This window comes from Osmerus mordax, chromosome 3 (assembly GCF_038355195.1).
Source record: "Osmerus mordax isolate fOsmMor3 chromosome 3, fOsmMor3.pri, whole genome shotgun sequence".
Taxonomy (NCBI): domain Eukaryota; kingdom Metazoa; phylum Chordata; class Actinopteri; order Osmeriformes; family Osmeridae; genus Osmerus; species Osmerus mordax.
In genome coordinates, this window is record NC_090052.1 from 16,385,049 (window position 1) to 16,496,849 (window position 111,801).

At 46.9% G+C, this 111,801-nt stretch overlaps 10 protein-coding genes across 18 annotated transcripts in view; 6 read left to right on the forward strand and 4 right to left on the reverse strand.

Annotated features, from left to right (window-relative positions):
* The first annotated feature begins 11,291 nt into the window (after window positions 1–11,291).
* s1pr2 (sphingosine-1-phosphate receptor 2) lies at window positions 11,292–27,910 on the forward strand. Its single transcript, XM_067233571.1, has 2 exons — window positions 11,292–11,694; window positions 24,640–27,910. The coding sequence occupies exon 2, from the start codon at window positions 24,716–24,718 to the stop codon at window positions 25,829–25,831; it is 1,116 nt and encodes a 371-aa protein (XP_067089672.1). The 5' UTR covers window positions 11,292–11,694; window positions 24,640–24,715; the 3' UTR covers window positions 25,832–27,910.
* Window positions 27,911–29,679: 1,769 nt separating this feature from the next.
* dnmt1 (DNA (cytosine-5-)-methyltransferase 1) lies at window positions 29,680–40,220 on the forward strand. Its single transcript, XM_067232670.1, has 33 exons — window positions 29,680–29,804; window positions 30,534–30,576; window positions 30,691–30,798; window positions 30,880–31,123; window positions 31,234–31,306; window positions 31,415–31,505; window positions 31,849–31,889; window positions 31,966–32,017; window positions 32,265–32,348; window positions 32,482–32,591; window positions 32,691–32,902; window positions 33,001–33,152; window positions 33,283–33,470; window positions 34,174–34,357; window positions 34,520–34,617; window positions 34,827–34,980; window positions 35,130–35,245; window positions 35,330–35,531; window positions 35,626–35,759; window positions 35,875–36,054; window positions 36,187–36,411; window positions 36,544–36,736; window positions 36,835–36,919; window positions 37,019–37,153; window positions 37,288–37,570; window positions 37,682–37,823; window positions 37,949–38,115; window positions 38,235–38,412; window positions 38,510–38,705; window positions 38,830–38,993; window positions 39,204–39,320; window positions 39,757–39,850; window positions 39,948–40,220. Exons 1-33 carry the CDS (start codon window positions 29,758–29,760, stop codon window positions 40,001–40,003), a joined length of 4,548 nt encoding a protein of 1,515 aa, XP_067088771.1. The 5' UTR covers window positions 29,680–29,757; the 3' UTR covers window positions 40,004–40,220.
* A 955-nt stretch (window positions 40,221–41,175) lies between these two features.
* Window positions 41,176–43,740, reverse strand: eif3g (eukaryotic translation initiation factor 3, subunit G). 4 transcript variants are annotated; one of them, XM_067232515.1, is made up of 10 exons: window positions 43,672–43,740; window positions 43,538–43,584; window positions 42,886–42,974; window positions 42,727–42,786; window positions 42,494–42,598; window positions 42,155–42,356; window positions 41,939–42,046; window positions 41,561–41,697; window positions 41,371–41,477; window positions 41,176–41,283 (listed from the first exon to the last, which is right to left on the reverse strand). In XM_067232515.1, exons 1-10 carry the CDS (start codon window positions 43,692–43,694, stop codon window positions 41,268–41,270), a joined length of 894 nt encoding a protein of 297 aa, XP_067088616.1. In that variant the 5' UTR covers window positions 43,695–43,740; the 3' UTR covers window positions 41,176–41,267. The 4 variants fall into 4 exon arrangements, with proteins under 4 accessions (XP_067088616.1, XP_067088614.1, XP_067088615.1 ...); XM_067232513.1 differs by having other exon boundaries at window positions 41,933–42,046; XM_067232514.1 differs by having other exon boundaries at window positions 41,939–42,049.
* Window positions 43,741–43,826: 86 nt separating this feature from the next.
* p2ry11 (purinergic receptor P2Y11) lies at window positions 43,827–45,294 on the reverse strand. The gene is made up of 2 exons (XM_067232516.1): window positions 45,167–45,294; window positions 43,827–44,990 (listed from the first exon to the last, which is right to left on the reverse strand). Exon 2 carries the CDS (start codon window positions 44,926–44,928, stop codon window positions 44,026–44,028), a length of 903 nt encoding a protein of 300 aa, XP_067088617.1. The 5' UTR covers window positions 44,929–44,990; window positions 45,167–45,294; the 3' UTR covers window positions 43,827–44,025.
* A 101-nt stretch (window positions 45,295–45,395) lies between these two features.
* Window positions 45,396–49,800, reverse strand: ppan (peter pan homolog). The gene is made up of 12 exons (XM_067232510.1): window positions 49,613–49,800; window positions 49,135–49,305; window positions 48,883–48,984; window positions 48,496–48,546; window positions 47,975–48,145; window positions 47,686–47,762; window positions 47,355–47,462; window positions 47,030–47,153; window positions 46,787–46,865; window positions 46,470–46,599; window positions 46,225–46,385; window positions 45,396–46,112 (listed from the first exon to the last, which is right to left on the reverse strand). The coding sequence occupies exons 1-12, from the start codon at window positions 49,625–49,627 to the stop codon at window positions 45,658–45,660; spliced, it is 1,644 nt and encodes a 547-aa protein (XP_067088611.1). The 5' UTR covers window positions 49,628–49,800; the 3' UTR covers window positions 45,396–45,657.
* Window positions 49,801–51,298: 1,498 nt separating this feature from the next.
* On the forward strand, window positions 51,299–55,857 carry angptl6 (angiopoietin-like 6). The gene is made up of 6 exons (XM_067232511.1): window positions 51,299–51,763; window positions 51,900–52,037; window positions 52,137–52,332; window positions 53,415–53,608; window positions 55,187–55,457; window positions 55,673–55,857. The coding sequence occupies exons 1-6, from the start codon at window positions 51,299–51,301 to the stop codon at window positions 55,855–55,857; spliced, it is 1,449 nt and encodes a 482-aa protein (XP_067088612.1).
* Window positions 55,858–58,472: 2,615 nt separating this feature from the next.
* On the forward strand, window positions 58,473–61,889 carry icam5 (intercellular adhesion molecule 5). The gene is made up of 8 exons (XM_067232724.1): window positions 58,473–58,755; window positions 58,996–59,268; window positions 59,495–59,818; window positions 60,132–60,368; window positions 60,640–60,867; window positions 61,062–61,334; window positions 61,536–61,553; window positions 61,885–61,889. The coding sequence occupies exons 1-8, from the start codon at window positions 58,473–58,475 to the stop codon at window positions 61,887–61,889; spliced, it is 1,641 nt and encodes a 546-aa protein (XP_067088825.1).
* A 2,535-nt stretch (window positions 61,890–64,424) lies between these two features.
* On the forward strand, window positions 64,425–68,938 carry LOC136940536 (intercellular adhesion molecule 1-like). The gene is made up of 4 exons (XM_067232725.1): window positions 64,425–64,461; window positions 67,549–67,824; window positions 68,061–68,384; window positions 68,751–68,938. Exons 1-4 carry the CDS (start codon window positions 64,425–64,427, stop codon window positions 68,936–68,938), a joined length of 825 nt encoding a protein of 274 aa, XP_067088826.1.
* Window positions 68,939–71,463: 2,525 nt separating this feature from the next.
* On the forward strand, window positions 71,464–86,327 carry trip10a (thyroid hormone receptor interactor 10a). 5 transcript variants are annotated; one of them, XM_067232787.1, is made up of 16 exons: window positions 71,464–71,712; window positions 75,244–75,359; window positions 75,999–76,055; window positions 76,355–76,502; window positions 77,187–77,249; window positions 77,847–77,951; window positions 78,274–78,402; window positions 78,566–78,712; window positions 78,837–79,025; window positions 81,021–81,185; window positions 81,479–81,502; window positions 82,069–82,178; window positions 82,312–82,444; window positions 82,955–83,043; window positions 83,185–83,318; window positions 84,736–86,327. In XM_067232787.1, exons 1-16 carry the CDS (start codon window positions 71,689–71,691, stop codon window positions 84,885–84,887), a joined length of 1,785 nt encoding a protein of 594 aa, XP_067088888.1. In that variant the 5' UTR covers window positions 71,464–71,688; the 3' UTR covers window positions 84,888–86,327. The 5 variants fall into 5 exon arrangements, with proteins under 5 accessions (XP_067088888.1, XP_067088889.1, XP_067088891.1 ...); XM_067232788.1 differs by lacking the exon at window positions 81,479–81,502; XM_067232790.1 differs by lacking the exon at window positions 81,021–81,185.
* Window positions 86,328–110,289: 23,962 nt separating this feature from the next.
* The window catches only part of olfm2a (olfactomedin 2a), an 18,596-nt gene continuing 17,084 nt past the window's right edge, over window positions 110,290–111,801 (reverse strand). For both annotated transcript variants that reach the window (XM_067230846.1, XM_067230845.1), the window contains one exon: window positions 110,290–111,159. In XM_067230846.1, the coding sequence (XP_067086947.1) occupies window positions 110,485–111,159 (675 nt within the window). In that variant the 3' untranslated portion in view covers window positions 110,290–110,484. The remainder of the gene's footprint in view (window positions 111,160–111,801) is intronic.

The window sequence follows — 111,801 nt, forward strand, 5'->3', positions numbered from 1 at the left end:
TCATGACTGAGTTGCAACAGGTTTGTAACCGGCGGCTTTCAGCTGACTTTGCAGAAACTCCACTCTCAGTTCCAGAGAGGTGCGTCTGCCCTTGGCCACTCCCGGTCTGCACAACACAAAGAGAGCAGCTCTGCCAGAAACCCCACAGCAGTGCCCAGAGGGAGGGGAGGAGGGCAGGCCAGGGAGGAGATGGGGGAACTGGAGGTGCATTCACTGATGCTTCCAACCCCACAGCTCAGCTCGGCCCTCCGCCTGCATGGACATTGGTGGGTTTGTGCCCAGATGTGAGGGAGGGACACTGAACTGACAGTCTGATCCAGAGAGTGTGGATCCCTGCCACTCTCTCCGGCCATTCTCCCTCCACAACACATCTGTAGCTTCCAGGCACTTCATCACCGACCCTGTGCCGATTCTGACAGGCAGAACTGAAGAGCATTCACACCCAGCCTGACAAACACACACAGACACACACACACATACACACACATGCAGCTGTAACCCACACTCTTTCTCCCCGAGACATGCAAAATGTTCAGACACAGAAATGGCTCACTCTGAAAAAGAAAACAGAACTTGTGTATTAGGTAATAGTCGTCACAGTTCCTCTCACAATGAGTCTGTATTGAGCCATGTGGAGACTTTATGTGCTTAAGGGGGCTTTCTCCTCTCCCTCTGACTATTCATGCTCGAGTGAAACAGAACATTCAGATAAAACCAGCAATGAGACTGGGAGGACATTCACAGATAAACTCTGAACCCACACAATGTGAACATTCAGACATCCTCGTCGAGACGAACTGCGCTCGCTCAGCAACTCTCTGCGCAGGATGGGGCCTCCTCTCCCAGAGCAGCCTGCAAGCAGCGCGTGATTAGAACATGTTTGACTCACCATCTGAGGATCTAATTGTGTTCCCGCTGCCAAAGCATGTCGTGCAATGCATCAGTACCCTAATGACATTATCTCACTTTCTGGAAAGTCATTCAATGAAACAAGTCAAGTCAAGGCAGAGAAGAATGACATATAAAGATCAACGTACCAAAGGAAAGTGTCACATGGAGTGCATGAGCACGAGTGCGGGGCAAGACACAGAGTCCAGAGACCTTGTGTGAAAGTGAGAGAAAAGGAGTCGAGGAGGTAAGCGAAGGTCGCCGTGGTTGCTGTGTGCCGCGGGGTCACGGAGAAAAGGTGGAGCGTCATGAGTCACCGCCGTGTGGGAAAGGAGGGAGAGGCCATAGTTTCAGGTCTGTTTGGAATAATTGAAGTGCGTCCCTGGGCTGGAGTGTGCGTTGGTGGGGTGCGGGGCCATTACGAGAGAGGCAGGGAGAGAGAGAGAGAGAGAGGGAGAGAGAGAGAGAAAGAGAGAGAGAGAGAGAGCAAGGGCACAAGGGAGAAAAGGAGGGAGACGGGGTTCGGTGCCCGGGCAGATCTGGTTCCCATTAGACCAGAGGCCCGGGGGTTGGTTTGTTTGTACAGGCAGAACGTCCCAGAGGAGCTCGGAGGCTGAAGTAGCTCCTCCCCGTTGGGCTGCCATGGAGGAAATATCAGCAGTGGTTCTCTGTCTCCCCCCATCCAGTCCCTGCTCCTCATCTCTTGACTAACTTCCCACCCACCCGTTTGGAACAAACTAGGGCAGCACTTCTAAACTGTTTACGGATGTTCTGTGTTTGTGCTATTTCTGAGAGCTGAGCTGAGAGTTCCTGCCAGGGCCACTGGCCTGTTGCAGAGAATCTACTCCCCTGTTATGGATGAGTCATTCACATGTGAACCTAGCCTTTCTTATTAACCAGCCTGGATTAGCCTAATGGGCATGTGCAGGCAGGTCTATCACTCACATGGACTAAGGTTATGTAGGAACACATACACACATGCACACACACACACCTACTCACACACACACATGTACACACACACATGCGCGCACAATCCACAGACCAATCCTCAAACGTTTTTCCTCCATTACTGAAAAGTACTTTATGTTTAAAGTTGGCAGGTACTGTGCTTCACAATGTTTTTTGTGTAGTCCCTGGCTGAAGGTTAGCTGTGCTTTTTTAAATTGTTTTAGAAAAGGACTTTCCTCATAGCAACAATAGTGTCTGTCACATCTGTAAGTGTTTGTCACTTCTCTGTTAAGATGAACAGCATCCAAGTTGATGGTAGGCTATAAAAGAGTAACAACACCAGGGCTAGTGCAGTGGCGCTAATAGTTAAATAAGGGTTTATTGAAAGCAGCTCAATGTTGACGCCACTGTGGAGGGACAGACAGAGCCGTAAAGGCCGGAGGATTGAGTGTCATGGTTCAAAGCTGAGGAGCACCTGGTCAGGTGACCATCCCCCCATCTGCTGCTCAGAAGAAGGGGATGAGAGGGGGCTGGGGGGGGGGGCAAGGGCCGAGTGGAGGGGGGTGATGTTTCACCTCTGGTCCTTGGGAGGCAGAGGCTAGGGAGTGGAACTGTGATTTATAGCAGACAGAACTTAAGTCCAACTTTTCCTGGAATTCTGGGCCTTTGGAGGGAGGAGGGTACAGGGGTGGGGGCCAGGGAAGCTATATTTCACTGTGGCCATTAAATAAATTCACCTCCAGATGGAGCAGAGTCCAAAAAGCTAACGAACACTCCCTCCAGTCCTGCACAAAGCATCGAGTTACAGGGGAACTCCTTTGAGAATAGGATTGTTTCTCAAAGTTGGACACCTACAGTAAATCGGCATTATTGAGTTCAACAGTGCAAAGGATTAGAATCAGAATCAGAATCAGAATGGGTTTTATTCGCCATGAAAGTTATTCGCCATGAAAGTTTGCACAGACAAGGAACTTGCTTTGGCAGGAAGGTGCAAACATTAAACATATAGGAATCTAAAATTTAAATATGAGGACTAACTATACTAAGGGTACATAACTAGCAATACTAGGTAACTAGGACTGACCACAGCTGCATCAAATGGCCGCCGAAGAGATAAGAGCCCAGCTCTTGTGTATCAAATTCAGTACAATGAGTCACTTACACTCATCCATTTGTGTGTGTGTGTGCGTGTGTGTGTGTGTGTTTGTGTGTGAGAGAGAGACAGAGAGGGAGGGAAAAAAAGAGAAAGAGAGAGAAATACCGAAAGAAAGAGAAATACAGGGAAGGAGAAAGCAGGAAATCAAAGAGGAATGACGAGAAACAGCCTTTGAACCAGTTTCTCAATAGCCATGAAGATGTTATTGTGACCGCAAACTCCTACACGAGAAAAAGAAAAGAACAAAATCTTCTACATGTCCATGACACCAACTTCCTTTGCAGTTTGCTGACCAGGTTAAAACCATGCAGCGAGTCTCACCCAATCTACCTTAGATTTTATTATTCCGAATAGCTGTAGGAGAGGAACTTGTATGAGCTGTTAATTTAAGACAGCTTTTCGTTGTGTTTGCCAGCAGCAATGTTCGTCATGTTACGGAGCATTCTTCTAGGCGGCTGCAGTGTTGCCAAATTCTGACTTTCAAGATAAACATGGGATGTTATCCAGAATTACTGCTTGCTCCATGGTCATGAACCACTGGTACCTCTAAAAGCTACAACACTCACACAAACACATTTATACAGAGACAGACAGACAAACAGAAAGACAAACACACTGAAAGAAAAACACTTGCATGTACACACACTGAAAGAAAAACACTTGCATGTACACACACACACACACACACACACACACACACACACACACACTGTCTTGTAGAGGAGGGGCATGAGGCTGAGCAGGCTTGGGTCTGACAAGCCTGGGCCCTGTCCTTTGAATTTCCCATCACCCACAGCATCCTAATTCCTGCTAAGGGAAGTTCCCATAACTCCATGGGGGAATGAGCGCTTAGCCCGTCCATTTCACAATGTACTCCGTCCCACGTGTTCACATCTACGGCACCTTCTGCATGTGTGTCTGCACGCGCTCGTGTGTGGTGTGCGTGTGTTTTCGTGTCTTTAACTAAGGTATATGCTTGACATTGTTCACCATGGGTAAACAGACGTAGTGGACTTTTCTTCATCTCTGAGAATGACTGTCCCAGACTGCAACTTGAGCACACAAACTAGCATCAGTCATCATATCGAAACTGAAGTCCCAGTGTATTTAAAGGAAGACCGATTCCATTTGACATCATGACTCCTATTGAACTATTCAACGAGAAATTCAATCTCGGGCAGCACGCTTTTGTCATCCATCCTCATTTCATTAAGTTTCATCTCTTTAAGTTTAAGAAGTGTGTTGGCCACGTCTGGATGTAGGCGGGGAATGAGTAATGCCTGAACACTGGTCAAGTTCTCTTACTGGTCAATGATTCTGACAGGCAGATGTGAGATTTTCTGTGTGTCGGTAGAATCATTCGAGTTTCTTGTGTAGTGGTTGTTTAGATTTTTTCAAATTAAAGCGTTTATACAGTGGTGTTCAGTGGTGCCTACAAGAAGCCAAACTTTCAAGGCTCACTCTTCTAGAGGTTTCTTTTTCAATTTCTTTAATGACCAGTGTTTTTGCAGTTTTGATTGGCTGTGGCCAGTGTGTTATTTTAGATTTGATTGGATGTGACCAGTGAGGTCATCATGTATTTCTTGCACAGCTGTATCAACATCACCAAACTTAGAGCTAAAACTCTTTCCCCCTCCCCATCTTCCACTGGGGTCTGCCTCCCACTCTCCCTCCCACCTCATCTGGGATTTGGAGCCTTGTCCTGCTCCAAGTCTGTCCTGTCCATGGCACCGTCTGGAGACTGAGGTCAGGGGTCACTGCAGAAGAACTTAGTGGAGGCAGTGGCAAAAACCAAACACAGTACATGGGTCCTGATCCGTCCTCGTAGCTAGGAAGTCAAATGTTCCCCAATGTTCCATAGTTACCCAGGGGAAACCCAGAGCAAGGGGACCACACTGTTGATTACAGTTGATACCAGTGCCCCGCCAAGATGGACACATCATGGCCATGAAACGGTAACGATGCTGCTCCGATTCGAAGCTGTACTAGACGTGTCCTCCGCTGATCCCGCTGAGGATTAAGTGTCAGAGAGGGTCCTTGGTAAACGGACGGCAGCATCCCGTCAGAGGGATCTCGGCCGAGACAGAGAGGTCTGAGCGACTTGGAGGGGTTCCTGCAGCCCAGTGATGAGCAGGAGGGGAGGGAAGTGAGATGGAGATGGGAAGAGCGTCTGGTCTGGCGGGATCAAAGAGTGAGGGGGGGGGGGGGGGCGAAGCACGCTTAGTGAAGCCGCTGAAGCCCTCCCCCACCACCACGGTGATTCGGCACGGCCCAACCGCCGAGTGTGCTGCCACAGCGTGACCTTCGGGATAGAATGCGGACGGACGGACACCGGAGGAAGAAGTGTGTTTTTTTTTTCACATCCACTTGAGCAGAGGTCTGGACTTGAGAGTGGCTTTGACGTCAGCCCAGCTGGACGCTAGGTCCCCTGTGTGGCCACTTCCTGGTTCAGTGGTGGCTGTCTGGATCACGTCCCGCCACGCTGTGTGCCTGATTGGTTTAATAGACGGCAGTGCTTTGGGCTGTGTCAGGACGGTGTGACATCTAGACCCTGGCTGTCTCTCTGTCATCTCCTCGCAGAGCCTTTGTTATTTTACGATATAGGAATTTTTACCACCCTGCCGTGCTGCCTGTCATCCACACACACACACACACACATGCTTGCACACACACTCACTTTCATATGTGCGCGCACACACACACACAAATTAAGCCCAGAGGGGGCCATAAGAGAGCCTGATTTGAAGAGGTAGACTATAACTGCTGTGGTAGCCTGACCCTGGTCCTGGTTATCTGATGCCCCCTCAACATTGACCCCTGCAGCCGACTCTGCAGTTCCCCCATGGGATTGACCAGATAAGAGGGAGGGATATGAGAAAGGTTTGTTTTTTTTCATGCATTTGTTGTCAGAAGCAGTCTTCGGTAAACTCACCAATACAAACAAATAGTGAACGGAGCAAATACACAGATCCATATGCACTGGAGCAAGAGTCTGCTCTTTGTTTCTCAGGCATGAAACGAGAAGCATGCGTGCAAACACCTCCTTGAGGTGAGATTCCAATAGTCGTATGCTTGACCTGCTTGCTGAAAGCTCAGTTCACCCTCTACTGACCAACTTCACTTCACTTCCTACAGTCCTGTGCCTTCACCCATCCATGCTTGCTCAATTTCCTTTTTAGTCAATGACCCCCCCCCCCCCCCCCCCGGCCGCCCCCCCTTCTCAGCTTCCACCTCTTCAGTTCACAATGACCCACCCCTCTCCACCCTCCCCCATCACACCCCTCTCCACCCTCCCCCAGCGCTCCCCTCTCCATCCACGCCAGCTCAAATCCTCAGCGTAGCAACAGTCTGCATGACTGCGTTCCGAGTCTCAGCCCTGGCATCTTATGCCGTCCTGCTGAGCCAGTGCTGTTGAACATCTGTGCTCCAATTCATCTTTCTCTTTTACCTGAGTAAGCACTTAGCAGGCTCTGAGACTGGCCATCCAGTTAATGGAGAGGTCAAGGGATGGGAACAGATGTTTCTTAGTAAATCAGACATGAGGCCCAGCATGCGCAATAGCACTTGCATTTCATCGTACGGACTAGCTTTGTTAAACCGTAGACATGACAATAAATATCTTGAATCTTGAGCAAAAGTCATTCTGTTGAACACACAGAAAATGAATAAACCACACAATCATAGAAATGGTTACGTAAATAAGAGCTAAATCAGTGATGAGTCAACAAGGACTTGATCAATTTCGAAACTCTTTAGAGACGGTGTGTCACTGACACAGTCAAATGCAGCCATAGCTGGTATGCTTTTGAGACAAGAACCGTTAGATACAAGAACGGTAACCCTGTCACATGTCCAACACAAAGTCCAAACGCTGATTTAAACCTCCGAGCAGACTTCCTGACCTCCCATACAGGTCAAAGAAGATGCTGGGAAGGAGTGTTGGGTTTCCTAACCAGTGACAAGAGGAGACATTGATGGCTGCCATATGGTTTCTGGGCAAAACAACCGATTTTGCCTTTCACTCTCACCCGTACTCTGTGAAGATGAAATAGCCCTTTACAAACTTGACTGGGCCGTTTGCTGAAAGTCCAGCCTGTGTTTCTGCTTCTCTGTAGTGGAACACTCGGTGGATGTGTGTGTCCTCCATTCATGCAGGTCCACATAGGATGACAACATACTAACAGGGCTTGTATCAATGCTCAAATGACAGGCCCGGCTTATGAAAACATCATTCTCCCAGTTATAATGTTAATGGAGCATAGTGTAATCATGGATGTGTGGACTAAAATGTGTTTGGATAAGGGTACTTAAGCAAAGCTCTATAAACACAGGCTTGATCTCCAGGAAGCCACAAACCTCACAGCTCCCCCCCCCCCCAACCCCTGTGTCACTCCAACAGACAGGACCTACTGCCCTCCTCATCTCTTCACCCCTGGGTGGACAAGGGATGGCGGACAACAAAGCCGTAACCATGGAGTCAACATTGGGGGGGACAAATTAAATTTTTTATGATAATTTCGGACAGCGTGTGTGGTTGCCTGTGGTAGCGTAGCACATTTATATTTTTATATCAATATATTGGGGGGGACATTTTGACCAAATTTGAATATATTATGATTACGGCCTTTGCGGACAAGTCATACAACATCACATGAAACACAATAGAAACGTTATCCAATAGAAAAGTACAGAGTCCAAAACAACAGAGACACACATACACACACAACAACAGGCAAAGGACCATGGGAACAGTCGCTTCAGTCTTGGCTATAATAATAAGGTAACTCTATACTCCTGTGAGAGGTTCCTGGGCAAAAGGGGTGGGCCTCTATGATATTTGACAAGCACGAGCATCCACAGCACCACAGAGACACTCGTCGAACCACAGAGCTGTAGAATGAAAACAAATAGAGAGATCACGTACATTCAGGAACACACAGGAAGAAGCACGCAGGAAGAAAACACATAGTGTGTTCTTTTCAAACCTGTGAAACTAATTGTCATAAAATGACATGGCTAAAGTGCATGCCTAAACACCCCCAAAATCCTGATGCCTACATACACAGTCGTGGCCGATATGGTTGTGTTGTTCTTTTGTGTTTGTAGATTAAATAACCTAAATGTGGACAATAGGACGAATCTCACACCGCAATGAATAGCTTCCGTGTTTAAAGACTTGGACTTCTATTGTGCAGTGAGAAGGATGTGGCAGAGGTAAGAAGTGAGGTAACACTATACCTAAATCTGGAGGAATGACACCAGTTTGGCCTCACAGACTGTGAACAGGCACCAACACTTCAACCAGCCTTGACAGCATATTTACAGGGAGCACAGATCAGACAGCCTGACTCCAGGAGCCACTGTTGACTCTGTCAGTGATGGGTTATGGAGAGGGAGAAAACTCTAATGGTGTGGCGTAGTCCCTCCTCCACTTCCTGGATTGAACCACGCGGAGCCCCAGGTTATTGATGCTTAATGGTGCAGGTTTAATGATTTTTTTCTGGAGGCTGCAAGCTGCGCTAGTCATAGCCTGGAGGAAGAAAGCCTATTTATCTAAATGCCACAACACATTGATTTTAACATACATGTAATATCACATTGACAATTCTCCGAATATGGCCTATTTATTAAATTATCGGACCATGATCAAACATGCTGTACAAATCCTCTTAGAAGCTTTTGAATGCATACATTTCAAGAATCAACTTTTTGTTCTTCTTCCTGTTTGTGGGTTTCCTGCACGTGGTTTATTTTGAGGGCTATTTGTGGTAAACTATCTGCCCCTGTGTATGATACAAAGAGTCAATGTGTGCATTTTAAGCTATGGCAATGACGAACAACATGCTGAGGTACCTTCTGGCTTGACAAGCATCGTTCAGGGGAAGATATGTGACAGTGACTCATATATTTGAATTCTATTTGGACTTGAATCATAATCACCAGAGGGTCATATGTCACTTTGGTCCTCAGGTCATATTGCGTTTCAGAACTGTAGTGCACATGACCCAAGGAACATTTACAGTGCCAAAAATAACATGTCTAACTTTGGTCATGAGTTCAAAGTATGTGCAGCATAAAGAGTAAGGCTTACTCTTCCTGATACCACGCCTCAGTAACTCTCAATAGGAAGTGATGAAAGTTAGGTCCTTTCTCTGCTTTTACTACTTTGGAGAAGTATTTACTTACATATCCAATTATAACCTATGAAAGGTACATCAGTTTATAGATTGCTGTTGAGCAACTGTATCTCTTACCATTAGAGTTTGTACTATTGTACAATACTGACTCCCTGTTTAGCATACAATGCACACATGTTCACTGAACACAATTGGTGAAGTGTATATGTAGTAAGTTGTGTTTAAGGATTGTAATAAAATCCACAATGTAAGCCAGGAACTAAAAGTAGAATTTAAAAAACTCAGAGCCTACTGTTAAACCATGTTGGCTTTTTGGAGTCTTTTGGGGATAGTTTGCCTGAAAAGAAACTGGTCCAGGCAGAGCATGGTACTTCTTTCATGAAACTCGTTTCCTGCCATCCTGGAACTGAAAATGCACATACTTGGTTTCATTTATGTGAAACTTTTGGTTTGTCTGTGTCTGTGTCTGTGAGTAGATGACAAGGTTATAGAAGAGTCAGGTAACCACAGATTGCTTTGAAGCAATTCATACTGACATTCAAGAAAGCCATTTGTTGTTGGTGTGCAATGACTGGTAAGAACTAGTGCTAGTGAAATTTGTCACTTAAATAACCCCGGTGGGTCACTGGGTAGAGCATGTACTAGTACCACTAAGATAAAGGATGCAATGCAGGGACAAAGATTTGATTAACCATGGCTCTGGCCATTTGCTGTATGTCCTCCCCTCTCACATTTCTTTTGTCTCTCTGTAACTGTCTCCATAAAAAAAAAAAAAAAAAGAATATTAATAAAACAAACTAACAAACTAACAACTAGCATCACCAGTCTGTCTACAGTACCAGGAAACACCAACAGGTGGTACGCAAGCAGGCCTGGTCCCCTCGCTACGCTAACCTGATGGGTTCAGTTCGTGGGGCTTTTGGGGTGCTCCTCCAGAGCGGTCTACATGTTGGTCGTCCTGTGGGACTTGATAGGGGAGGTAATAACAGCTGCCAGATGTGGGGAGTCCCTGGAGCCCAGTCACATTCTCACAGACAAAGGAATGCTTGTGAGTATAGCCTCTACAGGAAGTGAGGTCAGGGCTCTTGACCCCTCCCCTGAGCTAAGTGGGAGATGCAGGGGTTCCTCAGTGGAACTCTAGCAGTCTGAAACGTGTCCCGTCATAAAGAGCTCAGAGGCTGTCTATTAGCCATCCTGATTCCTCACTGTCTATGAAACCTGCCAACATACGAACAGAAAGATATACGTCTGTAGATGAAAAAAAAGGATGCAGGAAGTGATTTGAATGCCAGTCTAGTCTTTCAGAACGAAAGGAACAAAATTGAAACAAATGAGCAGTGATTTCACAATTTCCCCCACGTATGAGTGAGATCCTCCTTCACAGCATCTGTAAAGGTGGGTGGGTGGACAGATAAGTGGCCAGGTGGGGGTGGGGGATTGCCACATCATGATCATGTCTTTCCTCACAGCTACTTCACCTACCTTAGTAGACCTACAGTCATACTGCAATTCAAAACATTTCAAACAAACAAGTCCATAAAAATTTGACTTTATAAAAAAGCTAAGTACACACCATAAATTACACAAAAAAAGTGTCATCAAATACGTTAATGTACAAATTTTACTGATTCCATAACTGTAAGCATTTTAAATAAAGTTAGGTTTGAAAAATATGTAAATGTTTACAGTCAGAAGCAGCTACTTTTACCGGGTTGTGTCGTGATAACAGTGATATGTCCATGACAACCAAGACTGCTTTTAAAGCAGAGGTCAACAAGGGAATGGACCCCAGAGATATACCTTTGCATCGGTCGAGTCACAACTCTCAATGGGAGACTTGAAGCACGGAAAGAGGAGAGGAAGTGAGGAGGTGGCACATAAAGGATGAAACATCTGGACTTAATTTGTATCCGAGAGAAAAATAGACTGAATACACGTGACTGATTCCCTACACATTTTAGAGTCATTATTGAGTATAAATAAAAGTAAATGTGTAAATGTAATTTTTTCGCGTAGCCTAAACCTTTCATGTGTTGCCAATGGAACCCGTACTATTTCTACAGTCGATAGAGTAAATGAGTCCATGGTTTTTTATGCCATTAACCCAGAAGAAGCGCTGGTAGTGTGGGTGTATGTGTGTGAGCGCGCTCCTCCCTGACTTTCCCATAGCCTATGGAGCTGTTGTTCTCCGAGTTAATGCAGGGACAGTCAGACGGACACGAAGAATAGAGCAACAAAAGAGAAAGTGTTAGCCTTAGCAAAAGTCTGAGGCATTCTTTTATGTGCCCTTTTTCAACTAAAAACAACCAGTTATCGTAAGAGACGCAACATTTGGATTTTGAAAGAGAGGTTCCAGGAATGGATCCACCAGTTACTAAAACAGGACTGTCCAGTTGTCTCCGAAACTTTTAATAATTTCAAATTGTTCTGATCGCCAGAAGAGCGCGCAGACGGGGTCAATTTCGTGGAAGGATTGGGAAACTAGCCGCATGATAAAACTTTGTTGAAGCCACTGATTATACGGACTGCTGTTACGCTGAGCCGTTCGACATTGCACATGGGGTGAGTGATCAGGATATGTAACGTAAATTAAGTTAAGCCTAGATACAAATGATAGCTTCTGCAGCACACATGACATCGCACGTGTAGCAATTTTTTTATATCAAAATGTGCCTATTTAATGTGTTACTCGCGCGCAACTGAATGTAAAATACAAATGTGGTAATGGTAACCATTGGATTGAGTAGGGTCAGTTGGGATTGCCTACACGAGGTTTCCCAGATAAGCTATTAACATGATCTAGTCATGATAGTCTACACTACACAGTAGCATAACATGGCAAGAGAATCAACACACTATTGCCTAATGATTTATCAGAACTGATCTGTTTTAGACTGCTATTCAGCGAAATCCACTGTCAGCTGTTTTTTTCTCTCTCTACTATTTGGTTAGTGACAGATGTTTGTGTCGCCGTAGTCAACGAATAACAGGAGTGTTAAATATTAGCAAAGAAACTGGCCACTGTTCACAGATTTAGCGCTGCACAATCTTCATTGTGGTAGGATAGTGTTGGGGCACGCTGAACTCCCTGGCGTTTGCTCGCAGCGGGGCTTCACGTATTGTAGCCGTTGCAAGACCCGCTGCACCCCCTACGGTGTTGCCGAGGTTTGCTCATCTTTCATTGTATAGGCTGCATTGTGCTGAGAGGATGTATTAATAAGACAAAAGATCCCATTATACCATCTTGCCGAAGTGGATCAGTTTTCCACGATGGTCAATCGCGCGTTTGATAACAGTGACACACCACACCTTCTAAATTAATCTGAAACATCTAGACCAAATGCTTAATGTGTTAGTTTAGATTTGTAGTTATAATTTGGATAAATTCACATAACCATGGTTATTTTTCAATTGACTGAAACCTGCTAGCTGCACACTCAGTTTTCTGTTTGAAGCCAGATGACAGTTCTGTTGATGTCTGTTCAACATAAACTAAAATTACAGTGTTTGTCAGGTATCTGGTTATACTGTAACTGTGTGGTGAACTGGATCCGAATTAGCTGTGTTGAATGAAGGTCAGAGCTACTGTGTGTTTTTATCAAGATGAATGGAATGACCTGTTGTGTCATGCTGACAATGAAATTCATTGTCAATCGTGTCCCTGTGCTGAGAAAGATGAGCTTTACAAAAACACTGTACAGTGAGAAAGAGGTGTTTGCTATCTATTCATGCAACACCTTGTGTTAAGAGATTTCCCGAATCACAGTGAGATAAGCTGATAAGGAGGAGGAACTCATGTTTACTACCCAGATAAAGCCACCAATCCATCATTCCCTCTCTTTCCGTTTCTCTCTTGGGGATAGTTGTTTTTCTCAGTGCGGAGCAACAAGACCCTCTCAAAAAGCTTGTGATAGCATTATCTCAAGCTTCAGCAGTGGCTATAAAATGAACGCTCAAATGCACTTGGGAGCCACAGGGTCTAAAAGACCACATAGAGATGAGCAAACATTTCTCCGTGATAACATCATTTTAGAAGGAGAGAAGTGGGAGATGGGCCCAGAGCAGAGGAACATCAGGTGTTGAATGTTTTTGTCTGGTTCATTGTCAAGCTTGATGTTGTATTGAGAGATTGATTTCGGGGTATGGATATGTATAGGTACTACTGGGGGCGGGGGGGGGGGGAGGTTGGGTTCTATAGTACACAATGATTGGCTCCCCCAGAATGCTGTGTGTGGACTGACTGGAGATGGAACCTGATGCAGGCAGCTTGCCGCCTGCGTTCTGCACCATGTGATGTCGCGGCTCATTACACCGGAACAAAACCCGCCACGCCGCCAACGCTGACCGCCGCTAGCCCTCCTCACACACTCGTTCACACACTCGCTCCGTCCCTGGGCCGAGAGACAGGGTCCTAGGGGGCCGTTAAAAGCATTACCAGCCTCAGAAAGAGAGAAGAGACCCTGGTCTGGCACACATGGTTCAGAGCTTAGCAGGCCTTATAGAGTCACTCTAAAAGCCATTATGTCAGACCACTGTGAGACTGGTTTGGTCCAGCAGAACATGACATCATGAGGTCAGGAGTCGTCTGGGCGCTGTTGCCCACCCAGGTCAGTGCTCCCGTAGTCTAGTCCCCCTAAACACCGCCCTGTGTCCTGGGGGTCACGTCTGCAATGGGGACTCCTCTGAACGGAGACGGCAAGGAGTGCGTGAGAAGTGAAGTCGAATACGTCGGTGAATAAATAAACAGATGGAGGAGTAAACGGATGGATAAATAAATGAATGATAATTCTGTGGTGGGAACTGGACGTGTGGGATTCATGGGCTGGGTCATGTGGAGGTTGAAGGATGGGATGTGTTCGGTGTGGGTGGGGCCATCCCTGAAGGATGCTCGGGTTTCAACATGGGCCTGGGAGAGGCTGCTAAAAGGAAGCAGTGAGACGGCTTTTCCTCAGGGAGACTGACTTCTTTTGTTGTCCACACACACAGTACTTGGTAGGCCATAGCTGAGGGCCGCTAGCTGTGAAAGATCAGAGGACCACAACAAAGAACACATCCCCAAAAGGTTTGGGCTTTTAGCTGGTTAACGCAAAACAGTCCCAGGTGGTCACAGGTCAGTCCATTACATGCGGATAACAACAGCTAAGATCCTAGATCTTGGAATGTTAATGTCGACTACTATGGAGTCATTGCGGGTTTGCCGCAGTGATATTAATAGTTCTGCTCAGCGGTGCCACAGCCATCTGAGTTGCTCAGGCTGATTTTAGCTGGAGCTCCCATTGGGTGTGGCGTGTCAGTGGAGCAAAAGAAACGCCTTCTGTTGCTGCCGGAGTGCAAGTCACAACAGACAGCCGACAGCATGAAACGTATTGAAACGAGGCCAAGAGAAAAAGGGAGTGATCAGTGAAATACAGTCTGCAAACACACACAGACGCAAACAGGCGTCCACCAAAAAAAAAAAAAAGAATCTGTCTTACCGACACTGAAGCACTGTTAGGAATACTTGATAAATATTTACTTGAGCGGATTTTCTCTACAGAGTGAAGGTTTTGCCTATTTTAGGAAAGGACTGTCTGTTAATGCCTCACAAAAATTCCGCCACCTATTGGACCCCAAATGGTTAGACACTAATGCTTGTAGTGACAGGCCAGGATTTCCTGAAACATGATGGCAGGAACTTTGCTCAAAAGATCCTGTCTTTGTAGTAATGCTATTTTGGCTTCAGGAGTATCATATTTTTGAAGCATTGGCCAGCCAAACTTTGTCCAAGTGTAAAGTATTTATATTACAATTGTTTTTTGGACTTAAAAATCTTGCATCCTTGGCAGTTAAATGAGCCATCGTTCAAATGCAATTCTGAGTTTGTGGCTTTTGGTTTCTATTGTGGCTTTGGAAGATGAGAGAAAACACTTTGCAAGCTGTACGTATGCCGTTTTTATGTGTGATTTATGAATAAGAGTGGATTGAGCTTCTCTTGCCGGCAGCATAGTTAATCAATGTGGTCATGTTGTGGTTTCCTGATGTCTGGTCAGTCGCAGCGGTCAGGTCGCAGGGATGTTGGAGCAGGTACACATTTAGAAACGGAGGGTTTTCGGAGCCCCTTCCAACTCCTCCTTTTCTGGCATCCTTTGTTATCCTGTCTAGCTTTGTTTGTGCAGCTGGAGAGAAGCCTTACTTCACCCCCCCCCCCCCCCCCAAAAGAGGGGAAGTTAAAGGAGGGAGTTGAGGCCTTAGAGCCAGTCCTCGGTGATTACTCTGTCTAGAAGGAAGGAACTTAGGCTGAAGAGCGGCGTTGAACCAGCTTAGTGACTTGGAGGTAAAAAGTTGGTCTCGGCTAAAGAATAGTTTCTTAGAAAGAAGACAGATGAGGTGTTGACATGACCTACATTGTCCGACGTAGCGGTTAGGCTGTTTACCCTGCAATGAAGTGAAGTTGACCTGTCCCATTAGCAGTAAACCAAACACACCATACACACACACACACACACGCACCATATGGGAGTAAGCATAGCTCATGAAGATTTCGAGATGGTGTCTGTCCTAATTGACAATTGGTAAGACGCTGTGTCCACATTGACTGTAAAGACTGTATGTGCCTCCTGTAAACGTACTGTAAAGGATATAACAAGGCTGTAAAATGGTGGTAACATTTCACAAAACCCCATAACTCTGAGCAGTATGGAAAGAAGCCCAACATTGTTCACTCTCCTTCTCCCCCTAAATGTTATCTACTTTTCACTTCACGGTGAAGGTATGGAACATCAGCCATCACCAGTACTATATGTAGGAAAAAAAATGACTAAATGTAAAATGTTCTCTACCTACTCAGGGAGTGGATTTGGTCTAATATTAGGGGAGGTATGTGGCAACTGAGGTCATTGTTTGGTCCAGACCAACTTTTGTTAGTGTTTCAATCTTGGTTGTTGGATAGTGGCTGTGTGGTTACAACACTGTATTCTCTCTAGGCAACCGTGGCTTTCTCTGACAACAGAGCTGTGTTAACTGGAACTGCATCTAGCCAGATAATTTCCTTTCTTTGTTTTGTTTTTGCAGGACCTTAGTGTAAGATGGAGGGTGTCTATTCTGCATGTCATCTGAGTCCCAGAGATATCCCCACTGCTTTGGTTCCCTGTAGGTTGGCCCCTGTTGATAGCCTGGCTTTGCCCTCCTACGTACTTCCGTTGAAATTAGATTTAGCTTCTGTACTAGGTCTGGGATTTCAGTGCATCAGTCGGTTTTCAGAAAAAAAAATTGTAGGTCCAATCAGCGAACAGAGGGAGTGGCTGAGAACAATGACGTTGATGTCGTGAACTAGTTTGAGTTGTAGTTCAGTAATGGCGGCGGAGAAAAATGCGAGCGAAGCTATTCTGCGGTTGTGGCAACGCTGCCGAATATCCATAAGTTAAAGCCGGAGCAAGAACAATCCTTGCTGAGTTTTGTTGGTGGTCATGACGTTGTGGCCCTCCTCCCCACGGGGTTCGGGAAAAGTTAGATTTTCAAGCTACGGCAGCTAGCTCCGTGGTTAAGGAGTTGGCTAAGGGGAACGCTAGCGATTGGTTATGGCAGATCAGAGTGGCTCTGGGCAGATCCAATAGTTTTAAACTTCAACAGAGTACCCGCCTTCAAGGAAGTTAACGCTTGTCAATGGAGCCATCCCAGACCCTCTGTACAAATGAAATGTACGAGGGTCTAGTTAGGACCAGGCTACCCTGTTGATGCTGTTCTAAGTTCTTTTCGCCTCACCCATCTCCCCCCTCTGCTCTCCTGTACCATCTCCCCATGGTTGGGGCATCTCATGACTCACACACGGGCACGCACACGCACACACCAATGTTGCTCATTTCTGGGAAATCACTCGCATACAAGCCCCCCCCCCCACAGACACACACACTCACTCACGCACACACATCGATAGACACAGCAATGGGCTGTTATCATGCATGCATGACAAAATCAGAGCGCATGAGAATGGACCCTCATCTGTAATGTACACATCCACAGAACATGACACTCACTCACACACACACACACATGCCAGTGTGCGCTCATGTTATTGCATTGTTCCTGCGAGATCGATTTCTCTCCTCTCTTGCCCTCACGTGAGCCTAGGTGGAGTCCCAAGTTCTAGGGGACGAGGCAGAACAGGAGAAGGGAGCCAGGACAATGACTAGGTGAATGTGCATTCAAGGCCATTCACTAAGGGATACCTGACTGTGTAGACAACAACATGGGAAGGTGTGAGAAGAGCAGGCCCTGCTGAAACCTGAGGCGAGCCCTTCCTCTTCAGGCTCCGGTGCAGACCCGGCCCCGATAAAAGCACACGTTCTTCCAGTATTTGGATCGAAACCAGCTAGGTCTGATCCAGCAAACCTCCACCCCCGTTTCTCACCACGTGTCTGCATACGTATTTTTCCATCCAGAAAGTGTCAGACAGGCCTAAATATCCCCGCCACCTCCGGTTTGTTCTGCAGTGCACCACAGCTCAGACACACTGTATGTAACACACAGGTTTCTCACTCGTTTCTCAAAAAGGTGTGATTTTTTTGGGGGACTGGAAAGTCTAACCACTTGTTAGTTTGCAAGCACTCATTCAGCTGTAAGCTATGTTCTACAGATCAGATTGTGCATGAAGCTGACTGCAGACAACTAGCTCCAGGGCGCGCTGCAACGACAATCGAATGCGCCACCAAAAGAACCCATTTGCCTCAAAGGGAGCTCTAAATACATCATTCTTGACGTGCTTTTAATCACCTCTTTGTGGCCCCTTCTTTAGATCTGTGTGGTAAGTTTGCGAGTATGAGAAGAAGACTGGGTTGGGGACATGGAGATTCTGTCTGTAAATCCGCCTGGGTGATGAGAGGCAGACGTGCCCAGTTTTACATCGTCATAATATGAATAATTAGGGATAACTATGTGCCGGGGGATGACAGGGATGGTTCCAGGGTGAATGTATTACAGTAATTGCCTCAAAGGCGCCCACCCCTCCGCGAGCGTGCCCCCCCTCCCCTGTGGGGCATATTGGGGGGGCTGTTGATCATGGGGGTCACTGCTCCTTGGGTTGCACGATACCCCACTCTACGTGGCTCTTTGTTCCAGACTGGCCACCAGCAGCATGTAAACGGCTGCCATAAACAAACCATGACAAGAGTCCCAGACAGGCAGAGAGGTAGAGAGTTGGGAGATGCGATCAGGGTGAAGTGCATCTACTGAGCAGAGCTCCACCCGTCTGATTGAACTGTACTCGCAGACAAGAACCCCCAGAAGAGGCTGTGCTCAAACTGTCACGAGTCTGATGAGGGGAAAGTTAATCCCCAATTACATGATAAGAGACGCTCTTAATACCAGGCAGCTTCAACAAGATTATAATGAAGTCCCAAGAATGAGGCTGTTTTGGAATTACCATAATAACGGACCTGGGATGAGGAAGTCATATGTTTTCATTGGAGTTGCAAGCATGGCCTGCTATCTTACCAAAACACCCTTTCTGTGAGCAGAAGACAAATGGCTCAAGTCGGATCTTATCTGATGAATAACTGGTTTTCTTGCTCTTTAATTTATCTCTCTCTGTCACTGATAAGATACCATCATGAAAGGGATGCATTATTATAAACATCTTAAAATAATGACTTCACCAATATTTTATATACAGTATAACTGAATTGAACAGTTTGGTTAAGCTAACCAACAGTGAATAGTGCTTGTCTGAGACATGGTTTGGCAAGTTCACACAAAGCAACAAAGACATTTTTCAGCTGTGTTTTTTTCTTCTTTTTCCACTGTGCAGCTCCCCCTGTGGAATTCCTCTCAGAGCTCAAAACTGTGAGATATCGCAGGCCTCCATCTCGTATCTTGAGTCTGTTCCGCCTCTCGACAGTACAAGTCACAGAATGACACAGAAACCACCCCCTTCTTCCTCCTCAGTCTTCCTCTTCCTCTTCCTCTTCCTCTCTCTCTCTCTCTCTCTCTCTCTCTCTCTCTCTCTCTCTCTCTCTCTCTCTCTCTCTCTCTCTCTCTCTCTCTCTCTCTCTCTCTCTGTCTCTCTGTCTCTCTCTCTCTCTCTCTCTCTCTCTCTCTCTCTCTCTCTCTCTCTCTCTCTCTCTCTCTCTCAAACTCGTTTTCTACTCTGTCCACCACCCCCGGTGAACATTTAGCTGGTGTTCTAATGAATTGTTCTAGAATGGTCCACAATCTCTCATCTCCTGGCCATGCTTTACGCCTCTGCACTATGGCCATGCTCTGGTGTTTTTCTCCTCAACATAACAGCCAGCCCTCTGCTATGGTGTGTCAGAGGCGTAAAGCAGAGGAGGTCACTTGCGTAGCCCGGAGAATTGATTTGTTTCATTTGTTGCGAAGAGGAACTGAGATCCTGGGGATCTGTAGACAGTGGTCTGCAGATTAAGAACGAAAATAAGAAAATACTTTTTTTAGTGTGTCTGTAATAAATGTAGACAAAATGTTTTTTTCCGAGGGGGGGGGGGGGGGGAGGGGGGAGAGGGACCGGCAATGAGAAGTGACTTCCTAGTGTCCTCTCTCACTGCAGTCATACTCCAGTTGTAATTTGTTATTTTGGTGTCGGTTGTAGCTGTTTGTTGATCCCCTGGGTCTCTTGGCCAGCTGTGTTATCAGCGTGCCTGTCGGCACTGGAGCGTGAAGGACAGGATAAGAGCCCAGAAGAGGACGAGGGACGGTAGCCCTCCTCTGACGGCTGCCTATCTCCCCAGAAACACCAGCTTCATCTGAGACCGCGTGGCTGAGAATCCCCTGAGGGTCGAAGAGCCCTTACATGGGGCTTACGCGTGTCTCACAAGACAGATCAATCCCACGTCGTCCATGGATACTAGTCTGCAGTCAACGAACCTAGTACTTCCCACGAACCATTGATGGTATAGACCCCTACAAACCCATCGACAGCACCGTGCCCAAGGTCATGTTCGGTACGTGGATGCCACCACGATCCTGTTTACATCCCGACCTTGCTCTTGGCTCTTTGAGCCCTACCCCGGTGTAACCCCCCCCCCCCCTGGTCTAGCTACTGCCACTGCAGTTCTGGGAACTTGGAACACTCCTGCCTGAGCTCGGAGAACTGTCTGTTGGCGATCAATGCTGCTGCCGTGCCAGTGTGAAATGAGTCCATGACCAGAGTCCTGGGGCATTAGGGATGGGCTGACAGCCACCCTGCTGCCACCTGCTTTAACACCAGCGAGGACAGGCTAGAGGCGTGTGGCTAACTGCTCGCTGTGTTCCAGTAGAGCCTGCCCTGACGTGCCCATGTGTGTAATGACTTGTGAGGAGGGAGACTCATCAAACTGCTGGTTGTGCAGTGGATGACGAAGGCAGAGGAGAGTTGGGGAGGAAGGTGTCTGCGTGGAAGGAAGAGAGGGGGAAAAAGAAAACAAAGAAAGACAGTCTGCGGTCTTCAACCAGACTGGTTAGGGTTGCATGTGATTTGCGTGTTTTATACCACAGACACACACACAGACATGCCAGCCTTTAGAGTAGAAAAAAAGTGCTCTAAAAATAAGCACATATATGTCAAAAGAACCGGTAGCCTGAAAGGTTGCTAAATGTATAACTGACGGAACTCAGTTATACAGCTTGTTACTGGTTTTCCTTCCTCTTTGTCAACGGATTATTACACCATCTCTCAGCTCGTAGTGCTGCCCACAGAGACTATCCCCCAGTTGTGCAGTAGTAGAACAGGCAGCCAAGGACTGTTGGGGGGTGGGGGAGGGGCAGGGTGGCTAAGGTGTCATGCAAAACCCATGACAGCTCTATGAATGCTCTCAGAACTCGCCCACGATGCCATTAGGGCCGATAATGGAAGAGGAGGCATCCAATAGGAGCATTGAAGATACCCTTCCCGGAATGGTAAAAGCCTGAGAGAGATGAGTAGTGAAACCTTGACTGCTGCAGAGAATGTCTGTTGCCAATACAACAGCTTTGGTCTGACAGACAGTGTGATCGACAGATGGCGAGAGCAGTGTGTCTGGGGAAAGAACAGATAATGACTCTTTACTAAGCAAACAGCTCAGAGATAAGATGGAAATGCTGGTTTGCACTGTCACCTCAGACAAGGTTAATCAACTTAGGCATGCACTTATGGGTGTTGAACAGAGCATCCTTGCAAATGTGCAGGTTTTTGGGGGGGTTTGTTTGTTTTGTTCCCCCCAGCGCTCAGACAGTGCCATTCAGTATGTGAGGCTCTCCCCAGGATAAAGTGGAGCCAGATTGGCGTGCTGCCTGATGGTGGCTTGGCTAGCTGGTGCGTAATGGCACTGTCGCTGGGGTACCTCGGAGCAGACGTGCTGCTAATTGGGGCTTATCAGGTGCTGTTGGGAAAGCCAAACAACACCTGGGGCCTTTGTGCAGGCGTCACGGCTGGACAGGGGAACTTTGGCTCATGAGATTAGCGACCAAAGATCATGTTACAGCGCATTTGTATGATTCTGTCGGAATATTCGCCTGTGGAAGTAGGTGCACTCCTCTTGCAACTGCACATTATCTGCTAGGGAAGGACGGGTGGAAGGTGAAAACCCCAAAGGTCTGCTGTGGTTGGAGATGGCATCTTTCACAGCTCTTTCATTCACCACTGTCGCACGTACGACATGAGGACAACATTTCTTTTCTCAGTGCTCTCGAAAGTAGAACATAGGCTGGATGGAGATGCGAGAAGCGACAGGCAGACGGAGATTTCCTGTCTCCTGCCTTGTGACACTTGTGTCATGTACATTCACGTTTTTCATTCTCGCTTGCACTCTTTCTTCAACCCCCCCCCCCCCCCACACACACACACACACACTTTGTTACTTCTCTGACGTATTTCAGAAGTCTTTGCAGAATGTTGGTTTCCTCTCGCCTTAATATAGCTCTGGCCAAAAGTACAGATCTTGCGTGGATTTCTCGTTTGCTCCTCTAGAAGTCTAGATCATGGTCATAGACCCTCTCTTTTTGTTTTAGTTGTGGAGGGTCACCAGTATGCTACACACACACACAGCCTGCTGTAGACAAAGACTCCCCTCACACAGCTAGAGCGCCTGGATCTGCAGCGGCCTAACACGGCCACACACACTCCGTGGGAATCTGTCTCTGTTCTGTGTGTGAGAGGCTCGGTGTGTCGGAAGGGGTGGGACCGCTCGGCGCTGACAGGACGCCGCGTCCTTTTCATCGTGTCTTATTGTGTCAGGTAGGAAGGGGGGGGGGGGGGGGGGGGAGGGAGGACAGGTGGTGTGACTGTGCGCTCATTTTTGGCACATGGTTCCTGTGTTATGTCTACAGCCTTGGGATTATGACGTGTGTGTTTTTGTGTGTGTGTGTGTAGAGTCTGCTCTACTGTCTGCCAGTCATGTCAAAAACGTCACGCTGCTAGAAGCAGGGCCGGGTCGGGGATGACAAAGCACTGTGGCCGAACCAGCCCATCAGGTTTCACACGCTGTCAGATTCCTCAGTGACAGACGCCATGGTCTCCACGGTGACAGGGGGCCTTAAGATGTCAAACACATGAACAAAAGCACAACAAAAACAACATGTTTGAAACAACAGATAAATTAAGAAGAGGAAAAGAAACTGAGATGGACCAACCACACGCTGTCTCTCTTTGTCTCTGGGCAGACTGATGAATGGAGTCCGCGGCTGAGCCCTATTAGATTAGGGCTATCCCACAATAACAATATAATGATATGTAATGTAACCTAATGTGATTACTCAATGCGACTGGCAAGCATGCCCAGTCTCAAAACCCCTTATTTCTGTCATTTTATGAACTCAGAGTGGAGATTTGGAAGCAGCTGTATATAGCGTTTCTGAAAAGATAGTCATGTTTAATCCTGCCATAATCCAGTTGCAGTAGCCTACTGGAAGACTGTCCAACCAGTGATCCCACAATGGCTATAATAAGGATAGAGGGCAGTGCTCTCCACTCTGAACAAGCTATTGTTCTTTGTTCCTGCGAGGAAACGGTATGCTGGTTATTATTGTTGACAATGTGACCAAACTGGGTGTTGAATCTGTCTGTGCAGCTGGACTGGTGTGGTGCTAGACTGTGGTGCTTTTTTCTATGTCTACACACAGGTGTGTGTGTAAATGTATTGCAAGCGTCCCAAGACTTGGCACATGCTGGTGTGTGTGTGTGTGTGAGAGAGAGAAAGAGAGAGGTGGGAGAGCGAGAGAGAGGGATTGAGAGAGGACGTGCGTGTGCGTCAAAGAGATGTCTCAGATTCCTGCCTTTGTGTCCAGATGCCGTTCCACATGAGCGCTCTCTCACTCACAGTCCCTCACGGTCTCACCAGGATTTAGAGTCACAGACAGCAGCTCCCAGGCCCAGTTTGCACTAGAGAGGTGGGCAGGGCAGCAGCCAGCCAGGGGAGAGGAGAAGGGATGGTGGAGGTGCAGGGCAGCAGCCAGACAGGGGAGAGGAGAAGGGATGATGGAGGTGCAGGGCAGCAGCCAGCCAGGGGAGAGGAGAAGGGATGGTGGAGGTGCAGGGCAGCAGCCAGACAGGGGAGAGGAGAGGGGCGGTTGATGCATCAGTGTTGGGTTACGTTCAGAGCTGGGCCCCAGAGGGATCCCATTACCTTCACTATGGTTAATACACCAACACAAGCCCTAATTCGATTTCCAGATCCTCTTTCCTTTGTTTAGGCAAGCATGCATTAGTGTTCAACGCTGTGGCTGCATTGTCAAGGAACATACACACACATACACGATTATATTACAGATTCTGTATAGCCCCCATCCACGTTATCTTTTTTCACGAGCTGTGAGTTCAAGAAGCGTCCGTCCTCTCTGGTCGGGTAGTTGACCCAGAGCAGGTTTGGGACTCTGCCGTCCAGTGGGCTGAGATGGAGAGGCGTGGCTTGTGTGCTGAGGTAGAGGTAGCTCACTGGAGTGGAACGCTGCCTCACACAACAATGGCGTGCTAGATCAAGAGCGTTGACAGCGGAGTGCTCGGACAGGGTTAGTGGAATGTCCCCGGTGGACTGAGACCTGCTTGTTGGCTGAGCCCTAGCACTCGAGACTGACAGGGCATCACTTGCTCTACCGACAAGTGACGATCCCAGCCAGTTGAACGTTGATGTCTCTCTTACAACAGAGAGATACCAAGTCTAATGTTTGACTGTGTGTGTCAGTGTTGAGGATTATGTATTGCTGGAATCTGTTGCTGGAGTCACTGACGGTATCGGTTGCCATTCCATTCTACTTGTACAACAGCTCCAACTGTCTTGACTGGGTGGTTTGTTTAGCCGGAGTGGCAGAGTAGAAACACTGGACACTGTAATCACAGCATTGCTCACACAGTCACATGTTCTACATGTTCTTTTTGTGTAATCCCTGGCCCTTTATTAGTCAAAACAAGCAACCATCTGGTCGTTTTGAAGGAGGCCGCCGTAAATCGAAGTGATAAAAGATCGACTCAACTGATTCAGCTGTTCAGGAAATCTAACCCAGATTCGAATTAATCATTTCACAATAACTGACACAAACTCTCTCTCTCTCCCTCATCTTTCTGTGCAGGTGACCCAGAAAGGCTTCCTGGGCCTCTGAGACGTGACCTTCGGCCCAGACACGCCGCCTCCCTCCCGCCGTGTGAATGACTCTTTGTCGAAAGGCCGCCGTGCTCTGTCACCCTGTCGCCATGAAGAGCAAGTATTCCCAGTACTACAACAAAACCCTGATCCACGACTACTATGCCTTCGCCAAGGACATGACCCCTAAGGAGCTGGACGACATGACCCAGGACAAGCCAGCGCTCCCCACTATCAACATCGTCATCGTGGTGCTCTGCAGCATCATCATCCTGGAGAACCTGCTGGTACTCATCGCAGTCTTCCGGAACAAGAAGTTCCACTCTGCCATGTTCTTCTTCATCGGCAACCTGGCCTTTTCCGACCTTCTGGCAGGTTCCGCCTACATAGCCAATATCTTCCTATCGGGCCGAAGGACCTTTGAGTTGGTGCCAGTGCAGTGGTTCATCAGAGAAGGAACGGCTTTCATTGCCCTGGCGGCCTCGGTCTTCAGCCTGCTGGCCATTGCCATAGAGCGCTACATTGCCATAACCAAGGTGAAGGTGTACGGCTCCAACAAGACCTGCCGCATGTTCCTGCTGATCGGAGCCTGCTGGGTCACCTCCATCCTGCTGGGTGGGCTGCCCATCATCGGCTGGAACTGCATCGACGACATGACCCTGTGCTCCGCCGTGCTGCCCCTCTACTCCAAGAAGTACATCTTGTTCGTGGTGACCATCTTCAGCATCATCCTCCTCTCCATCGTCATCCTCTACGTGCGCATCTACCTGATTGTGCGCTCCAGTCACCAGGAGGCCACCAACTCCCCCGCCTATGCCCTGCTGAAGACAGTCACCATCGTGCTGGGGGTCTTCATCGTGTTCTGGCTGCCCGCCTTCACCATCCTCCTCCTGGACACCTCCTGCAGGATGGCCTCTTGCCCGGTCCTGTCCAAGGCCAACTACTTCTTTGGCTTTGCCACTCTGAACTCGGCGCTGAACCCCGTGATCTACACCCTCCGCAGTAAGGACATGAGGAAGGAGTTCCTGCGCGTGCTGTGCTGCTGGGGCCTGCTGCAGAGCGGGCGCCCCACCGACCGCTGCCTGGTCCCCCTGAAGAGCTCCAGCTCGCTGGAGCACTGCACCAACAAGCACGAACACCAGACCACTCCCATCATGCAGGACTGCACCACCTGTGTCTGACATGACACTCACCTCTGTCTGAATGTATGGGTGATGTGTGTGCACGAGAGAGAGAGAGAGAGAGAGAGAGAGAGAGAGAGAGAGAGAGAGAGGGAGAGAGAGAGCGGGCTAGCATGAGAACAAGATGGTGTGTGTGTGTGTGTGTGGTGGATCATGGAGGAGAGTTGTGTGCAGGTGTAGAGACTCAAAAGGATGAAAGCACACCTGGGAACCCTGGCTATCTGAACGCTGGGACACAACAACTGTCTGTTAAGAGACTGGTTACAATGAATCCCTTCTCTCATTACAATCATTTCAGTGTGAGCTCACAATCAGCATTATATTGATTCACCCATGTAAGAGCGTGACAACACAATCATCCTGGAGTGAATTTGCTTGATTCCATGAATTTACAATCGCAGAGAATGTTCAGAAATGTGAAAAAAAAACAAGAAAAAAAAACGTTTTAAATGTGTGGCTAGCCTCAGCAATCACAGTCATTGATGGAGATTCTTAAATAATGGTTCTTATTGTACTTAGCAGCTTGTTTTCGGGTATGCATACTTCTATTGAAAGCCAAATACACAACACCAAATACATACTTTAACATCAATGTTATTAAGCTTTCAAAAATTGCACTTTGTGGACATGTAAGCATTGTGCAATTGTTTATTTCTGTTGGCTGTTCCAGGATCGAACCACGTTATTTTCTCAGAGGAAAGGAGGCCTTTACATCCAGTATTGAGGCCTATTAGACAGGAAGCCATGGCTTGTTCTAGTAAGCACTTCACTCCACATCATTTAGTCATTTTTACATTTAGTCATTTATCATCGGCCAACCCCCTTGAGTTAACCCCTTAAACAGGGCTATATAGTCTCTATATAAACATGCATACAACCCTTTTGATTAACTGCAAAAAGTACTCTGCTTGCATATTATTGCATGAAATTCTAACTCATTTGTAAAAACTACTGTGTATATTACTGGTATATTACAGTCTGAGCTTCCTCATTAACATTCTTACCCCTCCCTCTTTGCCCTTGTAATCTGTCCCTCTCGCTTTTACTGTTGTCTTTTGTAACTTAACAGTTTCCTAAGAGGAAGGCCCAATCTGGAAGCACATTTCCTGAAGTGAGTTAGCACTGATACATTTCACTTAATGACAGCTGTCTAGCAGCTCTCCACTTGGAGGGACCGTTGTCTTGACAACGTTGTTGCATCACAGCGGCATTGTGGAGTGTGTACCTGTGCCTTCCTCCTGGGGACTGAGGCTGAATGTAAGTATGAAGTGTTTGGGGCAGCAGCTCCATTGTTGACAGTATTATTGATCATTGCCTATTGTGCATTGATAATCTATTGACGTGCAGAGAGTGGGATAAACAGGGTAGGTCACTCTCACTGTGAAGTCTTAAAAAGCACATGACCCGGAACATTACCAAAAAGAATCCTGTTTTAATTGTCAAATAGTTTAGTCAAACATGGGATCTGTCCAGAGTAAACATGTCTTAGTCTTCTCAAAAATCCCTCTCTTCCCAAAATCGAGAGCACTCCGGTTTCAGAGTGGGCTCCAAGGCTATGTGGGAGGTCGACCACCACTTCATCCTCTGTAGAACTACAATCTCTCAACTTCTTTTAGCCACAGGATGTCCTGTTGTTCATTGACGGTTCCTGTTTTTCGACACACACACCTTTGACACGCTTCATGTTTCTGTGCAGGTTTTATGCCATCCAGACATCAACCTTCATTTGGTAGTAGTAAAAGCACTTTGGCAGCTTACATAATATCTGCTCTCGGCCATTTTTTTTTTTGAAGACCGATGTGTTTAAGTTGGTTAAATCTTACCTATCACTTCACTTCAGCATTGTTGCCTAACCCTGTCTGTTTTTTATGATATATGAATTACTATGTATGTATGTAAGTATGTATGTATGTATCTATGTACAGTATGTATGTATGAACTCTGTTATTGTATGGAATGTCTTGTGTGCAATAGCCTTTGTGTCCATTAGCACGCTGCCTGTTAATTTGGTACAATCTTAAACACTAATAGAGGTACATAAACAATTTGTTAATTGCATTCCTTTTTATAAAATAAATGAAATATCAAAAGAAACGATTATGGATTTTAATTGAGTGAATGTGAACTTGTGCAAGTAAGAAATTATTTAAACAATTGGGGTCTTTGAGAACTACGGGTCACTCAATAACATTTTACTTCATGTTGACATAGGGGAATGTTATTTAGCAAGGATATCCATTTGGCCTTAGCTCTGTCAGTTTAATGTGCCACATGCAAATGGTAATCCAGACATGCTCAAACAAAGTGAGTGAAATGCACGTTTCAACATGAAAAGCATATAATGCAAATCTTACTTGGTTTATCGTATTTTTAACTCCTGGAGGACAAGAAAGAAGGTTATAATCAATTGGGTATGTAAAGGGCAAGGTGGGAGAAAATGGGGTGTGGCAGATTCTTCCTCAAGCAGATACATGAAGACTGGCCACAGGAGAGGTTCTTGGCTCAGAGGCAGACTCGGGGCCGGGGGAGAGGCTGACAGAGTGTGGCCTTGGGAGTGAGTCTGGCTTGGTTGCTGTCAGACATCCAGAATTCCTGGGTGGGAACATTGGCTGCATCAGCTTCAGGGGGCTGTGCTGCTGGAACCACAGCCTGTCTTTCCAGTGCCTAGAAGGATATGACATCAGGCTTTGAAACCTGTCAGTAAAGTACACTAAAACATCCAGAGCACAATATAGTCAATTATTATGAAACTAGAAAAGCTGTCTATATTGAACACATGCTACTTCTTACACAGAGAGACAGAAAATACATGGTGGAAGTAAACAGACTTCTTGCTAAAACTCCCTTTTTTATTTGTTTAATTTTCCACACATTTGAAGTAATCCATACTCAATCCCAGTCAACAATTTGTATTGTACTGCCATCTTGTGGGTAAACCAGCATTCAGCGCCTTAATTGTGGTTGGTGTGTAACATAACAACTCAAATGTAGCCAGCTGTTATGCCAAGATAACAAAAAATCGATGGACTTGACTGAATAAAAACCAGAATGGGATTTTATTGTTGTAGTGTAGCCCTTCATCGAAATAAAAACAGGTTAAAATTCTTCCGATGGGGCCAGTCCCTTGAAAACGAATTCTGCTATTTGTAAATAGGCAGTCAAGATACAGCGCAAGATAAATTGAACATTGCTGCCATCTTCTGATTTATTATTTTTTGGTCAGTATTCCATCCCTCAATGAAAATACTCCACATATTAGCATATTATCAATAGTGTAACAGATTTCTACTAAAAGGGTTCTACGTGAATATAATGAGTAGGCTATTTAAATTTGACTGCAACTGTTACTGTTCAATAGCCTAAATGAGTCTTGATTTTTGTGAAGCCGGTGCTGTTAAATTAATAATTGAAAATAGTCACTGGCATAAGGTCAGTAGGCTACTGACCAGAAGGCAACAGGCAGATTAATGATTAATTTAATTAAAGCTGTATATATATAAACACTTATTATTCAGCTGTCAGGTAGGCTATGATGTAGAAGCGAAGGGGACAACCTTATTTTACCTAACATGATATATGTGTATAAGTGGAATGCAACGTATGCAAAGAGTGAAGTATATATATATGTATATATTTAATATATACGTTTTTATTTTTAGTGAACCTGCAACAATAAAGGTTTCAGACCAATTTAATTCGTTATCCGGTTCATGATTTACCCTATACATTTATATTATGGTACAGCCCAGAATACCCGGGTTTCCGCGCGAAACGACGGGCCTAAACAGCATTTAGCGCCACCGCAGTCACTGCAGCAGTTGCCACACGCACTGTTGTAAACAGAGAATTGCTTTTAGAACACTGTTTTATCGAATTTTTAACTTCACATCCGTTTTGTATTTTACTCTGTCACTCGTACACTTGAAATGCCAGCTAAGACCTCCTTGTCTCTGCCAGAGGATGTCAGGAAAAGGTATGAAATTGTTTAGAAACAGTTGCAAATATATCCATCTTCCATTATAGCCAGTCAGCCAGCCAGTTGTTTAGCTAGCTAATGTTAGCAAGCATACATTGCACATCATTCACTGCATTCATTCAACCTTTGTCCTCGTAGACAAAGCGTGTGTTGTTGTGCTTGTTTAAAGTGTAGGCAGTGTGTTTTGTTTCGCCATGATGTTATTGCATTTCGGACTGCACTTGATCTGGTAGATGGCTGACCAGCTAAGAGGTCTGACATCCGATGCTCGAATCCATGGCTTCGCCAGCTAGCTGGTGTTAGCACTGAGCTTCCAAATGAGTTGGGTGCGTTGGCTGTCAATTGTAGCTATAGCAATGCTAGGCTAGCTGCATGGCTTTTTTCCACCGTGCATTGGAGAGATGCAGCGTGGGAGTAGCTTTGGCGCCAAATAATAGAAGCTGATTGTCAGATGCTTTCACCTTTCAAGAGGCCGTCAGTAATTAACGTTGATTTCGAATAACGATCATTATTATCATACTTGCAGAATAGCAATCCCCGTTTATTATTGCGTTAGCTAGCGAAATATCGTTGGCTAGATGGCTGGCTACGTAACTACTAGTAGTCAAAGGTAGTACACCTTGCGAAATGTGTATCTATGATGCATGAGGTTGAAATTGTCTGATGGTTGTCACATTCGTATGAGGCAGGTAAGCATTCAGTTAATGGGTGAGTTTGTTTTCACAGGCTGCAGGTGCTGGAAAAGGATGAGGATGGAATCTCGGATGAGGTATTATTGACATTGTCAAGACCCGTTTTGTTTTCTGTTAAGTGCGCCACTTGTTTTATGATTGTTACATCAAAGTCTAACACTTGAGTAACAGGTAACTGTTCTTCCTTACAGGAACTTGTCAAAGAGAAGCTCCGGTTGGTGCAGGAGTTCCTACATAAGGATGCTCAGGACCAGCTCAGTAGCCTACAAGCAAAGATGAAGAGTTCAGAGCTCTCAATGGTATGTTAATTTGATAGTTTTAATTGAATACCACTAATCTACAGGGCCACTGTTCCTCACCGCACAATGTCTTCCCATCAGGATGGCTACCTTGCTAAAGTGAAGGCCTTACTGGGAATAGAGCTGTGCTTGGAGAATGGGGCAAATGGTGACACTGTGGGTCATAATGGGAAAACAAATGGCTTTGCTGCAAACTGCACCCATAAGGACGAGGAGGAAGGAGAAGGAAACATGGCCATTCAGGAGGAAGCTGAGCCAATGAAATCACCCTCTGCCCCCAAAGGCAAGGGTGGACGGAAGAGCAAGGCTGACTCTGAGACCAAGAGTGAGTTGGAGTCGGTGGACACGTCACATCTACCAGGATTCATATGTCAAACCTGACACACACAATTGTGATATCCCTTCTAAAGTCAATGTCTGCATGTTCCCCTCCAGAATCTCCTGCCAGTGCTAGGGTCACAAGAAATTCTGGGAAGCAGCCCACCATCTTGTCAATGTTCTCCAAAGTGTATGTATGAATACAATTTGAACGTTTTTCTGGATATTTATGGGTGGGTGTATTTATTAATTGTATGGTTCGGAATCTACAGTCAATTTGACACGCTCTTACTTGCAGTCAAAAACGCAAGTCTGATGACGTGAATGGAGAGACCACAAATGGAGAAAAGGAACTGAAGCCAGAGGAGCAGGAATCGGAGGAGGAGGAGGTATGTATTAACCCTTGTGTTATCTTCGGGTCATTCTGACCCATCAGTCATTGTTACCCACCGTCGTATTGCGACAAATTTACCTCATACAAAAACAAAGTGAAGCATTTTCTTTTAACTGTCGGGCTGTCTCAGACCCCCCACATTGCAATGGTTAAAAGACAATTATTTTTATTTGTTTTTGTATTGGGTAAAATTGGGTAAACACAACGATGGTTCGTTATGAACCTTTGGGTCATGTGACCCGAAGGCAGCACGAGGGTTAAGGTGATATCAGACACTTGCGTTTCTGTGAAATCTACTCTCAACTCGCTTTGTTTTATAATGTGTATTTTTATTGTAGATGCGGGAAGAGAAACGTTTAAAAGTGGAGTCTGACGACAAGTAAGCTTTTGAACACCTTCACAATCCACTTGCCGTTTACCGTTTGCTTGTTACTAACAGTCTCCTTTTGTTACAGAGCACGTCCAGAGGAATCTAAGAATGAAACCAAGCCTGTACTTGCAGCCAAGGTAAGTCAAGTCTGTCACTTACCCGAAATGATGCATTTATTGTAATTAGTTAAGGGTGCAAAAATTCATTGAAGGGTTTTGAAGACACCAAGTGCCCTTTTTTGCAGGATATCATTCAATTGACATATTGATGAGTTCAATGTGATTGAACGGTTTTGTATGTCACTTAACTGTCTGAATTTCATCTATAGGTAGAGGGCAGAGATTGTCTGAGTCGTTGTGATTTATGTTATGTTGCCTTTTGTAGACTCCACCTCCCAAGTGTCCAGACTGCAGGCAGTATCTGGACGACTCTGACTTAAAGTTCTTTCAGGGAGATCCTGATAATGCGGTAAGCCTTGTGCGCAATGTGATGGAGGATGTGACATTGCATTACATGTCTTAAAAAAAAAAAAAAAGAATGTTGATCCAATCCAAGAACCCCGGGCCCTGTCGAAGCCTTACTTTCCGTTGTGCCTTCACAGCTGGACGAGCCAGAAATGTTAACAGACGAGCGCCTCTCTCTGTTCGACTCCAATGAGGATGGGTTTGAGAGCTACGAAGACCTTCCTCAGCACAAGATCACAAACTTCAGGTGTGGGGGGGGGGAGAAACGCACGCCATGACGGCTGCTACGTTCATCCGTGTTTTGGTTCTCCCCGCTTTGCAAACGAACGCTTTCAATTGCTTGCAGTGTGTACGACAAGCGTGGACACCTGTGTCCTTTCGATGCTGGGCTGATTGAGAAGAACGTGGAGTTGTACTTCAGCTGTTCAGTAAAGCCCATCTATGATGACAACCCTTGTATGGATGGCGGCGTTCCTGCCAAAAAGCTTGGTCCCATAAATGCATGGTGGATCACTGGCTTCGATGGTGGAGAGAAGGCTCTTATTGGCTTCACTACAGGTAATCTATTTGAAAGGATTGGTTTTTGCCCCATGCTCCCCCCCCCCCAACAGTGTAAACATGACTCATCATTTGTATTTCTGTATGTTTCTCTGCAGCCTTTGCTGACTACATCCTCATGCACTCCAGTGAGGAGTACGCGCCCATCTTCGCACTGATGCAGGAGAAAATCTACATGAGCAAGATCGTGGTGGAGTTCCTGCAGAAGAACCCGGACGTCAGCTACGAGGATCTCCTCAACAAGATCGAGGTGACCCCGGGGGTCCCGTCCCCACCGCGTTACCGGGGCACGCGCCGGCGTCTGTCTGACCAGCAGCTGTTTGTACTGACCTCCCTGTCTCTTCACTCCCCCCCCCCCCCCCCTCCCCCCCCTTCCCCAGACGACGGTTCCCCCTGCTGGGCTGAACTTCAACCGCTTCACGGAGGACACCCTGCTACGCCACGCCCAGTTTGTGGTGGAGCAGGTGGAGAGCTACGACGAGGCGGGAGACTCGGACGAGCAGCCAATCATCGTCACCCCCTGCATGAGGGACCTGATCAAGCTGGCTGGGGTCACCCTCGGAAAGAGGTACGGTACTGCTGTCGGACTGTGGGTTTGTTTCCCGTAGGTGGTCGTTGAGGGGTTGGAACACTTGACCCTACCCGACTGGAACGGTCTTCTCTTCTGGTGGGAAGAATCCAAACAGTGCCACTTCGGATCTTGGTCAGGGTGTGCCGTCGGTCACGTTGGTGCTAATAAGTCTTGCATTTGTCGTGACCATGAGCAGTGTACTTCCTAAGCAAGATTCCCCATTGGTCTGGCAGTACTCTCATTTATTTAACTGCCCTGGATCAAAATAGCCCCTCATCAGAGCTGCTGTTGTTCCCATGTTGAGCTGATTTTTACTGGGGAAGGTTGGTCTTCCTACTGCTCTATTCCCTCCTCTCCCTAATGTTTCTAACACTCCTCTGACATCCCCCTAATGCAGCATGCTGTTGTACTGGTAGGTAGTCCTTGTTCTGAATGCATCCTCAACTTCTGTGTGGTAAAATGGAAGCTTTTTTTTGTTTGTTTGTTGAGGTGGATTGGTTTTGTAACACTGTGAAACTTCATCCCCAAACTGTGACTGACTCGTGTTTGCCTGTAGTGTCAACCATGTCAACCGCATGGCTCCCATCACCATTGCTGCTGTGGTTGTCGAGGGCTGAAAGAGATCACCAAGTGTCCTCTCCCATCAGTTCCACTGCTGTGGCGACCCACGTCTGACCACCTGCTCGGTTCCCTTCAACAGGAGAGCTGCCCGCCGACAGGCCATTCGCCACCCCACCAAGATCGAGAAGGACAGCAAAGGGCCCACCAAAGCCACCACCACCAAGCTGGTGTACCTGATCTTCGACACGTTCTTCTCTGATCAGATTGACCAGAATGACATAGAGAGGGGCGGCATCAAACGTCAGCGCTGTGCCGTCTGTGAGGTGAGGGCGCTCGTGGAACATTTGTGTTCCTGAAAGCGGATTGGGTCGTGGAATACGGGTTCAGTCCTGCAGAGTTTTCAGCCGAGCCATTTGGAACGGTGACCTGAAATGACTGAAGCAATGAATCTCAACATGGCTGTTCTCATGTCCTCCTCTGTCAAGGTTTGTCAAGCTTCTGACTGTGGAAAGTGCTCTGCCTGCAAGGATATGATCAAATTTGGGGGTAGTGGCCGAAGCAAGCAGGCTTGTCAGAAGAGGAGGTAAGTGAATATTAGCTAGTGTTGCGTGTTCTTACCCAGTGAGCTACCGGGGAAGGTGGGAGCAATGTGGACTTGACTGTTAACGCACTCTTAAAGCTGAGAGCTATGCAAGTTTAGTGACATGGTCAGTTTAAATGGCTGACTTGGTCTGCTTTGTTGTCCCCCCCCTCCCACCCTTTTTTTTTGTGTTAAAAAAAAACTATTTTTAGATGCCCCAACCTTGCTGTGAAGGAGGCTGAAGATGATGAAGTTGTGGAGGAGGAGGATGTGTTGCCTCTGAAGGCCCCCTCCAAGAAAGTGTCTCAGGCCAAGAAGAAGAAGCAGGCCCAAAGCAAGCAGGCCTGGATTGGAGAGTCTGTCAAGGTGTGTTACCCACCCACACCCTGCCCTCAGGGTCATCATGGCCAATGCTCAGAATACCCTTAACCAGATTCTTGTGTCTAAAGTTTTTATTTTAGATGTTTGTATCTATATATATTTTTTCAATCTTTTCTACAAATCATGCTTTACAGACCGAGGGGAAGAAGCAGTACTACATGAAGGTGCGTGTCAATAATGAGGTTTTGGAAGTTGGAGACTGTGTCTCTGTCAGCTCTGAAGACCCATCCATTCCCCTCTACCTGGCCAGGTTTGTTCCATCACCAACGAGAGGGATCTCCTCAGTTCAGGCTCGTTAGTCTTGCTCGCGATTAACGGTGCCTCGTTTGTGTAGGATCACAGCGCTGTGGGAGGACAACAGTGGCAAGATGTTCCATGCCCACTGGTTCCTGCGTGGCACCGACACCGTGCTGGGGGAGTCCTCCGATCCCCTGGAGCTCTTCCTGGTGGACGAGTGTGAGGACATGCAGCTGAGCTTCGTCGAGGGCAAGGTCAACGTGATGTACAAGGCTCCTTCAGACAACTGGTTCATGGAGGTAAAGAACACTGGTTTTCTTATGAAGATTGGGGGGGGGGGGGGGGAATGATCTTCTGGCCATCACTTGGATGTTAATTCCTCTTCTCCTCAAGGGCGGGATGGACGACGACATAAAGGTGATTGAGGACGACGGGAAGAGTTTCTTCTACCAGCTGTGGTACGAGGGCGAGTGCGCCCGCTTCGAGAGCCCTCCTACCTTCGCTCCCTCTGAGGACTGCAAGTTCAGGTGGGGTTGGCGTTTCGTGTTCCTGTCTGCTTTCTGATGCGTGTTTGGGGGGGGGGGGGGGGGGGGGTCCTGCAGCGTTTCAGACGTTAATGTACATGGTGTCGCCTCTGGTCAGGTTCTGCGCTGGCTGCAGTAGAGCCCACGAGAAGGAGGAACAGGAGACCCCTCGCGTGTCCGAGCCCTTGAAGGACGAGGACCATGACTCCAAGACCCTTTATGGGCTGGTCTCCCTGAACGGAGAGCAGTTCAGGGTGGGAGACAGTGTCTACCTGCCCCCAGATGCATTTTGCTTTGGGTGAGTTGGGTGGAGGGGGGGGGGGACAGGGAGAATCACTGACCTGTACAGAGATACCGTTCCATCTTACTGTCTCTCTGGGCTGTTTTGTCATTTGGTCTCAATGCTCCTGTTGTGGATGGGTCCCTTCAGGGTGAAGGCAGCCAGTCCGGTGAAGCGCTCCCACAGGAAGGAGGACGTGGATGAGGATCTGTATCCAGAGTACTACAGGAAGTCCTCGGACTATATCAAGGGCTCCAACCTGGATGCCCCGGAGCCTTTCCGTATCGGCCGCATTAAGGAGATCTTCTGCCAGAAGCGCAGCAACGGAAAATCGGACTCGTCGGAGGTCAAACTGCGTCTGTACAAGTTTTACAGGTGAAACTCCAGCCGCATGTCATCACCTATAAATGACACAAGTTCTCACGTATAGTACTTGTACAAGGTATACTTGAAAGGATGAGTTTACTTCTGCCTGGGAACTCTAACGTGTTCCCACCTCTCCTCTAGACCTGAGAACACTCACAAAGGTGTAAAGGCAGGCTATCACACAGACATCAACCAGCTGTACTGGAGCGACGAGGAGGTGACCGTCAGCATGTCGGACGTGGTGTGTCGCTGCCGGGTGGAATATGGCGAGGACCTCTACGAGTCTGTCCAGGATTTCACCAACGGAGGGCCCGACCGGTTCTACTTCCTAGAGGTGAGACTCGAGAAGTGTGGCGCTCTTAGGTGAAGCCCGTGAAAACGTGTGGAGTGAAACAGATCGTCCGTTTTGGTAAGATTCGTATCCATTTTCAGGCGTACAGTGCAAAGACGAAGAGCTTTGAGGACCCGCCCAATCATGCACGCTCAGCTGTAAAGAAAGGAAAAGGCAAGGGCAAAGGTAAATCAAAACGATGAAGTGAAATCTAGTTCCGAGCCATTTTTTGTAGCCATTTCAGGACCAATGTCGTAACTTTTTATATCCGTACTTCCATTTAAGGGAAAGGCAAAGGGAAGTCGTCGGCTACCCAGGAAACCCAGGACCAGGAGCCTCAGGAGCCCACAGTCCCCAAGTTCCGCACCCTGGATGTGTTCTCTGGCTGTGGGGGGCTGTCTGAAGGCTTCCACCAGGCTGGTAAGTGCAACCTTACGACTCATGTCTTCACAATGGAATTCATTCTCCGCGGCCTTATAATAGTAACTCGGGTATCATAATAAAGGTTGGAATTGCACGGCACGTATAGTGAGTGCGATGTCTGGGCTCCTCAGGGATCTGCGAGACTCTGTGGGCCATCGAGATGTGGGACCCTGCCGCTCAGGCCTTCAGGCTGAACAACCCCGGAACCACCGTGTTCACGGAGGACTGCAACGTGCTGCTCAAACTGGTCATGTCCGGAGAGAAGACCAACTCCCTGGGTCAGAAGCTGCCTCAAAAGGGCGACGTGGAGATGCTGTGCGGAGGCCCTCCCTGCCAAGGCTTCAGCGGGATGAACCGCTTCAACTCCCGCACCTACTCCACGTTCAAGAACTCCCTGGTGGTCTCCTATCTCAGGTTGGTAGAGCAGGGGTGCACCTAGCATGGTCGTAAGCCCAATGTGGGCCTGTGTATAGTGTCAAAACGAACCCGCTTCAGTTCCGCCAAACATGTTCCTCCCTCTTGCAGTTATTGTGACTACTACAGACCCAAGTTCTTCCTGCTGGAGAACGTGAGGAACTTTGTCTCGTTCAAGCGCTCCATGGTTCTGAAGCTGACCCTCCGCTGCCTCGTGCGCATGGGCTACCAGTGTACCTTCGGTGTCCTTCAGGTGAGGCGTCATTGAACTTGGCTAGCTCCATGGTTCCATCTTTTTGTCCTCTTGAAGGTGTTTCCATCCCGTTCTGAGTCCCTGTAAATATACGTGCTGTGTGCTCTCTTCTCCACCCCCCCCAGGCTGGCCAATATGGTGTGGCCCAGACCAGACGCAGGGCCATCATCCTGGCTGCAGCTCCTGGGGAGAAGCTGCCTCGCTACCCAGAACCTCTGCACGTGTTCGCCCCCCGGGCGTGCTCGCTCAGCGTGGTGGTGGACGACAAGAGATACGTCAGCAACGTCACCCGGTAACCCCCCCGACACCACCTGGCCTGACCGCCCACTCGGGGCGGCCAGTCAGACGATGAGGAACGTTCATTACCCAGGCCTCATCTTCTCCACTGACGAGTCGCTGTCTCTCTCGCAGAGGTAACGGAGGCGTGTACCGCACCATCACCGTCAGAGACACCATGTCGGACCTCCCGGAGATCCGTAACGGGGCGGCGGCCCTGGAGATCTCCTACAATGGGGAGCCCCAGTCCTGGTTCCAGAGGCAGATCAGGGGAACCCAGTACCAGCCCATCCTCAGGGACCACGTGTGCAAGGTGAGCCGCCCTCCGGTGAACTGGAGGCTGGGAGAGGATGTCGTTTCCATGTATACGTCCAACTTCTCCCTCCCCCCCCCCCCCCCCCGTTTTTCAGGACATGAGCGCTCTGGTGGCAGCCCGCATGAGGCACATCCCCCTGGCCCCTGGCTCGGACTGGAGGGACCTGCCCAACATGGAGGTCAGGCTGAAAGACGGTACCAACACCAAGAAGCTCCGCTACACGCACCCAGACAAGAAGAACGGCCGGAGTGGCACTGGTGCCCTCAGGGGTGTTTGCACCTGTGCAGGAGGTGGGAGATTCATCCAAACGATTCAAACCCATCGTCCTTGGCCATAACCTTGTACTTCTTAACCCACCCCCCCTTCCCTGAATTGGGTGCCTTCATAGATAGTGTGATGGTTGTGTCCTCTCAGGTAAGCCATGTGACCCAGCTGACAGGCAGTTCAACACGCTGATCCCCTGGTGCCTGCCTCACACGGGCAACCGCCACAACCACTGGGCCGGCCTGTATGGGAGACTGGAGTGGGATGGCTTCTTCAGCACCACAGTCACCAACCCTGAACCCATGGGCAAGCAGGTACACTGCAGCCCCAAGTCTGCGTACTTTCCTTTTTAACACATTCAAATCATACCAGCTGTCTGCTGCTTAAGTCGGTAACCTTCTGTGCCCCAAAAGGGGCCATGCATTGGACTTGTAACACACATTGTAACACACGTTTGGTTACACTTGTAACCAAACGTATGTCGATGGCTGTTAAGCAAAAAAAACTCTTATCCTTCTGTCCAGGGTCGTGTCCTGCATCCAGAGCAGCACCGAGTGGTCAGTGTGAGGGAGTGTGCACGCTCTCAGGGATTCCCCGATACCTACCGCTTCTTTGGGAACGTCCTTGACAAACACAGACAGGTAAACTTTTCCTCCAAGAAATCCATTGTTTTTAAAGCCCAATTTATATTTAGGTCGCAGACACTATTGAAAAGGTCGCCGACAGAAATGACGTCTCGGTCGACACTTTTAACCGTCACTTAGAAGTGTCGCCTACCAGGAGAAATTTCTACTGAAATTAAAATGGTCAGTTTCTCCGATTGATCACCTAGGCTACAAAGCGTTAACAATGTAACCATAGCTATGAATGTAACGCGAACCTTGAGCACAGGCGACTGTTAGCCGAAGTATAAATGCAGCTGCCGGAGCGACACTTTTTCGTTGGCGACCATTTCAAAAGTGTCCACGACCTAAGTATAAATTAAGCTTTAGTCTTATAAAAAAAATATATATAAAAATATAACTAAACTCTCCCTCCCCAACATGTTTTGAGCTTCATCCTGTTCATGTCTTCCAGGTTGGAAATGCAGTGCCGCCCCCTCTCTCCAGAGCCATTGGGCTTGAGATCAAGAAATGTGTCCTGGAGAGGATCAAGGAGGAGAGCGTTTCAGGTGAGGCCCGACTCTTTCCAAAGGTGTGTGTGTGTGTGTGTGTGATGACCTGCTTTACAAAGTTTTTTTTTTTTTTTTTTTGGGTCCCTTTCCATAGAAACCGTGAAACAGGAAAACGACGTGAAGCAGGAGAAAATGGAGGTTTCGAACTAGCCACATCCTGAAGCCAAGTCTCGAACTTCAGTTTTTTGAGCCTTGTCACTGCTGTGGCCTATCTGGACATTCTGTGCAGTACTATTTCGTGTTAATGATTTCTTTTTAATGTGGTTTTAACCGTGTATTTGCAAATATCAACACTGAAAGTGGAATTAATTGTATGTAGTTTTTATATGTTGTAATATTTCAAATAAACTTATGAAATGACATTTCATTTGATTTTGGATTAGTTTTTTCAAGAACCATGTACTGTTTTTTCCATTCAAACTTCATCTGGAACGACTCAAAAGCTGCAAAGCAAATACCATGATTTGCTTCTCAGTACATTGTGTGAAATGAGTTGCTGAAAGCATGTGCAAAGCTCTGTTGCTCTGAAATGTGGTTAGACCGTTGAACAGTTTCTCACCCGTATTCAGCTCAGGTTTTGTTATAGGCGGGGCAAAACCTGACTCAGACTGCAGGTAGGTCTGTTCTGATATCTAATTGATTTAGCTAGTGTTGCTGTTGCTAAACTCAAATTCGAGGGGGTTGAGCTTCAGCTCCTTCAAGCGACACCCCCCTCAGAAGACTGCTGATTTTCTTACGATTTCAAAGCCTAATTTAACGTCTTTTTTTTTTTTTCATTTGAAGGGGTAGTTAACCCATTCTTTGGTGGTGTGATGAACTTAACTCATCTTCAATCCCCCTTTGCAGCATCTTTAAATGTTTCCAAACATGAAACTGACTTTACTGGGCCGTTTTAAAATTTCAGTGGCACACAGGACATCAGGGTTCACTTAATATTTAGTTGTCCACTGAGGTAAGCTAAAATACCCGTGGTCCCCATCTTGTAAAAAGAACGTAGAAATAAACCACCTTGCGATTTTATGCCTCCGCCAACATTCTATAGTCAACATTTAATCTAGATTGTCCTGGATCTGGATGCCAAAGCTATATGGTTTGTCTGGCCATTTTGGCTAGCTATTAGCCAACCAACACAGTTGACTTAATTTGCCAAGTAGAAAACATGCTCAGGTACATGACTACAGTTAAAACAGTTCAATTTTGCCACATATTGTCCACTGAACTTCCTCCAAAGACCTTGATCCAGGAAAAACTAGAGTGCATTAGTTCAAGAATTCAGTAGTGAGAGTGTCTACAAAAAAACATGCCAATAGTCAGACAATAAAGACAGTTTTTCCCCACTGCTTTATTTAAACGGCCACATTCTATTACATGAATCAAATCTGGAATCCAGCTGGAATATTTCAGACTTTTCATCTCAGTTGTTTGACGGCCTGCAAAATGAAAAGGGTCAAAGTCAGTCGAGCCAAATCAGTTGGAACACGAGATTTCACAGCTCTCACGAGTCGCGTGATACTCACTTGGCCCATTCCACATTGAGGATGAGATGGTCATATCCGAACCCGGACACCCCCGCGATGGCCCTGGCTGCATCCTCCCGACGGTGGAAACTGATGAAGGCAAAGCCCTGAGGAAGAAGACCGGAGAGAAACAGCCTTAGACGCGGCCTACAAAAAGGCATCCAAATCACATGATTGAACCTTGACTTACTTTAGATTGGCCGGTGTTTTTGTCCTTGGCCAGGTAGATCCTGGAGATGGAGCCGAAGGGTCTGAAGAGCTCCTGCAGATCGGTCTCTCGGGTGTCCTCGGACAGATTGGTCACTCGGATGGTGGCATTGTCATCCGCTGGGGATGGGAAGACACGGCCATTGAGCCACGAAAACAAAGTGTGTGACATACCATGATAATGTGTTCATTTAGCGGACGCTTTTTATCCAAAGCGACCATACAATGAGGGATCTGAACTTGTGACTTTTTGATCAAGATTTACAAGGTTTTTTATTTTTATTTACAAAATGATTGTTTGATTTAAAGTGAGATGGGCTAAGTACTGTATGCATCGAGGTGGGTTGAAACTCACACTCACCTCGGCGGTTGGGCTGCATGGACTCGCCCCTGCGCGTGCTGCCATCCCTCAGACTCGGGGGGACGTACTTCCCAGTCTTGCTCTGTGCTGGCGCGGCAGGCTCAGGCTCTGCTGATGGGAATTTAAAGAGGCGGGTGGGAAGTCTAATCTGGCATGTTCCACTTTCAAAATCATTCACAGTGAGATCAAATCTGGACGGCCCGAGGAGTTATTTACCATTGTCCATACCAGACGATTTCTCCTTGTCCCCTGTGGTCAGGCCTAGCTGTTCCGCCAGCTCCTTCTGCATGGGGCCCAGAGTGTCCTTGTAAGGACAGCGGGTGGTCCAATGGTCCCCTTTGCAGATTCGACAGGACACTATTTTCTGTCCTTTTATCTTGCTCATGGGGTCTTCATCCTGGTCCTGGGCATTCAGGTCCTGGGAGAGGTTACACATATGTTTATTATCCGTCTGTTACCTGGGCAGACTATTTAAGTCTACAAACTAAAATATCCAACATAGGTGTTTTGTGACTCAAGACTGTAGAGGACAGTAAAACAGCACCACTTCCTCACCTCTTTGCTGGAGATAAAGGTCATGAAAACATCATCGCTGACTGTGGTGGTTGCAACATTGGGACCAGGAGCATCAAACTCCGAGTTACCAAACTTCTTCCAGTTCTATTAGGAGACAACAAAATGTCAGAATGACATTGCATGGGAGCTATCTCAAACTATAATGGTTCAACATTTCAAACTAGGTAGCCTACTTGATGTGAATTGAACGTTCATCTCTGAGGAAAACAAACCTTTCTCCTGGCAACAGCTTTTGAGGCTTTCCTGGTCTCAATCTTGAAAGTTCGTATAATCTAAAAACAACAAAATAATAGGTTATATGTTTTTAGAGTGTAAGCAACGGTTATGGCATGCAGTCCAATGTGAGGGTATAAATTACTAAATCAAAGTACCTTGAACTTTTTTCCATCTTCGTCAATCTTGTATTCTGTGATAGTTTTAATATTTCCTTTGATAGTTTCTTTTGGAGATGGTAGGGTACCTGGTGAGGAGGATAATCCAAACATCAATTACACTGATTGCCAATGCGTTTCTGATACCATACATCAGAAACATACATATTACTTTAATATGTTACACATTATCAAGCAGAAATATTGACAGTTTCAAACTGTGGCCAAGGTTTTAGTGAACGTTGTATATCTGCAAGTACTACAGTAATACAACAACGTATAGCTAGCTACACTTTGCTACTGCTACAAGCTAGCTAAAAGCTAGGCTAACAGACTGGTAAACGCGCATGCAAGCTGAGTTAGCCGCGCTAAGCTAAATTCATTGACAGTGCCCAATGCAACGAACGGTCGTATCGGTTCAATGTTCCGTTAGCAAATTACATCACTCAAGTACACATTCACAAATGTATAAAATGTGTCCCGGCACAGTTAATTCACACAGGGTTAATTATACACGTGGATAACCGCCTTGTCTTGGCCTCTCTATTCGCTGGGACTGAGTAAGCTAGCTGACTAACTACAAAGTAGAGCTAGCTACGTGAGGCATCTTGGGCCACCAGCTCACACACAGGCTAGCTCACAAGTAAAATACCTTCATCTCCTTCCTCTTCAACCTGATCGGCCCAGCTGGGCTTGGAACTAGAGAGAACAGCAAGGAAACACTATTAGGGCAATTTAGGATATGCTGTCTCAACAAATTTGATACATATTGGAGGAAAGACTCACTCGTCGTATTCGATCGACGGCATCCTCGCGGTGCGCTCAGCGGCCAGAGAACATCGGAAAGGGGACGCGAGCAACAGAAAATGTCGTACCCGACGAAAGTTTGAGCGCCGCCCACAGGCACGGCTGTCCTTGAAACACGGTGCAGAGGACTGATGGTGTAATTTGGTCTTTTTATTTAAATTATAGATCATACATTATTGTGTCAGTTTATAGAATTAAAATATCGTAAAATACAGCAATGCAATCTAGAGCATGTTGAGTGGCTTTGTGTTCCAGCTACGGGTTGATTCTAAATCTAAAATACATTTATGCTAAGCTAAGGTTTCATACCATAAAGGTTTCTTTCAAACTTCTTTATACATTGTCATCTTGGTCTTTTCCACAGCAAGCGACTCTGAAGCTGTTAAACACAGCCATATAGAGAAGAGGATGAATGCACATGTTCAGAGTTGCCAAACCCTTGGATACTTGGTAGGCTTCATAGATCTTCCTATCAAATGTTTCCATTTTTATCAGATAAAAGTGGTAGCTTTGTAAGACATGATAGGGCAAAAATGAAACAGCATACAACACAATGCCTGCCAGCACCATAAGTGCCACCTTCCTTTTCTCCAGAGGGGTAATATTAGTATTCCGCCACACAACCCAAATAATTCCACTATAAGAAGCAAATGTGACCAGAAAGGGAACAAAACACCCAACCAGAGCAAGAAATAGCTTGTAGTTGAAGTGAGAGCTCTCGTCAGATTTCATTTCACAACGGGAGACACAGTAAGTCACATTTCCTTTCGGACATGTGGAAGCAAACGTCAACACGGGGGAGGAAAAGGCTGCCACAATGATCCAGGTGACGAGGCTGACAGCCTTGGCGTGAGCTGGGCGCACGTAGGTCCGGGTGAAGAACGGATGCACGATGGCCACGTAACGATTCACACCGATGCACATGATGAAGAAGATGCTCCCGTACAGGTTACAGGTAAACAGAAAGCGTTCAAGTTTGCACATTGCATTTCCAAAGGGCCAGTTCTTCTTCTGCGCGTAGTAGACTATCAGCAGAGGCAGGGTGAGGATATAGAGCAGGTCACTGATGGCGAGGTTACACGACAGCACCACACCAGTGTGCCAGTTCTTCCTCTCCTTGGTCACCAGGAGCCACAGTGCAAACAGATTACCCACCAAGGCCACACAAAATTCAATCCCATACATTGAAGGAAGTAACCGCATTTGGAACTGTTCACCCACAGAGTAGTTAGTCATGATACCCAGTTATAATCCCAAAATGTAAAAGTTTCTCTACTTCAGGTGCCCCAATTCAAGTTCTGTAAAGGAGAAAATATAAATGCTGGACCGTTATCTCCATTATCAACTCCATCTCCTCAGCCATGTGATAACTATAGTACATTCCTAACACAGTAAGTTCACTTAATTGTCCCTAAATCTGTCAGAATTTATACACTTTTTTTTAAAACTAAAATACAAGCTTCTCAATACTTACGCTATTAAGACGCTTGTTACTGAGCAGCTCACACAATGCTAGTGCAGATTTAGAATGCAGATACCCACCACTTCCGTTTTGAAAACAGTGAACAGAATTTCCTGCTTTGTTCTTGAAGTCACAAATTGAGGAAGCGTCACCACAGATGTTTTTATCTAATTTATGTACTTATGCAATGTATATGTCACAGGTAAAACTACCAAAGAAGTTCATGAATAAAAGTCAGATATTGCATACATCTTAACCCTTTATCAACAAAATCATTTTTACAAATATTTTACATGGTAGAAAACAGCATCACTGAATTGCCACTGAATTGTCACTGAAAAGTCCTCCTGCTGATGCAATAGTGTCCTTTCAAGAACTGGTTAACTTGCATAACCCAGTGACATCAGTTTATGACACCAGGTTCATGTCCATGAAGGCGCCCTGGTGGTACAGCAAGACAATGCACCCCATATCTGCTAGTACAGATTTCTATTTAGAGAATGTCAGCTTTTGCCCTTCCTCGGTTTGAAGCTTTGCTTTGCTCCTCCACCTGTACCCTTCTTCTTGAAGCCTGGACGAGGTTTGCCTTTTTGGCCATTAGATTTAAAAGTCTTGTCCCCTGTTTTCTTTCCACCAAATTTCTTCCCTCCAAATTTCTTCTCTCCGTCCTCATGTTTCTTTCCCCCAAATCTCTTACCCCCAGGTCTCATTTTGCCCTCAAAATGTTTGCCCCTGTCCCCAAATTTCTTCCCTGCCTGCCTCTCCCCAAATTTCTTCCCTCCCTTTCTCTCCCCATCGCCTCCCCTTCTGTCTCTCGGCGGTCCTCCTGGACCAGGTCTTCTCGCGGACTTGCTGTGCGAACGATGCTTGTTCTCAGCACCAGGAGACTGTGTCCTCTTCTTAAAGGGCCCTGGGAATTTGCTGGAATCTCTCCTTTTCTTGACAGCAGGGAACATGTCTGAAAAAAAGCGCAACATTTATAATTAGCTACAGTTCAATCGTATACTGATGCATCTGCAAAGGTGAACATAGGTCAACAACTGGGACAGAAATAAATGGATTATATTTACCTTCATCAGGCTCCTGCCCCACAGCCTGTCGGTAGTATTCAACCTCATCATCGGATTCGTAGGCTGCAGTCTGGCCCTCCTGCATCCCAGGATCCTCTACCTCACTGTCATGCTCCTCAGTCTCCTGGTGCTTCCTCTTAATACCTGCCAGGCTCTTTTTCCTGCCAAGACATGAACCAACATCAGAGATCTGTACCCTTCACACCTATGGGAGGAGGGCCAAGAACGTCTCCAGAAAAACTCACTTGTTCTCTTCCTGTCTCTCTTTCTTCTCAGCCACATTCTTCTCCTGCTTTTTCCTGCGCAGACTCTTCTCTTTCAGCTGGGCCTCCTTCCGGTTAAGGATCTCCTGAATTTCCTCTTCAGTCTTTGAGACTAAAAAAGACAAAATGTCAACAACAAATTGGGAAAGTGTACTATTCATACGCAGTCTGCCAGTGGATGGGTCAGTAAGCGTTTACTTTTGAGGTATAAATAAATCACAGGAGGATCATCTCTCTCTCATCATCATGTACATCCAGTAGACAAACAAAAGGGGGCGGAGACAGACGGGTGTACTTACTGACTGCATGGTAGAGGACGCTGCCCTCCCCCATGCCCTCTTCTATCTTCACCAGCTGCAGGGTCATACGGGGACCAATCTGGGAGGGACAAGACACCAATGCTTTACAGCTCAACATTCGTTGGAACTGTTGTATGTATACATCCCTTTTGCATAAAAGTGCCTTGCTATATGAATACAATGCAAGTGCCAAAACAAACGTGTGAGGATGCTCTTCCTAAACGTAATGGTCTTCTAAATCACCTCTGTCAATCGCACAGCGCTCTGCTCTGCCGCCATGTTTCCTCTTCCAGAGTAGACTTGGGGCAGTTCAGTGATGTTGTGGTCTCCATCCTGCTCTGCTTCACTCTCCGAAAGGTTCGCGCCTCTGAAAAAGGACACAAAGAATATGAAGGGGAAATCAGTAGCTCTTTAAGCAAAGTATTTGGTTAACAAATCGCACATCAGTCACCAGGAAAGCTGTTGAGATAGCGTCAAATGCAGCCAAATTAAAAGTTCCAGTTATATGGAAACATTTTCATTGCGCGTTGGTTTTAACTGTGAATCACTGCACTCTTGTAATACTTACTTAATCAGTAGCTCACTGATGTCTTCCAACTTGTTCATGTTGGGGAATCTCTCCTGCATCAGCTTCTTGACACCTTTGCTCATGCCCACAGGCACCACCTTCAGGCTGCTGCAGAGGGGAACACATGGAGCGCGAGCAGGGGTTAAGTGTGGACCAACACCAATCAGCCAGGGGGACATTTCAACGTGGGGCCCGTCAGTGCGTTTACTTTGAACATGCATCACTGAACAGTCAAGTCACAATATGTCATCATTTGAGCCCAAGCCATCCTGTTATGCAGAATGTTTAAACATGATTTTTTTTTTTATGAATACCAAATCGATATACTTACTAGTGACGAAATTCAATCTCCTGTGACTCAGGATCGTAGTTCAGCAGAACACACCTCTTAATGGCATTAAGGCTTACCTACAAGAAAAAACACCAAACACCAATATACGTTATCCACGCCAACGTTCATTTTAGATGAGTGAATAGACGTCAAAGTTTCTAGAAAGTCAGAAAGCGTTTACTTTTGATTGATCATCAGTAAATGTCAGAAGACTATACTTTCATCATTTTTGACAGATCCTAAACTATGAACTCTGGCATACATCTTAGTTTGTGTTCACTGGACATACCTTATGCACATTAATGGACGGGAACATGTTCTGAAACATGGTGGCCATGAGCTTGACATGCATGCCGTCTGTGCTGAAGTTGTTGAGGACCAACAGTGGATGATGGGTGAACTGTTGGTCATGCATCCTGTGCTTCTTCAGAGAAGACACCACATCTTTGATGAGGGAGAACTACAACAACAACAACAAAAAGATTCTTGAGTACAAATATATCGAGGGATAGGACACTTGAGTCACAAGGAGGTGACATTTACATTTAGTCATTTAGCAGACGCTCTTATCCAGAGCGACTTACAGTAAGTACAGGGACATTCCCCCGAGGCAAGTAGGGTGAAGTGCCTTGCCCAAGGACACAACGTCATTGGCACAGCGGGGAATCGAACCAGCGACCTTCTGATTACTAGCCCGATTCTCTAACCGCTCAGCCACCTGACTCCCAAGTGACAAGTGAGGCACACATTGCAACGCCGCCCTTTTGAGCGAATCCTTTCCCCGTATTACAGAGAAGAGTTGTCGCTCACCTTCTTCACGCGGAAGTGAAGCATGGGGCCCTTGGGCAGCCGAGCCAGCCTCTGGAAAAACAAGCCATCCCCTCATTTAGCAAAATAGACTTAGGGTTATTTATTCATGTACTCATAAGACCTTTCTGGGTCACTTGTGGATTCAAACTGACCCAAGGCTTAGTATAGTATCAAATGGATGCATCAGTAAAGAATTCTTAATCATGAAATCAGATATTCTCATAAAATCATCACTTGCATCCGTGACAGGAAAAACATAATTTCTGACATTTTGAATAATGACATCCCTTGTAAAACTGCATACATCCATATTTTCTTTGACACAGGTATGACAAATTTCAGCAGTCTTGTTGTGATCAAACAACTGGATTACTTCTTGGCACTCACCATATTAATACTGCTGGGCGTCTTGCTGAATATTGCGAAGTGTGTCACTCCCAAGGGTCCAGCTATTGACACAAAGTCCTTGAGAACATTTTTCTTCCTGACCTGGAAAGCAAGACTCCGTTAATAAACTGCGTAGCTATAAGCCATATACGCACAAAACACAGCGGACATGTGTGGCTTGCACACAAGCTACTGTTAAATGTTAAACAGTTAACATTAAAACAAACAGATTGTATATATATTCAGACGGACCTTGAGTGACTCTGCTGTAAAGGGCTCCATGACACGCCGCATGTCCATCACGAGTTGGCCGACATTCTTACCAACCTTCCCACGTTGAAACACGAAGGAGTGTGGGGCAGAAGCATATGTCTCTTCTGCCACATGATTCGCCTGTAATCGGGATTTCTTCTGGTGTTTGGTCTGAAATGATGTCAATTATTGCAAGGTTATCCATATCACTCAGTACATGATATTCCACGTCGTTACTTAGCCACACTAGCTTCAGAACAAACGTGACAAGTGGTGCAAGACGGTAGCTACAGTAGTTAAGTAGCTATAGAGGGATTTATGTTGTTTTGTAAGTCAGCATGCAATTAGCACTAGCTATATCATGGTCGTATACGTTTAATATGATATCACCAATGTTATAACTTTCTTGATAGCCAGCTACTCGGCTATCAAGTATTTCCAAACTTCATTTATGCTAGCTAGCAAGCTAGCTACTCACCTTTGATTTCCCCATGCTTGTGTCCAAATGTAACAAAAAAGCGGCAGTGCTATGGAGGGGCTGTAATAAATATGTATACCTAACAATGTAATAAGACTAAACGTGGAAAATTAACAGGCTATCGTGACTTAATCATTGCGTAATGCCCGCATTTCCAGGGAGCGTTCTCCATTTCAGGCACGGTCTCTTCAGTGTGTGATAGTAGAAGAACGTTTCATTAGCACGTGTGTGGATATGGCGCTTCTGATCTGTTGTGTTACACCCTGAGACGTCCGATCTAACATTTTTTAATGGTTCCTATTCAGCACTCAGAAGTTTGACCCAATGACTATGTGGAAAGAAACTGGTCACTGCTCTCATTCATACTCATACGGTACCTTCCCATAGCTCAGGGAAATAGCTGCTGATAGTGGGACCATCAACCGGTTTTTGGTTATTTGTTTACCCCAGCCTCCAGCTCCATTTTCTTGAAAGTGGATTATTGGTTATCACATACAATCAGACCTGATACTAATATATTACCTGATACTAATATATTACCATGCTGAATGAGTTAACAGACTGTCCTCTGAAAAACTGCTTAATGTGTCACACTATCAGCTAGAATAGCAAAAGGAAGACAAAGGGAGAGGAGGGCCATAGAGAGGCAGCTGGGGCCATAGGCACTTCAGAGGGGTTGTCTTTAGGGTAGGGCCATAGGCACTTGGAAGGGGGTGTCCTTAGGGTGGTTCGTAATTATGCCCTTTTTGTTTGGAGGTCCTGTGACAGGGATGTATTGAAGGGGAGGTATTTATGTTGTTAGAAATCTCAGTTTAACTGCATGTCTCTGCCCTTTTTCATTCTCAGTGTTGTGAGTCTGCCTGTCTGCGTCTAAGGGAACGAGCAGGTTAGCTTGACTGTGAACCATTCACTGAAAAGGATTTAATATTTCGGAAGAAGTGGTACTTTTTCACAATAAGAATACCTGACTTGTCATTTGAAAACAAGACAGTCTTCCAACCTACTGCCTTGTTGTATGCTTGTGATCAGAATTGTGGTAAGTTACATTAGCTTGTTTGAGTGACAATTGCTCCTCATGTTAATTGGAACCGTGGTACGGCAAACATTCCAAGACAGATGGAGCTGTATCTTTTTGGGGGAAATGTTAGATTGTTTGCTAGAACAAGTTATAAATGTAATTATATGTTTAATTGTATGTGTTCTAAATACTTAATAATTGGAGGTTTCAGCGTGTTTTGTCGATAAAGAAACACAAATGATTTAGTTATAAATAATGTTTTCATTGAAGAATGTCTGCTGCATATATGGTGTTAAGATCAATATGGTGTGGTGTTAATGGTCTTTATGGCGTTGACTATGGTTGTTCTGATGGGTGTGAGTTGAGTCTGAGAGGATTGTGTTGACCAGTGGATTGAGGTATATTGACATTGGCCATTTATGCTGATTACTTTACCTCTGGTGTTTACTTGCTAATGATCTCCAGCCAGGACCAAACCCTAAAATGTGTTCTCACCTTCCAGAAGAACATCTGGTGATTTTTTAAGATGCAGCTCTGGCTTCCCCACAGAATGCTGTTAATGGTCTATATGTCATAAGCATAGGATGGACTAACCCTATTGTTACTTAATCCCTAACCGAAGGACGTTTCTTTCCCGGACAGACACGGCTTAAAAGTTGAACAAATAGATGGAGAATCCGCTGAGCTTTGGCCTGACTCTCTTCCTAACCCTCAGTCTGGTCCTGTCCGAGGTGGGGGGGCAGAAGGAAGGCGTCCATGGGGGGAGTCCTCAGAAGCCTCGCTCGTCCGAAACAAAGCCGGGCCGCTGCTCGTACACCTTCATCGTTCCCCAGCAGAAGCTCAAGGGGGCCCTATGTGTGAACACAGAGTCTGCCGGTGCCAACCACACCGAGTTGGCGGCGCTGCGGGCAGCGCTGAGTCGGCAGCAGGGGCAGCTGGAGAAGCTGCAGGGGCAACTGGAGCAGGAGGGGGCCCTGGTCACCGAACTAAGGGCGCTGCGAAAGGAGAGCAGCAGCATGAACGCCCGCATCACCCAGCTTTATGCCCAGCTACTGCATGAGGTCATCCACAAAAAGGACCAGGCGTGGGAGCAGCAAAGGCTAGAAAGCCTACTGCTCAATGCCACGACGCAGGTAAGCAGAGAGTAGTGCTCCTCGATATGTTGCTTCTCCTCATCTCTGGAAACGTGCACGCCGGGCTTACCCGAACCCATTCACTCCACTCCTTCTTTCTCGCTGTCTGTCTGGCATCGTGGTGGGTCACCCACAGGTTCTGCAGGTATCCAGCAGCTACAGGGAGCTGGAGAAGAAGTATGGAGTCCTGACGTCCATGATGGTCAACCAGAGCCAGCTCATCGCCCATTTGGAGAAGCAGTTTCGGACCAAAGACATAACTCCGCCCCTTCAGGTGAGGGATGCATTTGCATTTGTCACATCAAGAAGTCGTCTCAACATGAATTCAGCTTTAGCAATGATGGACACTTGTGTTCCTGTTTTATTCGGACAGGTGACCTCTCCGCCCACAAGACCCCAGCTCAATGACAGCTCTGCTCCCAACCAAATGACTAACAATGTTCAAAGAGACCAGGGTGCCCCTCCCCTACAGAAGGAACAGTCCCAGGAGACCAACGTTCTCCCCACCAATATGCCCAGTGTCTCCACAGAACCAACTTTCATCAGCTTTCCTGTCACCAAGACCCCAGGTACAGAACTGCAGACATGTGTTGCATAGTAGAAGCCTACAGTTTAACAGTGCTTTCCTGTTTAGGACAGGGTGTGAAAGGTAACAGAGCATGTCTTGATCCTGCATCGTTTACATTTTAGTGGCCGACTCCTTTTTAGATTATCTTTTCACCAATTCTATATCAGTGAACTCTGACAGCAACCAGAGCGAGTGTATGTTACACTGTCAGTTTTGACAGTGCAATATAACTCTCCAGAACCTCAAGGAGTCAGTGACCGGCTGATAGGAGTGCTATCTCTCTGGGAATGCTTAAACAATGTTTCCAGAGTGCCAGCTGTTATCGTTAGATGAGAGAAGGGGTTTTGTTAATAACAAACACTCATTCTCTCTCTCTCTCTCTCTCTCTCTCTCTCTCTCTCTCTCTCTCTCTCTCTCTCTCTCTCTCTCTCTCTCTCTCTCTCTCTCTCTCTCTCACTGTCACACACACACACACACACACACACACACACTAATCACAGCCCACTCTAGGGTAATGCTATGGAACCTTGAATTACTAACTTCTACAGTGCTCCTTTGTTTGCTCAGCTGGAATGTCCTAGATTACAGGGCAGACCATTTGGATGAGTGTGTGGTACATTTGATAGACAAGGTCCACCCGAGCAGCTACTGTAATTAGAAGCTGCAAAGTGATCCCAAATCACTTAGTGTGTTGTGATAACTAGTCTTCAGAACGATGTACAATGAAAGATCTTACTTGTATTTGTGAGTATGGTGTGGTTGACCCTTGATCTCGTCATATGGGAAAGAGGAGACTCTCATGAGGATTAATGTGTTGGGTTCAAGACATTCTGTGTCCATGCTCTAGGCCTACATGCGGTATCTTTAGAGTGACAGGAGACACACAACATGTGTTGGGAAAAATTCCTCTGCAGTAAACAAATGAACAGAGGCAGCGCTCAAGCCTGGTGTGTGTTTGCGACCTTGTTGGCTTTGAAACAAACCGAATTCCAGACCCCTGTCTCCTATGCACCCTGCTCCCCCACACGCCACTCCACCGACAGCCTTTGTAGATCACGCCGTTGTACAATGTGTGTTCCCCAGGTCCCTGGCGGGACTGCCAGCATGCTTTGGACTCAGGCGAGGCCACCAGTGGGATCTATCTGCTGCGCCCACAGAGTGCCAACCGTCTCCTGCAGGCGTGGTGCGAGCAGGCCCAGGCCCAGGGCGGCTGGACCGTCATCCAGAGGAGACAGGACGGATCGGTCAACTTCTTCAGAAACTGGGAGCAGTATAAGGTGATCACCCGTTGGCCGCCATACTGTTTAGGAGTAGGAAGGCTAGATTAGATGTAATCTCTCTTCCCCCCCCCGCTCCCCCCCATTTGATTCTCATTTCAGGTCATTGTATGTGATGAAATTAGATCAATTTTGTATGAGTTTGGTGCAAACTTGTTTTAGCTGTAGACATTTGTACTGTTATTTCTATTCAATACTGCCGTGTCCTCAGAGATCAATACAGTTCTTTTCAAATCTAATCGAAAGTTACATCTAGTCTGGGTTGCTTGCAATCAAAATGATATAGGCATTAAACTTCTGAAATGCTTGTGGGCTGTAATACTCAAAGACTCAAAACTACCCACAAGCTTAAATAATCTTAGGAATAAAGAATAAAAAGTAAATTGCAAGCAGCAATGGCAGATTCCTTCTCAAATGAGCAAAATATTGTAAAATTGACATGTTAGAGGGTTAGACCTAACTGCTGACAAATGAATCATCAAAGCATCTCAACCTGCAGAATTCTTAAAGTCTGGATGCATTGAGACTTGATTTGACATCCTCAAGATTTCAGATGCTAGAAAACTCAGCCGCAGACACTATAACACTTGGACAGGGTGAATGCGTCAGAACACTCAGTGACTAACGTGAATGGGACTATGCAGTGTCCAACGCAGTCTCACAATATTGTCAAAATGCCATCCATCCATCAATCCATCATCTTCCGCTTGTCCGGGGGTCGAGTCGCGGGGGCAGCAACCTAAGCAGGGAAGCCCAGACTTTCCTCTCCCCGGCCACTTCCACCAGCTCTTCCTGGGGGACCCCGAGGCGTTCCCAGGCCAGCCGAGAGACATAGTCCCTCCAGTGTGTCCTGGGTCTTCCCCGGGGCCTCTTCCCAGTGGGACGTGCCCAGAACACCTCACCAGGGAGGCGTCCAGGAGGCATCCTTATCAGATGCCCGAGCCACCTCAACTGGCCCCTCTCGACGCGGAGGAGCAGCGGTTCTACTCTGAGCCCCTCCCGGATGACCGAGTTTCTCACCCTATCTCTAAGGGAGAGCCCGGACACCCTGCGGAGAAAACTCATTTCAGCCGCTTGTATTCGCGATCTCGTTCTTTCGGTCACTACCCACAGTTCGTGACCATAGGTGAGGGTAGGAACGTAGATCGACTGGTAAATAGAGAGCTTCGCCTTTCGACTCAGCTCCTTCTTCACCACGACGGACCGATGCAGAGCCCGCATCACTGCGGACGCCGCACCGATCCGCCTGTCGATCTCGCGCTCCATCCTTCCCTCACTCGTGAACAAGCGGAGGAGTTCAAGTATCTCGGGGTCTTGTCAAAATGCTACTTTTACAAACATGACCTAGACATTTGGGTGTGGCCTGTGGCGCCCCCTAAGGTCAAATGTGTGCCATTCTTGGTGTAAGTCATGGCCTGGTGTTTCATACACAAAATCTATTTGGTAGATCTTGAGTTAAACCTAAATAGGTTACTAGAATAAGAAGAATACCAAAAAATACAATAGGTTTCCGGAGGAATCCTTATGACAGACTCCGCTGACTTCAATCCTATAAGCATTTGTATCCTTCTACACCAGCAAGGCTTTGGAAACCTGGATGGAGAGTACTGGCTAGGACTAGAGCACCTGTACTGGCTGACCAAACAGGCCCACTACAAGCTACGGGTGGCCATGGAGGACTGGCAGGGCCGGCACGTGTTTGCTGAGTACAGCAGTTTCCACCTGGAGCCAGAGACTGATTGGTACCGTCTGAGACTAGGAGATTACAGTGGCAATGCTGGGGACTCTCTCTCCTGGCACAACAACAGGGCATTCACCACTCTGGACCGGGACAAGGACGGCTACTCCGGTAAAGCTGCCTTAGACACTTTCTTTTCTTTATTGTATTGTTTATTTTGAAGATATTCGAAATAGTGCGTTCGAAAGATATCCCATGGCAACGTCACGTCGAAATAAACTGTACACGGTGGTAATTGTGGTTTGTAGAAGAGTGGAGGCAGAAACGGCTCCTTTCAAAAAGGCTGCTTTGGTTTCATCAGTCTGTTTCCTCTCTTTCCTTACCAGGAAACTGTGCACACTACCAGAAAGGGGGCTGGTGGTATCACATGTGTGCCCACTCCAATCTGAATGGAGTCTGGTATCGAGGCGGACACTACCGCAGCCGCTACCAGGACGGAGTGTACTGGACAGAGTTCCACGGGGGCTCCTACTCCCTAAAGAAAGTCACCATGATGATCAAACCTACATAACCCACTGCCTGTCCATAGGCAGGTGATGAAGAAATGCAGCTGAGTGTCCAGTGTGTGAGCACGTGTACTGTATTTCGGAAGTTTCACTATGCACCAGCTATGTTGAAACACTTTAAAAACACATTTTAAAGAGGAAACATTGTATATACGTTATCGGCCATCATTTCAGATCAGACGCTGATGTGAGTGTTGAAGGTAAAATTTTTAGATGCTTGCCAATGGATGATAACAGTGAGAATGACTGGTATTTAAATTGTTTGTCTAGCAAAACCTGCTTTGGTGATTTGGTTGTACATATTGTACATACATACCAATAAGGGCAATATGAATAGACAGTACATTTGTTTTAGAACTTGGTGGCAGAAACACGAACAAGAGTATTTTTTTTTTTAAGTCACATGTACATGACCCAACTCTAATATTTTCTGCCTTGCATTTTTTTTAATAAAAAAGATCCATCTACAGGATGTTTGGTCGATGCAACTTGTGACTAACTGTGGTTAGCGGCATCCTCTTTGCCTCTATTTCCTTTTTGAGGTCTGACTTTCTATGTTCAATTTCATTTTCTCTTTCACATAGACGGGACAGCGTATGCCAGTAAGGTATAGTAACAGGTACTAGGTCTCTACTATCAGAACTAAGCAAGGAACCAGGTGGTTCTATTTACAGCCAGGAGCATCTTCTTGTCAACACCCCCATCCATTCCCTCCATTAAAGCATCGATTATCTGAGCATCAATATGATCCTACAGCATAGCATGTTGGTCTCCCTCGTGATCGGGCTGTTACACATCGGTAAGTAAAAACTATGGTGTGGACATAATGGTTTATACACAGTATGATGTTATGTATATGTTGTTAGTTGTGGTTAAGGTTTACCACATAGCAAATACATGTTTTGTCTTTTCTTTAACGTAATAGTAACTATGTTCTCACCAGTGGTCCTCCACTGCGTGGCCTAAAATCCATCACAAAATATTTCCAAGAAGATCCAGTCTGTCTTCCTGCCTGTCTGAATGTCTCCTGCTTTTGTCAAACCTTGCACTCTTTGTGGTGTGTTAAACTCCAAAATGGCTTCTGGGAACCTGCACAATGCTATTACAACACCATTTTTATTTTTAAACACTATTTTACAGCCAAGTGCAAATTGGAGGGTAGTTTACAGAGATTGTAATATTTGTAGTTTGTTTTACATTTAGTCATTTAGCAGACGCTCTTATCCAGAGAAACTTACAGTAAGTACAGGGACATAGGGTGAAGTGCCTTGCCCAAGGACACAACGTCATTTGGCACGGCTGGGAATCGAACTGGCAACCTTCTGATTACTAGCCCGCTTCCCTAACCGCTCAGCCACCTGACTCCCTGTCCCTTGTTTTCAAAACCCAATAAAGTTTGGAATCCATAGCATCTGCAAACGTTGGGTGAGTAACACAAATATGTACACCCCACAATGGTTGAGCATCCACAGAATTGTTTATAAAATGTCTCTTATAAAGTTGCTCCACACCTGATAATTACTGTTCAATTTAGGGGACCACACTACTGAGATTAGGCTGTGATGAGACAGAGCAGAGACAAACTATAAACTCACAAACTAAATTCAAAAGTGTAATTGAAATTAGTTTAACTACATGCTCTTCTGGTTCCACCCATTGGCACGTATTTGCTTTTCACAACGTATGCTTCATGTTTTGCCTACCCGCAATGTTTTTGGGGCTATCTCGTTGTTTAAGATCATTGAGCTATGCACGTTTTGTAAAGCTCTCTCTTGTAAGTCGCTTTGGATTAAAGCGTCTGCTAAATGACTTAATGTAAAAGTTAATAAACAAACTAAAATGCTAACAAAATATACCAAATGAATAACAAAGTGTAAGCATATGAAGAAATGGCGGATCCTTTTAGTAGATGTGTTATGCTATTCTAATGGGAGTGGTAGGTGTTAGATGATGTGATTAACACTAGAACGGTTAACGGAAGAACAGAGTTCAAGAAAAGCCTCTGATATGCATGGGGAGGATTGTGGTTTAGCATGGTTTCACTTAGTTGGAGTTGGTAACAGTGTAAATGTAGTGTGGATGAGGACCCATGTCCTGTCTGACCCTATTGTTGTTCTTTGTAAAAGCTACTGTGAAACTACACTTCTACTACTACTAATTTAAGAATATAAATAAGAATAACAAAGTAATGTGCCAAAATGTTTCAACAGCGTCAGGTGGAAAATGCCCCTCTGAGAGGAACTATCTCACTCTGGAACCGGATGAGTTGGTTGTGAAACATGGTGACTCAGTCCAAGTCAACTGCAGTACCTTAGAAATCTCTGATGGGATCCATTGGGTGGCTACTGAAGGAAGCACCTCAATAGAATATGTACAGTTTGTCATCTGGAAAGTGGATAATTTATTAAGCTGGGATCCACAGCCCCAGTGCAACATATCGTTCAATAAAACAAGTTGGTGCAGTACAAAACTCACATTGATAATTTACAGTAAGTATTGACTTGAAGGTAGGAAAGACTTAAATGATACATGACAAGGGAACAATGACAACAAATGGGTTTTTTCCACCTCAGAACTTCCAGACGTTGTGTCCATCTCTCCTCTGAACCACACTGGACCAATGGTGGAAGGGACAGAGTACCAGCTGCAGTGTGACGTCCTCAATGTTGCTCCTGTCCAGAACCTCACTGTGACCTGGTACAAAGGAAATGAAACCATAAAGACAGACTCTTATGGTGACCAGAGTAAGACACCGGTGAATAAGTCATCTATCCTCACCATCACCCCAAGTAGTGAAGATGACGGAGCACTGTACAGATGTGAGGCTCAGCTGAACCTGGGACCAGGGGGACCTCATCCTTCTCCTGTTAAGACATCAGAACATCATAATATGTTAGTGCACTGTGAGTATTTCATAACCGGGGGGGTATGAATTAATTGCGTGAGGAATAGGCTACGCTCTTTGTTCGCGTTGTGAGGCAGAAGAAGTTCGAGACTTTGAACAAACTTTTGTTTAGTGCCAGAGGAGGGCGATATTGTCTTTTGAACAACACATGAGGTTCGTTTTAGCTTTGCTGCAAATTGGCAATCAAATATTCGTGTTAAAAACAAATAGACTAATACACTATCCTCTTCTACCACAGTAGGTACAACTAGCCTATATACTCTGGAGATGAACCCTTCCAGATTGGTGGTGAGGTATGGAGACTCAGTTTCAGTCAACTGCAGCACATCAGTAGCAGACCCTGAAGGCATGGGCTGGGAAGCATCTGATGGAGCCACAGGCTTGGTTGAAGACGTCACATGGGTCATGTGGACAGTAGAGAGCTTGGAAGACTGGGATACAAGTCCAAAGTGCTTCATCAATCTCAAGAATGGAGTTCAGCATGTGGAGACACTTGGGGTCACTCTATACCGTGAGTATTTTCTGGCAAGAACCACAGTCCCTTGTGTAACAGAAAGGGAACAAATGTGCCCTGATGTGCATACTCTATCTGTAGTAAGGTAATTGTCCAATTTCACTGGAGAGGGGTTTGATTGGTGTAATACAACATTTGTATTGTGCACCCAATGTTACATGCCCAATTCTGGTTTAGTAATGAGGTCGACAAATGTTTCTTTGTGACAAAAATGTATTTACAGAACTTCCAGACGTTGTGTCCATCTCTCCTCTGAACCACACTGGACCAATGGTGGAAGGGACAGAGTACCAGCTGCAGTGTGACGTCCTCAATGTTGCTCCTGTCCGGAACCTCACTGTGACCTGGTACAAAGGAAATGAAACCATAAAGACAGACTCTTTTAGTGACCAGCGTAAGACACCGGTGAATAAGTCATCTATCCTCACCATCACCCCAAGTAGAGAAGATGACGGAGCACTGTACAGATGTGAGGCTCAGCTGAACCTGGGACCAGAGGGACCTCATCCTTCTGCTATTGATTCAGATTTCAACCTAACCGTGTTCTGTGAGTCTCTTATTACACATTTAATAATCGTAATTGAGTTGTGTTATTTTTTCCAATCTCCCTTGATCTGCTCTTTGATTGCTAATTCCCCAAACAGAATTAAACAGCGTGTCGCTTGTATTTGGACGTATCTCATTTGCTGAAAAATTCCCTTCATTTTTATCTTAATTGTTTGATTATCTTGAAGATACGTGACCCAATTTCCCTTGATGCGGATTTTAGACCTGCCCTGCGATTAGTCATTCCCAAAACAGAATTACACAGTGTGCGTTGCTTGTATCTCATTTACTTAAAACATTCTTTCAATTCACAGATAAGCCAGTGATCCGCAAGTGTCCACACAGTTTTGCTGGTAAGGAGCACACATTCAGCCTGGACATGAATATCTGTGCAGCTGATGGGAATCGTCGTCCCCATGTTCAGTGGTACCTGCAGGGGAGACTGCTAAACAGCTCTAAGCGCCTGACCAGGAGGAACTCAGGGGAATATGTCTTTACAGCCACCAATGACCATGGCACTGTCAACTCTACGGTCAACATCACAGTGGAATGTAAGTGAATGGCATACAGTATATGTAAATACGTGTATTACATCGACGTCTCAAGACGCTTTTTTTCAAGCTTTGCTTCGACTAACTGCTCTGTGCTTGGCCTAATCACAATGAAAGCAATACTTACAGTGCATTAGTTCTTGTGAAACCCGCAAATGTGTCCTTTCTCTGCATGTTGTGTTTGAATGTACATGTAAATTACATCTGATACATGGTCTCTAATGGCCTACTTATTATTTAACACGAACATGTCCATCCTTATCCTTTACAGATGCCCCTGAGTTGATCTGCCCTGTTCACTATGAAGGGGAAGAGGGTAAAAATCACAACCTCACTTGTTCAGCTGGAGGGATGCCGTCACCTACGATTATCTGGAGCAAAGATGGGAAAGAAGTAGATTTACCTGTGCGTCTGACCAGGAAAGATAGCGGGGAGTACAACGTCTCAGCAATCAACAAACATGGAACTTCTTATCTTAAAATGGATGTCAACATCTTGTGTATGTGATTTGAGGCTCCAAAAGTTCTCTGCTAATGCACGAAGGCTGCCAATGAGTCATTGGAGCTGAAAAGACACATTTGAGAATTGAAATAGCCGCCTGCCAATATTTGAACTGTGCTTCCGTTTAGCCTTGTCTGGCATTTTACAGTCGTACAGCTCCGAGAGGTTTAACAGCTGCTCTTCTCCCCTCAGATGCCCCTGAGTTCCTGCCAGGAGAGAACACGCTGGAGTTGTCTGAGGGAGGTGATGAGTCTCTGGTCTGCAGCGCTGAGGGAAACCCTCCTCCTAAACTGGAGTGGACCTACGATGACGCTGCGGGAAATGTAAATGTGACCACTGGGGGGCGCCAGAGCACTGTCAGAATCACAGGAGCCACGTCGACCAACACTGGGAGCTACAGCTGCACTGCCACGAATAGAGTTGGGACAGCGACCAGAATGATCACAGTGATAGTGATGATGAAAGGTAATAAATATAACTATGCATCATGTAATGGAAGCACAGAAATCCTTCGTTTAATGATGCCATTCCTGATAGTCATGATCATTTCAATTACAACAAAATCATACTTTAAATTAAATGGATTAAATTGTTCACAATTAATGACACCTGGCAGGATGCCTATACATAATCTTGACTCTTTTCTTCATCCCTCTCTCCCTTCAGCTGCAGAACCCTCCAGTGGCACACTTTATTACATTATGATCATCTTACTCATTTTGTTCTTAATGAGCATCATAATCATGGGCGTGAAGCACCATTTTAAAAAACGAGGACACTATCTATTCACCCCCACCCCTCAAGAGACTGGACAGCAGACACAATCAACTGATTTGCCTTTAAACACACTGTCTCAGAAAGCCAATGGTTCCCACTGAGTGGGCTCTATTAGGCAATTTAATCAAGATTGAGCAACTGGACAGATGCTTTGCTATATGTCAGGCTGTTACTCATATCTCTTTTGGATTGTGTAATTTCTGTTTTATAATTTTGCTTCTAATGCCTCCAATTCTAGACTAAGATTAGTGTTTTCAATGACCCTTACAGGATTATCAATAATGCTAACAATTGTTAGCATTATTGGTAATACCAATAATTGGTGTGTTTAAAATACTGTATTAGATGCTTGTTAGGTGCTCAAGCTTGATGTACAGTAGCTATTTCAATTAAATGTGTTTAGCAGCGTTTTTTATATTCTTGTTTTTGTAAGACATTTTAGTGCTAATCCACGGTTTATCTGGCACTGAGGTGTTTTATCTTTGTCTCAACTAGTGCACAGTGCCCATGATGCAGTCAGTGATTAAGATGTCAGTGAGACACACAAAACACAAATTCCTGGAACTATAGATAATGCACAGTGCCCGTGATGAAGTAGGTGACACATACACACACAGAACAAATTGCCAATGCTCTGGTGCAGTTGTGCACATTTTATGTAGCCTAGAGATGTCTGCTGTTTCCTACATTATCAATTGCTTATGTTATGTTAATCAAAATGTATCATATTGGTTCTCTGATAAATTGTCTTACCCCCATAAACATCGATACATTTAGTTTCGTTTATTTGTCGTCAGGTGGCAGAGCGGTTAGGGAAGCGGGCTTGTAGTCAGAAGGTTGCCAGTTCGATTCCTGGCCGTGCCAGATGACGTTGTGTCCTTGGGCAAGGCACTTCACCCTACTTGCCTCGGGGGAATGTCCCTGTACTTACTGTAAGTCGCTCTGGATAAGAGCGTCTGCTAAATGTAAATGTGTAAATGTAGTTTATCACATACGTCATTACATGCACAATTATTGAGTCAGTTATCATAATTGTAGGCCTAACTCATCATACATGTACAGTTCTGCCTAAGGGATGTTTGCTATGTTTACATTAACATTTGTGTTTTTTTTCCTTTGTGCTATGCTGTGCTCTTTAGTATTGTATTTTCTATATCGCTTTCACATAAAGACCAGACAACTGACTGAGGAGGTTAATTCGTAAGAACATTGTTCCTGTTGCTTGTGGCTCACTATATCTTTGACTCATATAAATAAACCGACAAGGAAGCTAAAGTGGTATGAAAAATGTTCTTGTTTTAAACCTGTTGCAGCTCGTTACGACACCGACAACCGACTGAAGAGAAGGGCCAAATCATCAAGTTACAGACCCTCTGCAGTGCCCGTGATGCAGCCAGTGATTAAGATGTTGCTTTGTTGATTTGGTGGCACAAAGACACAGACACACAGATTCTTGGAACTATAGATAGTGCAATACCCATGCCTGTGATGCAAATAGTGGCTATAATATTGGTTAGTTGATTTGGTGTTAGTTTAACAGCAGTTTGTGCACATTTGCAATGTGCAGGCAGAGTTTTTGCATCAATAAACACATTAATTCATGTAACAAAATGCACTGATCTATACTGAATAAAGTGTCCACTTGATATTGTTTTTCTGTTAACTAGCCAGCATTTCATACCTCAAGAAAATCCTTTGAAAGAAGCTGATTCAATGTTATGCAAGCAGTCAGCACTGCTCACCGCACTCTATTGCTGTCATAGTTTTCTTCATTGCATTGCAGGCAAATACCATGCATTCCACAATTTATTTGCATTTCTCTACCACTTTAACATTATCATTTGCATCAACTGTATTCTACTCAAAATGGCTGAAAGGGATCAATCATGAAAACATGTTTTAAGGATCTGGAAGCTTGTCCAAACAACGTCAAACGCAGACCCGCATGATGGGTTCCGAAATGGACACCTGAAAAATTACAAATGCCACTATAAAACTTGCACAGACACACACACACACACATACACACACACATATTTCTCACATTATAGATTATATCTATTGATGTAAATGTCCTAAGGATTTTGTCGCATAACATTTTTAATGACCTTGACTGTGATATTAAGTGATATAAACGTGCATCAAAATGGTTTCCTTTTCATCACAACAACAATTTGCTAGCGTGGTAGCAGTGCAAATGTTGGCAATGTGTTGAGAGTAAAATGTTTAGATGCTTGCCAATTGATGATAACAGTGAGAATGACTGGTATTTAAATTGTTTGTCTAGCAAAACCTGCTTTGGTAAATTGGTTGTACATATTGTACATACATACCAATAAGGGCAATTTGAATAGACTGTAAATTTCTTTTAGAACTTGGTGGCAGAAACACGAACAAGAGTATTGTTTTTTTAAGTCACATGTACATGACCCAACACTCATATTTTCTGCCTTGCATTTTTTTAATTAAAAAAGATCCATCTACAGGATGTTTGGTCGATGCAACTTGTGACTAACTGTGGTTAGCGGCATCCTCTTTGCCTCTATTTCCTTTTTGAGGTCAGACTTTCTATGTTCAATTTCATTTTCTCCTTCACACAGACGGGACAGCGTATGTCAGTAAGGTATAGTAACAGGTACTAGGTCTCTACTATCAGAACTAAGCAAGGAACCAGGTGGTTCTATTTACAGCCAGGAGCATCTTCTTGTCAACACCCCCATCCATTCCCTCCATTAAAGCATCGATTATCTGAGCATCAATATGATCCTACAGCATAGCATGTTGGTCTCCCTCGTGATCGGGCTGTTACACATCGGTAAGTAAAAACTATGGTGTGGACATAATGGTTTATACACAGTATGATGTTATGTATTTGTGTTACTCACCCAACGTTTGCAGATGCTATGGATTCCAAACTTTATTGGGGTTTGAAAACAAGGGACAGGGAGTCAGGTGGCTGAGCGGTTAGGGAAGCGGGCTAGTAATCAGAAGGTTGCCAGTTCGATTCCCGGCCGTGCAAAATGACGTTGTGTCCTTGGGCAAGGCACTTCACCCTACTTGCCTCGGGGGGTATGTCCCTGTACTTACTGTAAGTTGCTTTGGAAAAGAGCGTCTGCTAAATGTAAATGTAAAACAAACTACAAATATTACAATCTCTGTAAACTACCCTCCAATTTGCACTTGTCTGTAAAATAGTGTTTAAAAATAAAAATGCTGACGCTGTTGAAACATTGTGGCACATTACATTCCTATTCTTATTTATATTCTTAAATTAGTAGTAGTAGAAGTGTAGTTTCACAGTAGGTTTTACAAAGAACAACAATAGGGTCAGACAGGACATGGGTCCTCATCCAGTTACCTCTACTTTGATGAGTACAGTGCACTCTACTGCTGACTTTGTGGGGTGTACATATTTGTGTTACTCAGTGTGGTCCCCTAAATTGAACAGTAATTATCAGGTGTGGAGCAACTTTATAAGAGACATTTTATAAACAATTCTGTGGATGCTCAACCATTGTGGGGTGTACATATTTGTGTTACTCACCCAACGTTTGCAGATGCTATGGATTCCAAACTTTATTGGGTTTTGAAAACAAGGGACAGGGAGTCAGGTGGCTGAGCGGTTAGGGAAGCGGGCTAGTAATCAGAAGGTTGCCAGTTCGATTCCCGGCCGTGCAAAATGACGTTGTGTCCTTGGGCAAGGCACTTCACCCTACTTGCCTCGGGGGGTATGTCCCTGTACTTACTGTAAGTTGCTTTGGAAAAGAGCGTCTGCTAAATGTAAATGTAAAACAAACTACAAATATTACAATCTCTGTAAACTACCCTCCAATTTGCACTTGTCTGTAAAATAGTGTTTAAAAATAAAAATGCTGACGCTGTTGAAACATTGTGGCACATTACATTCCTATTCTTATTTATATTCTTAAATTAGTAGTAGTAGAAGTGTAGTTTCACAGTAGCTTTTACAAAGAACAACAATAGGGTCAGACAGGACATGGGTCCTCATCCAGTTACCTCTACTTTGATGAGTACAGTGCACTCTACTGCTGACTTTGTGGGGTGTACATATTTGTGTTACTCAGTGTGGTCCCCTAAATTGAACAGTAATTATCAGGTGTGGAGCAACTTTATAAGAGACATTTTATAAACAATTCTGTGGATGCTCAACCATTGTGGGGTGTACATATTTGTGTTACTCACCCAACGTTTGCAGATGCTATGGATTCCAAACTTTATTGGGTTTTGAAAACAAGGGACAGGGAGTCAGGTGGCTGAGCGGTTAGGGAAGCGGGCTAGTAATCAGAAGGTTGCCAGTTCGATTCCCGGCCGTGCAAAATGACGTTGTGTCCTTGGGCAAGGCACTTCACCCTACTTGCCTCGGGGGGTATGTCCCTGTACTTACTGTAAGTTTCTCTGGATAAGAGCGTCTGCTAAATGACTACATGTAAATGTAAATGTAAAACAAACTACAAATATTACAATCTCTGTAAACTACCCTCCAATTTGCACTTGGCTGTAAAATAATGTTTAAAAATGGTGTTGTAATAGCATTGTGCAGGTTCCCAGAAGCCATTTTGGAGTTTAACACACCACAAAGAGTGCAAGGTTTGACAAAAGCAGGAGACATTCAGACAGGCAGGAAGACAGACTGGATCTTCTTGGAAATATTTTGTGATGGATTTTAGGCCACGCAGTGGAGGACCACTGGTGAGAACATAGTTACTATTACGTTAAAGAAAAGACAAAACATGTATTTGCTATGTGGTAAACCTTAACCACAACTAACCACATATATGTACATCCCACAAGGGTTGAGCATCCACAGAATTGTTTATAAAATGTCTCTTATAAAGTTGCTCCACACCTGATAATTACTGTTCAATTTAGGGGACCACACTACTGAGATTAGGCTGTGATGAGACAGAGCAGAGACAAACTATAAACTCACAAACTAAATTCAAAAGTGTAATTGAAATTAGTTTAACTACGTGCTCTTCTGGTTCCACCCATTGGCACGTATTTGCTTTTCACAACGTATGCTTCATGTTTTGCCTACCCGCAATGTTTTTGGGGCTATCTCGTTGTTTAAGATGGCTGAGCGGTGAGGGAATCGGGCTAGTAATCCGAAGGTTGCCAGTTCGATTCCTGGTCATGCCAACTGACGTTGTGTCCTTGGGCAAGGCACTTCACCCTACTTGCCTCGGGGGAATGTCCCTGTACTTACTGTAAGTCGCTCTGGATAAAAGCGTCTGCTAAATGACTAAATGTAAATGTAAATGTGTAAGATCATTGACCTATGCACTTTTTGTAAAGCTCTCTCTTGTAAGTCGCTTTGGATAAAAGCGTCTGCTAAATGACAATGTAAAAGTTAATAAACAAACTAAAATGCTAACAAAATATACCAAATAAATAACAAAGTGTAAGCATATGGTGAAATGGCGGATCCTTTTAGTAGATGTGTTATGCTATTCTAATGGGAGTGGTAGGTGTTAGATGATGTGATTAGCACTAGAACGGTTAACGGAAGAACAGAGTTCAAGAAAAGCCTCTGATATGCATGGGGAGGATTGTGGTTTAGCATGGTTTCACTTAGTTGGAGTTGGTAACAGTGTAAATGTAGTGTAAAAAGTCAGCAGTAGAGTGCACTGTGCTCATCAAAGTAGAGGTAACTGGATGAGGACTCATGTCCTGTCTGACCCTATTGTTGTTCTTTGTAAAAGCTACTGTGAAACTACACTTCTACTACTACTAATTTAAGAATATAAATAAGAATAAGAAAGTGATTAAAGGTCTTATCTGTTGATTAAAAAGAGAGAGGACAGAACACTTAATACAGAAAATATACAGAATGTCGTGCAGACCATTTTTTCTAATATGCATTTTCAACTTTGATCTACAGGTGGACTTACACAGACTGTCCCTCATCTGGAGATGAACCCTTCCAGATTGGTGGTGAGGTATGGAGACTCAGTTTCAGTCAACTGCAGCACATCAGTAGCAGACCCTGACGGCATGGGCTGGAAAGCATCTGATGGAGCCACAGGCTTGGTTGAAGACGTCACATGGGTCATGTGGACAGTAGAGAGCTTGGAAGACTGGGATGGAAGTCCAAAGTGCTTCATCAATCTCAAGAATGGAGTTCAGCATGTGGAGACACTTGAGGTCACTCTATACCGTGAGTATTTTCTGGCAAGAACCACAGTCCCTTGTGTAACAGAAAGGGATTAGAGGTGCCCTGACCATGCACACAGTATCTGTAGTAAAGTAATCACCCTATTTTACATGTGACAAGGGGTTAGATTGCTGTAATACAACATTTGAAGCGCACCCAATATTACATGCCAAATTCTGGTCTGGTAATGAGGTCAACATTGACCCAAATGTTTCTTTGTGACTCAAATGTATTTACAGATCTTCCAGATGTTGTGTCCATCTCTCCTCTGAACCACACTGGACCAATGGTGGAAGGGACAGAGTACCAGCTGCAGTGTGACGTCCTCAATGTTGCTCCTGTCCGGAACCTCACTGTGACCTGGTACAAAGGAAATGAAACCATAAAGACAGACTCTTATGGTGACCAGAGTAAGACACCGGTGAATAAGTCACCTATCCTCACCATCACCCCAAGTAGAGAAGATGACGGAGCACTGTACAGATGTGAGGCTCAGCTGAACCTGGGACCAGAGGGACTTCATCCTTCTGCTATTGATTCAGATTTCAACCTAACCGTGTTCTGTGAGTCTCTTATTACACATTTAATAATCGTAATTGATAGTGCTATTTTTCCCAATCTCCCTTGATCTGCTCTTTGATTGCTAGCTTAATTCCCCAAACAGAATTAAACAGTGTGTCGCTTGTATTTGGACGTAACTCATTTGCTTAAAAATTCCCTTCATTTTTATCTTAATTGTTTGATTATCTTTAAGATATGTGACCCAATTTCCCTTGATGCAGATTTTAGACCTGCCCTGCTGCCATTGATCATTCTGAAAACAGAATATTATTTATGCCAATATTTGAACTGTGCTTCCGTTTAGCTTTGTCTGGCATTTTACAGTCGCACAGCTCCGAGAGGTTTAACAGCTGCTCTTCTCCACTCAGATGCCCCTGAGTTCCTGCCAGGAGAGAACACGCTGGAGTTGTCTGAGGGAGGTGATGAGTCTCTGGTCTGCAGCGCTGAGGGAAACCCTCCTCCTAAACTGAAGTGGACCTACGATGACGCTGCGGGAAATGTAAATATGACCACTGGGGGGCGCCAGAGCACTGTCAGAATCACAAGAGCCACGTAGACCAACAATGGGAGCTACATCTGCACTGCTACAAATAGAGTTGGGACAGCGACCAGAATGATCACAGTGATGATGAGAGGTAATACATCTAACTATGGATCATGTCATGGAAGCACAGAAATCCTTTGTTTAATGATGCCATTCCTGATAGTCACGATCATTTTAATTACAAAGCCCCCTTAAAGTTGATAAATTAAATGGATTAAATTGTTCACAATTAATGACACCTGGCAGGATGCCTATACATAATCTTGTCTCTTTTCTTCATCACTCTCTCCCTTCCGCTGCAGAACCCTCCAGTAACACAGTGTATTACATTGTGATCATCACACGCATTTTGTTTTTCACGAGCATCATAATCATGGGCGTGAAACTCCATTCTATAAAACAAGGACACTATCTATTCACCCCCATCCCTCAAGATACTGGACAGCAGACACAATCAACTGATTTGCCTTTAAACACACTGTCTCAGAAAGCCAATGGTTCCCCCTGATTGGGCTCTATTAGGCAATTTAATCAAGATTGAGAAACTGGACAGATGCTGTGCTATATGTCAGGCTGTTACTCATATCTCTTTTGGATTGTGTAATTTCTGTTTTATAATTTTGCTTTTAATGCCTCCAATTATAGACTAAGATTAGTGTTTTCAATGACCCTTACATGATTATCAATAATTCTAACGAGTGTGTGGTGTGTTTAAAATACTGTGTTAGATGCTTGTTAGGTGCTTAAGCTTGATGTACAGTAGCTATTTCAATTAAATGTGTATAGCACTGTTTTTTATATTCTTGTTTTTGTAAGACATTTTAGTGCTAATCCATGGTTTATCTGGCACTGAGGTGTTTCATCTTTGTCTCAATTAGTGCACAGTGCCCATGATGCAGTCAGTGATTAATATGTCAGTGAGACACACAAAACACAAATTCCTGGAACTATAGATAATGCACAGTGCCCGTGATGAAGTAGGTGACACATACACACACAGAACAAATTGCCAATGCTCTGGTGCAGTTGTGCACATTTTATGTAGCCTAGAGATGTCTGCTGTTTCCTACATTATCAATTGCTTATGTTATGTTAATTCAAAATGTATGATATTGGTTCTCTAATACATTGTCTTACATAAACATCAATACATTTAGTTTGTCACATATGTCATTACATGCACAATTATTGAGTCAGTTATCATAATTGTAGGCCTAACTCATCATACATGTACAGTTCTGCCTAAAGGATTTGCTATGTTTACATTAACATTTGTGTTTTTTCCCCCTTTGTGCTATGCAGTGCTCTTTAGTATTGTATTTTCTATATCGCTTTCACATAAAGACCAGACAACTGACTGAGGAGGTTAATTCGTCATCTTTGATTCAATAAACCGACTGAGGAAGCTAAAGTGGTATGAATAGTGTTCTTGTTTTAAACCCGTTGCAGCTCGTTTCGACACCGACAACCGACTGAAGAGCAGGGCCAAATCATCAAGTTACAGACCCTGTGCAGTGCCCGTGATGCAGCCAGCGATTAAGATGTTGCTTTGTTGATTTGGTTGCACACAGACACACACACACACAGATTCTTGGAACTATAGATAGTGCAGTACCCATGCCTGTGATGCAACTAGTGGCTTTAATATTGGTTAGTTGATTTGGTGTTAGTTTAACAGCAGTTTGTGCACATTTGCAATGTGCAGGCAGAGTTTTTGCATCAATAAACGCATTAATTCATGTAACAAAATGCACTGATCTATACTGAATAAAGTATCCACTTGATATTTTTATTCTTTTAATCAGCCAGTATTTCATACCTCAAGAAAATCCTTTGAAAGAAGCTGATTCAATGTTATGCCAGCAGTCAGCACTGCTCACCGCACTCTATTGCTGTCATAGTTTTCTTCATTGCATTGCAAGCATTAAGAGGCAAAATACCATGCATTCCACAATTTATTTGCATTTCTCTACCACTTTAACATTATCATTTGCATAAACTGTATTCTACTCAACATGGCTGAAAGGGATCAATTATGAAAAAATATTTTAGGGATCTGGAAGCTTATCCAAACAACGTCAAACGCAGACCCGCATGATAGGTTCCGAAATGGACACCTGAAAAATGACATCTTTGCACAATGCCCGGTCCTGGAGCTAATCGTTAAACAATCATGCCCTAAAATGCCACTATAAAATGTGCACAGACACACACAAACATACACACACACAAACATACACGCACACACACATATTTCTCACATTATAGATGATATTGATGTAAATGTCCTAAGGATTTTGTCGCATAACATTTTGTATTACCTTGACTGTGATATAAACTTAAGTGATATAAACGTGCATCAAAACGGTTTCCCTTTCATGTCACAACAACAATTTGCTAGCGTGGTAGCAATGCAAATGTTGGCAATGTCATCAGAAGTTCACTCTCCATCCAATGTGCGGCCCCTTTAAGAATTAGGATTCAGGAGTGACGCGGATATGAAAGCTAGTTTATCCGTCTTTCCTTTGGAAGTTGGAAAATTATTTAGTGTAGCTAGCTAGTTAACTAACTAACTAATTAGAGCTCACTCTTTTGCGACAATTGAGAATAAACGATTTACTGTGTGTAGAACCTATTCAGAGGTGTGCTAGAGTTACAGTTCATCATCTTTAGGGATTGGGGCGTCCTCTGAATGTCGGGATAACTTTGAAGAAGTTCTTTGTATTCAGGGGTGGCTACAGAGAGAAATCTGCAAGTTGAAGATGGATTGGGGCACAGATCTGTGGGTAAGTTCACCAGTTGTCAAGATTGAAGTTGACACGTGAAATAGATAGCATTTCCCAATGATGAAGATTTCTAATGTTTGCTTGCAAAATGTGAGGATTGTGTTTAGCCAGTTGACTGTATAACGGACGAGTTACACGATCCCCAGAAAACTGTGTTACAGTAAAGGCTAACTAGTCAGACTCAACTAATGTTACAGAAAGTGATCAACTGGCTACTGTAGTTTAGGGTTAGGAAATTAAACGTTTCCTACTTGCAATGTTTCTCACAGCTCCAAGCCAATTGCGCGCATAATTTGCGGCGTGATTCACGTTATTGCTAAACGAGCAAGCTAGCTTATCTCAATTAAAAGTAGTCACGTTTAAATGGAACCAGATTTGAAATATAGATTCGTTGGCAATTCAGGTTGAGGATTTTTGTTTTGTTGATCTCACTGTCATGACTTGAGTGTTGCTAGGTAGAGTGAACTGTATACTGAAAATATGTTGTGCCCTCAATACAATAATCTTGGTAACTACATACACCTTTAAGACATATTTATGTTAAAGTTATAGATACATTCATGTAGGTATTTACTCAGTATTCAGGTAACAATTTTTGGGGGATTCTCTGTTGTATTATTCAAGATTGTAAACTCTACCCAGCTGCAGGAGCCATACAGTACAGTATCCAACATGTTTGTTATGGTCTCAAGTACGCCCTACGACCTATTGTATTGGGACATTGACTGTTAAAAGGAAGTAGTGACGATTTAGCCATTGAACGATGCATAAGAGAGACACTATATTTCTAGCCTGACTCCACATTAATTCTGTTGACAATCAAGGCCTGTAAGTCCCTGCGACTATTTCAGAAGCGATGACGACACTTTAGACGCCACCTACTAGACAAGCAATGTTTTTGTTTTTTTACATGCATGAAAATGTAGTTAGCCATTTGATATTGACCGTACAAGGAAGCAAAAAACTAAAAGTTACTTGTTAAGAGCTTAAGAGAAAATGTCTAAAATTCCCATTGTAGGAAGATGAGATCACGATCCGTGTGGTCTTTTGCACAGTTATCAGAAATGAGTTATATCCTCTGTTGGAAAGTCATGAAGAGGAAGCTTTTGGGGCTGGCCTGACATATCAAACCAAGCCAGAACATGCTCTGAACCCCACGCTCTGAACGCTATTGCACGGTCTCATCTTTGTTATAACAAACACCTCTTTCTGTTAAAGTGACAGTAAAGAAAGCAGCATCTCTCACACACAGACACACACCCACAGGGGAAGCCGTACAGTACCAGAAACAGAATATGTAAATAGAGCGTTACAGAGATGAGGGTGATGAGGTTCTGACCTCATTAGAGTCCCCACCCCCCCCCCCCCCCCCCGGGCCTCTTCCCCCCCCCCCTTGTCCCCTTTCCAATCACAACGCTGGAGCACCAACCTAATTAGTTTTGCCCTAATTTAATGAAGTCAGAACATCCTACTCATGCTCCTGTATCTGAATTTCAGCTATCGTGGAAATCTTTTTGGGTTAAAGCTCTTTGTTTCTTACTAAGACCTTTGTATCCTCTAACAGACAGATTAGGCCTAATTCCGAATCTAAAACAGACTTGATATATGCCTGTTGAGTTAGTGTGCTTCTTTGTGTGTGTGTGTGAGACAGATATTGAGAGAGAGAGTGTCTGTGTGTGAGAAAGAGAGCAACATTGTACACCTTAAGACCGGGGGCCTAATTGGTTTGGATTGTGTTCTCTTAGTAACCTAAACCTCACGGCCAACGATGCACTATGACATCTGTCCCCTGCTCTCCGTGCCGTTAATCCTCTTGCTATTTTAAGCGACAAGTTTTTACAGTGCAAGAGCCTGCCTGCCTGGGCCTATTGGTGAAAGAATCGTGTCTTCTGCCAACCTGGAACATGCCAGACAGGCCCATGAGACTTTCATAAAGTGTATAAAATGCAGTGACTAAAGACTGAAACATGTGCTCTGTTGCATTTGGGTGTCTCACCAGGGTGACGCCTTGATTAGGCTAGGTTCCTTAGCTTTCGTGTGAAAGTGAGCCTCCATTTAGCTTGAAACGTTTTTTTGGCTTGATCATATTTTTGTTTCCTGAGGGCCTGTGTTGCCTTATTTGAAAGCCAGCCTGTAGGTGAAATCGTCCAATAAAGGTAGTAAAAAAGTTTCACTTCCTAAAAGAAAAGGAATGGCTCTATTTTCCTGACAGTCGGTTGTCTAATGTGTTTCTTCTTTTTCATTCAGTGAAGGCACTCAAAAGACAATGCTATTCCGGGTATTCTAACACCGACCCATGACCTCAATTTTGTACATAGTGTGTTACGCTCGTACACTGACACACAGACGCTCGCCCCATTCACATAATATGAACGTAAAAAACCCAGGGAGTGACTTTGATACTCATTAGCGGACAGAGGTCCTGGAAAGAAAAGCGACATTCTATTTCCCGTTCTCTTTGTGTATCTTCTTTATGCAGGGGCATATGAGAGGTCAAGAACAACATGGCCCAGCATGTTTGGAATCTCTTCCAAGAGGTGCCCCCTCCCCCATACTGTAAAAGTCATCAGACTGAAGGGAGAGGGCTGGAGGGAGGTGTTTGTGGAAGGGGGAGTGACGCAGGATTGTTTTTTTTTGCAGATATCATCTCTGTAACAGGCTTGTCTGTACTTGAAGTGCTCATAAAGCACCCATCCAAATAAGGTCCTGGCAGACAAGAGACAGGTCTGCAATCACCTCATTAACATGTCCCGGTGTGGGAGTTTCCTTTGGTTCAAAGGTGGCCCGTGTGGTGCCTTTTACACTTGTGTTGTCCTTCTAGGAATGTCTTCTCAGTCGGGATGCATAGTAATAGTCCTTCTCTGTTTGGTGTACTCTCGTTGTGTTATGATTCGACTCGCCACCCCGATACAGTCTGCAAACACACAGGAAATGGGAGAGAGGAGACCCTTCCTGTTTCCTGTCTTGAGAACCCTGGTCATTTTGCCACTGGGCTGGCCTTTTCTCTGAATATCCCCTGTCTGTCTCCGTAGCATTGACACGATTTAAAAGCCATAGATAACATTGCTGGAGTCATTGCAGGGAGTCAGATGGCTGAGCGGTGAGGGAGTCGGGCTAGTAATCTAAAGGTTGCCAGTTCGATTCCCCGCAGTGCTAAAATGACATTGTGTCCTTGGGCAAGGCACTTCACCCTACTTGCTTCGGGGGGAATGTCCCTGTACTTACTGTAAGTCGCTCTGGATAAGAGCGTCTGCTAAATGAATAAATGTAAATGTCAAGGGTTATGCTTTCATGGTGAATTCTTGAAAGGAGCTGTGTCAGGGAGGTCGACGAGACGGAAGAAGGTATCTAGAGTTTTATAAATCCCAACTTGTTCGGAGTTTTGGCGTCCATTATTCTTCATACGAGGTCATTACCATCATGTGGAACACCCGATCTGCTGTTGCGATGTCCATCTGTCTCCTGTTCACAAGGAATACCATCTGTAGCTGACTTTTCGTCTGCTCTCTCCAACCCCTTTTTGGTCCGAAGGACCAATTTGACATCATCGAGAAGCACACCCAGTCTGGCCTGGAACTGGTGGAGAAGTATGTCAAATTTGTGAAGGAGAGGACTGAGATCGAGCAGAGCTATGCCAAGCAACTGAGGTAGGTCTCATTCCTGACATGGTTCCTCACCGACATCAAATGAATGTTCCCGGCTCATATATGCCTGTGTGCGCGCTCTGTGTGCTTACGTGTGATTTGTGTATGTTTGTGGCTTTTTGGCCCACAGCAGCTGGTGTGTGTGTGTGTGTGCATGGAAATGCTGTTTATGAAATGCATGTTGAAGTCTTATGACTTGTCCGGGGCCGAATCGAACTTGTCTCCTCCTCCTCCTCTGCGTGCTGGCTTGGGCCCAGCCCAGACGCTCCCAGCAACACTGGCCTCATTCTCAAGCTTCAGACCTACATGGCTCTCTCTCTCTCTCTCTCTGCTCCTCACTCTGTCCCGTTGGCTCACTCTCGCTCTCCCCAGGCCCCACAATCAGCCACCAGCTGCTGTCTGCTGAGCTCTGCTGGACAGGAGGGGAAGTGGGAGTAGACTAGCGCATGATAGACGGGATGTGGTCAGGGAGAGTGAGAGGAGGAAGATTAGGAGAAGTGGGCCTTTTTTTTTTGTTTTTTTTGGGGTTGCTTTTGTTTGTGTCGAATGAAACACCAGAACCCCAGAAATGTCTGTCGAATGTTGCAATGCCGACCCGTTAATCATCTCCCTCTTCCTCCTCTCTCTCCCATGTGGTCCCAGGAACTTGACGAAGAAATACAACCCTAAACGAGGGAGTAAAGAGGAGCCGGAATGCCGGTGAGAAACGGTCGAGGCTTGCATCACGGCAGCATATTCAACTTATCAAATCCCAATAGTTAAAACACCGAAACGCTTATATTAGTTACCATGGGGATGTGGAAGCTTAGCACAGTAACGTTTTTAGCAATGCAAATGCCTGCTACTATCCTTGCCGGCCCGAGCGACAGCATCAATGAAGTGAATGGAGCCTGTCATTACTTGGCGTCCATTGGCTGAGGCCTTTCATCAACAACCTTGGTAATTGCTCGAACCCTATCTCTGCATCCTTCCTTCTCCTGGCCCCTCCCCTCCTGTAGGTTCTCGAATCACCAGTCCTTCCTAGACATCCTGAACGAGATGAACGACTACGCGGGCCAGAGGGAGCTGATCGCTGAGAACATGATGATGAACATCTGCATTGAGCTCACCAAGTACCTCCAGGAGCTCAAGCAGGAGCGCAAGATGGTGAGGGGGAGAGAGGGATGTCGAGAGAGGGAGAGAGGGGGCGAGGGGGCGAGGGGGAGAGGGGGATGGAGAAAGAGAAATGAGGGATGGAGAAAGAGAAACAAGAGAGAGAGAGAGAGAGAGAGTCACCTGACGGGAGGAGGGATTGGGTTCAGACTGGGTGACGTGAACTCTGGAAGCACTGGAAACAATGGAGCGAGGGGATGAGGAGAACAGCTGTGGAGGAGGGAGGGAGGGAGGGACAGGGAGGGTCAGATGGCAGGAGGTGTACAGATGATGTATAGGTTGGGCGTTGTGGCAGGAAGGAAGCGTTGCTTGTTGTCTGGTGGGGGGGACTGGGGGAGGGTGGTCACACTAGTATTGAGTCACTGGCGGTGAGGAATGCCTTGGCTCGTTCCCACTGGAATGTTAACAGAGCAGCACTGTACAAAGTCTCCCAGTAGACATGATGTTCCAAACAAGACACACTGGTATTTGTTTGTCATCTATTTGGCGTTGTGGGTTCGGAGGCCATTGTTTATTCGGTGCCCCTCAGCCCATTGACTATCCAAGTAGTTACTGTCACCCTTCTGTCATTTGCTGTCTCCCTGTAATAGTCATTTGTTCTTTTCTGTCTCTGTCCATTTCCCTCTCCTGCTCCATCTCTCTCTCTCCCTCTCTCTTATTCATTCGACACATCTACAGCATCTGGTCGAGGCCAAAAAATCCCAGCAGAGCTTGGAGATCACCTATAAGCAGCTCGACAGTGTAAGTTTGTCTTGTCTGGCAACTGAACTCTGTATGTTCCACTGGATTTCCATGCAGTGTAAATTGTTGCTCAGTGTAATGGAGGGTGCAGGTTTTCTTTCTTGTTTTTTTTTCCCCCTGTGCATTCTTTCTTTTCAAAGGGCTGTACTTTCGCTTTCGACCCGTCAACGCAGCCAGGCGAATTTCCATACTGTCCCTGGCATTTGCCCACTGTGTTTCTTTGTGTCTTCACTGCAGTGACAATACAATGTCGAACAATTGAACGAGAGTGTGTGTGTGTGTGTGTGTGTACGTACGTTGTATTCCTAGTATGGGGATTTGATTTGTATATGGGGAGAAAGGCTGTCTGAGTGTCCAAAATATCCAATATTTGCCCATTGCCTCTGACTATATACCTCAGTGGACCTGAGCTCTGTTAGGGGACGTTCCGGAAGGATCCATTTCCTTACAGCCTGGGGGGGGGGAACCCTTTTTTACCTGATGTAAATCCTGGCCGAGAAAGGCTCTCTGAAAACCAAATCACCAGTCAGACCATGCCCATTGTTGACGTGGACGGGCGCAAATGACCAGCGTCTCCTCCCGGTGCCTCTCCACCAGAGCAAGAAGCGCTTCGAGAGGGAGTGGCGGGAAGCCGAGCGAGCGGCTCAGTGTGCCGAGAAGACCGACCAGGACATCAACGCGACAAAGGCCGACGTGGAGAAAGTGAGTACGCCCGATAGAGACCTGGAAGGTCAAAGCACCGGGGATGAAAGCTGTATGGACCCGGAAGCTTCCCCCCTCCCTCCCCCCCTCCCCCCCCCCCCCCTCCCCCCCCCCCCCCCCCCCACCGTGTTGGCCCTCCTCTCTCTTTTCTTTTTTTCTCTCTTACCCCAGACTTCCAGATTCACTTCACAGAACCTCTGGGGGAACGGGGGGGACGGGAGGGGGGACACATTCCCCGTTTGCTCCCTTAACAGTGGAGTTTGAGCTCTCAAAATGGTGTGTGTGTGTGTGTCTCTCTCTCTCTCTCTCTCTCTCTCTCTAGGCAAAGCAGCAGGCCCACATGCGGACACACGTAGCAGAGGAGTGTAAGAACGACTACGCGGCACAGCTGCAGAAGTACAACAAGGAGCAGAGCCAGTTCTACTTCGGCGACATGCCGCTCATCTTCAACGTAAGCAAGATGGCCGCCTCTCCGTCGCCCCTTCAGACTCGCACAGCGCGGGGTCTGTGGGGTCGCTTCGCTGGCCAAGCCAAAAGAGTCCTTCCCCTTTTCTGCGTGCGCTAATATCGGCGAGGGGACACGACCAATTTCAACGGGTGTGTGTGTGTTGCAGAAACTCCAGGACATGGATGAGAGGAGGGTGAAGAAACTGGCCCAGGGCTACATCTTGTTCTCGGACACGGAGAAGCACGTGACGCCCATCATTGGGAAGTGTCTGGAAGGCATTACTAAAGCTGGCACTAATATCAATGAGAGGAGTGTAAGGCTTCCTTATCACATGCTGTCAAAAACACGCACGCGCACGCACACGCACACAGTGGATTTCAGTACAGACAGACTCGAATATGGATTCTGTCATTGTGTGCTGGTCTCCCGTCCTCCAGGACTCCATGGCTCTTATAGAGCAGCACAAGTCTGGCTTCGAGCGCCCGGGTGACCTGGAGTTTGAGGACTACAGCCAGGGGATCAACCGGGCCTCGTCCGACAGCAGCCTGGGCACCCCTAAAGGCCCTTTGGACCTGCTGGGCAAGAACAAAAGCAAGCCCTTCTGGCTGTTCAGCAAGAAGAGCAAGGTAGGTGCAGGGAAAGGGGGGGTCCATGTCAACACCATCTAGACCGGGCCCCGCGTTTTCTAGCCGAGACCATGTTAGATGGGCCGTGTTTTTGCACGAGGAATAGACAGTGGTTTGGACCCACCGTACACGCGCCGCAGGGTATGTTTACTCCGGCAGAGGCAGAGCAGAGGCAGAGCAGAGGCAGTCAGGGCAGAGGCCAAGGGGCTGAGACAGAGAGGCAGAGCCTTGGGAGAACACCACCCCCCCCCCCCCACACCCCCACCCCTCGCTGGGGAACTCTCACTAGACCTGAAGCTGCGGCCACACACACACACACACCTCCCACTAACTAAGAGCTCCGTACTGCACGGTCCTCCCTTTCTCTTGCACGCACGCACGCACACACACACACACACACACACACTCCAACAAGCGTGCAGACAAACAAACAACGCCGCTTGCAGATATGCCCGTGCATCACCTTTCTAGAATAGACCTCCCGCATGGCTGTTTCCCTGGCTGGGATTTACCCTCCCCACCCCCCCCCGCCCCCCCCCCTTCTGCAGCATTTGACCCCGGTTTCCAATAGGTCGACTGGCAGCATTGTGCCGGGGTTGTGCTTTCATCAGCACAGGGCACAGACACATTGGTTTTTCCGCTAACAGGCATCCACAAACAACACTGCTGCCATTATACTGCTTATAATGCATCCTCAGAGTCGCATGACAGAGACTGCTCTCTGCCAAGGATCGGATCGGGGTCGGATCATGATCAGGGAAGTCTCAGTGAGTGGCCGGGTCATGTTTTAACCCCCCTCCCCACCCCCCCTTCCCCCCCACCCCCTCCCCCCCCCCAAAAAAAAGCCTTTGCCAAAATGGGGAGCCATGTAGACGAGAGCTCAAAAGCTTCACTGGAGATCATGGATCACCCTGACCTTGCCTTAAGGGGGTGTAGTAAACCATCTCCTCAGCGTGCCCCCTGAGCCAGCTCCTAACTGAAGGGTGGGAGGGTAGACGGGGACCCCCCCCCCCCCAGCACCCACCCCCCTGCCCCTCTTTTCTCCCCCTCCATCCCCCCTTGCTCCCCCCCGCTCTTCCCCCTGCTGCTGCTGCATGTCCCACTGGCTGGGCTGGGCTGGGCTGTGTGGATCTTTTCTCTGCTACACCCTCGTGTACTGTTCTGTGTGTGTGTGTGTGCGTGTGTGGGGTCCTGTGTTGGTCCCGGTGTCTTCTGGAGTTTTGTCCGTGGCTTTACCGTAGATGTAGTTGAGAGAGATTTTAGCCGGCTAGTACCAAACCCCCCCCCCCCCCCCCACTCCCCCTCCAACAGTGCTGGATGTTACGCCCTCACCCCCCCCCCCCCCCCTCCTTTCAGCTGTGTCGCGTTCATTTTGACATTTTACACCTGGTTCATCCGTACTGGTATGTGTCCAACTTTGCTGGAAATCGATTTATGTTCATTGATGTCCTCACCTGATTTAATTTAGCCATCGTCGTATGTTCAGTCAGGATAGTATACCTGCGTGCCCTGAAGGAACTGTACTTACGGGTAATCACGATGGATTTGGTGTCAGCCAATGGGACGTATCGTTTACTCATTGATCGGCATCACCAGTGCTGTGCCTGGGGGGCCTTTCTGCCCCCCCCCCCCTGCCCCGCCCTGTCTCGTGTTTGGCTGCTGGTGGTGGTGGGCTGCTGTAGGAGCGCGGCGCCCCTGTCCTCCGAGGTCTCGGGGCTCCCGCCAGGCTAGCTCCAACGTTGTCTTCCTCGCTGTGTGGTGCGCTTAAGGTGTTTGACGGTGTCTCTCTCTTTCCCTTGTCACCTGTGTGTTTGTTTGTTTGTTTTTGTTTTTTGTCCTCCCTCCACCCATGGTCCCCCCCCCCCCCACACACCTCCTCACCTCCTTATTCCCACCCTCCCTTCCTCCCTCCCTCCTGCCCAACCCCCATCCTATCCCCTCTGCATACCCCCCTGGGTGTCTGTGCCTGCTCCCCCCCCCCCCCCCCCCCCCCAGCTCTCTCCCTCCTCGCCCGCTCCCTTCTCCACGCCCCCCGCCCCCTCGCCCGCTAACGGACCCCCCTCCCCCAAGTTTGGCCGGGACCCCCTGTCGTACTGTTTGAAGGAGATCAATAAGACAGTCAAACCCCGAATCTCCTCCTTCCGGACCCTCAGGCGATCGGTGAGTCACCAAGGTCAGGGGTGAGAGGGCTCGGGGGCCCACGCCCCGTTTCCCGAGGCCTCCACCCAGCCCAACCTGTTTGCTGAGATGAACCTGTTGTCATGTTGTGGTTCTTATAACACGTCACTCCTCAAGTGAATGGTACTGTTCCTCAGACACTCCGTAACCCAAAGTACGTCTAGACCTTTCTCTCTCCTCCTGTTGTGTGTGTGTGTGTGTGTGTGTTTTCAATGGAAAGTAGTGAGGATGTTTTGTGTAGATCTACTGCTAGTTGTGTTTCTCTCTCCCTCCAGAGGTTTACTCCAGAGAGGACCACGGTAATGACGTTTAGAAGGGAGCTGTGTGTGTGTGTGTGTGGGGGGGGGGGTTAATGGGGTGCTCACTATTTACACAAGCTTTAGACGGGACCACCTCAATCACCACACGATTGCTAGTGCATGCCCTTTTTGAGAGTTGGTGCCACCTGGTGGTGGGGACATGTAATTGTGTTTTAGTCTTTGTGCTCTATTGAAAGCAAACAAAAGCTTAAAATATTTGGGACAAGTGCTAATTCTCTTGTTTACAGTGTCCTTTTCTTCCACAACGAATATGACCAGAAAACACTGGACCTTCACCTATAAGCTCAGTCATTTAGGGAATTTGTGATTTGCGGAATAAAACGGGATTGCATGTAATTACACGGGTAAAGGTGGAAGTCTTGGGCTTTTTCAGCGAACCAAATGAAGAACTCTCATCTTAAATTTAACGCATGCATGTTTTGTCAGTAAAACCGTGACGCCGAACCCACAGACCTTCCTCTAGAGTTGTCTGTGTGGTGTGTGTGTGTGTGTGTGTGTGTGTGTGTACAGAAATGCTGTGATCCTCACGTTCTCTGCACCCTTAGCCCACAGTAACGGAGGACTTTGCCCACCTGCCCCCTGAGCAGCGCAGGAAGAGGTTACAGCAGAAACTCGATGACATCAGCAAGGAGCTGCAGAAAGAAGTCGACCAGAGGTGAGCGCTTCGACAACCTGCTGCGAGCGTTTGAGCGTGGTGTTTACCTCGGTTTGGGATCCCGCGGGGGATTCTTTCCTACGGGGACTAAAGCTCTCCGCCTCGGCCCCGTTCCCTTCCTCCTGTCTTGCAGCGAGGCCCTGGGGAAGATGAAGGATGTTTACGAGAAGAATCCCCAGATGGGCGACCCTGCCAGTCTGACCCCTCAGATCACCCAGACAGCCCAGAACATGGAAAGGCTGAGGGGAGAAGTCAACAAGTATGAGGTAATACACCCTGTCATGATAAAAAAATACAGTTCCATTTGTAATGCGCCTTTTTCTTGCCCTCAATATGAGTGTGTATGGTAGATACTCTTTTCAGAGGTACAACGTTCCTTCTGCCTTCTCTGTGGGTTCTCTTCTCCCAACAGTGTTTCCTGATCGTATGCATGAGCTTTACAACAGTGTTTCCTGATCGTATGCATGGGCTTTACAACAGTGTTTCCTGATCGTATTCATGGGCTTTACAACAGTGTTTCCTGATCGTATGCATGGGCTTTACAACAGTGTTTCCTGATCGTATGCATGGGCTTTACAACCGTGTTTCCTGATCGTATGCATGGGCTTTACAACAGTGTTTCCTGATCGTATGCATGGGCTTTACAACAGTGTTTCCTGATCGTATGCATGACCTATGCACTTTGTAAAGCTCTCTCTTGGAAGTCGCTTTGGATAAAAGCGTCTGCTAAATGAATAAATGTAAATGATCGTATGCATGGAATTCGTATCTTGCAGTCGTGGCTGGCCGAGGCAGGAGGCCGAGGGGACACGCTGCGCTACACGTCCCACTCCTTCAACAACAACGGCGCTCACGACGTGTACAGGTGAGCCCGGGGAGTCCCCAACGCTCTCGTGTGCCCTTCAGAACACCGAGTACCGGACGGCAATGGGCCGTACGTACCCGGACTGTCCCCCTGACGGTGTGTGTGTGTGTTCCGTGCCCCCCCCCCCCCCCCCCCCCCCAGCCCTGACATAGCGCACTCTGATGAGGGCACCCCCGACCGTCCCCAGGCCATCTACGCCGAGTTCGACGACGACTTCGAGGACGAGGAACTCGCAGCTCCCATCGGCCAGTGCACGGCCATGTACAGCTTCCCGGGTGAGGCCCCGCGCGGACGCCGTCCCGGACCCCCCCCCCCCCCCCCCCCCCCCCCACTCAAATGGATTCCCCTATCCATAGGAATCCTTTGTCACTAACCGTTCGCGTTTGCGTGTCGTCGCCTCCTTCCACCCCTCCTCTCCCCATTCTTCCTCACCCCACTACACCCCTCCTCTCCCCATCCTTCCTCACCCCACTCCACCCCTCCTCTCCCCATCCTTCTTCACTCCACCCCTCCTCTCCCCATCCTTCCTCACTCCACCCCTCCTCTCCCCATCCTTCCTCACTCCACCCCTCCTCTCCCCATCGTTCCTCACTCCACCCCTCCTCTCCCCATCCTTCCTCACCCCACTCCACCCCACCTCTCCCCATCCTTCCTCACTCCACCCCTCCTCTCCCCATCGTTCCTCACTCCACCCCTCCTCTCCCCATCCTTCCTCACCCCACTCCACCCCTCCTCTCCCCATCCTTCCTCACTCCACCCCTCCTCTCCCCATCCTTCCTCACTCCACCCCTCCTCTCCCCATCCTTCCTCACCCCACTCCACCCCACCTCTCCCGATCCTTCCTCACCCCACTCCACCCCACCTCTCCCCATCCTTCCTCACTCCACCCCTCCTCTCCCCATCCTTCCTCACCCCACTCCACTCCACCCCTCCTCTCCCCATCCTTCCTCACCCCACTCCACCCCACCTCTTCCCATCCTTCCTCACTCCACCCCTCCTCTCCCCATCCTTCCTCACCCCACTCCACCCCACCTCTTCCCATCCTTCCTCACTCCACTCCTCCTCTCCCCATCCTTCCTCACCCCACTCCACCCCTCCTCTCCCCATCCTTCCTCACCCCACTCCACCCCACCTCTTCCCATCCTTCCTCACTCCACCCCTCCTCTCCCCATCCTTCCTCACCCCACTCCACCCCACCTCTTCCCATCCTTCCTCACTCCACCCCTCCTCTCCCCATCCTTCCTCACTCCACCCCTCCTCTCCCCATCCTTCCTCACCCCACTCCACCCCACCTCTTCCCATCCTTCCTCACCCCACTCCACCCCACCTCTTCCCATCCTTCCTCACTCCACCCCTCCTCTCCCCATCCTTCCTCACTCCACTCCTCCTCTCCCCATCCTTCCTCACCCCACTCCACCCCTCCTCTCCCCATCCTTCCTCACCCCACTCCACCCCTCCTCTCCCCATCCTTCCTCACCCCACTCCACCCCACCTCTCCCCATCCTTCCTCACCCCACTCCACCCCACCTCTCCCCATCCTTCCTCACTCCACCCCTCCTCTCCCCATCCTTCTCCACCCCACCCCTCCTCTCCCCATCCTTCTCCACCCCACCCCTCCTCTCCCCATCCTTCTCCACCCCACCCCACCCCTCTTCTTCCCTTCCCACCTCCCCTCTTCTCCCCGCCCGGCAGGTGCCAGCGAGGGGACCATCTCCATGCAGGAGGGGGAGGTCTTGTCTGTGGTGGAGGAGGACAAAGGGGACGGCTGGACGCGGGTGCGCAGGACCAACGGGGACGAGGGCTACATCCCCACCTCCTACGTCAGCATCGCCCTCAACAAGTGACCCAGGCCGCCCCCCCCCCTCCCCCCCCCCAACGCCCCCCCTCCCCCCGCGGGTCTTCCCATAAGTCCACCCATCATATGAACATCTCGATCACAGCTCTGCCCCCAAGACCCATCGCAGAGAAGTGACCGTACCGCGAGACGGGACCACCCCAAACACGAATGTCCATTCGAAGCCGAGGGGCCAACAGACTTGACTGGACCTCAGTGATGTACGCCCATACTTATTTGTCACCTGCTGGCCAGAGATGGGTGTGCAGGGCTTCCAGGGTCTCTGTGACTGTACCAAGTCACCGTAAAGGCCCGTAGTTACACAAACCACACGTGTTTGCTCGAGTTCATGATATTGCCTTGTGCTTCGTGGTTATGGTCAGTAAATGAATATGATTACAGGACACCTCGTGGGGTTTACGAACCCTTGTTCTCCGTCGTCAGTGTGCGACCCTGTCCACACCTCGAGTCCACAGGATGAGGAGAGAAGCGAGAAGACGGCTGGTGGAGCTAGGATCGGGAGGATGTGACCTAACCTGTAAATAGCTGTCCTCGTCTTTTCTCACTTCCTCACAGACAAATGGCGAATCAAAGTACGTTCTTGCCCTTCTGTAGTTTCCTGCGTTTTTGTTGTTGTTTTTGTCTCTGAAGAAATAAAGGAATTGTCTTAATTTATACAACTGCACAATACCAGGGCTTCCGTAGTTCTGCCTCTGTGTTCTAGGTAGAGAGTTAACTCCTGGTAGAGAAACAGCGTCTAGCATCCAGATTCCTTAGTTTTACACATGAGGCCAAAGACTATAAGGTGATGGCAACTCGAATGGTCAGACAATCAACACCATATCTTCATCACACTTAAAACCATAACAACAATGGTGTCTACGAAATAACTGTTTAGAATCAAGATCTTTAAATGCTAAGTTCTTGTTTGTATTAAAACATAAGTTATTAAGAAGGTTGAAGTTATTATAAAGTACTTAAGGATTCCAGTTGAATTAAAGTTTTGTTTTGTTTTAGGGAATTGACTTGCTCTTGTGGTTTTTCCCTGAAAACATGGAGGACTGTCAGTAGACACAAGTACACATTTTTAGGATAGATGCAGACAAAAATGTGCCGTTTGACTTTTGTATTTATGTAATAAGTAATATATATATATATATATATATAGTTTAGCTATCACAACACCACTATTGTCTTATTAGCTTTCTAACCTCACGAATAAAGATTTCTAAGTTGTGTGTAAGTGTTTTTTGACAAGAATGTTCATATTGTCTGGACTGATACCTGTCTCCAGTACATCAGTGTGTTATTGAGCCAGACAGGAAGGGGGTTTTCATGTCAAATGGACTCGTGTCCCTGTGCCTTTCTGGTTTAAAGCATTGTGTATATACCATATTTGCATTGAAATGTCTTTGGTTTTCAAGACTAAATAAACCTTAAGCACATTTTAGATTTTGTGTGTTCTCTTTTCTGATTCTTTTCTTGCATTACTTTGATGACCCGTATCGTTAGTATTTACCTGTCTTGTTCAATTCTAGAAAGCATCTTGGGCCTCTCAGTCTATCTACTGTACGTCCTAGATAAAGGATGTTCTGATCTGTGCAGTGTGTCTTTAGAGCAGCAGGTGGCAGTGTTGCAGTGTTCACTTCTCCATGTTTCTTCCTCCACACGGTGCATATTTTTTACTTTGTGTATTTGAACGTAATGTAGGCCAGAAATTTGCATCGTTGATTTATATTGCACGGGCAACATTTATCTGCATGATTTAAATAAGGGTCTTGCATTATGTTTAGTGGACAAGGCATGCACTTCATTCACTAGTCTTGCACTTTGTCAAAATATTGATTTTGGTCTTGTAAAGCCTTTCCCTTCACAAACAAAAATAAAAATAAAATAATACTTGAATTGTGTAACAGGGTTACGAACAGGAGCTGAAGAAACATAAAAGGTTCAATCAATACTCAATGTGAAGCTCAATCTATTTTGCGGCACCACACTGTGAATTAGGCAACCACTCACACTGACTGACTGGTCAGTTGATAGAGTATCATCATTTGTATGCATCCCTTTAACTCTAAAGGATTGGTAAAGGTCAGCTTTTCCATAAGACTGCCTGTCTCAACTGGATATGCAATACTGCTGGTAGCAGGGGCTTGCTAGAGAACAGACCTGCATGTCTAGAAAGTTGCCAGCGGTAAATGTCCACACCTAGCTCAACATCATATTTATCCTTTGCTAGCGGGGATACATTACATTAGAAGGTTATGAAGTTGGCGTTTTGAGGTGCCCCATTAAGCAATGAACATCATGAGTAGGGAGGTGTACAACATCACAAGCCTCGGTGATGAGAGTAGGTCTCTAGAGGTAGGCAAGTCAAGGTGAGTGAACAACAGGAGCACAGTGCCATGGTTACCAAAGTGTCATGCTGGGAAAGACATTTAACTAATTGTCAGTCAACTGGATTGTCTTTGATTGATCCAGTGGACCTAGCTCTTCACAATTAAGTTAAGCCATGATTATCAGTTGAAGAGCACCATGTCGATGATTACATCATTGTAGTTCAGCTGAATGGAAGTAATTAGAGTTATAGAATGTTAAAAGCAACAAGCTGAAAGCCTGTAGACATCTTTTCTTCAGTAGGAATCAGACTCTGACACCTTTGCCACACAGCATCAGGCTGCAAAGCCATTTCATTGCAGCTTGCTCTTACAAAACAAGCAATTATTTATCTGCAGTGTTCACCCGAGGTGATTAAATATTCAAAAACTCAATCCTCTTTCAGATTTAAGTCGTAGAAGAAAAGCAAGATGAAATCTTGAGTCACGGTCAAGTGTTTTTTTGTGTCCTTATGTGACAATTAAAGAAGCCATTAGAACATCTCAAGTCCTGGATCAATCTCACAAGTCACAAACTTTGGAGACTGCTGTGCTGGCACTTAAAACAAACGCCATAAACCAGCACTCACCCTTTTATGATGGTGCTAGCTCTTTATTCTGACTTCAGACAGTGTTCTACATTTCAATTCCTACACCAGTGCTGCTCCAATCAGTCTTCATGGAAGCAGCTAAAGCCGGTAAAAGAGGAGCATCGCTGGAGAAAAGGTAAATCAGAACATTGCGGTTTATCTTGCCTTCCTGTCTGCGTGCAGCATGCCGAGAGGGATGAATGGCTTTCTTTAAATAGCTCTGATTAATTAGAGGTTTTAATTGCAAAGTGTGTCTGCAGCAGCAGCAGCAGCAGCAGCTCTCTCTCTCTCTCTCTCCCCCCTCTGCCGCTCACCCAGGGCTGGGGAGGAGCCAGTGTGGAGGGGGGGCACCTGGCTCGGGCTGGGCTGACACCAGCACATACTCTGCCCTGTGACAAGGAGTAACACACAAAACCGCACACCGCTCGCATCCCCCCCTCTCCCCCCACACGCACACACGCAGATGCACACCTCTCATTAGCTCTGTAGGCTAGACTTCGGCAGCTGCGACTAATGAGCACTGTTCATGTTCCTGCAAAGCCTGTTAGTGCCCTTTGGTTGTGTAAGCCACCTCGCCTCGCACATCCTCGCCCACATCCCAGCGTTGTTTCTTTCACACCCATCTCGCCCTGTTACGTTCTTTCTATCTTGTTGCATCAGCTCCCTCCTTGTGTCTCTGTGGCGTGTGATTATCATAGTTGTGCTCTCCGCTGGCTCAAGTCTCTGTCTTCCTTGCATTGGTTTGCGTCACTTATGGGACTCCGCCCCATTTTCAGTCAGGCATTAATCACTGAATTCCCTCTTTGATTGTCGTAAAGAAAATTCTAGTAGCTAAGGGCAGTTTTATCATAGAAAGAGTCATTTCTTTTTCGTAGGAAACCGAAACGCATAGGACGGAAATGGAATGTTCTTCCGAGATTGAGGTTCACCCCATTTTCATTTAGCCTGCTGTATCACTTTTGAGAAAGTGCCTGGTAGTACATGTGACATTGTCTGGCCTTTCCCACCTTCTCCAGCCTGCTTGGGTATGCAGGGTAGCCCCTGCTGATTGATGAGCCGGCTGGGGGAGCGGAAATCTATCCCCAGGCTACAGTGTGGGCCTGGTGATGGATGGCCCCTCAGAGGTCTAAACTGGACTGATGGGCCATGGGCCTCGGAGAGCTGCTGGGAGAATGTAGGAGGAAGTAGGAGGATTGAGCTGAGAGGAAGAGAGGCAGAGAGGTGGAACAAATTAAGTGTTTTTTCTTTTTTTTTTCGGACACATTCCCCATTGCCTGTGTGTTCCTCCTGGTGATGATCTGAATGCAGTACTGCTCCTGTTCCCTTGTCCTCCGGATGTGCGGTGGCTACCTTGCGGGGAACTCGTTTGCTTCGTTAATTGCTGTTTGCTTCATTGGCCGAAGTGAAGTTACATATATAGTGAAATATAAGTTACAGTTCTAGTTGCCAAACGATGAGATGAAACCTGTAAGTTTCTCATCATTAGCGTCCTTCTCTCCAGGGCCTCCGTTGTGTGATTTGAATCAATACTCCAAGTGGTGTCTCTATAGGAAGAAGCGTTTATTCAGTGAGCGGTCAGTGATGGCTGATTCTGTCTGTCAGAGAAATGTTTATTATCCTCTCCTCCCTGATGTTTACGTTCTTTAGTGTTCACACCCCGAAAAAAAGAAAATCAATGCGTCTTTTTTATTGTGCGACAGTTTACGTGTCAACATCCGCCACAAACGTTGCTTTGTGTGTAAGACAGACCGTAGTGACAGTAATCTGTTGGTATAACACTTATTTGAGGCCATGGGATGATCATCTCCCTGTAGCAAACACGACGAAAATCAATCTCTGTGATGCACAGCTAGCAGGGGGAGGACTGACAGAAAATTAATTTAATCTGTTTTTATTATCTCTGGAGACGAGTGGACTGCTGCTCCCAAGGCTCTCAGACGAGTTTAGTGAAAAAACTATGTTTGACAGCTTTAGCCCTATATTCATAAGAAACTCCAATTCGTTCCTATTTGTTAGCGCTCTCTCCTCTTTTAATAAACATATAACAGATGCACTAACATTGACCTGCTGCGCTATTTATGATGCCAAAATGATTGCCAACAATTACCTCAATGCAACAAAAAATGTTCATAAAAATTTGAAGGAACTTTGCACTGTTCCTGTCACCTCTAAGCTATTCAAATGTATTCAGATCAGTCTTGTAACATGCTCGTGTTCCTGCTGTTGCAGAACAATCTCTTTGTGCAAGTCTCCTGTATTCTTTATTAAAATGAAACACGCAACAGACACACACAAACACACACACACAAAACTGTCACCTGCAATCTGCCCAAGGCTGTTGCAGTCAATTAGAAGCCCCTGCCGCCCAATAAGGTCTGCTGAGGTAGGAGGAGTGATACATTAGCATGGATTAAATGTCAGCTACAGGAAGAGGCAGCCTTCACGAGTCACACTGACGCCCCTCATCCTCAGCCGCGAACAGGGCTGACAGACAGGCCTAGGAAGGACAGAAAGAATTGCAGGCAGACAGACTAATACTAGAGGCAGGCAGACATGCAAGGGGAGAAAGGCTGGAAAGCCCCCCCCCCCCCCTGTCAGTTGTCTTCCCAGCGCCTTCCTCTTGTTCCTGTTTGAGTCAGTGGTTGTCATCACAGACAGAGGCTGGCTGTGATGACACGCAGCACGCAGCTCCACCCAAAACAGAGGACTCTCTCTCCAGAGCTGCTCATATTACCAGGAGTTAGAAAAAAGCTTGTAGGTTTCAAGTTTTTTTTTGTGTGTGTGTGTGTGTGTGTGTGTGGGGGGGGGGGGTGTCACTTCCTCTCTGGTCTTTGTGAGCCTTTTCGGTGAGTGTGCCCGTGTGGGTCTTTGTGAGCTGGAGCACAGGATGCCCCCACATAAAACTGTACAATTCCTAGTCTTGAATTCAGATCCCTGCCTTGGCTGAGTGTGTGTCTAATGTGTCTCTCTGGTATCCTCCACGTTGAGAAAGCTGCTGAGGAACAGTGACGTTTAGCTAGGATGGATGAACGCGTACACGTTCATTTGAAGGCAACCTGAAAGCAGAGAGAGAGAGCGAAAACGAGAGAAAGAGCGTTTCTGTGCGCTCCTTGAATCATCGGCGCGTCGTGACGGAGAGGAGCGTTCGTTTCAATCAATCCGTCAGGGTCATCGACAAGGGCGAGGGGGGAGGACCCAGACGACGCGCAAACAAAGAGACCGCAACAGCAGAACAGATGGAAGAGGGTGAGGCTTTACGAATAATGTGTCCCAGCGGCAGTTAAGGCTGGTGGAGGCTGCAGTGAGGCCTAGGTCTGCACAGTGAACCGCTGCACCGTCAGGTAGAAACCCCGTGGCGTCCGATGATTGGTGAGCTACAAGCAAGGACCGTACGCATCACTGGGCGTGATGGCTTCACTTCACCTGCCTCCCGGTGTCATGCTGTCATGCTCGACGACGGTGAGGAACCGCTGAAGGAGACGGTGTGTGTTGATGATTCGAGAACACTGTCTCCGGATATTTCACCGGAGGCTGAATGATTTCCTACACAAAAGGCAATCAAATCAAACCCCTCAATTCCGACGCCCCCGAATACCTCTGTCGGTGTTTTCATGTCTGCGGGCAGGAGCCTGTCTCTAGCGGAAGCTGCTGTGCTCATCTTACTCCATGGCCCCATGGACCCATTTGATTCTCTGCTCTTTTCTGCCGGGTAATTGCAATTATAGGCGGACCACGTGTCCACAACAACGTCTTGTTGGAAGAGCCGCCAACCAGGCCGATCTGTTATATTTCTGTTGAAGAAGACCTCTGAACTGTGATATTTAACAGCTCAGCTGCTGAAATGTGCTAATTGTCAGTTGTCAGCCGTTGCAGTACCCACACGCACACCAACACCCAATACCCGCAGAACACACAGGGCAAGTATCTACCCCTGAGACAAAAAAACATTACCGTTGTGTCCAAAAAAACATTGAAACCATTTGAAGATAATTCTCAGTTGCACAGAGCATCATCATTTAACTCCCCAAACATTTGAGTGGCCTCTTCCGTGTACCATGTTTTTAAAATCACATGACATGGTTCCCTTTGCGGCAGTGGCAAAATTGGCATATGCAGATGTAGCTGCCAGCTGTGATGGAAAACGGGGCAAGCATTCCACTCGAAGCAGTTCGAGCAGGCTGGCTCACCCGCTCCCACCAGGGAAATTCGAGCTTGTTTGTCTGGCAGGGCCAGAGTCTTGGGCAGGCTGGCCTGGGAGGCTGTATTTCTCTCGGTTACACTCAGAGAGCAAAGTTGTTTCTTGGAACGAGACAGGAGAGTGAGAGGCGTTTCTGTATTTGTCTGAAGAACAGACAGTGTTACGGGCACAAACTGCACCGCGTGAACTCTAAAACCCTGCATCGTCGCCAACACTGGGAGTGGACAGACCGTGCCATGAGCAGCACCACGCTGCAGCTCCACGCCAGCTCCAATCCATCCCATTCCACTCCATCTCTATCTGCTCACAACAATGGCTGTAGACTGCACACGTTGTGGTAAGTCATCCTCTCGAACACCCACTGCCCCTGCATCGCTCATTTCCATCCCATGCTATCAAGAGAGGCTTCGGTAATGAGAGCAGTGCACGTTTGAAGCGTGATAATAACGGCTGCGATGTTGTGGCTCGTCTTGTGTGATAAGGTGCTGGTTCTGAGCAGGGGCAGTGATCTGGGGCTGAGCTGAGGGCCCTCTCAGCGGGGCTCCCAAAACGCCCTCCACTTCCCTTTCACCCTGGAGCTACTTTTGTCTGCAGATAAAACGCCAGGCTGCGGCCGTCCTCAGAACGCAGCGGGCCTTCCTGTGACTCCCACCCGTGGATGGAGGGGTCGCTCTCCGGCTCCTGCCGAAAAGGATGTTTTTTTTCCGAAAGGGAGAGTTAATGTCACTGGATCCAGCGGGCTCTGCTGGGAATAAGACCCGTGGCCTGCACGCAGCGAAGGGAGACGGGCTGTGTGGGTGTGTGTGTGTGTGTGTGGGGGGGGGAATTGAGTTGGAGGGGAGTTGAGGGAGAGAGGGAGAGCTGTGTTTGGGCTTGAGGAAGGAGAGGGGTGAACTGCTTGCAGTTGGGCTCTCCGCCGCTGAGTGAAGTGGTCCCACGTGTTGGTCTGTATAAATATTCATCCTCACTATTCCGCACCCACGGCTGAACTACTTTCATCTCTGCATTCAGAGGCTCAGAAAATAGATTTTTGTTTTGTTCTCAGCCGAGGAATGAAGTCCTGACCAACTAAATTAAGAAGCGTTAAGTCTGTTTTTTTGGGGGAGGGGGGATTTGGCTTTGTAGGAGGTTGCGTGCTCGAAGCTGTCAATGTATTTGCGTGCAGAAGTATGTTTTTAGCTGTTTTCGAGTGTTTTCGAAAGGCTGGTGTTTGCCTAATGTGTTTGTTTAAGTCGAGCTAGGGCAGAGTGGTTTTACAGTGAAGCTTTTTTATTTGTCTGGAGCTATTCTCATGATGAAAAGCCTTGTCACCAGACATTTTCAATGTGTTCAATTGTATGTTATTGCTTGGAAATTAAACATGGCTGTCACTTTACCTTTCCAATGGGGTCCATCATGTTTTCATGGAAATAGGGGACCAGCAAAATGCAGAGGCTCAAACACAAACACACACACACACACAAATATGCAACATTCCCGTAATGCATTTCAATAGCAAAAAGGTATGCCTAAAAATGTTTGTAGGACAGATACTGCGAGTAATAAAACATTGTATGCAGTGTGAAAAGGATGGGTTGGAAACAGAGACGGAAATCACATTGCTTACCTTGTCATCCATCTCACCTTCGCCTAACCCCAGACTAAAACCTACTGTAACCACTTGGAGTTGTCTGCATAACCTTAACCTAACCCCAATCGTCATCTACAATAATTTATTGCATGTAGCTCATTGGTATACCAGAGCTTTTGTACAGGAAAAACCCTGTGGATAAATGCATTTACAGGAAATACCCAAATCAACTGGGCAAGCATGAAGCAAGGCATTGCATTATCAAACAGAAATGCTGTTTGCAGAAAAGCAAGCACACACACACACACACACAAGCACCTGCTGTGAATATGTGTCCCTCTACTCATCCTGCCGTTCCACATATCCTATGTTGGTTCGGGTGACTCCTTTTAAGTGATTCTACCCTTCACCAAGACAAGGAAAAAAACACCAACTCCGCCATGATTCAAATACCCAAGCATTCACTTGCCAAACACGAGGAATAGTTTGGGACTCGTGTTGGGGAAAAATTCTAGTGGCACTGTGTAGATTTGAATAGTCAAGAGATGGCGGTTTCAATACATTTATTTAGCTTGTAAAAATTAAGAATTAACAAAGTACTTTGTGATCAGTCATAACGAAGGGGGTGCTAGCCACAGATCGTTCGCAAGAGTGATGAAGAACAACCCTAACACCCTGCCTTATATAAACTTAGAACAAATGGTTCTTCTGATGGTCAATCCATCAATATGGCGGTCTCTGTGATTGGTCAGCACTGCTCAGTGACAGTTTGACTCCATACCAAGTGTCCCACAGTTCTTTGATGTGGCATCTCTCCCCAAACCAGTAGATACTAAAGCCACAGGAGTTCACCAGTCAAATGGTCAACTGTCCTTTGTGTGGACATCTTCAAACAAGTATTTAATTAACACCACCCATGCAACAGGAAGGGTCAGAGCAGCTTGATCAGTTCATCTATCTTAAACTGCTCCCTCAGATCACAATAACAATACAATTCATCCTCCCCAGGTGTCATAAACTGCAAATGGCATCTCTACCAAATGGAGTTGATTCAACATTCATTGTATCAAGCTTCTTACTTTATCTTACTTTAGACTTCCCTTAAAACACATTCCTCATGTATAAAACACACACATTATAACTGTATTCCAAATTTCCACTACACTCGTCAAAGATTTACTGGCAGCGTCATCTCCTCGATTCATTTCTCCTCCTTTCTGTTTAGCATATGACTTTGTTTCTCTCCCATGCTGACATTCTCCTCCTAGCCAACCACGGTCTCCGTGGGGAAGCTGCTGCTGCTGTCGCCAGGACATGCGCAACTTCATGTTGGGTTTGGTGGGCGGGCTGGGCTGGGAGAATCCATCAAGCCTTGAGCTAGGATTCGACTGCAGCGCGCCTGCCCAGTCCAACATCCACATGAATGATCATAGAACTACCAAGGCGATGGCAATAATCAAACACCCAGAACTATCGATTGATTGATAATGAATTCATATATATCGAGTCATTTTAATCCAAAAAATCGCTATCTTTGCATTTCGAAGCCATTTCTTTGTTTTCACTATTTGAAGGTTATGACAAACCCCTTGTCCAACATTCATAATCCATGACAGAGATCATACAGTATTTACCTTTCCTTCACATCCTGATCAAAATTGATATTCCTATTGTCAACCCTGCAGTCCACCTCCCAGCTCCCCTCTCTATCTCAGTTCACTTGGCCAGTATATTTACGCGCACAGGCATGCACACACAGACACACACAGGAATGCACACACAGACACACACCGACACCTTTGTTCTTCCAAGAGAAGCTACCACATTATTTATGGTGTGAGGATTCCAAAGTTATTAATAATTTTACTAATAACTTTTGACCTTTTATTTCATTTCTAGCATTTTATGAAGTGGAATTGTAAATGACATGGCATCCACAAGCCAAAAACGAGTACCTTTTTCTTCTTCTAGCTTTGCAGCAACTTCATCTTGTGGAGTGAGCCCAGCCATCTATTGTTTTCTCGTCACCTGATCGTGAGCTCATGATTTTTTTATTACATCTGGGCTCCAGGGTCAAAGTTACATCGAGACATAAGGCTGTAGGTCATGAGCAGGACCCTCCAGTTTCCAAGTAGTCCCTCGCCCCCTGTTTGTGTGAATATACTGGGACTGTTAACCAGGTTGCTGGCCCTTGTATCCAGACTGGCAGAGTGCTGCAGACGGAGTCATAAAGCAGCAGTAAGGGAGGACCTGCTGAATAGCAATGAATGGGGAAGTGTAGCCGAGGGACCTCTCGGTGTGTGTGTGTGTGCGTTCGCTGTGCATCTGATGTGATGTGAATTACAACTCTCTGCGTCACCATCTGCTCTAAGTGTCTGAAAACTCACCACAAATCCCCTTTTTTGCAGACAAAGCACAATGCCAGCGGGAGAGAAAATGAGTTTTAGGCTAAGGCTTTGTCCCATTCAACAGATTACATTCCTCTCCATCCTGAATGAGTGCAGCCAGCTTTGTTATCGAGGCTTACTCACATCATGTGGAGTCCAGTCCAATTTGACAACCTGATTTATAATGCAGCGCTCATACTCTTGGCAATTTACTCAATTTCAGGATTTGTGCATGTTGTTATCTAAGAATAACCTCTGCATTTGGTCTGTAAATAGGGCCATAGGGTCCATACTGTAAACCATTTTCTGTCATTTCAAACTTCACTCTCGCTCGTCAGAAAATCTATAATACCCTCACATCAAACCTACTGTCTTATCCGTTTTTGGTGTCAAAGCACTCACAGGTTTATGCCCATTATTGTTATATCTATTTATGGTTTACTGCAACACATTTGGTGTTGCTCTTAGCTGAAGTGCATTCTCACAGTTTCGCTAAATGCCTGAGTCATTTCAACACTTTTTCTGTGCCTCTATTCTGACTCATGTGGCACCAAAGCACTGATGTGCCGGGAACCAGGTCTTACATTACAGTACATTACATTTACATTTAGTCATTTAGCAGACGCTCTTATCCAGAGCGACTTACAGTAAGTACAGGGACATTCCCCCGAGGCAAGTAGGGTGAAGTGCCTTTGTTGTGTCTGCCAACTGACGCTGTGTCCTTGTGCCCAAGGACACAACGTCAGTTGGCATGACCGGGAATCGAACTGGCAACCTTCGGATTACTAGCCCGATTCCCTCACCGCTCAGCCACCTGACTCCCCACAGAGAGAGAGGTCTTAGCCAGAGAGAGGTCTTAGCCATGTCATCTAGCCCTCCTCTCTTGAATGCCTGAAAAAACATGTTGATAAGCCTATCCCCAGAGTTGGTCTCTAAATGACTGGCTTTTCAAACTTCAGAGTTGGGCGCTTGATGAATGGAGAGCTGGTTACTGTAAAAGGAGTTGTGATGGAAATGTTGGGAGGTGATGCAGCTGTACAAAACACAAAGAACAGATCCAGAGGCGACATAACTGCCAACGTGAGCAAGCACTTCATTTGGACTGCAAATGTTAGTTGTCACCATTCTACCTTCTGCCTCTCCACCAGAGATGGTTGAACACATACCGTACAAATATCTTGAAATAACAAATCTGCTGTGAGAAGCTCAAACAGCAGTTCAATCACAAGAACGGCTCCAAACGTTCCTGGGGTGTAATTGGCCTCTCGTTTTTTTTTTACATGAGTCAGCAATTTTACGTGCTTTTTACACTTAACGATTTACTGCGAGCAAGCCCACACAGCTTACTCTATGTCTCTTTTTAGCTCTCTCTCTCTCTCTCTCTCTCTCTCTCTCTCTCTCTCTCTCTCTCTCTCTCTCTCTCTAGTTTCTCACAAACCTCTCTCTTTCTCTATCTTCCATTTTTATTACACACATACCGTACACACACGCACACACACACAGTCACATACACACACAACAGTGGTTTGAAACACCCACATACACACATATCTCATTGTTCTGTCCAATTTGCATGCATATTTTTTACATTGTGACTCATGTAACAAAACCAAAACAACTCCCTCCACACACAAATCTTATCTGCTTTCTTCTCTTAAAAAATAAACAAAAAAATAAACAAAAAAGAACAAAAAGACATTGACATTATTTGACAGTATCTGTAAGGCGAGTGCACTTTAGTTTTTGGTGAACTCTTTGTTCATGCTTATTTGATCCAAAACTAGTTGCCTAATGTAGTATAGGAAGAAATGGTGTGTCTCTGTTTCCACCAAGCACACATAATTGAATGAGTGCTTCTGAGACTAAGACAAATGACTCTCAGCTGAGAGTGATTGGACTTGTTGCCGCGGTATCCTCCTCTTCTCTCCACTCCTTCCTTCCCTCTCTCTCCGTTTATTGCCTCGCCTGCTCTTCCTCCACCCCAAATTGAAATTCAAATGAGTCGCGTTGGCAGCACAACAAACAGTGAGCAGTTGTTAAATCATTTTAAGGTATTCCGAAAAAGAAATGGTGGGAGTGAAGGCGAGATCAGATGAGGATATGAAGGTACAAAATGTTCTACTGTCACTTCCATCCCCGTTAGTACCTTATCCGGAATGGTATGAAGATGTTCTGTGGGTTTTTGTGTTCTATATTCCCTCTTCACAACCATCCTGTTGAGTTTTACCCCAGTGACCCTCAGACATCCTGGAAGGTTGTAGTGGCTCTGAGGGCTAGAAGAGAGTTTGGTGTGTAATGTGGTTTGATGACACCACTACATACAGTACCACAAGATATACCATTGCTGCCATGAATGGCTTCACCTCTGTCTGCATGTACAGTTAGGAATCTCCAGAAAGTACAGCAGATGCGGTAAATAGCTTTCTACTGTAGAAAGCTATGTTTCTGTTCCCTTGGTTTCCTCACAACTGACTTTCTCTATCCCCGTGTAAACGAAACTGCTCCTGGGAGATGAAAAGAAAGACACAGTGTAATTATAAAGCTCTTATCTATAATTCAGAACCAAATTGAATTACTCTTACCTGACTTGATGTGAATCAAATGGGCTAGCTTGAAAAGCTGCTGGCAGTGACAGACATCACAACGAGTGTCATCCAAAGTGGTGCATTTTTTAAAATTACACCTATGGTGAAAGACAGCAGGAGCGCCGCAAAATGTTTTGAGCCCCATGAAGATATTGTACTTCCTTAAATTGATCAGCCATGGTCCAGAAAAAGGCGTTTGACCACTATCGTCGATGTGAAGAGTCATACCGGGTCTATGTTATTTGCATATGTATTCATGTATTCCTACAGTGAAATGACCCAGGACTGTCTTATTGGACAGCAGGCTCCCAGCAGGATCTCTTATGCGTTTCATTTTGTTTTCTGTGAAGGAGTAAGGGTCTTTATGTGTCTGCAATATTTCTCTGCTGATGTGGATGGAGCGAACAGGCCAGCTGCAAGGTTAATGACATCTCCGGAGGCCTGTGAGGCAGTCTCTGATCCAGCACACCTGCCTTCCATTACTCCATCACTGTTTCTGGATTCCATACACTGTAGGTGTGTGCTGTTTTGCATCTCACACCAACCGGCACAAATTGTGAGCTCACCACATTCTACACACACACACACACACACACACACACACACACACACACACACACACACACACACACACACACACACACACACACACACACACACAATTTGTGCTGGTTGGTGTGAGATGCAAAACAGCATGAAGAGGAATATACCGTAGCTTCTAACCTTTAAATATAGACACGCCACACGCCCACGCTACGATCAAAGATCTGAATAACAGAGCAACGTTGTGTTCAAGGTGGTCTTTGCGGTTAGCCTTCAGCTAACTGTAACCTACTTCAACGCCAGTAAAGAGTCGTTCCTCTGGCATCGGCAGAGTGTGGAGGCCCAGATTGGAGCTCTCAGGGGTGGTGGAGAGCGGTGGTCAGGGACGTTCTCGGCTGTTCTCCGTGTAAATGACCACAGAGGCTCATGTCTAAGTCAGAGCTCTGGCCCCCTGACCTCCCTCCCCTGGGAAGGTGTCTGACACATCATGTAATGGTCCTCCCCTGGCCCCCGCTGGCCGCTTGGCCCAGCCCCAAAGCCTGACAATCAATGGGGCCAGACTCTTTAACCCTCGTGCTGCCTTCGGGTCACATGACACAAAGGTTCATAACGAACCATCGTTGTTTTTACCCAATACAAAAACAAATAAAAATAATTTTCTTTTAACCTTCGCAATGTGGGGGGGTCTGAGACAGCCCAACGGTTAAAAGAAAATGCTTCACTGTTTTTGTATGCGGTAAAGTTGTCGCAATACGATGGTGGGTCACAATGACTGATGGGTCAGAATGACCCGAAGATAACACAAGGGTTAAGAGAGAGGAGTAATGAATCCTTCTTTCGAGCTCATGTTCATAACCGCCTTTCCCCTTTTAACTGCATTGAATTATCAACTGGAGAGGATCAGCACATATCACCAGCATGTCATGCAACCATACAGAACGGAGGGATTGAACGAAGGAGCACCTAGGCTACAGTGACAGATTGTTCACTTTTGAAATAAAAAGGCGTTTCATTTTTTGTTGTTGTGGGGGGGGGGGGGGGGCAGGGGGGTGGGGGGGGCTCTGCTCATTGAAACGTGCCCCAGTAATGTCATTTCCTGGAGCAGCTGTGGAGAAGATGGTGATTAGACATGAAGTGGTCTGTGAAACGGCAGGCGTTTGCACAGACTTGCGCTCCTCCCGTGCACAATAACGAAGATCGGGGCAGCAGGACGACCTCAATCTTTCACTCTGCTGCAGCGCTGTGACAGTCCTCTGCTGTGGGCCCCGCTCCTCTGCCCCGCTCCTCTGCTGTGGGCCCTGCTCCTCTGCCATGGGCCCCGCTCCTCTGACCCGCTCCTCTGCCGTGGGCCCCGGTCCTCTGCCGTGGGCCCCGGTCCTCTGCCGTGGGCCCCGCTCCTCTGCCCCGCTCCTCTGCCGTGGGCCCCGGTCCTCTGCCGTGGGCCCCGGTCCTCTGCCCCGGTCCTCTGCCGTGGGCCCCGCTCCTCTGCCCCGCTCCTCTGCCGTGGGCCCCGGTCCTCTGCCGTGGGCCCCGCTCCTCTGCCCCGCTCCTCTGCCGTGGGCCCCGCTCCTCTGCCGTGGGCCCCGGTCCTCTGCCCCGGTCCTCTGCCGTGGGCCCCGCTCCTCTGCCCCGGTCCTCTGCCGTGGGCCCCGCTCCTCTGCCCCGCTCCTCTGCCGTGGGCCCCGGTCCTCTGCCGTGGGCCCCGCTCCTCTGCCGTGGGCCCCGGTCCTCTGCCGTGGGCCCCGGTCCTCTGCCCCGGTCCTCTGCCGTGGGCCCCGCTCCTCTGCCCCGCTCCTCTGCCGTGGGCCCCGGTCCTCTGCCGTGGGCCCCGCTCCTCTGCCCCGGTCCTCTGCCGTGGGCCCCGCTCCTCTGCCCCGGTCCTCTGCCGTGGGCCCCAGCCCCCTCTTCAGGGACTGTCCTTGGCAGACAGCGTCTCGCCGTACCCACTGCACACACAGGTGCCTGGGCCGCACACACAGGATGAGTTCACAGTTGTCCATATGTGCTCACGTGCACACTGCGGTCAGGCTCCCTCGTTCGCTGAGTCAGCATCCCCCGCCACTACCTCCACCACCATAAACGGACATACATTTGATGAATAACCTTAACGCAATTTGCTTTGGCACATCGAAAAATAAGAGCGTTTAAATTGTACATGACGCAAAGACACACACTGGTCACACACTGGAGACAGGGAACACAAACATGCGTGACCCTCGCAGGCTCCACATCTTCTCAGCGGTCGGAACTCCCTTTTATCACTGAACTTGAAAATTGCCGCAGAATATAGAATAGGCTTTTGCTATGCAGAAGATCTGTCTGCTTTTCAGCGAGGGGTCTTTGTGTGGCAAGCCTGCTGTCAAACCCCATGTTACCCATTTCTTCTTCTTCTTCTTCCTCCTCCTCCTCCTCCTCCACCCTTCTCTATTTTTCCTGCTGGGTGTGGCTGATCCCTGGCTCACCTCTCTATTCTGTCTCCCACCAATTTCTTTCCTCACTTGTCAGACAGTCGGGGGAAAAGTTCAGGCAGAAAGCAGTGACCCTCGCTGTGGATGCCCCATCACTGACAGCTGCAGGGACCAAATCAGAAAGAGAGGCGAATCGTCAGGGCAGGAGGGGAGAGGCGGAGGCCGAGATAAGGGAGGGAGGGGAAGTAGGAGGGAGGAGAGAAGCAAGGCAGTAGAGAAAAAACCGGCGCGAGATGTTTTCTTTCTCACGGCTGAGTTGTTGTTGCTGTCTGAGTAATAAAGCTCTAGAGAGTCTTTTGAGTGGCACCGTTAGAGTCGGCTGCCTCGCTCGCCTCCTTCTCCTCTCCGTCCTCCCATATCCTTCCCCTCCTCCTTCCCCTCCGTCAAACCCACCCATTGCCAGGTACACTCTACCCTGAATGAATCAGGGCCCTGGCCTACATACTGAACGCGGAGAGGAAGGTGGTTTCGGAACAGAACGAGTGACTGTTAGCGAATGAGGTTGAAAATAAAAGCGGGACCCCCTGACCCTGGAATGCGAGCCTGCTATCATGCTAACGGAATACACACCGAATCTCCATAGAAACCTCATTTTGTAAGTGTTCTCTTATTCTGCCGCCGGCTGATGTGTTTTGGTGTTGGACAAGCTCCGCTAATGTACCTTATGAAAGGGTGTGTGTGTGTGTGTGTGTGAGAGAGAGAGAGAGTCTAATAGATGCATGTGGAAAGCGAGAGAATGTTTTGATTGCTCATTGGCTCTCTTGTGGTTGTGCAATATTTGTTCTCACCATTCGAGTTGAAAAGCAGGAAATGAGCATAACATTCACCATTATGGGCTTTTGCTTGGAGTCCAGTTCTTTCATTTCTTTACGAAGCTTGTAATCATTTCATCAGCCTCTCTTCACTGCCTCTTCACTGTTCTTCTCATCTCTTGTCTTCCTTTTCTACTGCTGATGAAAAGACTGCACAGAAGGATGACCTATTGCATCTAGAATATTCCTTTCGCTACTCCTCCATCCTCAAAGTCTCCTGGTAAGCTGATGGGACATGCTTCATTAGCTTGAATAACTCTGGACAGACACAATGTACCTATCGATTGTCTGACCGCATAAACAGTCCCTACATGATTAATTAATCCGCTAATGACTGGTGAAAAGTTGTTCCTGTGTTGCATCTGGGATAAAATCGCAGTCGTCATTATGGCCGGATGTAGTTGTAGTTATTTGCACTGCAAATTGATTTTCTTATTTTTATAGAGTCGGCGCCACAAGAATAGAAATGCTATTACTTTGTTCTGACTCTCAAATTGCTACACCCTGCTCTCTCTCTCTCATTCACACATGCACACACACACAAACACACACTCACCCCCCCCCCCACACACACACACACAAAGCCCCTTTGTATTCTGGGAGCTAAAATAGTATTGAGCAGATATTAAAAATCTTTAGTATTGGCCAGAAGAGATTTAAAAAGTTGTGATTCTTTTGTTTCCTTCTGAAATTCCATGGACGAAGTAAACAAAATTGGCACAGTAGTTCTTCTAAGCAGAAGATTAAAAATCACAGCATTGCACAGTGTAATACATCAAGGTTGGGTTCCAACTGGCAGTGTGTGACCTATCATCAACAGTCTGTCCACTTCCTGGCCTAGTAATACACTGTTCAGTACTTTAATCATTACCACTCTGCACTAGTACAGATGGCTTCATCAAACCCCAGCACAACACAGAGAGAGAAACAGAGGGGAGAGAGAGAGGAGAGAGAGAAAAGAGAGACAGAAAGAGAGAGCGAGAGAGAGAGATAGGAGGGACAGTGAAAGATAGAGAGAGAAACAGGACTGCGAGAGAGGTTCGGACAGGGGAGGAGGGAGAGAGAGAGAAGAGAATTCGAGAAAGAAAAGGGAAAGCGGGCCTAGTTAGAATTGTGTGTGACCATATGCCTGCATTAAATATTGAACTAAAACCGGTTTAAAGAACAAGCCAAAGCTTGGCAGTTTTTGCTGTAAGTAGGCCAGGACATTAAATCTTTCATTTTGTTCCTCGTTGACGTTACTCCACAGGGGTCCAGAGTCTCCCGTCGGTTCCAGCCCCGCTCTGTTCATGCCCCACCTCTACTCCTCCCCTTCGAGTGTCCTCTCCTGTAGCGAGTCAAGACGAGGGGCTGAGGTACAGCTGAATCCACAGGGTGGCTCGTGTGTGTGTGTGTGTTTGTGTTTCATGCAGCTCCCCTCAAACTCAAACACAAACGGTAATGAATAATGAAGGCGATGGGGAGCCGCTGATTCCTCTGTTTCTGCCAGCGCTCCTCCCCACAGTGTTGGTTTGTTTGTACTGCTGTTCAAGCCTTGCTGAATCTGTCTGTGAATACGTGTTCTCTCGTGTCACCTTCTCCCCTCTTGAGGTGCTTCCACGGTTTAATCACTGCTTACAATCTTAAGAACAGGAAATTACGATTTTCCAGCCCATTGCTGATCTCCTCATGCTCCCTCCCTCCCTCCCTCCCTCCCTCCCTCCACTCCCTCCCTCCTCCCTCCCTCCCTCCCTCCCTCCCTCCCTCCCTCCCTCCCTCCCTCCCTCCCTCCCTCCCTCCCTCCCTCCCTCCCTCCCTCCCTCCCTCCCTCCCTCCCCTCCCTCCCTCCCTCCCTCCCTCCCTCCCTCCCTCTCCTCCCCAGCCTCAGTCTCCCATCGGTGCGTCCCAGAAAAGGGCAAAGGGAGTCGGCCGCGATATGAAATGTTCTGATTGCGCCACCGAGTCCTGTGTCCTTAAGGAAATTGAATTTGACCAGCTGCACGGCTCCATAGAGCAACGCCTGTGACCTCCTCCACCTCATTCTTATCAGCCCCGACTCAGAGCACCACTGCTGCGGGCCCGCCGCTGCCGCCACAGATAGACCGGCAGAGAGGAAGCAGAGCCGTTTGAAACGTGTGCCCAGGAGGACCGAAACGCACCGTCTGAAATATCAGTCGCCGGTATTAAGAGGTTGGGAATGCATGGCCGGGACTTTCCTTTTTCTTTTTTCTTCTTCTTCTTCTTCTTCTTCTTCTTCTTCTTCTTCTTCCTTCTTCTTCCTTCTTGGCTATCTGTCACTCCTCGCCGTGCCTCGCTCCTACTCGGCACCCCGTGCTCTACTCTCATGTCCAAATGACTCCCTCACTCCTGTTTGGCGGCTTTATGCGGGTGGTCCTGTGCTCTCTCTCTCTCTCTCTCTCTCTCTCTCTCTCTCTCTCTCTCTCTCTCTCTCTCTCTCTCTCTCTCTCTCTCTCTCTCTCTCTCTCTCTCCCCATCTCCTTCCTCCTCCTATTCTCTTTGCACCTCTCCTTTCTCTTTTCCGGTGGTGGATTGTAAACACCAAGCACATAATTGCTCCCTGTGGCCCCATGTTTTCCTAGTAATTGCTCTAACGATTGCTAACCGGTTTGCTCATGTCCCCACACCCCTGCCTTTTGCCCGAGGTCACCCCAAGAACAAATAAAGGAGAAGGGAAACAAACAGCCAAGCTTAACACAGACACACAGACACCCAGGGGTCCCCTCCATCCTACCTGCACTGCCCTGTGTTTGTTGATTTGACCTCAGCAAATCAGTCATTCGCTAACTATGTACTTAGTTTTCTGGTGGACGTAAAATGTCTGCGGCGTGGGTGTTTGTCTATTGAGAAAAGTACCGTGCTTTGTTTAAAGCTGTGTAGTGCGGGGGAACCCTCCCGCGTCCTGCATGTGTGTGTGAGTGGGTGAGTGAATGTGTACGTGCGCGTGCGAGCACACAGGGGGCGTGCACGTCCGGTGGGCGCAGTGTTCCTCCGCGACTGCAGAATTTGGGTGTGACAGCAGCCGCGTCGGTCCCAGCAACAAGCTGATCGCCTCCTTCCAGAAGCCTCCAGGTAGCCTTAAACGAGGTGACCGGGGGAGGGGGGGGGGGTGACTGCGGAGCAGGGTGGCCCGCTGACAGAGTGAGTCGACGTGTGCCAGGACAGTTCCCTCTGCCTCCTCGCTGACGTCGCTTTGGCGTGATGAATGTAAAATTGATAAAGGCTCATTGATATGCGCAGACAGGAGGCAAACCCATCGACTACCTTAGCATCCCCCCGCTGCTCGTTTTGGGAGAAATTAATTTAATAACAGGATCACTAAAGCGCCGTGATCACGGCCCTGTTCCCAATTTGCATATTAATGTAGCACGGTGCGTGCTTCCTGCTACGTTGATGGAGGTTGTGGGGGTGGAGGGTTTTAATTACCCTAACTTACTTTGAGTTGCTGGGGAGGTGACAGGGGGGGGGATCTGTTGTGTTGCAGGGGTTAGGGAAGACAACATTTCTCAGGAACTGCCAGAGGCACTATAGCCTATTTTATTACACAGAATCTGGTTAAGATTCTTTCTCAATCGAATGAGTCGGTGCGAGACTTCTTCCCTGTTGACAATAAATACTAGTACCCCCTCCACCCAAAAAAAAAAAGATGTAAAATTAAATAAAACATAATTGATTTTCAATGATGTGTTTCATGTGTTTCACTTCAAAGTACATACAAACTTCTATTAAAGGTCAAGACAGAATCACTTTTTCACAAGGGAAGGACGGTAAATTCATTTTAGGAAAGCACGAACATAATGAAGATTTATGTGTTGTTTAAAACGAAATCCATATTCTATCTATGGCCATGAATTATCCAACAGCCGTGTGGAGGCGATGGGCATCTTCGAACCAAAGTTCCACTTCTCCGAGAGAGAGAGAGAGAGAGAGAGAGAGAGAGAGAGAGGGAGGGAGGGAGGAAGGAAGGAAGGAGGAGAGAGAGAGAGAGGGCGGGAGAGAGAGCAGAGAGAGTTGGGAGAGAGAGAGAGAGAGAGAGAGAGAGAGAGAGAGAGAGAGAGAGAGAGAGAGAGAGAGAGAGAGAGAGAGAGAAGGTACAGGAGTGTAACGTGCTGAGAGGGAACGTCCTCATGAGGTTAGCCTTCTAGACTTGCGGCAATTCATTCCATGTTTAGCCACATAGCTCTGTGGCTCTCTCCGGCTCCTGTTCTTCCCTCAGCCATAGCCCCCCCCCACAGGCTCCTGTGAGATCCGGGCTCGCTCATTTGCTCCACACACGTTCCACAGTTGTCATGGGACGGAGATGGAAGGGAGCTCCAACCAGGAAGGAAATAGATTCTCTGTCTTCGCGGGAGCCTCCGCTGCTCTTGATCTTCCAGAGGAGAGAACCGTTCCCCCTGTCTCCCTGGTGTGCTCTGAGTAGACACGTGACGTCTCTCACTCTGCTCACTCGCGTCTCTCTCCGTCTCCTACATCCGCGCCCGCACTTCTCCACCAAGGTTCCCCTTGTGATTGAACCCCTTGACATCTTTTATGTCCTGTTTATGACTTTAATTATTTGGCAGCTCCCTATGTTGCCAAAGTTTGCACATATCTGTAGCATCCTACATGGTCCCCGCCCACGCCGTGCAGAGGAGCAGGCACCATGTTATTGTGGAATATATATTTTCTATGTTCCCAGCGCTGCATTAACAGAAGGGAAGAGAACACGAGAGAGAGATAGAGAGAGAGAGAAGGAGAGGGAGAGAGAGAGAGAAAATGAGAAAGAGGAGCGGGAGAGAAGACAAAGATGAGTGAGCGGAGGGAACGGGGGAACGTTGCATGATTGAAACCCATTTTACTTATGTCTTTTCACCCACGAATGTCTGTTGACGTGAAACAATCTGCGAGTGAAAGGAGATGAGAGTGAAATGAGTGAGGGATGACAAGCTAAAAGGATGATAGCTGTCAGACCGGTGGAAGGGTTTTCAGTAGCACTCGTTAAGGCCCTGTGGTGATTACAGCATCACACCACAGACAGTACTGACTGATTGGGCTGCTCTTACTCCAACTACACCCCAGTTGGAATGACCTCCTTTGAGATCTACATGTCTCTCACCGGTGTAAAATACTGTGATAAACACAAGGCGCAAACAATGTCGGCTGACAGAAAATTGCTTTCACCGCAACATAAAACGACATCTCGATCCTACTCTAGTGGAGATGCCAAACTACGGTCGGTTTGAGCTTTTAATGTGGACGCAGCAGTAAAACATGACCTCCATTATTTTACAGTGTCATGGGCCTGAAACCCCCAGAGCCACCCCCCACCACCCTTCCCTCCCCAGCCTTTGTGCTTGTTGCTCAGCCTTGGGCAGAAAGGATCCGGCAGCACCACCTCCATCACGGAGCGAGGCAGGAGGACCAGGACTCCCCATGGCACTGTGTCTCCTGGTAAATCTTTTACTGCATCAATGAAGTGTGCGATGTCAGAACATCAAGGTTATAAAACCAAATGACCCATGGCTGCGGCCCAGAATATTTCAACTTTTACTGTCTTTCACAAATCAGGCCCTAATGAGATTAGGGCTGGGAGTGCTGAATCAATGGGAGCTCAAAAACACAATTAAAGAGCCAATTAAAGTATAAGGTCTCCTAGGAGATAAAAGGAATAAAACAGGCTCTGTTCCAGACTTCCGGCACAGCCTCACTCCACCTCAACGTACCTCAACCTGCACAGTCCTCATTTACTTCAAATATTTATAAAGAGATGGGTGGGGGGAAGCAGGCTCATGTTTAATCATGAGAAAACAAACAGTCAAAACATTGGGAAAAGTTCTGCGGCATTCAAAGAGGCAGGAAGTGGAGGAAAAGTTTCTTATTTGCGGAAGGAGGTGAGCAACCGGGGGGTGGGGGGGAATGGGGGTGGGGAATTAAACCGTAATGGCGGCTGCATTTAATGAGGGAGCTGAAGCAGCCAGAAGATGGATGAGTGAATAGAAGGGGGGGGGGGGGGGGAGGGGAGGAGGAAGAGGAGGACGAGGTGCCGGAGTGTTTGTGGGTTGTGCTCGCGAGGATGGAGAGGATAACTGATGTTTTAATTGGCCGGATATAAAGCAGCTGTCATTGCCTGTATTCAGGCTGTAAGTCTTAATTAAACAGCAGTGCATCTCTGGGCAGGCTGCAGATGCAGGGAGAACCATGGCTGGTGGTTTTATGTGGAGAACCCTTCATACGATTCCTCCGGACGGATGGAGGGAGGGAGGGAAGGGTGATTAGTCTAGGAGGAGTGTGTCTCTCAGTGGTGGTGTTTGTGTTCGTTCCATTCAGGCCAGGCTGGCTGTGCTCTCTATCACTGTCTCCTTTGCTGCTGAGACTCAATCTGTGGAAGTGCACGAGGACGTGCACGCTCACAGGCACTCCTCTGGGGAAATGAAGCCCTCGCGGTGTTTTTCCTTTGTCTCAGAGATTGGTGCTGGTTAGGTACTCAGGCTCCAACGAAAGTCGACATCAAAACATGTATACAGGAATGAAATTGCATGACAAACGTGTTGTTTTCTTAAGACGGTGTTTACGCCACCTGGATGTAAATAATTACTGAAGGATTGCGTAACCCCAATTATGTGTACATGCCGTGTGTGTCTGTGCTTGTGAATGTATGTTAGGTCCCCTGTGTGTGTGTTTAAAAGTCCAACTGTCTACATCCCAACTCATTTCACGCATAATTATTTTTCCCTTCTGCATCACAGCTGTGCTGTCCTTTTCTTCTCCACCCAAATGGATAAGCAATTAGGTCGTCACATGCAGCTCTGATCTGCTCGTGGACTGTCTGCGACTCATCCCGACTCCATGAAACAGCATTGTTCTTTTCTCATTTCATGTATTTCTGAGCGGAGCGACGCGGGGATATTGTCATCTGTCTCATTGCTCCATGTGAGATTCATGTCTGGGAAGCCAAAAGAGAACGAGAGGGAGTCGATACGTGTTCTTTGTTGTTCCGTCTTGTGTGGAGGTCGTGGTGGGATTTGTGTATTGTGTCCTGTGCTGTGAAATGTCAGCCCCACCCTGTGTGAACCCATCAGGGTCCTTCACCCTCACCGGCATGGCCAATTGAGAGAAAGGTCACCTACAATGAAAAGGATCTCCATGGTTACTGGGATGGGTTCAATCTTCTATTCTGTTCAGCTTGAATCCCTCATGTTAGCATGGTATCGCAAAAACACACTGGATATGTAGAATCCTTTTAAATAAACACAATGGAAATGGCCATGGGACCTTGTGTTTCCATCAGAGTACACTTCATCTTCTGAGGTGCACTTTCAGATTATTTTGTCACTTTTGGCAGTGAAAAAAGACACCTCTTGGAAAAAGGTTGAGTCACGCGTATGCAGATGGTGTCCCACTGCAAAGTCAGAATATCCTTCCAAACAAAGAGCTCTACCTTTAAGCAGATTGAGGGAGATTGGAGCCAAGCGGAAACAAACAACAGCAGTGGGTGTCGTGTTGCAAGGGGCCTCACTCTGGCAGACCGCTATCATGTCACATTTCTCATCCGATCTTCATCTGCTGTTTCTATCTTCGTGCCCTCACCTTCCTTACCTCCCTTTCTACTTTCACCTCCCTCCCCGCCTGAAATCCTTTGCGGCTATCACCTTGAAAAACAATGGCACCATGGCATATTCCAGAACGTTAGTTGGTGTGTTGGGGTTGCGAGGGGAAGATTGTACCACAAATGCAGCGGTGCTACATATATGTCGATACGTCGTGTCGAGACTATAACATGCCCTCTTAATAACCCTCGAAGAGAATTATAGTGTGTATTCTGTTCTTGGGCGGGAGCCACAATGAATGACAGACTCTTAAATGGTAAAGGTCAATATTTATTTTTCATCACAAATGAAAATAACCATGCTTACTCATCACAGAAAGAAAACAATGAAAAGCCCAGTCTCTACATCTTCGCTGACCTTGCTGTCCGAGTGTAATTTACTTATTTTTTCACGTGAACAGGAGCACTTTATGGAGATTGAGATGCTTCTAGAAACAACGTCCCCAAAGCTCCATCCACCCACCGTTATGAGAGTCGAGTGTCTGCCCTGGGTCCTCTCAGTCCCCAGAGGTCTTAATGACCTGGAACAGAGTGACATTATAGAGCACCTGGTGGCCGTTGTTCCAGGTATAGAGAACCCTCTCCCTGGGGTTGTAGTCCATCATGGAGATGTGGGAGTACTGGTTGTGGAAGGGGATATCCGTATACTCGTAGGTGGACGTGTTGGTGTAGTAGGCAAAGTAGATCTTGGCGCCGGCCAGGTGGGAGTTAGTGACGTACAGCGTGCCGCAGATCATGAAGGACTCGCCGGCGCTGCGCTTGGGGAAGCCCGTGTCCCACGTCTGCAGGACCTCCAGGCTCTGGGGCTCCAGGCGGCTGATGACGATGTTGCCCGCGTTGGGGATGGTGGTGTAGACGGCCCACAGGCCGTTCTCGTCGGCCATCAGGTCGATGTCGGAGGAGCCGCCCCAGGAGTAGGGGAAGGTGTTGTTGTAGCCGGCGCCGCTCAGGCTCCGCTGCACCAGCACGCTGCGCGAGCGGAAGTGGTACTTGATGATGATGTTGCTCTGGTACTTGTTGTAGTACAGGGAGCCGTTGTAGACCACGTGGCCGGTGCCCGCCCAGGGGTGGGGGAGGAGGTGCTGCACGAAGTTCTGGCCCTTCATGAAATCCCCCATGGTCCGGTACTCCAGGACCCGGCGGCCCTTGAAGTAACCGTCCATGGACCACACCTGCGGAGAAGTGGGAGAGGGCGGAGAGGTGAGAAAAAGGAGATCATATGAGGGGGTTTTTCTTCTTCCCGATTTAAGGCTTTTGTTTCCTCGGGTAAACCTGCGGTGGAGCTCCGAGCTCCAGTTAGCATGCGCGCACGTGTGTAAGCGCACGTGCGCTTGTGTGTGTGTGCACATGCGGAGCCATTGATCTCCTCCGTGTGTGGGAGTGAAGACGTTGCCTATGCTCTGCAGTCAGCCCACTGCCTGAGCTCCCTGCTCTTTTCAGGCCACACTTACAGGAAATCAATCCAGTTAGCAGCTCTCTCTCTCTTTTCCCTCAAAGCCCTCTCCGTGTATCCGAATGACTGGCTGGGGCCACTGACGGGGCAGGCCCTCCGTGGCTCCGTCTCTCTCATCCCAACAGCCTTCCTCTGAGACACTGCTCAGCCCTTCATTGATCCAATTTGCATGCATTCAGACCAGTTATTTATTCCGCTTTTAACGTTTCAAACGAGCTTAGTGAGGATTCTCGTCTCTGGTTGTTGTTCTCTTACCCATTTCCTACCACCCACCAACTGAATTATGTAGGAGAGATGATGGAGAATTAGGCACATTTTCTCCTTTTAATGCTAAATGAGTCCCTAGAGCCCTGGGGGCATA

Coding starts and splice junctions, on each gene's coding strand:
- ppan (XM_067232510.1), bottom strand. Junction 47,154..47,354: donor ATCAGTGAGCTACTGATTAA/GTAAGTATTACA, acceptor GTCCTTTTTCAG/AGGCGCGAACCTTTCGGAGA. Junction 46,866..47,029: donor GCGCTGTGCGATTGACAGAG/GTGATTTAGAAG, acceptor TGTCCCTCCCAG/ATTGGTCCCCGTATGACCCT.
- dnmt1 (XM_067232670.1), top strand. CDS start 29,758: ATGCCAGCTAAGACCTCCTTGTCTCTGCCAGAGGATGTCAGGAAAAG. Junction 32,903..33,000: donor TCTTATTGGCTTCACTACAG/GTAATCTATTTG, acceptor GTTTCTCTGCAG/CCTTTGCTGACTACATCCTC. Junction 33,471..34,173: donor GGGGTCACCCTCGGAAAGAG/GTACGGTACTGC, acceptor TCCCTTCAACAG/GAGAGCTGCCCGCCGACAGG.
- icam5 (XM_067232724.1), top strand. CDS start 58,473: ATGGTGGAAGGGACAGAGTACCAGCTGCAGTGTGACGTCCTCAATGTT. Junction 59,269..59,494: donor ACTTGGGGTCACTCTATACC/GTGAGTATTTTC, acceptor ATGTATTTACAG/AACTTCCAGACGTTGTGTCC. Junction 59,819..60,131: donor TTTCAACCTAACCGTGTTCT/GTGAGTCTCTTA, acceptor TTCAATTCACAG/ATAAGCCAGTGATCCGCAAG.
- eif3g (XM_067232512.1), bottom strand. CDS start 43,694: ATGCCGTCGATCGAATACGACGA. Junction 42,599..42,726: donor AAGCTGTTGCCAGGAGAAAG/GTTTGTTTTCCT, acceptor GTCTCCTAATAG/AACTGGAAGAAGTTTGGTAA. Junction 42,050..42,154: donor ATCGTCTGGTATGGACAATG/GTAAATAACTCC, acceptor AATTCCCATCAG/CAGAGCCTGAGCCTGCCGCG.
- trip10a (XM_067232787.1), top strand. CDS start 71,689: ATGGATTGGGGCACAGATCTGTGG. Junction 76,056..76,354: donor AAAGAGGAGCCGGAATGCCG/GTGAGAAACGGT, acceptor CCCCTCCTGTAG/GTTCTCGAATCACCAGTCCT. Junction 76,503..77,186: donor TCAAGCAGGAGCGCAAGATG/GTGAGGGGGAGA, acceptor ACACATCTACAG/CATCTGGTCGAGGCCAAAAA.
- s1pr2 (XM_067233571.1), top strand. CDS start 24,716: ATGACTCTTTGTCGAAAGGCCGCCGTGCTCTGTCACCCTGTCGCCATG.
- angptl6 (XM_067232511.1), top strand. CDS start 51,299: ATGGAGAATCCGCTGAGCTTTGGCCTGACTCTCTTCCTAACCCTCAGT. Junction 51,764..51,899: donor TGCTCAATGCCACGACGCAG/GTAAGCAGAGAG, acceptor GGTCACCCACAG/GTTCTGCAGGTATCCAGCAG. Junction 55,458..55,672: donor GGACAAGGACGGCTACTCCG/GTAAAGCTGCCT, acceptor TTTCCTTACCAG/GAAACTGTGCACACTACCAG.
- p2ry11 (XM_067232516.1), bottom strand. CDS start 44,928: ATGACTAACTACTCTGTGGGTGAACAGTTCCAAATGCGGTTACTTCCT.
- LOC136940536 (XM_067232725.1), top strand. CDS start 64,425: ATGTTGGTCTCCCTCGTGATCGGGCTGTTACACATCG. Junction 67,825..68,060: donor ACTTGAGGTCACTCTATACC/GTGAGTATTTTC, acceptor ATGTATTTACAG/ATCTTCCAGATGTTGTGTCC. Junction 68,385..68,750: donor TTTCAACCTAACCGTGTTCT/GTGAGTCTCTTA, acceptor TTCTCCACTCAG/ATGCCCCTGAGTTCCTGCCA.